Below are 122,747 nucleotides of genomic sequence, written 5' to 3' on the forward strand. Positions count from 1 at the left end.
TACTTTCTCCTCTACCTCTATCTGTAATCACAGAGTGCCATTAGGTTCATGCTACCTGCATAGGTTTAAGTTCCTCCTGAGCGCTGACAGTAGTGGTTTAGTAAGGTGAGCCACCCAGTTTACAGGGATGGATGGATGACTGCATCTCCTCCATGCTGGTTAGTGACAGACAATGTGGGCAAACCCGTCCTGCAGGTAGGTGTATGAGGACTCCTGCAGGAGTGAGAGTAGAGGACCGTGGCTGTAGTGGCCGACTGTGCTGATCTCTAGATTATTGGCACGAGAACTATTCTACGTGCATGAAAAGCAAATCAATCACCTGCACTGACTCACAGGGGCCCCTTTCCTTGCAGCAGGCTACTCCTCCTTCTGAATCCTCCTCCTGTGAGTGGAGGGCTGGGAGAAGAGGCCCCGCCCCCAGCAGATCACATGGGCTAGGGGAACAGGAACAGGAAGAAAGTGAAGACTGCTGCAGTTACTGTGGACTGGAGTGTCCTTCCTGCATGCTAACCTTCAACTTCCCAGGCTCTCACTCCCACACCAAACCTATAGCCTACTGCCTGCTCCTATTCCCATCATAGATGCACTGTTCCCTCATCAGATAATGCCCATAATGCAGCAGATAGAGTATATGGAGACATTTTTTACAACTGAAATATACAGTATGTGAAATGTATTGTGAGGAATACTGCTCCATGTATTTCATAGATTACTGTCCTGTCAGTCCTATTCTAAGTAACATTGGGAGAGAGATACCCATGAAGCCCCACACAGCCATGAAGGTAACACAGTCTTGTTACAGCAATTTTAATTGAGAGGAGCCTTCAGTGTGTGTCCTACTCCGACATGCTCCTCCACACACACACACACACACACACACACACACACACACACGAGGGAAAGAGCCCTTTGCCCAGCCCGGGAAGCTGTGTTATTAATAGCAACAATGCATTTGGAGCTCAGAGAAAGAGAGTGAGAGAGATAGTAGAGAGAGGAAGAGAGAGAGTCAGATTGCAGGGAGTCGTCCTATAAGTGCAGTGTTTCTAAATCGAGGTTGTGTCCTCCACAGACGTCACTCGGAGTGACGGAAAAGTACCACAGTTGACTGACAGACCGAGCGCTGCTTCTCTCCGTCTGCACCCCTCAGGAGCACATTGGGATTAAGAGATCATCAATCTCCCCTTTCAGAGTCCAGCAGACAGGGAGCTGTGTCTTTCTGTGAAAGAAGCAGTCCTTTACTTGTCACTACTATCACCTTCATCTTCCATATGCTGTAAATTGGGTTGTCCAACATGAGTAAGTTAGTCAACACCATTGTAAAGTGTCAACATGCATCTCAGTGCATCTCAGTGTGAATAGCATGTTCTGGCTTCAGTTTAGATCAACATCTGAGCATGTTTTATTAGCATGAAGCAGAATATGAACACTTATAGGAATGTGTGGTTTTAAAGCATAAAGAGAAACTCTAAAAGGTCATTCCATTTTACTTGAAATGATTAGGTTCAGTTCCTTTGACTGATTAAACACTAGAGGTATGCACCGATATTAGCCTTTTCTCACAATGTAGACTACCACGTAGTCACTTTAATAATGTGGACATATTTCTCATTACTCATCTCATATTTATATACTGTATTCTATTCTACTGTATTTTAGTCTATGCCGCTCAGACATTGCTCATCCAAATCTTTATATATTCTTAATTCCATTCCTTTAGATGTATGTGAATTGTGTGTATTGTTGTGAAATTGTTAGCTATTACTGCATTCTTGGAGCTAGAAACACAAGCATTTCTCTACACCCGCAATAACATCTGCTAAACATGTGTATGTGACCAACACAATTTGATTTGAGTTCTAGTTTGATGTCACAGATATTGGAGGTGGCCCCCTACTGACAGACAGCCTCCATTGCAGGCTGAACAAAGTCAAACAAGGTCCATGGGACACAATTATAGAAGAGTTTTACATGGCTCGTCATCTCTAGTGGACATTGAGCATCTGACCAAGTTACGCACGATTTGGGTTAACTAAGATTACATGGCTAATCGTCCTATTAAACGGTGCCAATCATTTCCCTTAATTTAGGAGGCTGGCAGATGTTCCTGTAAAGCTGTCGGGTCAGAAACATCAGATAGCATGGCATATGAATCCACTGAACCTCTTTTGAAGTATGGAAACTTTGATTTTAGGGTGAAGAATCTCTTTAAGCTCATTACTTTTTCAGAGCCATTATAACTCACTATAACAGTGCCAGTGGTTATTAGAGTTAACTTCTAGCTACTTACTGCCACTCCAGGTATGTTGTCAGCCCATCTGCGCCCACTACCCACACACTAGGCCTAATCAAAGGCCCGAATATGCTGGAGGCAGGGAACCTGTCCTTGACTGTCCTTTATCTCCGGACTCTGTGCTCCCTAGCTACCCAGACTCTATAGGGACTAGGCTAAGAAGAGAGAGAAATAAATGAACCCAGAGCTCAAAAAACTCATCTAACTTTGCGGCTTATGTTTGGATTACCCCACACTAAGCACGTCAGTGGCATCGGGCAGAACGAAACCCATGCCAATCAGTCGGTAACAAAAGATGCCAGCATGAGAGAAAAATGTGCGTGTGTGTGTGTGTACAGTGTCGTTTTCCCCATGGTGAAAGCAGAGACACACCAACACCGTATTAGATAAACATGGTCTTTGCGGAGCTCGTAACCATAGCCAGATCACTTGAAACCCATCTCAATGGTGTCATTGTCCTGCTGAATGGTTTGATTACCAGGGCAAGTCAGGGTTGTCATTATGGCTGACATAAGCTTTTCTTCCAAATCAAAACAACAATTTGCCTCTTTCTGGTTCCCTCGGGATGTTCACTGTATCTAATTGAGCAAAGGCTTTGGTGTAGTGTAAAACTTCTGTCCGCTTTGCCCCAGTTAGAAATAGTAATTCCCTTGTTCTGCAAGCTATATTTACCTTAATACAGTACAGATGTTGGATCTTAATTTGACCTATATTGGCACACAAAATAATCCAGCAGCAACAGGATTTGAACGTTTAATTGCTTGATCTTTGGTAAGGCTAAAACTGGTCAAAAGTAAGCAACATGAAAAGTGCCATACTGTTAATAGAACTGTGTGTTAGTGTGGGTTTTCAGTGAATTTATGCAAATCATGAAGCTGCAGAAAAATTCTCAGCAACAAAAGAGTGATCAAATTAACATCCTACACCTGTAGCACCACAGAGACTCCTCTAAGCTCTGACAATGACAAAAGACCACCAAGTGAAACAAAGTCAGGTGAAAATTACAGTATTAAAACTGAATTAGCTTTAGGTCCAGAGTAACAATAAAATGTTTACTGTTAGGGGTACTTGATGACTGGAGTTGGGAAACACTGGTCTAGTGCACTAGATCCTGAACACTGTTCCTGAACACTAGATCCTGAACACTGCTGACTGTCAACAGAGGATGTGAGAATAGTGCACCGCCCTGCAGACAGTGCTTACAGTACACACTAAACACACACAAGAACACAACTGGGAAATAAGCACCTAGCAACCACCACACCCATAACTCCTCATAATGTATTACTGTACCCATTGTGTCTAGGAGTATATTTCTATTTTATCCATATTTGATCTATTATGCAAACTGTAAGAGTTTCGTTTCTCTGCAAACTATGGACGGTTTTAGAATCCTATGACTTATCATCCTTTATCTCCCTCCCTCCCTCCTTCCCTCTTCATCTCGCCTCACCTGCTCTGCGTCATGGCAGGATGATAAATAGAGACAAAGCCTGCACCGTGCCTCTCCATATTACTGCCATGCAGTAGGTGAACTCTGCGACACTCCATCCAATGAGAAAGTGACTCGCATCAAGGTTACTAGACACCGCCTTCAGTCACAAGGGAGATCACTCACTTGACGTGTCACTACACCTGAGAAATGAACCACTTTCAACAGCTACAGAACTACTAATCAGAAACAACATGAGTTTCCATATCTGCCACTTTCACTGCAGCACAAGTTTGGCTGAAATCTTAGCTTTCTCTCTTACAGGGAAAACAATCCACAGTATAGGAAGAGGGGTGTGCATTGGTCCTTACTGCTGACTAGACTTATACTCAGGACTCTGCGGCCCTATAGAATGTGCCACTATATGCAGAAAGTACACATCACAGGCTGAAACAGTAGACCTCAGCTGCAGAATGCTCAGGCTCTGGAGCTCAGTAACAAAAGGTAGAACCCTTTTGGGTTCCATGTAAAACCACTTTTCACAGAGGGTTCTATATGGAACCCCAAATGGTTCTTCTATGGGGACAACCGAAGAACCCTTTTGGAAGCCTTTTTTCTAAGAGTGTACTAGTTTTTGTTATTGCTGATAACTCTCATAGAGATCCTATTAAATTACTAAACCTTTTATTCACAGGTTCATGAGAATGGTGTGCTTGAAAGGATGCACATAACTCTGCAATGTTGGGTTGTATTGGAGATCTGTGCCTGTATGTTTTTTTTAATGCTAGTGTGGGACGAGAATCCGCTCTCACATAGGTACGTGGTTGCAAAGGGCATCAGAGTCTTAACAGTGCAATTTGCCAAGGCAGGATACTCTGAGCGCAGCCCAATCCAGAAATCTGGCGGTGGCTTCTGATTCAATTCCATTTTCACAGAACAGCTTGTTGCAATTTCGATGAGGCTCTCTTGTTCAGATATCGTTAAGTGGACTGGAGGCAGGGCATGAAAGGAATAACCAATCCAGTTGTTTGTGTCATCCATTTCGCTATATCACATTTGACATTGTCCGTAAACTTGAGTTCATTTGCACACAAATAAATCATACAATGATGGAAAGACCTGTGTGTTGTCCTTGTTAATGCAGACAGAGAAGAGGTCCAACTTCTTAATCATAGCCTCAATTTTGTCTCGCACATTGAATATAGGCTGCAGAGAGTCCCTGTAATCCTAGATTCAGATCATTCAGGTGAGAAAAAACATCACCCAGATAGGCCAGTTGTGTGAGAAACGCATCATCATGCAAGTGGTCAGACAAGTGAAAATTATGGTCAGTAAAGAAAACTTTAAGCTCGTCAAAATTTTAAAAAATAATACTTTGCCCTTTGATAACCAGCACACTTCTGTATGTTGTAAAAGAGTTACATGGTCGCTGCCCATATCATTGCATAGTGCAGAAAACACTACAATAATTCCCGTGAGAGAGTAACAGTTAATGTGATTGGATGTTAATTATTTGACTAGGCTACCTGTATTTGACATTGTGTTGCTATTTTGCTGAACACTAGATGGTTTAATTCGATTTTTGGCAGTGAAGCAAGGCTACTCAGGCGAGAAAAGAACCTCACCTAAAGGTATAGCCCGGTTGGAATTTGTTTATCACATTTTTATTTGGTGTACCCCCGATGGCATTGTGCGTACCCCTGGTGGTGCCCCAGTTAGGGAATACCTATTGTAGACCAACATTTAGTTTTCAACCGTGGAGATTTGTATACATCTTCCTGTCTGTCTCTTTGACATTTGCAACATTGTTTCAATATTCAAATTAGATCTCCAGCTGTCCCATATTAATGAACGTGTCGGGAGTCGGGATGAAGCAGACAGGCAGCGTTTCTCTGCCAGTCGAAATCATGAATCAGCTGGCATCATTTTTATGGATATATACAAAGAACTGTCAATTGAAAAAAGGTAAAACGTGCAGCTAGTTAGCAGTCTTTACAGCTTGAAGTGATTGTGTTAGCTGTGTTGTTGGCTAGCTCCTCTGAACAACAGTTGGCCGTAGTTGACTAGCTAGCAAGCAAGGGGTAAGAACGTTTCCAGCCAGTATGGCAATGGAACATTTAGAATGAACGACAGTGTCATGACGTTGGCCTGGGGGTAGGTTTATGACGGTCATAAATACCTCTTCCCCCCTTTTTTCTCTCTCTACCCTACTGATGTTACATTTGCAAAACCCTTGGTTAACATAGAGATTCTAGGAACATCAGAAGGTGGGGGGAAATGAAATATATTCTGGTAATCCGACCAATTGAACATATGCAGTGGTACTTAATTAATATGATGTCAGTTCAGTTGTCATCTGAGACATTCTCATCAATGATAAGATGACATAAACTCTACAGTGGAAAGTCTACACATCAGAGTTAACGGATTCACATGGAATTGTTGTTCAATTTAAATGTTTGAAAGTGAAATTATTCGTGATGGGATGAAATGTGATTTTAGCTTCTAAAATGTGAGATTTGGATTTTCATAAGGTATGGCTCTGCTCAATCAGTGGCACGCCCCTGTGAAGGGACATGGGCTATACAACTTTTCAAACACGCCCTCCTCTCCCTTCCTATATAAAGCCTTGACGACAATATAACCTCCTGTTTCGAGGATGTGGGGACGATGGTCCGATGTCAGAATAGTTCAGATAATAACTACAGAACGAAGCCAACATCAGCGTGAGCTTTGGTTGCAAATGGTATGAACTTTGAACTCTTATTCACTACAGAACTGATACCTCCTAGCCGTTGAATTAGCAACAGCCGCTGCAAACGAGGGTTAGGAAGGAACTGACAGAGTATCCCGTCTACCACACAACGACGTTACTACACCGTATTCAATTTACCAGCAGAGACATTCTTCAAAGGACAAAGGACTCGGTTGGGCAACACGGCCTTCCATCTACCACCAACCTACCGAAGCGCAGCTCAGAGTAAATATTTATTGCATTTTCCAAATGGGCGGTAATTTATAATGCATAAGATACTATATTTACGATAGCACAGCGTCGCCCTTTGTTCCTCAGTCTTCCCGCTCTTTCACTCAAACCCAGCCCCTCTTCTTTTGTGTAACCAGCTGTCATATCTGTTCCGCCCGCTTGGGATGTTTTCCTTTATGACGTAATTTGTAATCAAGTTATGATTAGAATATGTATATGTGTAATTCGTTAGGTATTTAGTAAATAAATAATTATACCCAATTTTGTATTGCTGATTCAACTTGTTAGCCAGGGTTCGTGCAGATAACCAAGAATTTACAACTTTCAGATGAGACTGAATTAAGATGACGATTAATATTGACTGCTATTGATGTAAAATATTACTAGTTCTTTAGGAGTTTATTCGGAAGATAAATATTATTTTGTGATGCCCGACTCTCTAGTTAATTACATTTACATGATTAGCTCAATCAGGTAATATTAATTACAGAGAAATGATTTTATAGAATAGCATGTCATATCACTTAATCCGGCATTGCCAAAGACGACAACAACAGGATTGCGTCCATAGATACAGAAGAAAAAGACTGAACGACTGGGTCGCGTCAATAGCAACCGAACCAATAGAACAAGCAACCAGCCGGCTTGGGTAGCAACCCTAGATTTGTGTCAGGACTACATCTTGTGGAAGGATGAAATAGTATGAATAAATTCATTAAAATAAAGTTTTTAATGCAAATGTCAATCACTATTTGAATATGTTGGTAACCAGTTGTATAAAAGTGATAATACCCTCCAAGATGGTGTTTGGAGAATATATTGACTATCTACACCCATGCCAATATATCCTCCAAACACCGGCTTCTCTGGCATTATCACTGAATTAATTTGAAAAATGTATGGAATCATTCCTCTAAAATTGGCTGGCTAGCTAGCTAAAAAACATACAGTGCAGATAAATTCTTCACATTGATGGTTTTACTAAATATCTTATCACAGCACTGGCAAACCATGGTCAACCAACATGGCTGACCTTTGAACCATCATAAGAAGGTTCATCTCCATTCTAGAATTCTAATTTGTAATTCTATGAAATTTCTTACTGGCTGCCACTTTTTCAGGTGGCTTTGTTAAACCAATATCCACAGAATATGCAATGCAAAGCAGCATTGTCACCTGTGAGAGCAAATGTATTTAATACCTGTTGTCATATATTCTAAGACATTTATCTAACTTTTTTTTGCTTATTGGCTTCCTGGGATTTTTAAATTCAAATTTACCTAATTAAAAGAGGTAGGGGAAGTAGAATAGCAAAACTAAATGAGTCAGCTAAAGCTGACGTTACAGGGCAATTAACTAAGGTCAACACTAATGTGAGTAGTATGCAGTATTATAGTGCATCTGTCAGAGGGACACCAGCAGAAAACCTTGATTCATGTCAATTCACAAAAATAAGTATTTAATCTACTTTTCTATCGATTTAACTCATTAGTAATTACAAGTTATGTGACAGGAAGGTCAGACTGAGGTCAACATAAGGTTCCTCTGCCCTCATCGGCTGGACAGGGCCTATTGTAAATTATGCATGTGTGCAGTTACTGTATGTCTCATCATCACACAAACTAATCTGACAGCCGACCTCATGAGTCTAGTTTATAACGCAGTTTCGTGAGGAGAGCTTTAAGCTTCAGACAACACAGCTAATCCACAGCAGGAACTTCCATATATGGGCATTGTCTCGGGTATTGAAATTCAGCCTTAGAGCAGGAACTCCATATATGGGTACAGACTTTCATATTGGAAGTTGCCCGGAGGAGGAACTCCATGTATGGGCCCAGACACCCAAATTGGAATGCGGCCTATTAGCAAAGAACAAATATGGACATAGAGCCGTGACCATGCCAATTGCTCACCTGCATTCAGCCCCTTACGAACACCCTGCCGGGAGGCCACCTACCAGCCTCAGTCCACGACCAGGGTCTGGCCTCCCCATCAACTCACCCCCTAGGCTTCCTACACAATGGTGGGACAGCTCAACCCCGGTCCATGACCAGTGGCTGGCCCCATCAGCAGAGGGGCTAGCACAACCTTGGCTTACGGCCGTGGATTGGCCCTGCCAGCAGGGGGCAGCTCAACAGCTCGACAGTAACAGGGCTTGGGGATTTGCTGTACTGTGGTTTGCTCCATTCACATCACCGACTGATATGCTGTCACACAATAGTGATGGGGCACTCGTAAAGATTTCTACTTTCTATGCCGAGGCCAAGGACAAAGCTTCAACGCTTCAACACTAAAGAAGGGCACAGATAGTATAACTAAGGCACAGAAGTTTTTTTTTTAGCAGGCAAAATGTCATTATGAAGAGCACTCAGACTCTATTAAGCACCACTTAAAGGGTAATTCCACCACTTTTCAACCTAATATTTATTATCTCCAGCACAATACCAGTGTATGCATTTTTGAAAACCGACCATTTCTTTTTGTTTTGTAAAAATATATAAAGTTAATAAATTCTACCCGATGACATCATCAAAAGTAAAAGCATTTTAAACAGTGATTTTAAAACACAATTAAATTTGTAGTTGTGTGGGGAGCAAGAAAATACTTTCCCTCTGGCTAGAAACTTTTGAAAATCACAGTTTTTCCTTCATTTTAATCCAACCCTGTGATGTCACAGAGAAGCATTGTTTTTAGGATCTTTTTAACCACAGATCATAGAAACATGACATTTTCACATTCAGTATGTAGACACTGGTATGGTGCTGGAGATAATGATTATGAGGTTGAAAAGTGGCGGAATTGCCCTTTAAAAAAGAGAAGGTAATTTTGGAAGGTTATTCAAACTGAGTGGATTAGGATTTCACACGAGAGTCAACTAGTGTCAGCCACGACATGAAACGCCCATCAGGCGAGCTCTAGCACAATGACACTCATGCCAGCACAGCAAAATGTAGAGGAAGATCAAATAGGGGTTTTATTTACAGTATACAGACTGTATGGCTCCCTGTAAACACAAAGCTATATTAAGAGTTTATAGGCTCCTTATATGTTGCTATGCCAAACAGGTTTTACAGTACAGAGTACAGAGTACAGTTTGTACTCATTTTTGGCTCTGGGTAGCAGTGTTCAATGTGATACTTTACCCTGTCTTTCCATCAGAGGTACCCGGAAAAAAATATGCTCTCTGAGGTATTGTGGGGACAAAAAGAGAGCTTTCTCATACAGCTCCCCTGAACACAGAATGAGACAGCAATTCGAAAGAGTCCTAGTAAGGAGAGTCATTTGCAGTCAGTGTACGTACATTGGTGGCATTTCCGTTGCGTCTGTACAAAGACACTGAGTGGGATGAAGAGCTTTTGGTGTGCCGAAATTGAAAATCTTCTGAAACCTTGTCACAATTGTGCCCAGCAGCGACCTCAAATAGACGCCTGGATATTACTGATGTGACTCCTGAGTTTGACATCATCAAAATAGGGGCAGCAGGTTGCTAGGCAACAGAGGGGACAGCTGCGAAATCTACAGTAAGCAGATGTTCTTGGATGTAATGACAGCACTGTTGTTTTATGAGGGCAAAGAGATTTAAAATGTATGATTTTGACAGGTCTTTCAGAGAACTGAAGTTACCGCAGTGTCACCTACAGTGTCCTTGTTCTAGCTGTGCTATGTCGGCATCTCTGGATGTTGCAAGGCTCCCATTGGGAAGCCTCTCTCCCTCCGACACACACACACACACACACACGGCTTCATGGCCTATACCAAAGTCACTTTAGAGGGCATGCCGGCAATCCATACCCCGGCTGGGATCCAATATGTTGCTGTGATACCTCAGCAACCTGAGAAGAGGAGCTGCAGAATGATAGAGAATGGAGAGAGTGGAGGGGGTTAGAGATGGTGGAGGGGTTAGAGGGATTGGAGGGGGTTAGAGACAGTGGAGGGGGTTAGAGGGAGTGGATGGGGTTAGAGACACTGGAGGGGAGTGGAGGGGGTTAGGGGGTTATAGACTGTGGAGGGGTTATAGACAGTGGAGGGGTTAGAGACAGTGGAGGGGTTAGAGACAGTGGAGGGGGAGTGGGGTTAGAGACAGTGGAGGGGGTTAGAGACAGTGGAGGGGTTAGAGACAGTGGAGGGGTTAGAGACAGTGGAGGGGGTTAGAGACAGTGGAGGGGGTTAGAGACAGTGAGGGGGTTAGAGACAGTGGAGGGGTTAGAGACAGTGGAGGGGTTAGAGACAGTGGAGGGGGTTTAGAGACAGTGGAGGGGGTTAGAGACAGTGGAGACAGTGGGGTTAGAGACAGTGGAGGGGGTTAGAGACAGTGGAGGGGGTTAGAGACAGTGGAGGGGTTTAGAGACAGTGGAGGGGTTAGAGGGAGTGGAGGGGGAGGGACTGGGCCACGTGCTGAGCTGAGGAAGGTAGAATCACAGTGATATCATAACATTGTGAACAGGTTTGCAGGACACACAGGAACGCACACACACAGACACACAAGGCTAGCGGCACTCTGCAGGTTCTATTTTAAGAGCCCATTCTCACTCCTCCATTAATCACACAATGTAGCGTGAAACACTCCCTCCAACAGGGCCAGACACATCATAGATCACGGAGGTGCTGTGTGTGTGTGTGTGTATGAGAGCGAGAGATTGCGAGAGCAGAGATTTCATTGTGCATAGCTTCTAATAAGCACAGGGAGGCGACAAAGTTATAGCTAGAGTATTGTAGTACGTGGGGGGACTTTTATTTTGAAGGCTGAAGGAATACATTGACCCGGAAGTGATTCGTGTAGCTACAGTTCAACAACGTGAATACATTTTAAACAGAAATTTAACCACAACAGGTAGCTATAGACGGATACATTGGAATTATGCCATTAGGTTAGTACAGTGGTTCCCAACCAACCAGGGGTAGGTACTAGGGAGCCCTGGCTTATCTACAGGGGATACTTGAGAAGACTCATGAGACCATAGGCTTTTACTGGTAAAATGCGCATGAGGGGGCACAGTACTCTGGGCAGAGCAACATAACATTTTGTTCGTGGTACAATAACCGAAAAGAATTGGGGACCACTGGCTTTGTAAACTAGCTAGCTAACGTTAGTTACACGTTGATGTATCATTATCAGCTACAATCTAGCGGTCCTTGACAGTTAATGAATGAATGCATGCTACCTAGCTAGCGTCAGTTAAAACGATACAAAAAAGTTACATTATATTGATCCCAATTTAATCATCACACTCGTTGTGATACTGAATTAAATTCTTAGCTAATCTACTAGTAACGTTAACTAGCTAGATACATTGCCAATAGCCATAGCACAGTAGTTATGATGTTGTCAGATTCAGAGCTTTTGCCGCTTAGCGGATTTGCTTAAATATCTGTTTTATTATTTAAACTTTTTCGTAGGTTCACATCCCTGGCCGTAATGGCGCACATAACAATCAACCAGTATCTCCAACAGGTAGCCATTTTTCTATTTTATCTTACCGGTTATCAAGTGAACCCATATAGCTAGCAGTCTTCTTCCTTAGCACAAACTTTCATTTAGCTATTCGTTGTGTTCACAATGTTCACCACTAGTCACGCATGCTCAGTTCACACCATGTTGCTTACCTGTTCCCAGGTGTATGAGGCCATTGATAATCATGAGGGGAGTTTTTGTGCAGAACTGCTGTCATTCAAACACCCACATGTGGCTAACCCACGTCTCCAGGTGAGGCTATTCAGGCTGCCTGAACCTTCCATGCCTTCAAGTCCTGCTGACCTGTTGTTACACTTGTATCTCTTCAGATAACACCCTCTATGTTTTGCTCTAGAAACATGACTGTATGTATGCCTGCAGCTCGCCAGTCCAGAGGAGAAGTGCCAACAGGTGCTGGAAGTCCCGTACGATGAGATGGTTGCAGCACACTTGAGGTGCACCTATGCAGTGTCCAACCACGACTTTGTTGAGGCGTACAAATGTCAGACGTTGGTGGTCCAATATCCTTTTGGCATTTCTGGAGATTACTTTGGATACATATTCTCATCACTCCCCATCCCTGCCTGACAAATATATACATACACACAAGATATATGCGAAAGCACATATTGTGCTATCGACTGGTCCATTTCCAAACTGTTCTGTCATGGTTTCTCTGCGGTTTGTCCTTGACTTTCTACGTCATTCTTGAGGGCCTTCCAATCTCACAAAGAGGAGAACTGGTAAGGATAAGCATGTAAAATTACATTTTTGATCCATTTGGCCTTAGTGTTTTTCTATTCTACATATACACGCCTGTAGGATGACTGCTCTATGTGCTGTTTAGGGCCTTGCCAGTGATGTTCGCTGTTACGCTGGACCTGCGGATATTTGCCAACAATGTAAGTGAACATAAACTATTGTGCTCTAAAATGCTTCTGATCCAGTGATGGAAAAGTCATGTCCTATAGGAGGGGTTTGATGATTGTAGTAGTATTGTCCTATAGGAGAGGTTTGATGATTGTAGTAGTATTGTCCTATAGGAGGGGTTTGATGATTGTAGTAGTATTGTCCTATAGGAGGGGTTTGATGATTGTAGTATTATTGTCCTATAGGAGAGGTTTGATGATTGTATAGTAGGGTTTGATGATTGTAGTATATTGGAGGGGTTTGATGATTGTAGTAGTATTGTCCTATAGGAGGGGTTTGATGATTGTAGTAGTATTGTCCTATAGGAGGGGTTTGATGATTGTAGTAGTATTGTCCTATAGGAGGGGTTTGATGATTGTAGTATTATTGTCCAATAGGAGGGGTTTGATGATTGTAGTATTATTGTCCTATAGGAGGGGTTTGATGATTGTAGTATTATTGTCCAATAGGAGGGGTTTGATGATTGTTGTAGTATTGTCCAATAGGAGGGGTTTGATGATTGTAGTAGTATTGTCCTATAGGAGAGGTTTGATGATTGTAGTATTATTGTCCTATAGGAGGGGTTTGATTGAGAGGTTTGATGATTGTATTATTGTCCTATAGGAGGGGTTTGATGATTGTAGTATTGTATTGTAGTATTATAGGAGGGGTTTGATGATTGTAGTATTATTGTCCTATAGGAGGGGTTTGATGATTGTAGTAGTATTGTCCTATAGGAGGGGTTTGATGATTGTAGTATTATTGTCCTATAGGAGAGGTTTGATGATTGTAGTATTATTGTCCTATAGGAGGGGTTTGATGATTGTAGTAGTATTGTCCTATAGGAGGGGTTTGATGATTGTAGTATTATTGTCCTATAGGAGGGGTTTGATGATTGTAGTATTATTGTCCTATAGGAGGGGTTTGATGATTGTAGTATTATTGTCCTATAGGAGGGGTTTGATGATTGTAGTATTATTGTCCTATAGGTTTGGAGGGGGTTTGATGATTGTAGTATTATTGTCCTATAGGAGGGTTTGATGATTGTAGTATTATTGTCCTATAGGAGGGGTTTGATGATTGTAGTAGTATTGTCCTATAGGAGGATTGTAGTTTGATGATTGTGAGGTTTGATAGGAGAGGTTTGATGATTGTAGTATTATTGTCCTATAGGAGGGGTTTGATGATTGTAGTATTATTGTCCTATAGGAGGGTTTGATGGGTTTGATGAGGGGTTTGTGATTGTATTATTTGTCCTATAGGAGGGGTTTGATGATTGTAGTATTATTGTCCTATAGGAGGGGTTTGATGATTGTAGTATTGTTGTCCTATAGGAGGGGTTTGATGATTGTAGTATTGTTGTCCTATAGGAGGGGTTTGATGATTGTAGTATTGTTGTCCTATAGGAGGGGTTTGATGATTGTAGTATTGTTGTCCTATAGGAGGGGTTTGATGATTGTAGTATTATTGTCCTATAGGAGGGGTTTGATGATTGTAGTATTATTGTCCTATAGGAGGGGTTTGATGATTGTAGAATGATTTTCCAGGCAGAGCAGCAGCTGAGCCTGATGGGCTGTTTCAGAGTGTGAAAAGGCAAGGACTGGACACTATTGAGACTATACATCTAACAGGAAAGCATATTAAACTATAAAGCATATTAAACTATATATCTTACAGCATATTAAACTATATATCTGCATATTAAACTATATATCTAACAGCATATTAAACTGATCTAACAGGGCATATTAAACTATATATCTGTTTCATTAAACTATATATCTAACAGCATATTGTAAACTATATCTTGCAGCATATTAAACTATATCTAACAGCATATTAAACTATATATCTTACAGCCAGACATATTAAAGTACAGCATATTAAACTATAGTAAACTCACAGCATATTAAACATCTGGACACTATATATTACAGCATATTAAACTATATATCTAACACAGCATATTAAACTATATCTTACAGCATATTAAACTATATATCTAACAGCAGAAAGCATATTAAACTATATCTTACAGCATATTAAACTATATATCTTACAGCATATTAAACTATATCTTACAGCATATTAAACTATATATCTTACAGCATATTAAACTATATCTTACAGCATATTAAACTATATCTTACAGCATATTAAACTATATATCTTACAGCATATTAAACTATATATCTAACAGCAGAAAGCATATTAAACTATATCTTACAGCATATTAAACTATATATCTTACAGCATATTAAACTATATATCTAACAGCATATTAAACTATATCTAACAGCATATTAAACTATATCTTGCAGCATATTAAACTATATATCTAACAGCATATTAAACTATATATCTAACAGCATATTGAACTATATATCTAACAGCATATTGAACTATATATCTTACAGCATATTAAACTATATATCTACAGCATATTAAACTATATATCTTACAGCATATTAAACTATATCTAACAGCATATTAAACTATATATCTTACAGCATATTAAACTATATCTTGCAGCATATTAAACTATATATCTAACAGCATATTAAACTATATCTTGCAGCATATTAAACTATATATCTAACAGCATATTGAACTATATATCTAACAGCATATTGAACTATATATCTAACAGCATATTGAACTATATATCTTACAGCATATTAAACTATATATCTTGCAGCATTGGACACTATTGACAGCATATTGAACTATATATTGAATTGAATTTATTTTGGGTAACAGACAAATACAACAAAATGTACGATGTGGACCCAGAGGACATCACTTGAAAGTATGAATTAAAACGCTTGTTTCCAAAGTGGTCCTCAATGGTAAAAACAATAACGCATGTTATGATTAAAAGGAAACACAAAATGACAAACAACCATAAATACATTCATTTATAATGACATCCTTAAAAGTGGCACTATTCATTGCACTTTTCCTTAACCTTAAAAATCAACCATATTATTAAAACAATCTATTAATTGCACATCACACCGATCCTTCAAATAATACACTTGCCCAGCAGTAGGGGGCACAAGGGGCAGTGGGGTGGTTTCTCTTCCTTAGACAACATTGTTCAAATGATACCTTTGTCTGCTTTTTAAAGCTATTTTTACTTTTTCTTTGCTTGGTCTCCAAGGGGAAGCTATTCCGTAGACAAAATGCCTGTATAGAAAAACATGCTCCTAGCAGTACTGTTTACTCATGGGATTTTACAAGACATAACACTAGCTCTGGTATTGTAACTGTGTTGGGTATAGACCATATCAATGTGGTTTTTCTTATAACCTTTCTTCTTCTCCATCCAACCTCACTGAGCTCGAGCTGTTTTGCAAGGAGGAAAATGAAATGTGGCAAAAGGTCGCAAAGTTCAAGGGGGCCGAATACTTTCGCAAGGCACTGTATCTAACAGCATATTAAACTATATATCTTACAGCATATTGAACTATATATCTTACAGCATATTGAACTATATATCTAACAGCATATTGAACTATATATCTTACAGCATATTGAACTATATATCTTACAGCATATTGAACTATATATCTTACAGCATATTGAACTATATATCTTACAGCATATTGAACTATATATCTTACAGCATATTGAACTATATATCTTACAGCATATTGAACTATATATCTTACAGCATATTGAACTATATATCTAACAGCAGACAGCATATTGAACTATATATCTTACAGCATATTGAACTATATATCTTACAGCATATTGAACTATATATCTTACAGCATATTGAACTATATATCTTACAGCATATTGAACTATATATCTTACAGCATATTGAACTATATATCTTACAGCATATTGAACTATATATCTTACAGCATATTGAACTATATATCTTACAGCATATTAAACTATATATCTAACAGCAGACAGCATATTGAACTATATATCTAACAGCATATTGAACTATATATCTTACAGCATATTGAACTATATATCTAACAGCATATTGAACTATATATCTTACAGCATATTGAACTATATATCTTACAGCATATTGAACTATATATCTTACAGCATATTGAACTATATATCTTACAGCATATTGAACTATATATCTAACAGCATATTGAACTATATATCTAACAGCATATTGAACTATATATCTAACAGCATATTGAACTATATATCTAACAGCATATTGAACTATATATCTAACAGCATATTGAACTATATATCTAACAGCATATTAAACTATATATCTTGCAGCATATTAAACTATATATCTAACAGCATATTAAACTATATATCTAACAGCATATTAAACTATATATCTAACAGCAGACAGCATATTGAACTATATATCTAACAGCATATTGAACTATATATCTAACAGCAGACAGCATATTGAACTATATATCTAACAGCATATTGAACTATATATCTTACAGCATATTGAACTATATATCTAACAGCATATTGAACTATATATCTAACAGCATATTGAACTATATATCTAACAGCAGACAGCGTATTGAACTATATATCTAACAGCATATTGAACTATATATCTAACAGCATATTGAACTATATATCTAACAGCATATTAAACTATATATCTAACAGCATATTAAACTATATATCTAACAGCATATTGAACTATATATCTAACAGCATATTGAACTATATATCTAACAGCATATTGAACTATATATCTAACAGCATATTGAACTATATATCTAACAGCATATTGAACTATATATCTAACAGCATATTGAACTATATATCTTGCAGCATATTAAACTATATATCTTGCAGCATATTAAACTATATATCTTGCAGCATATTGAACTATATATCTTACAACCTTTACTGTAGCAACCATATCCCCTTGCTCATTATGTCTTGACTGTTATCGTATACAGTCGGGCTGGGATTGACGACTCCAAGAAGTGGGGAATGTTGTTTCTCATCAATCAGCTCTTCAAGATCTACTTCAAGGTAAGGCAGTAGTGTGATTGGGTGAAGTTTTGTTTACATGAATAGGCCCTACTTTGTGTGTGTGTGTGTCTAAACGGTTGTGTGTGTGTGTCCAGATCAACAAGCTACACCTGTGTAAGCCACTGATCCGGGCCATCGACAGCTCCAACCTGAAGGATGATTACAGTATGGCCCAGAGAGTCACCTACAAATACTACGTAGGCCGCAAGGCCATGTTCGACAGCGACTACAAACCAGCCGAGGAGTACCTGTCCTTCTCCTTCCAGCACTGCCACCGCTCCAGCCAGAGGAACAAACGCATGATCCTCATCTACCTACTGCCTGTCAAGATGTTGCTGGTGAGACAGAGTGCCTCACTGAGAGAGCTCAAACATACACTCATCTAGCCACACACGTCTCAATTCAAATCAAATTTAAAAAGCTTGACTGTCAATCAGAGACTAAGACTGGTGTTGCTCATGTTGATTCAGGGTCACATGCCTAATCACCAGCTGCTCAGGAAGTACGACCTCATGCAGTTTGCCGATGTCACGAAAGCTGTGAGGTAAGTGTCACCACCCGTCCGCTCCTTGCAATCTCTCTTTCTCCTCTCTCTCCCCCTACTCCCTCCTTCCCCCTCTTTTTCTGATTTCGGTCTCTCTGTCTCTGTAACAGTGAGGGTAACCTGCTGCTGTTGAACGAGGCCTTGGCCAAGCACGAGACCTTCTTCATCCGCTGTGGCATCTTCCTCATCCTCGAGAAGCTCAAGATCATCACCTACCGGAACCTCTTCAAGAAAGTGTGAGTCTACTCACCAAATCCAATGGTACTGTGCTGGCCTGGTTACACTTTTAACCCTACTGAGCCAAGTCCAGCTGGAATGGGCTGGTCTGGTTACACTTTTAACACTACTGAGCCAAATCCAGCTGGAATGGGCTGGTCTGGTTACACATCCATCATAGTTGCTGGAACCGCACTGAAAGGACAATGTGAAAATAAATTATCTGAGGCAGCACAGTACGATTCAGGTCAGCCCTATAGTGTGAATTGGCATAGTGTGTGTGTGTGAACCTATGACCGATATTGACTTTCTGTTAACATGTTTGTGGTATGTGGGTTAGGTACCAGCTGCTGAAGACTCACCAGTTGCCCCTAGATGCCTTCCTGGTAGCTCTGAAAATGATGCAGGTGGAAGAGGTGGACATTGACGAGGTGCAGTGTATCCTGGCCAACCTAATCTGTGAGGTGAGATCCCACCACACACACCTTTTCCTCTGACCATGTGCTTCCACCTGATATTTCAGACAGTCGTAAAACATGAAGCAGCAGATGAACTCTCTTCCTCTCTTCTAGGGGCACATCAAGGGCTACATCTCTCACCAGCACCAGAAACTGGTCGTCAGCAAGGCCAATCCATTCCCCCTGCTGTCATCATCTTCCTAATCTACGTATCCCAGAATCCCCTTCACCCAGGAACTGTTCCCAGAAATATATTTCCTTATTATTTAGGTTGCATTTTATTTTGTCATATTTTTACATTTTGAATAAAAGTTTTGTTGTTTTACTCCTTGTACCACATTTTTGTTTATTAAGGAAGTGTGGAAGATGAATGATTTATATAATTATAGTACATGTTAAAATATAACCACTCGCTTTCATTTACATTGTTAACCTTGGAGAAAAACAACTTAAATCTTGAACGCAACCTTGTTGGCTGTAAGTCCAGTGTAGGTAGGGATCAGGCTAACCCTTAGTTGTTGGCTGTAAGTCCAGTGTAGGTAGGGATCAGGCTAACCCTTAGTTGTTGGCTGTAAGTCCAGTGTAGGTAGGGATCAGGCTAACCCTTAGTTGTTGGCTGTAAGTCCAGTGTAGGTAGGGATCAGGCTAACCCTTAGTTGTTGGCTGTAAGTCCAGTGTAGGTAGGGATCAGGCTAACCCTTAGTTGTTGGCTGTAAGTCCAGTGTAGGTAGGGATCAGGCTAACCCTTAGTTGTTGGCTGTAAGTCCAGTGTAGGTAGGGATCAGGCTAACCCTTAGTTGTTGGCTGTAAGTCCAGTGTAGGTAGGGATCAGGCTAACCCTTAGTTGTTGGCTGTAAGTCCAGTGTAGGTAGGGATCAGGCTAACCCTTAGTTGTTGGCTGTAAGTCCAGTGTAGGTAGGGATCAGGCTAACCCTTAGTTGTTGGCTGTAAGTCCAATGTAGGTAGGGATCAGGCTAACCCTTAGTTGTTGGCTGTAAGTCCAGTGTAGGTAGGGATCAGGCTAACCCTTAGTTGTTGGCTGTAAGTCCAATGTAGGTAGGGATCAGGCTAACCCTTAGTTGTTGGCTGTAAGTCCAGTGTAGGTAGGGATCAGGCTAACCCTTAGTTGTTGGCTGTAAGTCCAGTGTAGGTAGGGATCAGGCTAACCCTTAGTTGTTGGCTGTAAGTCCAGTGTAGGTAGGGATCAGGCTAACCCTTAGTTGTTGGCTGTAAGTCCAGTGTAGGTAGGGATCAGGCTAACCCTTAGTTGGGGTTACACATAAGGTCCAGGTGGGTCATGGGTCATTTGTGGTGTCATCCTCATCTCTGTCATCTCCAGGCGCTGCTGGATCCATTGCAAGTAGCGAGACAACTTGGTGAACAACAGGGTTTGTCCACAGCCATGTGACGTGGGTGGCGAAAGGTGCAAGCCTGTTAGGAACGCTGTACCCCTCTCCACAGTCACAACGGGGGTCCCGGACAAAAGGCTGCAGTTCCTCATTAGTCCTGGTTTGAGGTCTGTCTCATTAAACCTAGTCAACTTAGTCCCACAGAAGCCCTTCTGGCTCCCCATACAGAACATCTTGTTGGTGAGGGGCTGGGAGACGTTCACCTGGTTCCGACAGCCCTCCGCATGCAGGTAGGAGAGAACAGGGGGGCCGTGGGATTGCCCCCGGAACTTATCTGGACCCCTGGCCACCCCCTCCCTTCCTGGACTCATCAACACGTTCTCACTGAAATCCTTAGTGGGCAGGCACAGGTGGGAGACAGAGGTGCCGAAGGGAAGGGGCTCATTCAGTCTCACCAAGGCCAGGTCGTCCTCCAGACTGCCTCTCTCGTGGCGGTTGTGAATGTACAGTTGGGTCGATAGAGGGATCCTCACACTATTATTTGAGGCACCTTAGAGGATGAAGGGAAACTGTTAGATTTCATTCAGAAAGATTTGAATCTGCCTGAGCTGGAGGTTTATACACTAACAGATCAAACGTCAGTGTTTTTATCGCTGTGGGACTCACCTGTCTGCATGCTGTGGACTTTCTTTCCCATGTACAGGCAGCTAGCTGAGGTCAGGACTGCCTGAGGCCCCAGGATCACCCCGCTACACAGCTCTGCACCAGCCTCATCCACAAACACCACCTGCCAATCACAAAGCCACAGGTTAAAGGGGAAGTTCAGTATTTCACAACTTATTGTTCCTCACATTGAAAGTAGTCTATAGGCCAGGAGAAACAGACTCCCCCTAACCTTGCTCTACGTTGTGCTGGTAGGGGAGGAACTTACTTGCCATGGACAGCGGTTGTGTGGACAGACGTGATGGGCTATGTTGATTTGGTTTGTTGGCTGGAGTCTTCCACAGGGGTGCTTAACTAAGGAAACAGAGACGTCTCTATTTAAAGTGTGTGAGAGAGAGCGTGTTACAGATGTCTAATTCAAAAGAATAGGTAGATGTTAACCTGCAGGTATGCAGCTCCTCTTATCACTGTGAATCTTGTACCCCGTGGTGCAGGAGCACTGGTATGCTCCAAAGTTGGGACTGCAGAAGTGGTCACAGGAGAAGGGCCCCTTGGTGGGGCACTGAGCGCTATCTGTCACGACACACAAACATATCTCTTAGACTACTCGCATAACTATGAACTCACACACACATTCACACACACTCATAAAGAGTTCTAATGTAGGTGTTCTTTTGACCTATTTCACAGTTCTTCCCGTGGTACAGCTCTGTGCAGCTACAGGTGAAACCTCCAATGCCGTCCTTGCAGCTGCCGCCATGGAGACAGGGATTGGGTTTGCACTGGTCCCCATCTGAGGAGGAAGAAGAAGGGAGGGGATTCAATATCTGGAGTCGGGAGAAAACCCAACACCCCTCTGCCGCGATTCAAAAGAATGAGACATACCTACGTAGACATTCCAGAAAGTGTCCTATTGAGGTATGAGAGAGAGAGAGACAATGGACACAGGGTTTAAATCAGAAAACTACTGCATTAGTTATGGATAAGGGGATTGCCTATGTTGTCAGATCAGTGCAGTTGAAGGAAAGGAGTCAAGGAAAGGAATGCATTTTAGACTATTGAGATGCACCCTGTAGGCCTAAACTGCTCACAGTTTTGGGTGTGTCTTCAAAGTACTCCCTGGCCTCCTCGTAGTTGCAGGTCTCCTCATAACACTCTCTCTCCAGGTTCCCCTGAAGCATCTCCTCCAAGAAGAACGCATTTGCTCTTTTCGACCGTAGGAAGACCGTGCTGGCTTGCGCAGGGGGTCTGAACACTGAGGGTCAGGGAGGAGGTGGAGGAAGAGCAGGAGAGGAGGAGGTAGATGAGGAGGGAAAGGAGAAGGGATAGGAGGGGAAGTGGATGAAGAGGGGGAGGAGGGGCAGGTTGATGAAGAGGAGGGGAAGGAGGAGGAGGTGGACGAAGAGGAGGAGAGGAAGGGAAGGAGGAGGGGAGGAAGGGGAGGAGGAGGGAGAAGACATAGGGAACAACAACAACTGAAAAGTGAGACAAACCAGAAGTGACTCAGTATTCATTTTTCTCCCAGGTTGAGGATAATATGTTAAATGGTGGAAAGTTAAACATGAAGAGTTTTCACTTTAAGTGGTCCCATCATTGAGTTTCATGCCATTTAATTACATACAGAACAGTTTGTTTAATGTATACCTGTGGAGGCTGCTAAGGGGACAAAACATGGTTTTCATACCGTTCCATTTACTCCATTCCATCTATTAAACTCCATTCCAGACATTATTATGAGCCGTTCTCTCCTCAGCAGCCTCCACTACTGCATACACAACACTATGCTGGTCATATGTAGACTGGAAAACTATGCTAGCAAAGTCATTGTCAGCCTGAAGGTATGATTAACAAAATGTCTACTTGGTCCTGTAGCTTTCACAGTGCAGTGGCTTACCTCTCCCATAGCTGCAGACCAGGAGGACACTGCTCAGAAGAGAGAGAGACAGAAACCACCATTGCCTCCACGAGCCCATTGCAATCCACATCCACACCGTACCCACAAGCCTCTCTGCCTGTGCCAAGGTCCTGTCTGTAGCCCTGTCTATCTCTCTCTCTCTCTTGCGCTCTCTCTCTCTCTCTATCTTTCTGTCCTACACACACAACCATGCTGGCGGGTTAACATTGCCAAGTAAACCCCACCCGCTTGCCAGCCCAAATGTCCGTTTTTAGTCATTGCTGTATACGCCAACAAAGTTATGTGGTGTGAATGTCTCCAGGATAGCGTAATTTATGTGGATCTCCCTGTCACCTGATGTAATAAATGTATCTGGTGCCAGCTCTAGATAGTTTAAAGATGGTGCCTCATTAGCAATTGTATGTAATATAATATCTACCAAATATGCTACTAATATGCTAATGTTATGAAGATGAATTGAGATGAAACGTTCAGTAAAACTCATTGTGTTTGTGAAGACCTCATGTGATACAATGTCCCACAGGTGGACTCTAGACTGTACACACAGTAGAGCAAACAGCAAATCCACCTATCCTTGTGTGCTCGGTACTTACACCAGCAATGATTCAAGTCAATGGTGACCTTTGAACCCTGCTGTTTTTCTGATACGATCGATTCAGTTTGTACTTTAAAAAAACAGGAACAGTAGGAACATTTCTGTCTAATGGCACTCCTGACTCAACTTCATATTGTGTAATGTAGTTTAATGTTGTTATGTGATGACTGGACATTCAAACAAAACATGTTTTTTTTCTTGACCTTAAGTTACTTGGTCTTGGATACATTTTGTAAAAAACAATGATAAACCACACAACAATGTTTATTGCCCATAATTCCCCAAGCCTCTTTAATGTTTGGTTCTCCTCTCTCCTTTGTCTCCCTCAAACCCACATCATTGAGTGCATTCTACCTGCCCCCCTCGTCTTCCTCTTCCCTCCCTCCTTGGGGAGAAACTTCCCCATGACCGCCCGGATCCAGTCGATGTACTTGGACACCTGCGTGTAGATGCCGTACTTGCCCTCACGGGCGCACCCCTCGCCCCAGCTCACCACGCCCGTCACGAACCAAGTGTCTCTGTAATGGGTGACGTGGGGTCCTCCGCTGTCCCCCTGGCACGCGTCTTTCTTCTCCTTATCGTAGCCGGCGCAGAACATGCGGTTGGAGATCTTGTGCTGGCTGGACTGAAGGCAGGTGGCCCGAGGTACGTAGGGCACGGTCAGACGCAGCAGGATGGTGGACGGCTGCTTGGCCTCCCCCACACGGCCGAACCCACTCACCAGCCCGTCGGGCTGTTTCATCAACACCTTGTATTGATAAGTAGACAGGACACCATTATGTTAGGTTCAGGAACATCTTTACTAAGATATAAACCATAGACAGATTCATTATATACTGTATGTTTATATGCATCACTGGATAAAACCAGATGTGTCACACAGAGAATTATGTGTAGTACATCATGCTACAGACCTTCTCTGCAAAATCTCGTTCGGGCAGGCAGGCAGGGAGGATGAACTGGGTGAACTTGATAGGGTCCTTCAGCATGACGAGGGAGATGTCGTTGTGATAGGTGGTGGAGATGTAGGACCTGTGGATGAACACCTGTTCCACCTGGTGGATGGCCTCCCGCCCATCCTTCACCTCCGTGTCAAACTCTCCTGAAGGCAGATTGACCAATGGGGAGGTTTGATTTCAATCAATTCAATTTGTTTGATAGGCTGCTACAACCTAGGCTATGTATGGGTGGTATGGTTATTGACTGTTGTTATTTCACCCAGTTAGCAACTATGCTGTACACAGCAATATACTTTTCTGATAATGAAGTTTTGTGATTATGGCACAATTATATTATATAGGATATGATTAACTTAAAAACAATTCCCAGATGTAGAGACCACTGTTAAAGGTGATTGGCTAACGGTACCTACCGAGGACAACGTAAAAGGAGCGTGTCTGGTTCATGCAATGTGCTGCCGTTAAGATGAAGTACTTATTCAGGATGGTTCCTCCACAGAAGCCCCTGTCCTCGTGGTTTACCAGGAAAGCCTGTGGAGAGAGGGAGAGAAGGAGAGAGAGAAAGAATGAGAGGGAGAGAGAGAAAGATAGACAGAGAAAAAGAGAGAAAGAATGAAAGCGGGAGAGAGAGAAAGAAAGAGAGACAAAGAGATATATATATGAGAGTGAGAGAGAGAAAGACATATATATATATATGAGAGAGAGAGAGAAATAGAGAGAAAGAGAAAGACAGAGTTGCAGAAACAAACAACCCTGAACGCTATTTAGAGGGAACCCCACTAGAGGTTTCTCTACTCTACTCTACCTGCCAGGGACATTCTCCAGGAGGACACTCCTCCCCATTGACAATACGGGTGTTGCCTCTCGCCTCGGCAAAGACTGGCTTCTCCTTCACCATTTCGATAACGTCATCCTCAAATGCAAATTGGATTTCTCTCTGTTGGGTTACGTTCCAGGCCGTTTCCCTGATAGGGTCCTCCATCATGTTGGTCTTTTCAGTGGTGTTGGTGGCAGTGGTGTTAGGCTGGTAGATGAAGATGCTGCGGGTGTTCTTGGATACCACAAAGCCACACTTAAAGGCCTCTTCAATGACAAAAGGGCAACAATGTTATTAGGTACTAACTAAGCCCAACCTACTACCAGTCCATGTTGGAGAATGGATCATAGATAATTTCTCTCTCTCTCTGTTGCTCTGTCGTTCTGTCTGTCTGTCTCTCTCTCTCTCTCCTCTCCTCTCTCCTCTCACCGTTGGAAAGGCAGGACTTGTCGTCTGTGTCCAGATAGTAGCCATCAGCACAGGAGCATTGCACACTGTCCTTCTTCACTTGGCAGAAGTGATCACAGTCTCCATTCTTATTCTCACACAGCTCAGGAATGGCTGCAGAACAGCATCACATCAAGGATCCAGATTAGACACAGATCACAGTCATGATTAGAGCCAGGTGTTGTTTCTGACTATGGAGTAACTTGGAGTCAAGATATTTCTAGAGTCTATGTGGGAGTCGGGAATGAGATTGCTTGTCAAATTTCAAGAGCAAAGGGAGAAGAAGACATACCAATCTCACAGTTGTACCCCTGGAATCCAGCGAGACAGAAGCAGGTGTACATCCCAATCCCGTCCTTGCAGACGCCATTGTGGACACATGGCTTAGAAACACAGGCATCTCCATCTGTGAAACACAGTTTATTTCTTGCCATGGACCTACCAGCACAGCAACACCAAACACACTGCAAACAATCAATTCATGAATTGAAAATAGCCATTGTTTTGGTGTGTGGTCGTGAGTCCTTTACTTCCTGATCTGACTAGGTTGACCCCAACCTGACTCCAACCCAGCTCTAATCAGAAAACTCCATGCGATCCAATCCCTAGCCTCTTGCGCCAACCCTTAGCCTCAACAGACTCCTGGGCCTTACCGTAATATGTGTTCCAGAATTCAGTCTGAGGGAAAGAGGTAAAAAGAGACACAAATATCACAAATTCAAACCAGAAAGGTCAAGATTCCAAAAACAAAGGAATTTCTGGTTGAAATCATGAGCGTGTAAAGGTGGTGTGAATGGGTGCAAAGTGAGGAGTGACTAAACAGGAATGTGATTTATGTGACTGGAATGCAAACAGACATGTGTTTCCGGTTTAAAGAAAGAAAGATAGAAAGAAAGATGAAGAATGGCAATTTACAGTCAGTTTGTCGTCCTCAAAGATCTCCCTAGCCTCCTCTCTGTCACAGCGTTCCTCGATACACTCTCTCTCCATGTCTCCCTGCCGCCACTCCTCAAATGGGCTGTTGGCCCGCCGCCGCCGGTTCAGAACCTGGTTAGCATCGTCACTGTTCAGGAAGACTGGGGACACAGGGAAAAATCGGTATCAGTGGCAGCAGGGCACCATCATCATCGTCATCACCCTCATCACCATCGTCATCTTCATTACCATCTTCATCACTATCATCATCATCTTCATCATCATCACTATCATTACCATAATCATCACCATATGACTATCATCGTCATCATTATCATCTTTTCCATCTTTTCCATCAATTAGGCTGTTATCATCATCACAGCATGCTTGTCTAGCACACAGTCATCACAATCATCAAAGCAATCAGAGATACAGACACACCATAAAATATATCAACACACACATCCCAGTCACCCGCCCTCACACACTGACCGCAATCACTGACACTGACTAAACCCCAGAGTCTCCCTCACTTTCTCTCTACATAACTATTTGTCAACCGTTTGAGACGGTGGGGTGTTTGAACGTACCCTCGGAGGCCACGACGTGCAGCAGCAGGAGAAGGAAACAGGTTTGGGACTGCCGAAACATGGCCTGATCTCTGGGTGAGGCACCTCTCTACTCCTGGCTGCTCTGTGGAGCACAACTCTGGAGAGAGCAGGCGGAGAGGGAGGGCAATGACCTGAGAGACAGGAAGAGAGAGGGAGAAGAAGGAATGTGTGTGTGTTTGTGTGTGTGTGTGGGGGGGGTAGAAAATAAAAAGGGGAAGAGAGAAAGAAAGGGGGAGGACAATAGAGGGTAAAAAAAAGGGATTAGGGATGTTTGAGAAAGAGTGAAAAGAGAGAAGGGAAGAGAGAGAGAGAGGGAGGACTCACTTCAAATCCAGTCTTCACCATTCAGAGAGGCAAGGCCTTGTCCAGACCACCATTTAGCTCTGCACTCTTCAGCATGACAGACAGCCCTTATTTGAGCCAATCAGAACAGCTCTCAGGAAGGGGCACAAAATCCTCAGTGATCATGTGATCAGTGTTCTGAGGTCCAAATCACTGACCTAATATTGACACTAAAGGATCTATTCCAATGGTTTAGCCTGCTGTGTGCCTTAAACGGCTAATCGAAAGAAATGCGTATGACTCAGATAATATGCATTTCAGAGAAAATACCATGTAGATAAGCTACTGCGGAAGTGTGGCTATGGATACATTTGGACTTTTCATTCACTCACAGACACAAATAACACAAAGGAGGCAAAGATTTAGTTTGTCAGCGAGTAATATTTATTCTTCAGCTATAAGAGGAAACTTTGGAAGTAAATGCACATATTGGGAGGCAAACATTCTGTATGGCATCAGGTCAAACATTCTGTATGGCATCAGGTCAAACATTCTGTATGGCATCAGGTCAAACATTCTGTATGGCATCAGGTCAAACATTCTGTATGGCATCAGGTCAAACATTCTGTATGGCATCAGGTCAAACATTCTGTATGGCATCAGGTCAAACATTCTGTATGGCATCAGGTCAAACAAATCACCACTTGAAATATACAGTTCACATGAAGAGTCAAATGAAAAGAATAGCAGAGTGAAAAGATGTCTGATTACAAAGTGATGAAACAGGACGATATGCTACACCATTAGCATGATATACTGTAGCTTCCGTACTATAAAAATATATATTAATGTTATGTGACAATAGATTCACTGTAATGACAATTGGTGTTGTGTGGTGACTGGTGACAAATTTAATGGGAGTTAGCCAATGCTCTGCACATTGGGAGGTGGTGGCAATAACTTCTCCGTAGCCTGCTGAATCTGAACCTCATCTAATGCCATCTCTAGCAGGAATGGCATCACCGGGGCACTGACTGAAGGAGTATTCATCACCTCCTCAGCCCAGTCCAGGTAGTTGGCTACGGTAGTGTAGACGCCATAGTAACCCTGTTTGGGGCAGCCCTTCCCCCAGCCCACCACGCCCATCAGGAAGTGGGTGGTCCCGTAGTAAGTGACCAGGGGGCTCCCGTCGTCCCCCCTACAGGCCTCCTGGTTCCCCTCCATGTAGCCGGCACACAGCATGTTCTGGGTGAAGTTGAAGCCGCTCTTGAGGGTGCACTCAGAGTTGGGCAGGATGGGCACGGCTAGCCTGCGGAGGAAGGGCGAGGAGGGGGCTGGCGGGGTGCCAGGTTTGGGATCGTTGCCCCCGTTGGTGCGCTTCCCCCAGCCGCTAAGGGTGTGAAAGCGGATGGCCGCCAGCTCGCTCTTGGCGAAGTGTTGCTGAGGCAGGCAGATGGGTACAGTGTCAGGGCCCAGAGTTACAGGCCCTCTCAGACGCAGCAGGGCGATGTCACTGTCACCTGTTGCTGGGTCGTACAGGTTGTAGGGTATGGCTCTGGCCACGGGGATCCTCTGCTCGCTGCCCTCTTCTACGTCAATGTTGTGTTCCCCTGGAAACAGTGTTGTTCATTAGGACAGTGTTTTGTTATGTGACATAGGGACACAAATAATGTTCTCACTATATGTTTGTAGATGCTCTATGAAAGGCACACAACCCACACCGTAACCTACCTGCGACCACCATCAGGTCCTTGGTGTCTCTATCCACGACACAGTGGGCAGCAGTGATGACCCAGTCAGGATGAACTATGACCCCACCACACAGACTAGTGCCTTTATGCTCCAATAGGACCTGCAACCACCAGTCCCATCACAAAGACAAATTGGCCACTCATCCATCACATCTCATTGTACATAAACCAAAATAATACTGTGGAATTATATAATGCCTAATGGAAGAGGTGGTAATAGATACTAACCTAGTTAATATTACACCCTTTGACTTCAAGGATAGTGGTTGTATGGGAATGACTGTGGCTTAGTTATTCTACCAACTATGCCACATAATGCCCTGTGTGGCTTAGTTGGTAGATCATGGTGCTTGCAATTCCAGCATGGTGGGTTTAATTCCCATGGGGGACAAGCACAAAAAAATGCACTCACTACTCTAAATCACTCTGGATAAGAGTGTCTGCTAAATTACAAAAATGTAGAAGGGTGGTATCAGCCAATCAAATGTGAAAGAGGTGGATGGATCCATTGTGCTCTCCAGCCAGGCATTGATGTGTTACCTGCCATGGACAGGCTCCTTTGGGACATTGGTTCCCACCGACTAGTTTGACTCGTGCCTGGCTCATCGGAGCTTCCAAGCCTGGGATTTTACCACACGGATACTGAACTGATAATAGACAGACAGACGAGTTGTTGTTTCTAACTCTAATCATACATCAACAAATGCATGTTGGCTCCTTTTGGTTCTGTTAATATTACAGTCTGTTCGTAACAAACAGGGATTTCCCGTCTTTAACAAAACATCTGGGCTCATCTACTGTCCGTTACAGTTGGTACCTTGGGCAACACACTCTCTTCCGTCCTCTCCCAGGGCATAACCAGGAGCGCAGGAACACTTGCGTCTTGACCCAGAACTGTTACAGAAGTGCTCGCACTCCCCGTTAAGGGAGAGGCATTTCACGGTGTCCTCAAACACTACAGTATGTTGGGAGAAAGGGGAAAGGCAAGTAGGATGAGTAGAATGGGGTCAACATATAATATCAGCCCACTAGCAAATGTGGGCAACACTTCACATTAGGGTGCTCTTACTACTGCGGAATTACAATAAACTATTGGTATGAAACTATTGTGAAAACCGGTGTTGCTTAATCCTGGTCCTGGAAACCCAAAGGGGGTGCACATTTTGGTTTTTGCCCTAGCACTACACATCTGAGCACACATACTTTCTGAACACTTATTTTTCTTAAAACTGCATTGTTGGTTAAGGGCTTGTCTGTAAGCATTTTACTGTAAGATCTGTTGTATTCTGAGCATGTGACAAACAACATTAGATTTGATTCAACTAATCAACTCATTATCTAACATTTGATTAGTGGAATCAGGTGTGCAGTGCTAGGGCAAAACCAGACATGTGCTCCCCTTTAGGACCCCAGGACCAGGATTAAGAAACACTGGCGTAAACTATTGGTATAAAAATGGCAGCTAGGAATTCTCTTCCTACCTGTCTCACAGTATTTTCCTTCATAGCCTCCCAGACACTGACATGTGTAAGAGTCATCCATGTAAACACAAGTTCCGTTGTTTTTGCATGGGTTGACCAGGCAGGGATCCTGACCTTAGAGGGATCAATAGGGTAAAGGATATGACATTTGCTATTTGACATGCTGGACATTTCTTGTGCAAATAAATTAGGAATGTGATAACATACATGGTAGTACCATATTGGATTTTATACAACAATATAATTAGCATTTTATGAAAATGAATGAAAGCACATTTGAAAGCAATACTCTATCATATATTTTAGGCTGGTTGGAATTTTTTGTGTACAGTCCACATAGAAAAATCTGATTTACCCGTGTATGTCAACCAAAACTTTTTCTGTGGAAACAAACCATACATAGTCAGTTTTAAGAGTTCTCTGGAATTCTCACATGTTCCTATGCATTGCTAAATATTTCATTCAATTAAATTAAAATAGTGCTTCAATTAAAGTAATAGCAAATATTTCACCAAGTGAAATTACTACAAAATTGCACCGTTTGGGCGTCGTCCTCGAAAACTTCCCGAGCCTCTTCATAGTTACAAATTTCCTCGACACACTCGCGCTCGAGATTGCCCTGTTTCACCTCCTCGAAGTAGCCGCTGTTGGCGCGCCTTGCTCTGTCAAGCACCAGGTGCGCATCATCCTTCTTCAAGAAGACTTAAACATCGAATGACAAACCATAAAAGAAAGACAACAACTGACATTTGGCACCTCTCCATCTTTAAAAAAAATATGACTTCATCATTTAACTAACTCTAACGCTAGATGTTTTCGAAACAAACTTACCAGCGGCAGAAATGACAGTTGAAATGGCCCAAAGTGCACAAAATGTTTTCAGCAGCATCGTGGCGGACCTGAATCACCCAGAACTGGAGCGATTTGAGGTAAACAATTCCAGCTCATATGACTCCCACTCACTCCAACAGCTCACTCCCACTGCTCTGCAAACAGTTGCCACATCTGGGTGATGGTGACCAGATCTGATTAGGCCTATGTTTTACACTACATGGACAAAAGAATGTGGACACACCTTCAAATGAGTGGATTCGGCTATTTCAGTCACACCAGTTGCTGACGTGTATACAATCGGTCACACAGCCATGCAATCTCCATAGACAAACAATGTCAGTAGAATGGCCCGTACTGAGCTCAGTGAGCTCAGTCAGTTCCTCAAATTTCTGCTCTGTTAGAGCTGGGCAACTGTAAGTGCTGTTATTATGAAGTGGAAACTTCTAGGAATAAGAATGTCTCAGCCGGTAAGTGGTAGGCCACACTAGCTCACAGAACTGGACCGCCAAGTCCTTAGCGCTTAAACAAATTTTGTCCTCGGCTGCAACACTCACCACCGAGTTCCAAACTGCCCCTGGGAGCAAAATCAGCGCAAGAACTGTTAGAGTCGGGAGCTTCATGAAATGGGTTTCCATGGCCGAGCAGATGCACAAAAGCCTAAGATCACCATGCACAATGCCAAGCGTCGGCTGGAGGGGTGTAAAGCTCGTCGCCATTGCACTCTGGAGCAGTGGAAATGCATTCTCTTGAGTGATGAATCACGCTTCACCATCTGGACAAATCTGGGTTTGGCAGATGCCAGGAAAACACTACCTGCCCCAATACATAGTGCCAAATGTAAAGTTTGGTGGAGGAGGAATAATGTTCTGGGGTTCTTTTTCATGGTTCAGGCTAGGGCCCTTAGTTCCAGCGAAGGGAAATCTTAACGCTACAACATACAATGACATTCTAGAAAATTCTGTGCTTCCAACTTTGTGGCAACAGTTTTGGAATGAGATCTTCGACAAGCAGCTGTCCAAATACTTTTGGCCATGTAGTGTATCTTAAATATGACCTTTGATCCCTATATTTACCTGTTATAATACATTTTTCACTATCCTTTGTAATATCATAATCGTTCACAATCATTCAAATATTTGATTTCATGATATGCATCATTGAATGTATGTAGCTCAAATCAAATCAAATGTATTGATAAAACCCTTCTTACATCAGCTGATATCTCAAAGTGCTGTACAGAAACCCAGCGTAAAACCCCAAACAGCAAGCAATGCAGGTGTAGAAGCACAGGGTGGCTCGGAAAAACTCCCTAGAAAGGCCAGAACCTAGGAAGAAACCTAGAGAGGAACCAGGCTATGAGGGGTGGTCAGTCCTCTTCTGGCTGTACCGGGTGGAGATTATAACAGAACATGGCCAAGATGTTTAAATGTTCATAGATGACCAGCAGGGTCAAATAATAATAATCACAGTGGTTGTCGAGGGTGCAACAGGTCAGCACCTCAGGAGTAAATGTCAGTTGGCTTTTCATAGCCGATCATTCATTGTATCTCTACCGCTCCTGCTGTCTCTAGAGAGTTGAAAACAGCAGGTCTGGGACAGGTAGCATGTCCGGTGAACAGGTCAGGATTCCATAGCCGCAGGCAGAACAGTTGAAACTGGAGCAGCAGCACGGCCAGGTGGACTGGGGACAGCAAGGAGTCATCAGGACAGGTAGTCCTGAGGCATAGTCCTAGGGCTCAGGTCCTCCGAGAAAAAGAAAGAAAGAAAGAGAGAAAGAAAGAGAAAGAGAAAGAGAGAGAGAGAATTAGAGAGAACATACTTAAATTCACACAAGACACCTGATAAGACAGGAGGAATACTCCAGATATAACAGACTGGCCCTAGCCCCCCGACACATAAACTACTGCAGCATAAATACTGGAGGCTGAGACAGGAGGGGTCGGGAGACACTGTGGCCCCATCAAACGACACTCCCGGACAGGGCCAAACAGGCAGGATATAAGCCCACCCACTTTGCAAAAACACAGCCCCCACACCACTAGAGGGATATCTTCAACCACCAATTTACCATCCTGAGACAAGGCCGAGTATAGCCCACAAAGGTCTCTGCCATGGCACAACCCAAGGGGGGGTGCCAACCCAGACAGGAAGATCACATCAGTGACTCAACCCACTCAAGTGACGCACCCCTCCTAGGGACGGCATGGAAGAGCACCAGTAAGTAAGCCAGTGACTCAGCCCCTGTAATAGGGTTAGAGGCAGAGAATCCCAGTGGAGAGAGGGGAACCGGCCAGGCAGAGACAGCTAGGGCCTATCTCTTGTTTGGAGGGTCCAAAGGTACCCCCAGTGTAAATAGACCCACTGATGCACAACAGGAGAAAGTAGCTAGGCTACAAAGTATTTAAACAACTTTATAGAATTGCTTGCTTGTTTCAATGCCTGTTCTAGTCCATGGGCCAGCGGGAAAAAAATCCACTTTTGGGTGGCAAAGGTTTGATGGTATTAAATTTTTCCCCACAAGCCCCTGATCAAATTGAAATATGACAGCCTATCTCCTAAACAGTAGATTACTATGTTTTTCACACCTTTATATATGTTGTTGTATGGGAGTCTAAGCTATACAATGTTCACAGGCTGAAAGGAATGTTGAGACAAGTTGGAATGTTCACATGCAACAATGGAACATTCTATTGTGTGGATCTCATCTTAAAAACCATAGGATTTGGTTCATGTTTGCCATCTGATCTAATGATTTACCTAGACTGAGTCATGATTGAAAGTACAATGTTACAAATAGCCGAACTACATATTTGTTTTAGGGAAATCGGTCATACTGGGAAGTAATACCAGTCCAAGAGATCCATATCTGGTAGTATATTGGTTTTATCATTGCCATCTGTAATAGTCTGTTGTATAGCAATACTCAGCATGCTAAGATGAAAGGTGTGATCTGCTATTTGTTGAGTTGTCCCAGCAAGTTAACATGAATATTTAGGTAAACACAAATTATCTAAAAAAATTAACATCTCTTCTGTCCCTGACCATCATGATCTTAAAATAATGCTCTCTAACCTTAAAAGTTATTTAATGAAATATGTTGCCTTATCATTTTGTAGCCATTAGTTAGGTTGCTAGTTGACAAATGTAATAGAAACAATTAATTTAGTGATTAGAAAAAAATCCGGCCTTTTAGCACTAACCAATACATATTTCAGTAGGCTGTATACTATAATATACTATTTTTCCATTCATTGTGTAACTAGACACTATCTATAAAGGCTGTGAACCTAAGACTTTAGTACTTCGCCAGCTATGTAAGTTGACTCCCCTCATCAGCAGGCGGTTTGTTACAATGTTATGTTGGAATGTCAGGATTCAATACTTAGATTTTACATTTAACAATATGGCATAATATTGTATATCATTATAATCACCACAAACCAGTGAAAGAACCCTTTAGGAATATTATAATTTATTGTTTGAAAATAAAATACAGAAATTAAGGCTCCAAATGCTAACCAAAGTCAGTTATATGAATAGAGTTTTTTTGTAAATTTTTAGAAACATTTTGCTAATATTTTACAAAGATGATTCATTTTGCAAACCTGCCTAATTTGGTTGTGTTATCTACATATCTATCATATTTTTTTTTATTAGGATTAGGCATATTACACCTATTATTGTTGTGGCAATGACAGACCAATTGTCACGGCTTCCACCGAAGTTGTTCCCTCTCCTTGTTCCGGCAGCTTCCGACGTCACCGCCACCGATCCATGTTTCCTTTTTCCTTTTGTTTTGTCTGTTTACACACCTGGTTCACATCTCATAATTATGTTCATTATTTAACCCTCTGGTTTCCCTTTCTGTTTTGTCCTTGTTTGGAACAGGATTTTGTTAAGTTTTGGATTGAGTAAATCAGTGATTGTTACTCTTATCTGTGAATCTAACAATCACTGATTTACTCAATCCAAAACGTAACAAAATCCTGTTCCAAAACAGGACTCAAAATACAACACACCGGAATACACGAAAGACAATCACGCACAAAACAGAAAGCCGGTGACGTCGGAAGCTGCCGGAACAAGGAGAGGGAACAACTTCGGTGGAAGTCGTGACACCAATCCAATTAAAGCTAACTGGAGCTGGTTGGCGGCCATTTGGGAAAATGTGTACCCTATGGTAAATTACTAATAGCTAGGCATCATTGTTTAGAATTTGACTTGCTGTATGTAAAGTTTGCTGGTACACCTGTAAAGGATGTCATGCTGCTTGCCTAGTGAGTACCACTTTCTCCCGATTCTGCCCACACCTGGCACAAACTTGGGACCACCCTCATTAAGCGTCTTACCAGTCAGCGCCACGTGAAAAGCCAGCTATTCGTTGGTGCTTGTGGGGACACTTCAGGCTGAGGAGTAAGTTTCACACATACCCATGTGCAACACACTCATTATGAAGACATCTTGCCAAAATGGGTAACCTGTACCTCTTTGCTGGACGTAATACATTCCAATGGGATTTCAAGTAGGGTGCAATATATACGGGGAAGGTTTCACATCACGTCTTCATTTTAACACAATTTACAGAATCATATTGCATATCATGTTAATTAATAGACATCAGTGAATGCTTCTAGAACAGTGTTTTATTGTAATATATTTGAAACGGCTACAACACTCTGACAGCCTTTGTGTTCATATGTTTACCACTATTCTGGTCGTATTTTGCTAAATACATATACAATTGCCTTAGTTTGAGAAGATTGTTCCCTGATAATACAAAATTACATTTTATACCCTCAATCCTGTTGGCCCAACTAACTGCACAGGGGTCATAACATATAATGCAGTGACTGTCCTCTTTCTTATAACATACACAAAGAGCCTGCGGGGTCTGAGTCCTGTTTTGTCCTTGTCACAACTTCCACCGAAGTTGTTTTAAGATGGCAAATGCATTGTAATTGAACACCAACTTATGTAAGAGTCAGTTTGCTTTAATGGTTATCATGACACAGCAGAAGGGTCAGTTTAATTTGGCATCAATCAAGCGTTTATTTAAAAAAATAATCAGAGGGAAATCAAACCATAAAATCAACAAACATACAGAAAAACTTTAGAAAGTGTAGTTGAAGCACAAGAAACAAAACATGATAAATATAAATACTATAATCTGAAAGCCAAATATGGTTTCAGAGATGTACTACAAGTTGAACCCAATAAGGTACTGGGCTCAGCACTGCTCCTGTTCTGTGACACTTATAAGACTGCATTTGGATTGGCCGTGGTGTTTTGCAGTGTGGTCGTGGTGTTCTGTGGCTGCGCTGTCGGCTGCGTTGTCGGCTGCACTGTCGGCTGCTCTGCCGTGTAGTTGTGGATCCAGTCCAGGTAGTTGGACACGCGGGTGTAAATCCCGTAGTTCCCCGGCCGGGCGCACCCCTTTCCCCAGCTGACGATACCCAAAAGGAACGTGGTGTCTCTGTAGTGGGTGACCAGTGGTCCGCCGCTGTCCCCCTTACAGGAGTCCTGCTTGCCCTCAATGTAGCCGGCGCAGAACATGTTAGCCGTTAGCGTGACACCGCTCTTCTCAACGCAGTCCTGGGTACGTATACGTGGCACCTCCAGCCGCCGGAGGACACGTGACGTAGGGCCGTTCTCGCTGCGCCGGCCCCAGCCACTTACCGTGTGGAGGTTGATGGCCCAGAGCTCACGCTCCGCCATCGAGCGGGTGGGCAGGCAGACGGGCACGGCGAAAGGCGTCATAGTGATGGCAGTCTTCAGACGTAGCAGGGCGATGTCGCTGTCCGCCGTGTCTGACACGTAGCTGTTGTGCATGATGATCTCTGCCACATCTATGGTCTGTTCCGTACCCTCGTCTTTCTCTGTGTCATGTTCACCTGGGCACATGCAGAAAAGGTTGAAAAAACTCAGACTTCAACACACAACAGCTGTATTGACTCTTTTCTAAAGAAAAACAGTCCATACCTGCCACCACCTTCAGGTGCTGGGCCTTGATATTCTCCAAGCAGTGAGAGGCAGTGAGGATCCAGGTGGGTTTGTAGATGACTCCTCCACAAAAGCCCTTCTCATTTCTCACTAACAACACCTGTAGAAACACACCGTGGGGAAAGAGACTTCACCTCTACGTCAGATACATCAACTTGTCCGCCGCCACTGGTTCATACTGTACCTGCCAGGGGCAGTGACCCTTAGGGCACTCTGTTCCCCCCACGATGCGTGAACGGGGGTCCAACGGTACGTCTCCCTTCTCGGAGGCGCTGCCGTGCAGGACAGGAACCTTCCCACAGGCCATTGTTTCTGGAGCCACGAGAGACCAGAGGTCATACAGTGCCTTCAGATAGTATTCAAACCCATTGACTTTTCCCACATTTTGTGACGTTACAGCCTTATTCTAAAATTGATTCAATTAATACAAATCCATAGCAATCTACACACAATACCCCATAATCACAAAGCGAAAACAGGTTTTAAAATTTTTGCACATTTATTACAAATAAAAAACAGATACCTATTTACATAAGTATTTAGTCACTTTACTATGAGACTCAAAATTGAACTCAGGTGCATCCTGTTTCCATTGATCATCCTTCAGATGTTTCTACAGCTTGATTAGAGTCCACCTAGGGTGACTTCAATTGATTGGACATGATTTGGGAAAGGCACACACCTGTCTATTTAAAGTCCCAGAGTTGCCAGTGCACGTCAGAGCAAAAACCAAGCCATGAGGTCGAAGGAATTGTCCGTAGAGTGCGGACATATATCTGAGGAAGGGTACCAAAAAATGTCTGCAGCATTGAAGGTCCCCAAGAACAAAGTGGCCCACATTATTCTTAAATGGAAGAAGTTTGGAACCACCAAGACTCTTCCTAGAGCTGGCCACCCAGGCAAACGGAGCAATTGGGGGAGAATGGCCTTGGTCAGGGAGGTGAACAAGAACCTGATGGTAACTCTGACAGAGCTCTAGAGTTCCTCTGCGGAGATGGGAGAACCTTCCAGATGGGAAACCACCTCTGCAGCACTCCACCAATCAGGCCTTTATGATAGCGTGGCCAGATGGAAGCCACACCTCAGTAAAAGGCACATGACAGCCCACTTGGAGTTTGCCAAAAGGCACCTAAAGACTCTCAGACCATGAGAAACAAGATTCTCTGGTATGATGAAACCAAGAATGAACTCTTTGTCCTGAATGCCAAGAGTCACGTCTGGAGGAAACCTGGCACCATCCCTAAGGTGAAGCATGGTGGTGGCAGCATCATGCTGTGGGGATGTTTTTCAGTAACAGGGACTGGGAGAATAGTCAGGATCGAGGCAAATATGAACAGAGCAAAGTACAGAGAGATCTTTGATGTGCCTAGCTTGTAGCGTCATACTCAAGAAGACTCAAGGCTGTAATCGCTACCAAAGGTGCTTCAACAAAATACTGAGTAAAGGGTCTGAATACTTGTAAATGTGATATCATTTTTTAAAATTGATTAGCAAACATTTCTAAAAACCTGTTTCTGCTTTGTCATTATGGGGTATTGTGTGTAGATTGATGAGGAAAAAGGCTGTAAAGTAACACATTTTTTTACAAAAAGTAAAGGGGTCTGACGACTTTCTGAATGCACAGAGGGTGTATATACTACAACCAGAGCGTACGTCCCAAATGGCGCCCTATTTCCCTATATAGTGCACTACTTTTGTTAACGTACTACACTGAGTGTACAAAACATTAGGAACACTTGCTCTTTCCACAACATACTGTAGACTGACCAGGTGAAAGTTATGATCCCTTATTTATTCCGTGTAGATGAAGGGGAGGAGACAGGTTAAAGAAGGATTTTTAAGCCTTGAGACAATTGAGACATGGATTGTGTTTGTATGCCATTCAGAGGGTGAATGGGCAAGACAAAAGATTTAGATGTCTTTGAACGAGGTATGGTAGTAGATGCCAGGCGCACCGGTTTGAGTGTCTCAAGAACTGCAGCGCTGCTGGGTTTTCCACGCTCAACAATTTCCTGTGTGTATCAAGAATGGTCCACCACCCAAAGGACATCCAGCCAACTTGACACAACCGTGGGAAGCATTGGAATCAACAAGGGCCAGCAACCCTGTGGAACGTTTTAGATACCTTGTAGAATCCATGGCCTGACGAATTGAGCCTGTTATGAGGGTAAAAGGGGATGCAACTCAATAATAAGAAAGTGTTCCTAATGTTTTGTACACTCAGTGTATAGGACATAGGATGCCATTTGGGATGCATCCACAGATAACATCATACATTTATTTTATTTTTTATTTATTTCACCTTTATTTAACCAGGTAGGCTAGTTGAGAACAAGTTCTCATTTACAACTGCGACCTGGCCAAGATAAAGCATAGCAGTGTGAGCAGACAATACAGAGTTACACATGGAATAAACAATTAACAAGTCAATAACACAGTAGAAAACAAAGGGGGAGTCTATATACAATGTGTGCAAAAGGCATGAGGAGGTAGACGAATAGTTACAATTTTGCAGATTAACACTGGAGTGATAAATGATCAGATGGTCATGTACAGGTAGAGATATTGGTGTGCAAAAGAGCAGAAAAGTAAGTAAATAAAAACAGTTTGGGGATGAGGTAGGTGAAAATGGGTGGGCTATTTACCAATAGACTATGTACAGCTGCAGCGATCGGTTAGCTGCTCAGATAGCTGATGTTTGAAGTTGGTGAGGGAGATAAAAGTCTCCAACTTCAGCGATTTTTGCAATTCGTTCCAGTCACAGGCAGCAGAGTACTGGAACGAAAGGCGGCCAAATGAGGTGTTGGCTTTAGGGATGATCAGTGAGATACACCTGCTGGAGCGCGTGCCACGGATGGGTGTTGCCATCGTGACCAGTGAACTGAGATAAGGCGGAGCTTTACCTAGCATGGACTTGTAGATGACCTGGAGCCAGTGGGTCTGGCGACGAATATGTAGCGAGGGCCAGCCGACTAGAGCATACAAGTCGCAGTGGTGGGTGGTATAAGGTGCTTTAGTGACAAAACGGATGGCACTGTGATATACTGCATCCAGTTTGCTGAGTAGAGTGTTGGAAGCCATTTTGTAGATGACATCGCCGAAGTCGAGGATTGGTAGGATAGTCAGTTTTACTAGGGTAAGCTTGGCGGCGTGAGTGAAGGAGGCTTTGTTGCGGAATAGACATGATGACAATACAACTGATCATACAACGTTGACATGGCACATGGCCTGTGGCTGTGACTGCTAACCTTGTGTCAGGCAACGCTGTCCATCAGTCCCCAGGAAATAGCCGTCTGCACATGAACAGTTGCGTCGCCCCCCCTCCTCCTCGCAGAAGTGCTCACAGCCCCCGTTCTCATGCAAGCAGGAGTCAGGAATGGCCTTGAATGCTGACATAAAGAATGTGTTTATGTAAGTAAATGGGAAAAAGAAACCTTGGAAACTAAAGTTTCCACAGAAACGTCTCCCATCAAGAACTCTTACCTAGCTCGCAGTTCCGTCCACTGAAGCCTGGCAGGCACAGGCAGGTGTAAGAAGATCCTGATATGCTGGAGCAGCTTCCTTTGTTCTGGCAGGGGTCAGATTGGCAGCTGTCTTGAACTGTAAGGATGAATACATTTGTGTACATTTGGGATCTCATGGTCAACAAAGATGTTAAAAGATTCAAATATAGTGGTGGTGGTGTCTGGGTATTTGTGACTGTAGAAATGACACACTGCACAGAAGCTCACCATTGTAGTTTCTCCAGAACTCCTCCTAAGGGAAGAGAATGGGGACAATTCACTGAGGATATCAGGTAGGAATCATGTTCAGAGTCATTATTGTTTTTTTGCCTATCATGCAGACTATGGTCTGTTCATGATCAGATTGTGGTTCAACCAGGCACTGACCGTAGCCTGTTCGTGCTCAAACACTTCCCGCGCCTCCTCTTTGGAACACTTCTCCTCAAGGCATTCTCGCTCCAGGTCCCCCCTTTTGAGCTCCTCGAACCAGCCGCTGTTGGCACGCTTAGGCCGGATGAGGAGGCCATGGGCCTGGTCCCGCGCCAAGAACACTGCAAGACCGGAGGAGAGGGGAGTTGTACACACAGACACATAGACACATATGCACAAACACACACAGACACACACATAAAAACACACACAAACACACACACACACATACATGCACAAACTGCACACAAGCAAACAGGTAGATATGTATTGTACATAAATGAATGCATATTTACAAACTAAAGTTAGAAACACACACACACACAAAAACACATACGTAGGGGTAAGTTAACTTACCTGAGGCGGGATGACAGCAGCGAATACTTAATGTAAGACAGAGAACATGAAGCCACATGATGACTGCCCTCAGAATATCTAAGCACACTGTCACTCTCTGTTCCTCTCAGTCCACAGGTCCAAAGTCTGGACAAAATCCTGATTTGGGCCCTGACCCTCCCCTAACTCGTGCTTACCTTCCTCTGTCATTGACCCTATGCAGGCTCTTCCCTCCCTTTCACAGCCCCTTTCACAGCCCCTTTCACAGCCCCTCCCACTCTTTCAGTTACATCACTGATCTCAGGGCTACATGCACGCTAAGTTGTGTTATGTTTCTTATCAGTTAGGAAAACAATCCAACTTCATTTTCAAATAACTATTTATTTATTCTGTTAATAATTGGATCAAAGAAAATATATATCTTAGGGTTGTCTAAGAAACTATAAAGATTAATGTCATCATTATATTTAGAGTTTATATCTTAATCCAGATTCTAGTTTGGAGCAGGATTGTGTCTTGGCTATTATCCAGCATCATCATTGAGGAGATCTGTCAGTGTTTTTTGGAGGGGTGTTTTTAAATGGACACGCCCACTCAGCCGGTCGCCATGGTCTGATTGATCCAGTCCAGGAAGTTAGAGACGCGGGTATAGATTCCATAGACGTCCTCTTGGGCGCACCCTTTACCCCAGCTCACCACTCCCGTCAGAAACCAGGTGTTCTTGTAGCGGGTGACCAGGGGCCCTCCGCTGTCCCCCTGGCACGCATCCTTTTTCCCATCCCTGAACCCAGCACACAGCATGTTCATGGTCACATTGAGGCCTGTGGTGCGACACTCCTGTAGGGGGACCCGAGGAACCTCCAGCCTCTGGAGCAGAGTGGACGGGGGTCCCGACTGAGCCAGGCGGCCCCAGCCACTCACCACGGAGGTGCGCATGGCCCCCAACGTGCGCCCGAAGGAGCCGTCCAAGGCGGGCAAGCACACAGGCACAACGAAGGGTCCAAGCACTACTTCCCTCTTGAGGTAGAGCAGAGACAGGTCCCGGTCTGTGGAGGTGTGGTTGTATTGGGGGTGGATCAGCATCCTCGTCACCCGGCGAACCTGCTCTGTGCCCTCCTTCTTCGCACGGTTGTGTTCACCTTGAAGGGGGAGGAACTCAGGATCAGTGGACAGTGAACACTCAGAGGTGATAGTTAGAATTGGGTTTTGTGGCAGCTGAGATACTGGGAGCGTTGAGAGAACACTGTAATACCATTTGCCCACTCACCCACTGTGACTTGCCAATGGGAGGCAGTCGTGTGCCACATACAGTGGGCAGCAGTAAGGATCCAATGTGGAGCCAAGAGGATCCCCCCACATTTATATTCATTCATGTACTCCAGCATAACCTGCAGTGACAGAGGGAGAGGAGAGTGTGAGACAGAAATAGATCTGGATCTAACCACGTGTTGGTCAGTCAATAACTACAGCGCAATGCTATACCTGCCATGGGCACTCTCCCTTAGGACAAATTGTGCCTTTCACAATTCGGGGCCCGGGCCTGAACGTGTTCACAATTCTTCCACAGGGAAACGGAACTAAGAGGAGAGAGAGCGAGAGAGAGAGAGAGCGAGAGAGGTTAGGAGTTGAGGATAAAGAGAGAATACAGGCAAGAGAAGGACTAAAAAAGGAGAAGATTAAGTGCTTGTGTGGAGATGGCCTCAAGAAGCACAGGGCTGTTGGGAGTTGTAGTTGTTAGGGTTTGGCCCAGTGTGATACAGACCTTGGGGTATGCAGCTACTGCTGTCATTGTCCAGGCTATACCCAGGGGCACAGTGACAATGGTGAGACAGGTCTGGAAACTCTGTACAGAAGTGCTCACATCCCCCATTTCTGTACAGACAACCATCATAAGAGTTCATCAAGGCTGTGAAGGTGGTGATAGAGACAGACAGGAACCAAGAGACAAGAGAAATGGAGACCATTATTGAAGAAAATCCAAGAGCCAATTTCAGTGATTCGACAGAGAGATACAGGTGTGTTGTACCTACTTTGGCCACAGTTTCGTCCATCAAACCCAGGGAGACATATGCAGATGTAGGTGTTCACCTGACCTACACAGGTAGCCCCATTCAAGCAGGGGCCAGACTCACACTGATCCACCACTACAGACAGAGACAATATTAGATTATTATTAGAACCATTATAATGAGAAACGAGAAATATATGTAGATTTGGCAAAATGTACAGTACCAGTCGAAGGTTTGGACACACCTACTCATTTATTTTTTACTATTTTCTACATGGTAGAATAATAGTGAAGACATCAAAACTATAAAATATCACATATGGAATCATGTAGTAACCAAAAAAATTGTTAAACAAATCTAAATATATTTTAGATTCTTCAAAGTAGCCACCCTTTGCCTTGATGACAGCTTTTAAAACTTTTTTTGGTTACTAAATGATTCCATATGTGTTTCATAGCTTTTGATGTCTTCACTATTATTCTACAATGTAGAAAATAGTAAAAATAAAGAAAACCCCTGGAATAAGTAGGTGAGTCCCCTGAAGATAGCCTACCTGAGTAGCTCTTCCAGAACTCCTCCTGCATAAAACAAGAGAGAGGGCTATTTAAAAAGACTCTAATGTTCTGGGACAAATATGGAGAACCTACCTCCTCAGATTCCATCTGATCATTCAGTTTAAACTCACCAATTGTTCGGGGAGGGTGAAGATCTCCCGTGCCTCCTCGTAGCCACATTGCTCCTCCAGACACTCTCTTTCCAGGTCTCCCAGTCTCAGCTCCTCCAGCAGGCTGTTAGCACGCCGCGACCGCTGATGATGGAGCACCTCATTGGCCTCCTGTGTGCTCAGGAACACTGGAGCTGCCAGGACGGGACATGACTGCTCACACTACATAGACTTTAAATTGATAGACATCCAACAAACTTCCACAGGAACAGAGTACAAATAGTAGGAAAAGGGAGAAGAATCCCAATGAAGACCATGGGTGGTTGAAAAGTTGCTATTACTGCACACACAAGGCTGTAAACAGTCTCTGTACAGTCAGACTGACAGAAAGACAGATAGACAGACAGGAAGTCAAGCAGGGCATTGAATAGCCAGCAGCGTGTGGTGCTGTATTTGAAAGTTACAGGGCTGAACCAAGAACCACCAAAGTAATTCACATCCTCAGATCTGAGACTCACCTCCAGGGAGTCCGGTACAGGCTGGGATATAGAGGGCCAGCAGGATAAGGTGTCTGAGCTTCACTTTCAGAGCGTCCGTGGTCGTAGATGACTCCATTACTGAGCTCTCAGGGCTCAATCCAAGTTCAGTCCTCCCACAAACACATACTCCACAAACACACGCACACGCGTCTCTCTCTCCCCTCCCTGACAGAACATGTATCAGGGTAAACCCACAGGGCAGTTGACTGGGAGACTAACATTGTGAAATACAATGACTGGACTGGAGCCATGGAGGCATTACTAGTATCACGCCAACAGGAGGTGCTGTTGTATAACAACACAGTGGAGGCAGGATATTTGTCCACATGATAAAGCATGTATTCAATGTATCAAAACTGTAAATAACTCTGTAAATAACTGTTGATCAAATGTGCAGTTACTGCTCTTTTGCTTTGAAAGGCAGTATCGTTTACAGTGCAGAAAGCTATAATGGCTCTGAGGCAACATATCCTCAATGCGGCTTCCTAAAATAACTGCCCACATCAATATTAATGTAGTCCATTGCCACTATAGAACTTCCCATTGAGGGAGGGAAGACAGAGCTGTCACTGAGGAAGATACAGGTCTATTGCCACTATAGAACTGTCACTGAGGAAGATACAGGTCTATTGCCACTATAGAACTGTCACTGAGGAAGATACAGGTCTATTGCCACTATAGAACTGTCACTGAGGAAGATACAGGTCTATTGCCACTATAGAACTGTCACTGAGGAAGATACAGGTCTATTGCCACTATAGAGCTGTCACTGAGGAAGATACAGGTCTATTGCCACTATAGAACTGTCACTGAGGAAGATACAGGTCTATTGCCACTATAGAGCTGTCACTGAGGAAGATACAGGTCTATTGCCACTATAGAGCTGTCACTGAGGAAGATACAGGTCTGCCACTTGCTGTCACTGAGGAAGATACAGAACTGTCACTGAGGAAGATACAGGTCTATTGCCACTATAGAGCTGTCACTGAGGAAGATACAGGTCTATTGCCACTATAGAACTGTCACTGAGGAAGATACAGGTCTATTGAGACTGTCACTGAGGAAGATACAGGTCTATTGCCACTATAGAGCTGTCACTGAGGAAGATACAGGTCTATTGCCACTATAGAACTGTCACTGAGGAAGAGGGAAGAGCTGTCACTGAGGAAGATACAGGTCTATTGCCACTATAGAGCTGTCACTGAGGAAGATACAGGTCTATGCCACTATAGAGCTGTCACTGAGGAAGATACAGGTCTATTGCCACTATAGAGCTGTCACTGAGGAAGATACAGGTCTATTGCCACACTGTCACTGAGGAAGCTGTCACTGTCACTGAGGAAGATACAGGTCTATTGCCACTATAGAGCTGTCACTGAGGAAGATACAGGTCTATTGCCACTATAGAGCTGTCACTGAGGAAGATACAGGTCTATTGCCACTATAGAGCTGTCACTGAGGAAGATACAGGAGCTGTCACTGAGGAAGATACAGGTCTATTGCCACTATAGAGCTGTCACTGAGGAAGATACAGGGTCACTATAGAGCTGTCACTGAGGAAGATACAGGTCTATTGCCACTATAGAGCTGTCACTGAGGAAGATACAGGTCTATTGCCACTATAGAGCTGTCACTGCCACTATAGAGCTGTCACTGAGGAAGATACGGGGAAGAGCTGTCACAGGTCTATTGCCACTATAGAGCTGTCACACGGGTCTATTGCCACTATAGAGCTGTCACTGAGGAAGATACAGGTCTATTGCCACTATAGAGCTGTCACTGAGGAAGAAGATGCCACTATAGAGCTGTCACTAGGTCTATTGCCACTATAGAGCTGTCACTGAGGAAGATACAGGTCTATTGCCACTATAGAACTAACACTGAGGAAGATACAGGTCTATTGCCACTATAGAACTAACACTGAGGAAGATACAGGTCTATTGCCACTATAGAGCTGTCACTGAGGAAGATACAGGTCTATTGCCACTATAGAACTAACACTGAGGAAGATACAGGTCTATTGCCACTATAGAACTGTCACTGAGGAAGATACAGGGCCTTCAGAAACTATTTGTACCCTTTGACTTATTCCACAGTTCGTTGTATTACAGCCTGATTTCAAAATGGATCAAATTCACCCGTCTACACACAATACCCCATAATGACAAAGGGAAAACATGTTATTAGAAATGTTTGCAAATGTATTGAAAATGAAATACATAAATATATAATTTACATAAGTAGTCACACCAGAGTCAATACTTTGTAGAACACCTTTGGGTAAGTCTCTAAGAGCTTCACACACCGGGATTGTGCAACATTTGCCCATAATTATTTTAAAAAAAAATCAAGTTCTGTCAAATTGGTGGTTGATCATTGCTAGACAACCATTTTCCATAGATTTTCAAGTAGATTTAATTCAAAACTGTTACTTGCCCACTCAGGATCATTCACTGTCTTCTTGGTAAGCAACTCGTGTAGATTTGTCCTTGTGTTTTAGGTTATTGTCTTGTTGAAAGGTGAATTCATCTCCCAGTGTCTGGTGGAAAGCAGATTGAATCAGGTTTTCCTCTATGATGTTGCCTGTGCCTAGCTCCATTCCGTTAATTTATATGCTAAAAAAACTCCCCAGTCATTAACGATTACAAGCATACCCATAACATGATACAGCCACCAATATGCTTGAAAATAATGGAGAGTGGTACTCAGTAATGTGTTGTATTAGATTTGGCCCAAACATACTTTGTATTCAGGACAAAAAGTGAATTCCTTTCCCACATGTTTTGCAGTATTACTTTAGTGCCTTGCTGCAAACAGGATGCATGTTTTGCAGTATTACTTTAGTGCCTTGCTGCAAACAGGATGTGTGTTTTGCAGTATTACTTTAGTGCCTTGCTGCAAACAGGATGCGTGTTTTGCAGTATTACTTTAGTGCCTTGCTGCAAACAGGATGCGTGTTTTGCAGTATTACTTTAGTGCCTTGCTGCAAACAGGATGCGTGTTTTGCAGTATTACTTTAGTGCCTTGCTGCAAACAGGATGCGTGTTTTGCAGTATTACTTTAGTGCCTTGCTGCAAACAGGATGCGTGTTTTGCAGTATTACTTTAGTGCCTTGCTGCAAACAGGATGCGTGTTTTGCAGTATTACTTTAGTGCCTTGCTGCAAACAGGATGCGTGTTTTGCAGTATTACTTTAGTGCCTTGCTGCAAACAGGATGCGTGTTTTGAAATATTTGTATTCTGTAGATGCTCCCTTCTTTTCATTGTCATTTAGGTTCGTATTGTGGAGTAACCACAATGTTGTTGATCCATCCTCAGTTTTCTCTTATCACAGCCATTAAACATTGTAACTGTTTTAAAGTCAACATTTTTTATCTTTATTTAACTAGGGAAGTCAGTTATGAACAAATTCTTATTTACAATTACAGCCTAGGAACAGTGGGTTAACTGCCTTGTTCAGAACAACAGATTTTTATCTTGTTAGCTCAGGGATTCGATCTGAACACCTTTCAGTTATTGATCCAACGCTCAAACCACTAGGCTACCTACACTGACCTCATGGTGAAATACCTAAGCGGCTTCGTTCCTCTCCGGCAACTGAGTTAGGAACAACGCCTTCTTTGGACACTGTGTTAACTAACCTCCAGACGAGCTTCAATGCCATACAACTTTCCTTCCGTGGCCTCCAACTGCTCTTAAATGCAAGTAAAACTAAATGCATGCTCTTCAACCAATGGCTGCCCACACCTGCCCGCCCGTCCAGCATCACTAGTCTGGACGGTTCTGACTTAGAATATGTGGACAACTAGAAATACCTAGTTGTCTGGCTGGACTGTAAACTCTCCTTCCAGACTCACATTAAGCATCTCCAATCCAAAATTAAATCTAGAATTGGCTTCCTATTTTGCAACAAAGCATCCTTCACTCATGCTGCCAAACATACCCTCTGACCATCCTACCGATCCTCGACTTCGGCGATGTCATTTACAAAATAGCCTCCAACACTCTACTCAACAAAATGCAAATAGTGGATGTCATCAAAGCCCCATATTACCCACCAACCTGTATCATCGCCAAACCCTCTGGTTAGGTCATCTACAAGGCAAAGCCCCATATACTACCCACCACTGCGACCTGTACGCTCTTGTTGGCTGGCCCTCGCTTCATACTCGTCGCCAAACCAACTGGCTCCAGGTCATCTACAAGTCTTTGCTAGGTAAAGCCCCGCCTTATCTCAGCTCACTGGTCACCATAGCAGCACTCACCCGTAGCACGCGCTCCAGCAGGTATATCTCACTGTTCAACCCCAAAGCCAATTCCTCCTTCCAGTTCCCTGCTGCCAATGGCTGGAATGAACTGCAAAAATCACTGAAACTGGAGACTCATATCTCCCTCACTAGCTTTAAGCACCAGCTGTCAGCAGCTGACAGATCACTGCACCTGTACTTAGCCCATATGTAAATAGTCCATCCAACTACCTCATCCCCATACTGTATATATTTATCTTGCTCCTTTGCACCCCAGTATCTCTATTTTCACATTCTTCTTCTGCAGATCTATCACTCCAGTGTTTAATTGGTATATTGTAATTACTTCGCCACCATGACCTATTTATTGCCTTACCTCCCTTATCTTACCTCATCTGCACACACTGTATATAGACCTTTTCTACTGTATTATTGACTGTATGTTTGTTTATTCCATGTGTAACTCTGTGTTGTTGTATGTGTCGAACTGCTTTGCTTTATCTTGGCCAGGTCACAGATGTAAATGAGAACTTGTTCTCAACTAGCCTACTTGGTTAATTAAATAAAGGTGAAAATATATATATATATTAAATAGGCCAGTGACAAAAAAAACTCTCAATTTAATCCATGTAACACAAAAAAAGTTTGTGGGGGGGGGGGTCAAGGGGTGTGAATACTTTCTGAAGGCACTGTAATGATGAAGAAGACAGGACAATAACAGTTGTTGACAGTGGTTAGATTTGGTAATGAGACACCATTTATTGGGCCTGAAGGACAGTTGTTGACAGTGGTTAGATTTGGTAATGAGACACCATTTATTGGGCCTGAAGGACAGTTGTTGACAGTGGTTAGATTTGGTAATGAGACACCATTTATTGGGCCTGAAGGATACAAAAATATACAGATAATAAACATGATCCATGTGAAAAGCAGCATGTACTGTAGATGTTAGATAATGAATGTTTTCACACCTTAATTACAGTACATAAGATTGTAACAGTGTATACTATTGTTTGTGCGCATAATCGACCAGCATAAATGCTTTTATTCAACTTTAAAGCACAATTCTGCAGGGCATATTACCTTTCAAATAACTTCACTAGGTTATATCCAAATGAAAATAAGACTGATAAAACAAGTTACCATTGAACTGCCATAATTAATTCACAATGTTTCCCTTCGCATAACTTGGAAACAAGGAATGTAGGAATGTTGCAGGCTACTGTCTACCTGCTTCTGCAATCAATGTATATGATCAAATGTACTTTAAACTAGGGTTAACTTTTTCTTCTTCCACTCAAACTCGATATGAGTTTAAAGGTTACGGTATGATTCAAATTCGAAAAAGATCCCGCATATATTAGGATGAAATTCTGTGACGTTTTAGGTGTTCGGCAGCGTTCGGCAGGGTTTTCCCCCTGGGCTGTTCATCACACATGTTTTTCTTGAGGCTTGTCAAAGTTCTGTAGCCAAAGTCTACGCCCCTTCGTCTGTGATTGGTCAACAATAGGGGATCTGCAATGAAGTGCTTGTTGTCATTCAACGAGAGATGACTAGTTTTCATGCAGATGTTTAGAAATACTGCACCAAAAATCTTAGATGTAAATTTGCGCAACTAAGACCTCCTCAGAAAAAACGCAAAGTTATTTACAGATTAATTGAGAGTATTTTGAGGAAGTGAGTGTACGGACTATGGCGTCTCAAGAGGTACAAACAGTAATATTTCCACTTCTTTCTAATTTTTCAAATTAGGTCATTTTAAGGGAGTATGCGAGCACAGACGTTCACTTCGTCTGGCCGAGTTCTGCTAGGAGCAAACCGAACCTTTGTATGCGGACGCCTTTAGTGCGTAAACTCCAACTGATCTCTAAAATATATTTAAAGGAGACACAGCTGAAAATAGTTACTTGATGTATGGTCGAGAGAGATAGCTGAGCTTTCGTCTGGGGAGTAAACCTGGAAGGCCTTAAGAGTAAAATTGGGAAAATAAGCACTTTTACACAAGGTAATTATCTGTGCATAGTAATCTTTTTCATTGTAAGGTATCTTTTTGTGCATACAACGGCCAGCATGTGAATACCAAGGCCAATAAAAGGCTCAAAATCAACAAACATATACACACAGATGTTGTTATGAGTTACACCAACCAAACGGAGGTAAGGTATGTGTCAGTGCTCTGATGCTCGCTTTAAGTCCTATAGGGGGCAGTCTCGGAGCATCTTTAGTATTTCATGGATGGGTTCCTGTGTGTTCCTCAATCCATCCTTCCACTCCTGGGGTACAGATCCACCCGTGTACCCTGCCCTCGCCCCCAGCAGAGCCCCCAAAGCAGAACCCCTGTTGCAGTTCTCTCCTGAAAAAGACACAGACACTTTAGACTGACAATTCTCAAAACACACCTTAAAACAGATGAATTGGCACCACAAGAAAACAAACAAACTTACCGCCACAATTGGTGTTTGCCAGGATCCCTCCATGAGGGTCGTTGTGAAACTCATGTGCTAGGTAGAACATACTACTGAGGGCACCTATAAAGGACACACAAACTTCTATTAGACTCAGTTGACACTTACATCACACACGTAAATAGAACTAAATCACACTGCTGTGGATAGGTAGACAGAGAGTGATAGACACCTCGGGTGTAGCAGGCCATGCCAAGCATTTCCACTGCACTCTGGTGAACCTTGAGCCCCTCTGCAGAAGAGGTTGGAAACCTGGCTGCTTTCTGTATGTAGGGCTTGCAAGTGTCCCATGCGTCCAGGTCGGGTGACTTGAGGGCGGCCTCTGCTTGCTGCTTCAGACACGCCCCATTCAGAGTGGCATGGAGAGCTCGGGCGTACAGCGTCACATATTTCTCCACCTTGGGGTGGGGGTGGGTGAGCCGGACAAACTCTACCGCTGCAGACACCTGGGAGAGGAAGAGAGAAAGCACAGTAAAAGAGGGGGAGAGAGAGTGAGTTTAATTGGGAAAATATTAATTTCTTGTGTTCTTGTCTCCTTCTTAAAACCCATTGGAGGAGAAGTTCAACGGTCCCTCCCCTCTGACCTTCTCATCCAATGGGTTTTGAGATAAGGCAAGGAGAGAAGGATCAAGGAAATGCAATTGAGATTCTCCTATTCAAATATTCCAAAAAGGGGTGGGTGCAACACTTGCAGCTTGGTCCTCATTGGCTGTGGCAGAGAGAAGCACAAAGGGGATGGCCATGGGGAGGCAGCCAATAGCGTCTAGCTGGCTGTCAGGGACTGACGCGTTCATCTTCTGCTGGTAGCGCTGCTCTGCAAACTTCAACACCTGGAACACATAGACAAGACACACAAACTTAACACCTGGAACACATGGACAAGACACAAACATAACACCTGGAACACATAGACAAGACATGACTAACACCTGGAACACATAGACAAGACAAACTGAGACACTGTCTGGTTAGGTGTGTAATCTCGCATGTGCGTGTACATTACCTTGCTGGAGGAAGTGGGTCTGGGGTCTTGCCAGTCGGAGAAGAATGCTCTGTGGAAGGACTCTGCGTAGGTGTCTCCATGTGTTCCTGGCGTGGTCATGAAGTGTACGTAATCAGCCAGCACCGCCCCCCTCGCCACTGGTTCTGCCACACTGGCAAACTTCCCCCCTGTCAGGGCCTGTGCCACCCTCAGGGAGCAGATGGCATTCAGGGTATTCTCACCTGCTTGGAGACCTGCACAGAGATAGAGGTATACTTAACTCAATAATTGATAATATGTATTGTCAATAATTATTTTCCTTACAGAACTGCTTTTAAAGATATAAACAGACCAAGGTCAGAGACAGTTACTTTTTTCATTTAGTTTCATTCATGCCTGAGATGAACTGAAATTAAGTGAGTAGTGAGCACCTTGGTGATAGTGGACCGATCCACCTGATGCCTTCCAGAACTTGAGCTTGTTATGGAGGATTACGCTACCCACAACATGGGGCCTGTTCCCACCAGAGGACCATGCAGTGCGACCGCTCCCCGCTATGGACAGGAGGGAAAGAGAGAACAGATTAAGGATACACTCAGTTTGATGAACATCAGGTGAAGAATGAATGCTCTTGCATATATCAATCACTCATGTCATGTCATAATTCATGACCAATAAACAACTCATTTTCAAATTCAGTAAAGGGTGATGTTAACATACCTGAGTTGGAGAGGGTGAGGATGCTGGAAGGGTGTCTGTTGTTGGGTGCGTTGAAGCCGGTGATCCATCCTCCAAAATCTCTCTTGATGTCATCGATGTTGTAGTACCAGTGCGCAGGCATGGACATGGCGTCGGCGGCACACATTCCCCACAGCGCCTCTCCCACCGACCTTCGCACCTGGGTCATCTCGGCTAGAGACTGGTGTCGTTACTTCAGAAATCAAACACAAAAACATGTATATTTAAATAATAATAGTAGTCTATGTTCAGATGGGTTACCCTGTGGCTACTGGTGCTCGAGGAGGCTATATATGTAACGTTATGCGAGCTGTAATAAAGAGTTCAAACGTGGACATAGACAGGACAGAATTCCTTGACATTGTTTAGTCGTTTAAGAAACATATGCGGTCCTACCGTATAAATGTCAAATTGTAGAATGATCCTCACCCTATTGAAGGTGTAGTTTCTGCTGCACGTATGAACACCAGAATGCGCATAATAATGTCGATATAGAACTTGCGTAAATGCATTATTGCTGTGTTACAAAACTACACAGGGTCGTATTCACTTGACACCAAACGGATCAAAACGTGGAGGGACTACCTAAACTTGTCCAATAAGAAATTTGTCGTCGTTGCAAAACGTTTCCGTTGCAAAACGTTTTGCTCGTATGAATAGACCTAGAAAATAGCCCGCTACATAACCAGAGTTTGACATAACTACCAATTTACATATTGTAACCGTCAGACAATCAACTCTCGCCAACTGTACATAAGTCCCTCAACTTGCAAGATGGCGAACATGAAAGTTGAAGAATGTTTGATATTCGTAGTAAAATTGAACTGTTTCACTTTTCAACTGGGTCCATTCATGAAAAACTAATGGAGAATAGATATATATTCAGTTTTAAAAAGGAGACATTAAATATTGAAACGTTTGTCTCAAGCGAATGTAAAATTGGTAAATTCATCTGATTCCCATTCCTTTGTTACGAAACTGTGGATTTGCAGATCGGTAATATGTTGGATTTGTCTTCTATATGAACAAAATAGTGAAGTGCATTATGGGTATTCGAATTTCATCAATGGAAGTAGACAAAGTAAAATGTATCGATACTATCAGGTTTAAATAGATAAGGCAGTAGGTACATTAGCTTATGTTTTGAACGAACTGTAAATTGGTGTCGACACTTGTATAATAATGTTTTTTGCAAGCAACTTCCTCAAATCAATGCATGCAGCATAGCAAAGATAGCTAGAGATCTAGCTAACGTTGTTACTTACAACATCCTTACTGGTGTACGTTAGCTGGTAGTACTAGCTAGGCCATCGACGTTGGATACCAACAATATATATGTCACTAGGTTGGTCTTTGGTAGGCTATATATCCGGCATAATATTGACTATGTGCTTAGCGAATTGCACATTTTCTTAGCAGGTATCAGAGGAATTCATAACCAGCTGACCATCCATCAATATTGAAAATGGATGGGTCAGAGAAAACAGAAGTTGGTGAGGAATTTTCACTTATACCGTTATATTGTTTCTAGTTTCACATACATTTAATCCAGTTTGAAAGATGGACCCAGTTGTTGTTGGAGATCATCATACAAATGATTTGTTCCTGACATTTTTTGCTCTGATTTTAGCGAGGGCAAAGTCATTCTGGGTACAGGTGGACGTGGAAGAAACATTTGATGAGCTGTATGAATATCTGACACACCTGAAGCATGCCATCAATACCTGCACTGCTACAGACAGAGGTACCATATATACAGTACACACACATACACATACTGGCCATTGATGCAATAATTGTTCTGTTTTTGTTTTAGAATATGTCCAGGGGATGAATATGATTACCTTATTGGATTCCGGGCTGATTGTGACACCGGCAACTACAGGCCCAGCTACAACTACAGCCCCAGCTACAACTACAGCCCCTGCCACTGGGAATGAGTCTTTTGTAGAGGTGGTTATTGGTGCAGGTACATAGCCTACTTCACGCCCAGTATATCATTATAGTATCTCTGTCTGTGAGGTTTGGATTGATTGAATCCAAACGTGGTCTGTGAGCTATCCCAATATCTCAGTTTGCTGCTAGCCTAACATCTTCCCAATATCTGTCCACCACACAGAAATCCTCACAGTTTCAGTCCCTGACATTGACGACCCTCAGACTCCACTGCCCCCCCAACAGACAGAGCCCGTATCCCCTCCCTCACCCCTCCGTTACAATGGCTCCATCATCCCCCTGTCGCCCCCCTACCCCAACAGAGAGGACCTCATGACTCCCCTGCTGCCCCTCCAGCTCCCCTACCAGTTCCATACCTGCAGCCAGGCCTGTGTGCCCCACCTGCCCCCGTCCGCACACCACTTCCGGGGCCACAACCCTCTCAGGATCCCATTACTCTGCTCCTTCCAGCGGCAGTGTGCTCCCACCCCACCTCTCACTACTGGGATTGAGACCGATTGTGATGGGACTGAACCAGACTCTAAGGGGAGGGCTCTGAGAATTCTGAGGGTGCAGAGTTGGACTCTGAGGTCACGGCACGGGGTGTTGTTTACAAGGCTCCCTGTGGGCTGAGTCTCTGCACCCCAGGGGAGGTGCTATGTTTTCTGGTTGCCACAGAGAGTCACGGCATTCTGCAGGTGGACGACTTCACCTTTGACCCCCTGGTGCAGTTGGAGTGTCTGCGGCCACCGCAGTGGCGCCCTCCCGGTCTGGCTGAGAGGGACCTGAGCCGGGGGTCAGAGCCAACGCCGGTGGAGTTGTGCCTGCAGGAGGAAGGAGTGCGGCCGGAGGACTTCCGCTACAGGAAGGAGCGTTGGCCTCACGGCTGTTTCCTCAGTTCGGGCCCGCTGTTCACCACCTGCTGTGACTGCACTGACGGCTGTGGTGATGCGGAGAGCTGCGCCTGCGCTTGTCTGACCCCAGGCGGCAAACACTACTCCCACCAGAGGCTGTCTGAGCATGTGCCCAAAGGGTGAGTTGGGCTGGGCGTCTGGTCCTTGTCAGCAATCCTGTTGTGTTCATGTCCTTTGTGTATCTATTGTGCCTGGTGAGTGCATGCCATTACCAACTACTCATGAGATATGTATCTGTGTGTGTCTGCTAGGCTGTACGAATGCGGTCCTTGGTGTGGGTGTGACCGTGGTATGTGCCAGAACCGTGTGGTTCAGCGGGGTCTGCGTGTCCGGCTGCAGGTCTTCCCCACCGGAAACAAAGGATGGGGGGTGCGTTGCCGTGACGACCTGGACAGGGGCACGTTCGTGTGCACATACGCAGGTAGGGGAAACTGACAGTTTGGTCCTGTAAGCTTAAAATTATTATTCAGCGAAAATGTACATATAGTGGCTTCCGAAAATATTTCACCCCCTTGGCATTTTTCCTATTTTGTTGCCTTACAACCTGGAATTAAAATGTATTTTGGGGGGGGATTGTATCATTTGATTTACACAACACTTTGAAGATGCTAAATATATTTTTTCGTGAAACACACAAGAACTGGAGCGTGCATAACTATTCACCCCCCCAAAGTCAATACTTTGTAGAGCCACCTTTTGCAGCAATTATAGCTGCAAGTCTCTTGGGGTATGTCACTATAAGCTTGGCACATCTAGCCACTGACATTTTTGCCCATTCCTCAAGGCTAAACTGCTCCAGCTCCTTCAAGTCGGATGGATTCCACTGGAGTACAGCAGTCTTAGTCGTACCACAAATTCTCAATTGGATTGAGGTCTGGGCTTTGACTAGGCCATTCCAAGACATTTCAATGTTTCCCCTTAAACCACTCAAGTGTTGCTTTAGCAGTAGGTGGTGAACCTCCGCCCCAGTCTCAAATCTCTGGAAGACTGAAACAGGTCTCCCTCAAGAATTTCCCCATATTTAGCACCATCCATCATTCCTTCAATTCTGACCAATTTCCCAGTACTTGCCGATTAAAAATATCCCCACAGCATAATGCTACCACCACCATGCTTCAATGTGGGGATGGGTTTGTGCCAGACACAGCGTTTTCCTTGATGGCCATAAAGCTCAATTTTAGGGTGGGTATCATTTGTGGAACGTTCCAACAGGAATCTGTTCCAAAAACTTTGTGATCACAAGGTTGCCAACAAACAACGCATACAAAGTAGCAAGATCAACATTTTTCAGAATAAACATTGTGGGTGAAAAACTTGATTAAATAGTCCACTATTTACACCGGTATCTTATTCTGCCACTGTACAACATTGTATGTGTTGTTTGTTGGCAACAGATTCCTGTTGGAACATTCCACAAATTATACCCACCCCAATTTTAGTCTCATCTGACCAGAGTACCTGATTCCATATGTTTGGGGAGTCTCCCACATGCCTTTTGGCAAACACCAAACGTGTTTGCTTATTTTTTCTATTTAAGCAATGGCTTTTTTTCTGGCAACTCCTCCATAAAGCCCAGCTCTGTGGAGTGTACGGCTTAACGTGGTCCTATAGACAGATACTCCAATCTCCACTGTGGAAGCTCCTTAGTGTTCATGGTGGTACTTGCTTGGTGGTGCCCCATGCTTAGTGGTGTTGCAGACTCTGGGGCCTGTCAGAACAGGTGTATATATACTGAGATCATGTGACAGATCATGTGACACTTAGATTGCACACAGGTGGACTTTATTGAACTAATTATGTGACTTCTGAAGGTAATTGGTCGCACCTGATCTTATTTAGGGGCTTCATAGCAAAGAGGGTGAATACATATTCACGCACCACTTTTCTGTTTTGAATTTTTTTATTTTCGTAAACCATTTTTTTTCATTTCACTTCACCAATTTGGACTATTTTGTGTATGTCCATTACATGAAATCCAAATAAAAATCCATTTAAAGTACAGGTTGTAATGCAACAAAATAAGAAAAACACCAAGGGGGATGAATACTTTGGCAAGGCACTGTATTTGCATCAGAACCATCCCTTTAATAAAGGCTCAACTGTGGATTCAAATCGAGGATCTGAAACTTTACTAACTTCCCTTCCTTTCAGGTGTAGTTCTCAGGGCAGGACTGGATTCCGACGAGCCCCTCCCACCCAAGCGCCAGAAGGCGGACCTTCCCTCCGACGACGAGGTGGAGGTGGTAGATGAGTGGCTGGCGCCGGCAGGGGAGGGACGAGCGCCTGCAGAGACCCTGGAGCCCTCGCCCCCCTCCTCACCTCCTGACGGGCTTCATGTGCCCGTTATCCAGAGGCCCGGGGTGGAGCTTTCTCCACAGATACAAGCCGTGTTGGTGGGAAACTCCCTGCCAGTCCAACCTCTCACAGGTACTGGAAACTGGGCCAACGGATGCTTCAAGGGGCTTCATGGTTCCATTAGCCTGGTTACACCAGACTGACAGCTGCACTCACCATTGTTCCACTGGTTTAACTAGGCTATGGTTCCCAATGATGAACATTGAGAAACGAGGCATTATGGGTGCCTAGATAGTATGCAGTATAACTTATTTTCTTTCCTGTTACACTTTTCCTTCTTCAGGCATGGAGGTTGAGGAGGGTGTGGAGCAAGATAATGGGGTACAGAAGCCACAGCTGAATTCCCAACCACACATGAAAGAAGTGGATGTGAAGCTGTCTGTGTCCACAAGCCCCAAAAAACTTGGCCCAAAGCAGAACCCTATGGAGCACCTGTATTACCTAGATGCCACGAAGGAGGGGAACGTGGGAAGGTTCATAAATGTAGGTGTATGACGGTGTGACTATCTACTCCCATTCTTTAACCCACCCACACATAACCTCTGACAACTTGTCTCTACAGCACAGCTGCGACCCCAACCTATTTGTGCAGAACGTCTTCACGGACTCTCATGATCCAAACTTCCCCGTCATCGCCTTCTTCACCAGCAAGTAAGTGTCCTGAATAGTCCCTTTTTAATGGGTAATGATTTTGTGATAAAACTACGCGATGGGTTGATATATCAGTACCAATAGCAGATTTAGCTTTTTCTATATTTTCTTGCAGAGTGGTGAAGGCGGGGACTGAGTTGACCTGGAACTACTCCCACAGCCCTGACAGTGACCTGGAACAGAAAGTGACATGTCAGTGTGGCTGTGAAGGCTGTCAGGGACTGCTGGCCTGAACCTTGAGATGAACACAGAAACAAAATACTCCTTTATAGCCTGCTTCTAGACCAATTACATAGTCAGTTTGTGCTGTAAAGAAATCTGCCTTCAGACCAGGCCACAATGACCCCAAGATGTGTATGATGGTGGACAACCAGTTATGCTTTGCCCTCATCACCTTTGTCTATTAACCTGTAAATGGGCCTTTGTATACTTCATAAAAATAAACTCAGCAAAAAAAGAAATGTCCTCTCACTGTCAACTGCATTTATTTTCAGCAAACTTAACATGTATAAATATTTGTACGAACATAAGATTCAACAATTGAGACATAAACTGAACAAGTTCCACAGATGTGACTAACAGAAATGAAATAATGTGTCCCTGAACAAAGGGGATCAAAAGCAACAGTCAGTATCTGGTGTGGCCACCAGCTGTATTAGGTACTGCAGTGCATCTTCTCCTAATGGACTGCACCAGATTTGCCAGTTCTTGCTGTGAGATGTTACCCCACTCTTCCACCAAGGCACCTGCAAGTTCCCGGACATTTCTGGGGGGAATGGCCCTAGCCCAGAGTACAGGTCTCGGTGTAACGCTCATTCCTTCGAGGATAAACGCAAATCCCACCATCACCTCGGTGAGACAAAACCGCGACTCGTCATTGAAGTGCACTTTTTTCCAGTCTTGTCTGGTCCAGTGATGGTGGGTTTGTGCCCATAGACGACGTTGTTGCCAGTGATGTCTGGTGAGGACCTGCCTTACAACAGGCCTACAAGCCCTCAGTCCCCCCTCTCTCAGCCTATTGCGGACAGTCTGAGCACTGATGGAGGGATTGTGCGTTCCTGGTGTAACTCTGGCAGTTGTTGCTATCCTGTAGCTGTCCCGTAGTGTGATGTTTGGATGTTCCGATCCTGTGCTGTCCTGTCACCCTGTAGCGCTGTCTTAGGCGTCTCAGTTTATTGCCCTGGCCACATCTGCAGTCCTCATGCCTCCTTGCAGCATGCCTAAGGCACATTCACACATGAGCAGGGACCCTGTGCATCTTTCTTTTGGTGTTTTTCAGAGTCAGCAGAAAGGCCTCTTTTAGTGTCCTAGGTTTTCATAACTGTGACCTTTAATTGCCTACCGTCTTTAAGCTGTTCGTGTCTTAACAACCGTTCCACAGGTGCATGTTCGTTAATTGTTTATGGTTCATTGAACAAGCATGGGAAACAGTATGTAAACACTTTACAATGAAGATCTGTTAAGTTATTTGGATTTTTATGAATTCTCTTTGAAATACAGGGTCCTGAAAAAGGGATGTTTCTTTTTATAAATGTAACATTTTCATTGATTTGACTGAGTTACAGTTCATATGAGGAAATAAGTCAATTGAAATAAATGTATTAGGCCCTAATCTATGGATTTTACATGACTGGGAGTACAGTAAATGATGTTGGAGGCAGCTTATGGTAGAGCAATGAACATTTATCTGGCAACAGTTCTGTTGGCAGGTAGCCTAGCAGTTAAGCGTCTTAGGCTAGCAACCAAAAGGTTACTGGTTCAAATCCCAAGCCAACTAGGTAACAAAAAAAATCTGTCAATATTCCTTTGTGCAAAGCAGATAACCCTAATTGCTCCTGTAAGTTTCTCTGGATAAGAGTATCTACAAATTGACAAAAAAATGATCCATGCAGTTTGCATGCTCCCTCAAAATTTGAGATGTGGCATTGTGTTGTGACAAAACTGCACATTTGAGAGGCCCTTTGTCCCCAGCACAAGGTGCACCGGTATAATGATTGTGCTGTTTAATCAACTTCTTAATATGCCACACCTGTCAAGTGGTTGGATTATTTTGGCAAAGGAGAAATGCTCATTAACAAATCTGTGCAGAAAATGACAAACGCTTGGTGTGTATGGAACATTCATGGAATCTTTCATTTCAGCTCATGAAACATGGGACCAACACTTTACATGTTGCATTTTTGTTCAGTGTAGCAGTTTGTAGAGCATGGGGCTTGTAACGCCAGGGTAGAAGGTTTGATTCCCAGGACCAGCCATATGTAAAATGTGCTCATTCATGACTAAGTCTCTTAGGCTAGAAGCATCTGCAAGATGGCATAGTTTAAAATGAAACCTTCATTGTATGAGGTCCACCATTGAGCCAAATCAAGTTGATTGATTAAGTAGTCACTGAATGATTTTAGTGGACCAGTTCAGTTGACTGCGTTGTCAACTAAGACCAGTAGAAATGTAAAGCAATTGAAGGGGTTCAACGGTCTAGGAGTTTACCCAATTGGAAATTCTAAAGGAAATGTTTTCCAAATCAAAGTGTATTACATGGTCAGGTTTACCACCAACAGGAGGGAAACAAATCACCCCAAATATTGAATTTGTCAAATGTTGAAATGGCCTATGGCTAGCCCTATTCTTAGCGTTTTCGAAGAAAGAAACGTGTTTTTTATAATGGGAACAATTACTGGTAACTGATACGCCTGGATTTGAGGAAAAAAAAGTTACGCTCGCGCCCAATCAGTGTTGCCAACAAATTTTCAGGCGAAGTTGCTAGAGGCGGGTCGATTTGTTGCTAAAAGTTGCTAAATGACGTTGTGACGTCATTGCGCGAAGACGTCATTACGTATTAACGTACAACTGCATCGTTACGTAGAATACACAATAAAGTTACTCAAATTGACTGTCCATCTCGGCGAAAAATATGATTGGACATTTGTTCGTTTAGATTTGTTTGTTTATCATATATTTTTATTTGTAAAAGTAATATAAACAACACATTTTATATCATCAGATATTTTTATTTTTAAACAACACACAATTACACATGATTGAACAATTACATTTAATTTATTTTCTAGTAAACTTACACATTCTGAACAATTATAGTTTTAAGCAGTGTATTGGTAGTTAACATGCTACCTAACTGATCAACAATTATAGGTACAAGCTAATAACAAGGTATATATGCTATCTTATTGAACAAGCAACTTAACTCAAATAATGATGCATGTGCTAGGCAGCTCTCTCCAGGTTGTTGTGCTGCTTGGCTGGCTAGCTGCTCAATGGTTTCCTCCAGATATTGCCACTGTTCTCGCACACACTGCAGTACACACTGCCACCATCAGCTGTGTGTCTCCGCCAGTTCCAGAAAGTCCACTCCTTGCATACGTACTGAAAATATGATGAATCATAGATCATCTTCACTGTCCAACTGCATTGTTGCAGCGTAGCCTAGTGGTTAGTAACTGAAAGGTTGCAAGATCGGATCCCCAAGCTGACAAGGTACAAATCTGTCGTTCTTTCCCTGAACAAGGCAGTTAACCCACTGTTCCTAGGCCTTCATTGAAAATAAGAATTTGTTCTTAACTGACTTGCCTAGTTAAATAAAGGTAAAATAAAAAATTGTCACGGAGCTGGAACCAGCAGTAGAGGATGGAGTGGCCTTAAAGCTGTATGCTGCTGTGGTGCCAAACTGCTGCAGAACTTCACTTGGTAGTTTATGCTGGTAACAGGTATCACCAGCCAGCTTCAGTCCATACCGCACCAGGAGTATATAGTTGAGAGTGTGCAGTGACATTCTATTTCTTAACTTTGAATTGACCACACTCATTTGGCTGAACAGCCGTTCAACCTCCGCATTTGAGTGTAGCAAGGAGAGGGCAGCGAGTGCAGCTTTGCACAGTTCTTCAAATGGATTTGACCCGGAAGAGTCTGTGTAGTTATTGACTTCACTCCAAAACTCAACTGTATTTTCAGTTGAGTCCCACCTAAACAGATGGATGTTTCTCCAATGGGAAACAATTTTATCAATTGTTTGGGGCTGGTATCCCAGTAGCTCAGCTACTTTAATAATTTCACTGGTGCCTTTATTGTGCTTTAGTGTTTCCTTAACACTGAATAAGGCCATGTGTCACAAGGCTTCAAGGTTGTTTGGGAGCCTTGCTTGCAGCTCCTTGCTTAATGCAACAATGTAGTTGATGCACTGTCTCCGAATGACCTTTTTGTCCTCTGGCGCAAGACTGAGTTGGTACACCGTGCTCTCTAAAAGGTACCCAAGGTATGGTAATGGACTGAGATGTCCATCAATGGCATCCTTCAGGACATCCATTTTTGCCATAGGGTTGACTACTCTGCTGCAAATTGATGTTAAGAGGTATACCAGATTGTCCTAAAGCTTGACAGGATCTGTTTGCTCTCCCTCAAATGACTTCACTGCAAACTTGTACGTCAGACAGGATTAATTTCAAGAACGTCAGGTAGACATAGTTGGTCTTGTCCATGTATGTAGCGTGGAGCACATCCGCCATGTAGTAATGCTCACTGGCCTTGGTCACCTCAAAGTGGAGTTTCAGTTCTTCCCACTGGCTCAATATGAGTTGCCGCAGGCTCAATCGATAGCCAACGTGTGGCACACACTTTGGTGATCTGCAGGGGTTTCTGGCCACAATTAATGATACACTGCTTTGTACGCCTCGTGCCGTTTTGGGGAAATGGAAAACCAGTTGTAGGTTTCCCTGATTAAGTACTCAACACTCCTAGGGATGGTTTCTTTGGATGCTGCACTGACAGCCAATTGTAAAGAATGTCACACACAGCGGATGAGTACCGAATTGGGCAATGCACATTCTTCCTTTAAAATCTTGTGCACCCTGTTGTGCACCTCAGTCATCACAGACACATTATCAGTGCCAATAGCCGGAAGATTCTCTTTTTTAAGGTTACACTTCTCAAGAAACTCAACTACCACCTTTACTGTTGATTCTGCATCACCCCCCTCCAATTCAACCAGCCCGAGAAATGTGGACACAATGGTTATTTTTTTAGCACTGAAATACTGAATCACCACATGCAGGTATTTTGAGACTCTGACATCAGTGGACTCATCTAAAAGGAGACTGAACTTCTCATCCCTAACTTCTGATGTTACCCTTTTGAGAAAACAAGGAGCCAGTACTCCCCTAATAATTTCTGTGCACTTGGTGCGGTGCATTTGGAAGTTTGTTGCTGCCACAGAATCTGGGCAGCTTTGCAAGCCATACCTAAATGGTTGCATGCTAGCATCTAACAATGCTCCGCAATGGCCATTGCCATAGTAGCTTCTGCCCTTTTGTAGTTATCCACTTTCTTAACCAACTGTGGTAATGTAGACTGCGTTGTGGGGTTGTACGGTTTTGCTTTATTTATATGCTTTGCTGTAGCACAATGTTTTTGATGTCATACATTTTTGCAAGCATGTCTGATTTGCACTACGCACAGTATGCCTGACAATCATCCCCAATTACTGGCTTCAGCCACCTTTTAATTAAATTCAGGTACAGACTCCCACTCTTTTCTGTACTTCTGGCTATACAATTTTGATTGAGCCATGTTGATTGATGTTGTAAGTTCTGTTCAAGATCAAACATTTGTGACCAACTATATTCATTGGGTTTTGTTGGATCCTGTGTTTTACATTATAGCAATTACCATATATATGATTGAATATTATCTGCTGTTGGCTTGTGTGGATGTATGTATGTGTTATGCAACATAGCTGACTTGAAACATTGTTAAAAGCTTCTGGGCCATGGGCCTTTCTCATGATGGAAAAAAGACAGGAACTGTGCAATGAGTTAGGGGTGGCACATTCAGAGCGTGGTGTTGCGAGAACAAGCGGTCTTTTGTTAGATAACAGGAGCCAGGTGCGAGATAACGGTATGGAGCATGAGAGCCTGGATGTTCTTCACATCTATCAACAGAAGCGCCAAGAGGCGGGGACCCGCCTGAGTGCCTGCAATAGGCTGAGCAAGTTTAAACCACGCCCAGTCTCTACTGTGATAGGCCAACAGACGTGTTGGAACTGTCTATCACAGTATAAAGAATACTGTTTACATACATCTTGTCTGTTCTGCCCTGCGTGGTATTACAGTGAGCCCAGCCCGTATATACGAAAGTTGCATTTGCCATTTATTACTTAGCTAATAAAAAATACATAGTATACAATCGGTGACTCATTGTTATATTTATCCTGATACCAGATTTGAATTTACGCAACTCTAACAGTTTGTCTCGTCAAAAGCATACTACTGCTGCTGCAGTCAGCCAACAATGACTTGCAATTTGCTGAAATTACTGCTGGCCTGTTGCTGCCTGTGCACGAGCTGAGCGCGTGCTGGTGACGACACTTACAATGCACTTTTGCAGCCAGGCACGTGTGTTGTGACTGAGTGTGTGACAGGAAATCGGATTTGTGTCATTTAGAGGGAAAATGCATTTTAGCGTTTGAGTCACTTTTCAAAAGCTGCTAAAAGTTCCAAATACATTTTTAAAAGTAGCTACATTTGTGGCTAGGTGCTGGTTGAAAAAAAGTTGCCAGGGTACTCTGAAAAGTTGCTAAATCTAGCAACAAAATTGCTAAATTGGCATAACTGCGCCCAGTTATAAAGTCACATGACACACGTCCCTGATCACGTGACCGCAGCGTACAAAACACTCCTCGTTCCTTTCTTTCGACGTTCTTATACCTCAGTGGTTTATGGAGGAGATGGAAGTCAACATGAACGCAATGCTGGCAGCAGGGCTTCTACTGCTTTTCGCTATGCCCGGAGAACTTTACAGAATCCCTCCGCACGAGGAAGTCGCCAGGATGGCTAGATTCGTCGCCAACCAGTGCAACTGGGCTTCCATGGCCACAATATCGACCCATGAGCCAGTGCAAGGACAACCCTTCTCCAATGCGTTCTCTACCAGTGACGGACCTGTTGGGTCTGGGACTGGGGTGCCCTACATGTACCTCACCACTATGGAGATCTCTGTCCAGGATTTAAAGGTGGGTAGGACAATATTTCTGTCAATTGCAACGTAGGAAAGGTATGGATCACTGGTGCCAACAATGTCAAGACAATACAATAATGTAAAGTTGATGACAGATAAGGTTATTATTTGCATGATGTCGCCTACTGCAAGAAAAAGTCCTTGTTCCATTTGTAGTTGACACTTTATTTCCATTTAGAGCCATGACTGAAAGTTGTTAAATTATGCAACTCATTGGCCCATCATGAGTCAGCTGCTTTTGGGGCGTGACACAGCAATTTTTTTTGTAATGACGTCATATTTCAGTCTTATGTTGACTGTGGCAATGAATTGACAGCTCCTAGTCTGACCCAGCCAGCACCATGTATGCCAGTGTAACGGATGTGAAACGCTAGCTTAAGTTAGCGGTGGTGCCCGCTAAAGTGTTTCAATCGGTGACGTCACTTGCTCTGACAGTATACACACACACACCTTGAAGTAGTACTTCCCCTTGCTCTGCAAGTGCCGTGGCTTTTGTGGAGCGATGGGTAACTATGGTGCAGAGGGTTCGTGCCCGGGTATGGGCGAGGGGACGGTCTAAAGTTATACTGTTACACCAGTTTGACACACTCTTTGGGCTCAATTCAGTCAGATCACCATTAGCCAACATCCGCATGAACTTTGTTAGAGCTGTCAAATTCACAAGTGGCTCCTGGCATATACCTAAAGCCATAGGCTAAACTTTTGACCTTTTCTCTAATAAATGACCTACATGTGTGCCGCCATTCAAAAGGGATGTGCTGAAGAGTAAGGAGATACTGACTGACTGTGTGTTTCAGGTGAACCCCCAGGCTTCCTTGTCCATGTCCCTGGCCCAGACAGACTTCTGTAAGAACCAAGGATACGACCCTCAGGATCCCCTTTGTGCCCACATCATCTTCTCTGGCTCTGTGCTGGAGGTGAGGGTTAATGACATACAATCACACACACAATCAGTCTCACTCACTTGCACAGTGTTTATCTTCATGAATCCTCACTGTTCTGTTTACCTGTGTGTTTCTGACAGATTAACGGTACAGAGGCCACCTTTGCCAAGAAAGCCCTGTTCAGTCGCCACCCTGAGATGGTCGACTGGCCCACCGACCACAACTGGTTCTTTGCCAAGATGAACATCACCAAGGTGTGGGTTCTGGACTACTTTGGAGGGGTAAAGACAGTCACCCCAGAAGACTACTTCAAGGCTACACCCTACAAGAGACACCACTGAGTGAGTAGCTATTGATGCTTTTCTCTTGCCTTTGAGGCCCTGTCCAGAAACAACCCCTAGCCTCTGACACTGGATCAGTGACTAGGGGTTTCACTGCCTCGTGCAAATAATCTTAGGATGCACTTTTGTGGAGTGCACCTCTGAAACAGAGCCTGATTGGTCAGATGTCATGGAGTTTGATCAATGTGTCATCGATTATGGTTTATTGTCAGGAATGAAAGTAATGAATGGCACTAGGTGCACGTGACAAATGTACTGAGTCACTGTTTTAGTTCAGTGGCTTCAGAACAGCTGACCGTTGTATTTCTGTCTTGTGATTCTTTTAGGAGGACACCACAGCCAGTTTGATGAGGAATCCTAAGTGTTTCATAGTGATCTAGAGGGCAGGGGAGGATGGACCCAATATTTGGAACAATGAAGACTTTTTAAAATTTTCTTCCCCCAACTAAATTTGCTCAATAATGGCCATTTGCTGACTTCCAAATAATGTAATATCTACTGGGGTGTCTGTGGGGGAAGGGGATGGTTTTTGAATTCAGCGTTTCTCTCATATGCTTCCAACTTAAATGAATGGCTATAGGGATGGATCTCTGTGTGTAATTGTGGGTTATACCCTTTAGGAAGCTCTATTGTTGTGCAATATAATTATTTTAAGAAGGACTGCCTTCGTCGTTAGGGAGTTCATTTGGCTTTTGTAGTTATAAGAAAGAATTGATGGCATCTCTCCCATGTGAGCAGTCATATGCAGTGTTGTATTTTTACCACAAGAGGGGGAGGTGTGATGCTTGGTACAGACAGAAGCAATTGGCTTGAAGGGTAGTTTGACCAAATGACATATGTTGTAGTAGTATGGAGGTGATTTTTGGGGTATGCCAACAAGGGTACCACCACTCTATTGTTTTTGGACAATGCCACCAATAAGCTGTAGCAAGGTAAACACACCCACATTCTGGGTGGCAGACGCTAGCTCCATAGAATACCTTTTAATGTAGGTATCCATCAAATTAAAATAAGTTGTAATTTGGGTGAACCATTTCTTTAAAGCAGAGGAAAAACATGACGCTCTTGTTGATTTTAAATTGTGTGTTATAGTTAGTGGTATGTGTTGATTATGAAGCATTGCACTTGTCATCTACAAATCCATTTCTCATTTTACAAGTAAACCTTTTTTAGTCTAGTCTTCATTTAATCAGTTTGGGTCTAATTAATTTCAATTCAATATCATGCCAAAATATAACTGAATATGACATGCATTTAAAACAAAATATATTCAGTTTTACAACATCACTTCTGATTTTTGCTGGAATTTAAATACATTCTTTGTATATTTTCTATGTGAAATAAGTATTTTTTATATATATATAGATTTTTGTAAACAAAATGATGGATGGTTTGTATAAATAAAGCTATATTTTGTATGTACTTTCCTTTGTTCTTGTTAAATGTAATATTTCTCATTAAATAATCAGGTTGGTTTTCCCATGTAGGATGCAAGTAAGCATGACTGGTCACACTGGGCTACTAAGTAGATGAGTCCAATACAATTGTATAACACAGCCCTTCAGTCAAAAACATATTCCTCTCAACATTGACAGGAAGTACCACCTCTGAGTAATGAGAAGGAGCCATGTCTTTATAGTTGAGGATAAGGGAAGTGTAGGCCAGGCTGAGAGAGGCGTGTGTGTCTGTCTTGTGTAACCAGGTGGAGCAACACTAAGCCACTTCCTGTACGCTAAGGCGAGGAGCCGCCAGCGAGTCGAGGCATCACTCAGCCTCAAGCAGCTGCTGTAGGAGGACAACACCACCCCAACACAGAGAGAGACAGGAGAACGAGAGGTTGCCCACAAAACCCAGCTTTGGAGGGCCATCATCCCCCAAGGCCCAGGAAGACAGCAGAGAGGAGTGTGGGACGGTTTCCAAGAGAAGGGGCTCGACCGCACCCATCCAGAGGAGCGATGGACCCTCGGAAGTGGACGGGAGGCCTGCTGGTCCTGTCTACTACACTACCCTATGTCGGTAAGACCCCTCCAAACCCTGTTTCTCTTTGCACCTGGGCTCATCCCTGACCCCTGTCAATCGGTGCTCAACCATCCGAAGCCTCCAACAACCTGGTATCATCAAAGAGCTGGTGTAACTCTGTAGTATTTAGCTGAAAGTCTAGTTTACTCATTATAGACCATTATACAGCTGTACAGGCACCCACTCAAATGGAGTCGTACTACCTATGATGCCTGCACGGTGCTTTGAATCCCGCTGGGTTAAACACCGCTCACTCACGGTGTCCTCCGTTTCTCAACAAGAGTCGGCCATCTTTGATGAAGCAGGAAAAGACAAATGAGGGAGAGCAAAACACAGCGCTGTAGTCATATAGAGGGTTTAATAAACACAAGAGTTCCAGATTCTCACACAGGTGTTTAGAACCAGGGCATATTGTTAGAAGAAATGCTAACTTGACCCATATTTAACTTCTTGGCCCTGAATGAAGGGACTTTTTACTACCACATTTACTACTCCATCGTGTCAATGCCCTCACGTTGGTTTGGATTGGCTTTCAAATGTTACGTTACTGTGAAGTGTGTGTGATCTGTATTGTACACAAGTGAACAGACGGACAGAGACCCGGCTCTGACTTTGAGTTGGGTTTTGATCATGTGGAGAATACAGAGGTGTCTGCTGTCTCCTTCCACTCTGATTGTTGTGTTCCCTCATCAAAGGTTGAATATTTTTTTTAAACAAGCCAATTTAAAACATCTACCTAGATTTGTTAATTCCAGTAAAATGATCATATTCTTGTTTCCTGTTCCAACAGTCATTCGCAAACCCTCACTGTCAGTGTAAGTTATGATATTGTTGTTGTATTGTTAAGAAATAAGGCCCGAAGAGGGTGTAGTGTATGGCCAATATACCATGGTTAAGGGTTGTTCGTATGCACGATGCAACGCAGAGTGCCTGGATAAAGCCCTTATCCGTGGTATATTGGCCATATACCACAAACCCATGAGGTATCTTATTGCTGGTATAAACTGGTTAGACATGTAATTAGTTTGAAAATAAAAGAGAGCCGCACACTCTAGGAGCTCAGATGTAAACATTATACCCTGATGAAGACAGCTTGGCTGTCGAAACGTTGGTAATGAAATGTTTGCATCTGAGCTCCTAGAGTTTGTACTCCGCTAGCCAGCACCTCGTCTTAATAGGTGTGCGTTTTCTTTTTCTTCTAAACATGTAATTAGAACAGTCAAAATAACTTTTGTTATACGGTCTCATACCACGGCTTTCAGCCAATCCGTATTCAGGGCTCGAACCACCCACTTTATAATATAGTGCAAAGTATATGGTGCATTACACTCAATCAATAATAATAACAATAATATTATTATATTGAAATTAGGGATAGTCTATCTGGACAAATACTGTTTTCATTGTGAGTAGCTATATACCTTACCATTACCTTGTCATTATCACTTAGCACTGTGCCGTAATGTTCTACCAGAAAGGGTAATGTAATCATAGAACACAACCAATGAAATAAAGGTTATGGTAAGGTTTAGAAAAGGAGGAGAGAGAGCATCATGATTAGACTTTTTCAACTTTTTTTTTCTCTCTCAAAGACAGAATGAGGGGCACTTGAAGAATATCTAATGCAGAAATATATTTTGGCTTGGTTCACGCTAACAACGAAATTGCTAATGATTACTTCATTTAAAAATATTTATTTCATAATTGTAACTTTCTGGTTTTGCAGAGGCAGTGTCGGCGACGTAGGGTAGTCTACAGTATGTGTGAGCGCTCGGGCCCCGTTGTCAACCAGTTTGTATTTATTAGAGATCCCCCATTATCTGCTGCCATTAGCTACTCTTCCTGGGGTCCAAACACATTAAGACACTTACATCACATAAAACAAAATATAAAACAGTACATCATATAACATTATTACACCACTACATATCTACAATACAACATGTATAATACCACCGTACAACAATATTACTGTGTGTGTGTAGAATGCGTGTGAATGATGGTCAACTCTTTATTTAGATAAGCAATTTAAAAAGCTGGAAAGTTTTCTGGTTACTGTACAATGTGTTTAAATAATGGTGGGTTCTTTTGGACAATGTACAAGTTTCCTATTCGGACAGTAAAGATGTATAGATTACGATATACTGCCTAACTGGACAAGTCCTCTCACACACTTATTAGAGAACGTGTCAGTGTTGTCAATAGCTTCTCCACTTTGCGCTTTATGATTTGCTCATTGTGTTTGCATTAGAGAAACAATCAATGTATTTCAACCTCTCCATTTAATTTTCAGTCAGCGGTTCTCTCCTTTCTGCCAGTTGGCTGTGCCATTTTGGGGAAGCTTTGTTTTTGAACCCGTCATAGAACAGTGTTTGGTGTGAGAGAAATTACTGTAACCATGACAGGGTTGGGGTTCTCTCTCACTCATGTCCCACTGAGACAGAGAACCATGTAGGAGGGCCTTCTGTTTCCGCTCTCAACAACACAAGAGTTTTAAAGTTGATACTACCAGTTACACTATTAACTAATTAAATCCCAATGACAAAGGCGGGTCCATAAAATCTGAAATGACATGTAATGATATTTATTTCATCACAGTGAGCAACTTTTGGGGTTTAAGATGCAGTTTATGTAAAATTACAAATGTGTTGATTTGCAGAATTTTTATTTAAAAAATGCAATGGTCTATTCAAAATGTTTTAATGCAATTCATCCAACTAAATTGCACGCTTAATATTTGCCTGCGTGTTAAACTAAACTATGCTGTCATTGCTCAACAGGTTCTAAAGACTGATCAACAATCTCTGAAAATAAAGAAACATGTTTTTTTACTACTCAAATCATCTGATTATGTAATTGAAACATAAACAGTCTCTTCAGAGGCAAAAGCTGAATGGAAATGTATTCACGTCTTCAAAAAGAGTTTTCCGTGGGTGAAATCACATCACTCAATGACGGTACATCAAAGTTGCTGAGTGTCACTTTTTAAACAAGGATTTTAACACACCTACTTGTTTCTCTCTTTCCAACAAACTTCTACCGAGAAATGACAGATGTTGATGTCACCACACTGCAAAATAATCTATCAAAACAACGATTTCAGTCAGTTTCCTTTTAGGAGACCAGTAGATAGATGGTATGTTCCATCAACACGGTCACTGCAGTACATGGTGCTAAAGTTGGCAATAAAAGACCTCAGCAGCAAACTCTTTAACAACAATTAAAAAGCTTGTTACCTTTGACCTTTACATTCAAATTGTCACCGTTTACTTGTGGCCACTGCACTGGTCAGGCCTGAGATGGACTAGCCTGAGGCTACTATTCAAACAAACACACAATCCTTGTTTTATGGGTGGGCTATTTCAAAATGATCTCTCCCCTTAATGTAATAATCAATGTTGGATTCACATACTCAGTGAAAAACAGGCTAGGGTCCCACACAACGTAGACAAATTCAAATATTTCTGTTTAAAATATTTTTTTCTTGCAAATTCACATGCATACATTCACACACTCAAAATTGTGCAATATATTATACAACTGGACTCTGTAGCGTTTCAGGGTTTGAGATACGAACTCTGACCGCAATGCAGAGAGACCGAGATATGGTCTTGTAGCGATGCAGCTGTTTCTTAAAAATGGTTATTAGGAAACAACCTGCGGAGCTCATGTCAGGTCTGATACACCCACCCCCACCACCTCTATCCATGCCCCCCCCAGCCTCTCACTGACAGCTTCACACTCAAAGCTTCCTGTGTCAGATATCACTTCACGATGATCTGCGATCTACTTGACCGTAATCATACCTCACGTTTCATGGTGCTGGGGTTAATCACATTACATTTAATGTCCTGTCAGTAGGCCTCTTACAGGACATGCGGTTTCTCCATAGCCCTGTAGTTCAGAGTGTGGGTGTAGTTGACCCTAACTTAAGGTGCACAACATGTAATCAGGGTTAACCTTCACTAGAACTTGTTCACATGTAAATGTGTCGCACAGTGGAAGTATTGCACAATATGGTGCTATAAAGCATCACATTTGAGTATGAAGTGATGAAGAACACAGAATTTTTTTTAGTTCATCACGTTAACGTTGACATTATCTGGAGCAAGTACTTTGAAGTGGAGACAAAGTATTGCTGTTCCTGCCATGTGTTTGGCCCTTTCTGCAGAGGCCCCTGAGGAGGCTTTAACCACACTAAGGTGTACCTGTGGTGGGAAGGGAGAGACTGTCTGTGAGGCGACCACAGCCATGATAATGGCAGTGCTAGTGATAGTGGAAACGTCTCCCTCCTAGGTCAAAAGACAAGTTATTGAAAACAAATCAATTGTTTACTGAATGACCTCATTGTAAATGTTGTTTTGTGGTATGTACACATTAAAAGGTGCTACAAACACAGAACAATTTAACATTTTTTTATTTAACTAGGCAAGTCAGTTAAGAACAAATTCTTATTTTCAATGACGGCCTAGGAACAGTGGGTTAACTGCCTGTTCAGGGGCAGAACGACAGATTTGTACCTTGTCAGCTCGGGGGTTTGAACTTGCAACCTTTCGGTTACGAGTCCAATGCTCTAACCACTAGGCGACCCTACCGACTGTTCATTTAGTCAATCACTCACTCAATGTCCAATTCCGCTCAGTAAACTGTAGGCCATCTGTCATTGAACATCAGAATCATCTTTTATTCCTACACATGCCCAGAATATGACTTGGTGCTGCTAGCAATTAATAATATAGTGAGAGAAACAGAATGTACACAAACTGCTCTAGTCATTCAGATCCACTTTGTCCAACATCCGCACAGCGGTCGTTTCGGAGGTGCCGGAGGTAGGACTGCGTTAGAAGCTGTCAAATCCACAAGCAGCTCCTGGCATTATACCTAAAGCGGACATTGCCATTGGCTGCACGGAGTGGCATGAACAGAAATCCCATGCAGCCTTGTTTCTAAGTCAGAACAGTGGAATGTGAGATGTGATCTACACCTCCATTATGATGATAGAAACTATTTGGTTGAATGTTTTTCAATGTGAGCGTCATTATTTCTATACAGCCTCCACTTTCTCCTTCTGAACTTCTAACGCCAGTGGGACAGTGTGGCTTCGTGACAATGATCGCAAGAGCAGCTGCTCGCCGATTTGTTGGCGCCAGCGCAGTTCCACCTCCTTCGACAACGGCGAAACATCCGCTATGAGGGTGTCTGCTATCGCCGGTTAACCCTTGATCTGATTGAAGCCAGAGTTTACATACATTATACAAAAAAGTCAAGTGAATACAGTTGATGCGGTGTGCAACACTGTGCACCGTGCCTCAGTCTCTACCGTTTACACTGAGTGTACAAAACATTAGGAACACCTGCTCTTTCCATGACAGACTGACCAGGTGAAGCTGGGATCCCTTATTGATGTCACTTGTTATATCCACTTCAATCAGTGTAGATGAAGGGGGGAGACAGGGTAAACAAGGATTTTTAAGCCTTGAGACAACTGAGACATGGATTGTGTCTGTGTGCCATTCAGAAGGTGAATGGACAAGACAAAACATTGAAGTGCCTTTGAACAGAGTATGGTAGTAGGTGCCAGGCACACCGGTTTGTGTCAAGAACTTCAACGCTTCTGGGTTTTTCATGCTCAACAGTTTACCGTGTGTATCAATAATGGAGTCAACATGGGCCAGCACCCCTGTGGAACGCTTTCGACATGCCCCAACGATTTGAGGCTGTTCTGAAAGCAAAAGGTGGTGCAACTCAATATTGGGAAGGTTTTTCTAATATTTCTACACTCAGTGTATATTATGTTGACCTAAGACTGCAGGAAAAATCCCACACAGGATCTGTAGGACTTTGTTTTAAGGGTCAGGGTGCAACTTTATGCTTCTGATTCCAGACTTTCAACAGCTCTGCCTCCGTCCCACTTTCAACAGCTCTGCCTCCGTCCCACTTTCAACAGCTCTGCCTCCGTCCCACTTTCAACAGCTCGGCCTCCGTCCCACTTTCAACAGCTCGGCCTCCAGCCCACTTTCAACAGCTCTGCCTCCGTCCCACTTTCAACAGCTCTGCCTCCGTCCCACTTTCAACAGCTCTGCCTCCGTCCCACTTTCAACAGCTCGGCCTCCGTCCCACTTTCACACTCGGCCTCCGTCCCACTTTCAACAGCTCGGCCTCCGTCCCACTTTCAACAGCTCGGCCTCCAGCCCACTTTCAACAGCTCTGCCTCCGTCCCACTTTCAACAGCTCTGCCTCCGTCCCACTTTCAACAGCTCTGCCTCCGTCCCACTTTCAACAGCTCGGCCTCCGTCCCACTTTCAACAGCTCGGCCTCCGTCCCACTTTCAACAGCTCGGCCTCCGTCCCACTTTCAACAGCTCGGCCTCCGTCCCACTTTCAACAGCTCGGCCTCCGTCCCACTTTCAACAGCTCGGCCTCCGTCCCACTTTCTGAGGGTAAACGACAGAACAGACAAAGGGTCAGGAAGGATGAAGGAAATACTTTGACATTGTGATGCTGTAGTCTTTACACAGAGCAGACCTCAATGAAACAATTCACAAATGACCATACAATCTAGCTGTGTTCTATAGCTGTTGCTGTAGGTTTTATTATTTGCACAATTAATTAAATACATTTTTGGGATTCTGAAAGGCAAGGAAAACCAGCCGAATGTTCAATTCTGAACTCAATCATCAAGCTGCAAACATTTTGAATTGAGTGTATCTTTTAGTCTCCTTGGATAAATGCATTCACTAAATGACTACATTATTACTTGATTAGACTAAGAAAGCATTTCCTGTGTTAGTGTTTCGATGAGGCCCCTCTTACAAGGTCCTAACAGGGTCGTCTTCATTAGCGCACACCTTAGCAAAACATTTTGCAGCAGGAAACGAAAACAAATGTTTATTATTGGACAATTTCAGGTGGCCCCTCCGTGTTTGTCTGTTATCTTCCGTCCAGGTACCTAATGAATACAACCCAGCACCAGTCTGCTACTGGAGCCCTGACCCTGTCTTCTATGAGTCACATCCTGTGTTCTGCCATGGCTTTTAGTGCAGGTGACATGAGGCGAAGGACCATTTTCTTTTAGGCTGGTTCAACAACCAGTACAGTGCTGCTAATGTAGCCGGACAAGTGCATCAGACCACATATCCTCCCTTTCTCATTCACTGACTGACACATGTAGACTACTGCATATCCTCCCTCTCTCATTCACTGACTGACACATGTAGACTACTGCATATCCTCCCTCTCTCATTCACTGACTGACACATGTAGACTACTGCATATCCTCCCTCTCTCATTCACTGACTGACACATGTAGACCACTGCATATCCTCCCTCTCTCATTCACTGACTGACACATGTAGACTACTGCTCAGCCTCCTCATTCACTGACTGACACATGTAGACCACTGCATATCCTCCCTCTCTCATTCACTGACTGACACATGTAGACCACTGCATATCCTAGACCCTCTCTCATTCACTGACTGACACATGTAGACCACTGCATATCCTCCCTCTCTCATTCACTGACTGACACATGTAGACCACTGCATATCCTCCCTCTCTCATTCACTGACTGACACATGTAGACCACTGCATATCCTCCCTCTCTCATTCACTGACTGACATGTAGACTACTGCATATCCTCATTCCCTCTCTCATTCACTGACTGACACATGTAGACTACTGCATATCCTCCCTCTCTCATTCACTGACTGACACATGTAGACCACTGCATATCCTCCCTCTCTCATTCACTGACTGACACATGTAGACCACTGCATATCCTCCCTCTCTCATTCACTGACTGACACATGTAGACTACTGCATATCCTCCCTCTCTCATTCACTGACTGACACATGTAGACCACTGCATATCCTCCCTCTCTCATTCACTGACTGACACATGTAGACCACTGCATATCCTCCCTCTCTCATTCACTGACTGACATGTAGACCACTGCATATCCTCCCTCTCTCATTCACTGACTGACACATGTAGACCACTGCATATCCTCCCTCTCTCATTCACTGACTGACACATGTAGACTACTGCATATCCTCCCTCTCTCATTCACTGACTGACACATGTAGACTACTGCTCAGCCTCCTCTCATTCACTGCAGGTGCAAGCAGACAGCAGATTGCAGTAGAAAACATCTCCACATCTACAAATACATGTATTATTACTAAACAGCAAGGGCTCTGTGCATGCAGACAGTTACCTGGAGGTCACATGATCATCCAGACACGCAGATCAGGAAAAAAGGACAATTGTGAACTTTTCTGAATGTGGAACACACACACACACACTTGCCTCTGTATTCACCATCCTGAAGGTCTCCTATTGTCCCTCTGAAGGTAAACTCAGTTCAAGGCCAGGTGTTCCTAATGTTTGGTATACTCAGTGTATACTGTATACACTTCTTAAGAGCTTACTGACCACAGTGTTTGTGTCTCAGCCATCCCGAGGCCTGACCACAGTGTTTCAGTGTCTCAGCCATCCCGAGGCCTGACCAGTGTTTCAGTGTCTCAGCCATCCCGAGGCCTGACCGCAGTGTCTCAGCCATCCCGAGGCCTGACCGCAGTGTCTCAGCCATCCCGAGGCCTGACCGCAGTGTCTCAGCCATCCCGAGGCCTGACCGCAGTGTCTCAGCCATCCCGAGGCCAAACTGTTTGTAGATCAGATACGTCCTAGTGGAAATGACAGATAAGGAGGGGGGAGGGTGTATTTTGCAGTCCATGGACTGATACCTATCGTTTGGATGTGGCTGATTTGGTCTCTAAGCTTTAGTCAGTCCTAGTACAAAGTAAGTTGGAAATAGGTCTTTGCCATATAAGTAACAGAAACACACACCTGGGGCTCACATAGGCAGTTATACCACCTCAGACTCAGAACGTGTTGCAGCTGAGGAAACCACTGAGCTAGATACAGCTCCACTCACCCCCACCACAAAAAGGCTTAGAGTCACAGCAACCACACTGAGCCTGACTGTCATATGACTGTCTTCCTGAGACGCACAGAGAGAGAGAAGTGAAAAAGTTAACAAACTGTTTCTGTTCAATGTGTGTGTGTGTGTGAGAAAGTGAGTGCACATAGACACATACCCACTCTCGCACACACACCTACTTCCATTCACCTTCCTGACATAATCTTTCTACCAGTGAGGGGTGGGTTTTACCGGGGGTGTTTGTGTGTTCTCATTAATGTCAACCTCTCCCCTGCAGAGGCGGCGACCCCACTGTACGACCCTAAACTCTGCTACATTCTGGACGGCTTCCTCCTGCTCTACGGTCTCGTCATCACTGGACTGTTGCTCAGAGAGAAAGTGAGTCCAAGTTTACACACCACAGATGCAGATTAACCTCTAACTGGATATATGGGTACCAGTTTTATTAGGACCAGTTATTGTCTCAACATCTTTTGCTGATCTCTCTGTCTTGTAGTTCTTCAAGTCCAAGGGCAAGATATTGGAGGATGATGATATCTACACTGTGAGTAGTCGTGTGTGTGTGTGTGTGTGTGTGTGTGTGTGTGGTGGTGGTGGTGTTGATGATCCTGGAACACTGTCCCTGTGTTTTGTAGGATCTGAAACCCACGGACGGGGGCGGTTATGGACGAATAAACAGAAAAGATCCAGAGAGTGCAACGGCACGCGATGTAAGTGTGTGTGGATCTATATGTCATGTAGAAGAATGAGATTCGTATTACCCCAATCATGCATCAAAAGCCTGATTCTGTGTACCTTTTTATATTATTCACAGAATCGCAGGAATAATGACGACACTTACACGGTAAGTGCATTACCCAACATACAGTATCATTTCATGTTAGTTTAGATATTATAATAGATATGGATGTTTCTCATAACTCACTGTTTCCCTCCGCAGTCCCTTAAAAAACCAACAGACGACACGTACAGGGAGATCGCTGTGAAGGACAAGCAGCGCCGCAGGAACAAGAACGACCAGGTGTACCAGGTGTGTAGTGGAAGTTTATTTGTGGGATGCACAGGATACACATGGTTCACACAGTCCAACGAAACGCTTACTTGCACGTTCCCTATTGACCAGCTCCACCGCTGAAACCAACCAATTAACAAGGCCCGAATACACAAACAGCCCTTTCACTATTAGTTTCTCTCTGAGGGGACAGTGGTAGGGAAGTAGATGAGAGGGAAGGAAGTGTGCAGTGAGAGGTTTGGAACAAAGTGGACGAGGCAAGGGTTTAGTGAGAGATTTGGGATGAATCCTAGTTGACTGTGTCCCCCTCCATCTCTCTATCAGGGTTTGAGTGCCGCCACCAAGGATACCTATGACTCTCTCCAGATGCAGCCTCTTCCTCCTCGCTAACCGAAACATCATGGAGGATCACGCCTCGTCCAGCGGTCTCTCCGTTTTGCCTTTCTATCTGCAACCAGTATACTGCTACAGCGTTGTTGTATGCAACAGTTACATATCCCTCTTCTCAAATCATTTTAAATTGGTGAATAGTTAGTTATTTACCCACCAACATCTAATAATCACTGATATCTACAACAGTCCTTGTTGTGTAAAAAGTATGTTTGCAGTTGTGTTACTCCCTTTTTATCTTTCAGGCTCTTGTTGGAAAATCTGTAGACTTTTGCGCCAGTAACAATTTCATAACTGTCTTAATATATGAACTTGATAATATTTTATCACTTTAGCTCGTCTCTTCTCCCCATACACCCCCAGTCTGTAACCTTTGACCCTGACACTCATTCTACCAACCCTTCCTCATTGGCTACTGCTTTTCTAGTTTATACCTGGAGTAATGTAATTAAAGAATAAATATGTAGGTTGTTATTTTGCATACAGTGTACAGTGTAAACTTTCCCCTCATGTTTATAAGAAATAATGTGCCTCAGCACTATAATAAAGCCATTACAAAGATCTGATTATCAGGTTTGTCCTTTTCTTCTGCAAAGGAGAGACACAATGGCAACAATGTTACTACTTTTAATGATGTTTATAACAAAGTTACAGTAAGAGTTTTCATATACATTTGTAAGTAAAAAAACAACGTAATCCCCCAAATACAGCAGACAAACAGGTTGACAAGATGGGACATAGTTAAACGACTACAGTCTCCCTACGTTGTTCCCCTGACAACAGTGTGGCGTGATAGTAGTTGATGTAGCAGTAGTAAGCTAGTATACTGTTGAGTGGGTGTGTTCATCATCTATGTAGTCTGCCAAGTAGTGACATCACACCTTGCATTGCCACAACCATGGGTGTCACCACCTAGTGTTAGTGTGACAACTGCTACCTCACTAAACGAGACAGGAGGAAGTAGGGACCAGATTTGGAGTGGTGTACTGTAATCTGTTAAATTATCAGAAAAAATCTTGTAATCAGATTATACTTTTGAAAAACTAGATTACTTCTTGGTTTACAAAAATGTTACATTGACACCTTTTCTGTTTTATCAATTACATTAAATTAGGCATTGAAAAGCATTTACGTTTATTTCCCCTGAGCGAGTCTGACCACAAGTCAGAGACCACTATGACACAACAAATGTGTTTGATGGATCATTTTTGTCAACTTCTAATGCATCTTAAGGGGAAAGTAATCTAAAAGTAATCAGATTGTTACTGAGTAATCTAAGTTAACTGTTTACAATTTCAGATAACTAGTAACGGATTACATTTAGAAAGTAACCTACCCAACTCTGTGTGGGTGTTAGAAAAAGATATGCAGGCTGACACATTTTTTTTTTTGTTAAAGTATTAAATCACAATACACAGGCAGTGGATCGAGGCACTGAATCCTAAAACATTTGGCCAACAGTAAGATCATTCTGCATTGACATCCATACTGAATGAGAAAAAAAACAATTAAGCTCTTTTCAAAACACATTTTCTGCTTGACGATATCTTCCCTGAAAAGTACCATAATATACATTGCGCTTTGGATGCCAGTGCTTGGTTCTGTATCGGTCTACTACAGTATAAATACGCTGTAGGGAGGGGAGTAGAAAGGGAAGCGTGAAGAGAGTGGGAAGGACCGTCAGAGGCCGGGATTCAATCCGGTCATAAAGGTATTACGTATTTTAAAGGCAATGTTCCCTGCTTTTGCAGAGGTCCCATTCACGATAAATGCTGCATATGTTCAGCTCAATCAGAAATGGCCTTTAAAAGCCACAACACCTATAACCCTGTGATCTGATTGAATCCCGGCCAGAGAATTCTTTGGTATTTGTGTAGATGAAACATTTAGCAGGACTTTTGCTTTGGAATACAGCTGGAGGAAAATATCTGCCCTCTACTTGACGTAGAAACAAAACAAGCAGACGTTAAGGGCAATCATTTAGACTCCAGGGCCACATCGGGATTTCAAAATTCAGTGGAGGGCCGTACTTTTTTGGGGGCCGATTTGTTCAGGCAAAAGCAATTTGTGGGCCAGAAAAAGGGCAGTTATTTTCAAACGTAAAAGGTCCATTATAATTTAGTTTTGAACGTTCAAACGTTTCCTGGAGTGTTTTTTTCCTCTGACCGTATGTTGCCGACCCCTGCATTACTTGGCGTACAAATAAAACTAAGACAATGTGTAAGAGATGTGATGACTAACTGCACAACATTCAGGTAAAGCGACTACAAAGGACAGCAGCACCACTGATCTAAGTGTGTGTGTGTGTGTGTGTGGTAGAGCGTTATGTCTTTGGTTTCTTTTGAGATGCTGCCTCCTGGTGTTGAATAGGCCCAACAGTCCCAGATGAACCCAGCACTAGACAGCCTATCCCCCCCCCCAAGACTGGAACCATCAGTTAGGATGTCAGTAAAGTTTTACAAACAGGTTGTTTTCTAACCTGCATTAACAAGTAGTCGTCTGCAGATACCATATATCCCATCCATTAAGGCCACAAAATAAAACATTTTCTCCCTTGTGATGTAAACATAAAGGCATGAAAAGTACACATTGTGAAAACTTCTGGCTTTACACATTTTTGATAAAACAGCACACAACACAAAAGTAAAAAACAGAACGCAGTACATTTCCTTAGTTACAAGAGGACCATAATGGAAACAAGCATTTGGACTTTGTATCTGTTGCCAGGTCAAACAAAAAAAAGAATGGATTTTAAATTGTCAAATCAAATCATTAAACTGCAAGTCAACAGGCCAGAAACGGATCAGTCCACACCCTGTGGTTTACTTTGGTCCAGAGTCACACTTAAACATTTCTATCCTACAGAGGATGTTAAAGATAATGCACTACATTCAATTACAAGAACCTACTAGTTCAGATAGAAAACAGGAATATTTCATGTATATATATTACTTGCATGTGAATATCGAGCGCTAGACGTAAAGTAAAAATGGCCCTCGGATACATATTTCAACTTGTCAATATAGCAGAGCAAACCCACAACAAAAAGACTCAAGCAGAGATACTACATTTCCCCATAAGGCTTTGCAGGAAACCCCCAGAACAAACACACACCACCAAGAAAATCTACCCATCAAACCAGCTACAAAATGAAAATGCTAATGCTTTGGTATGTAGGATCAGACAAGAATAAAGTACCATTTGGATGAATATATGACATAATAATAGCAGTAGTACTGGACACTGCAGTTACAGTGCATGTGGAGTCAGCTCATGTTGTGTATCAAAATATGATTCTCTGCTGTCGTCACCGTTTCAAACGTACAGCAAAGCTACAAAAAAAACAGGTAAACATTTCTACATTCTTAGAATTTATGGTTTCAGTTTTGCTTGACTATATATATATATATATATATTGTTTTCTTGCTGCTGAGGTATTTCAATATATTATGTTGAGTCAGTACTGATTGCAGTACCCGGGGCTCTAGTGGCAGCATATTGGTCTTACGAGAAAGAATAAGCTCAAGAGAAGGCCAGACCTGGACAATCTCCTTTAACTTGTACATGCAGTGACTCACTGGGAAATGGCTGTCCTGAGAATTACTTCAAGATCATTACTCTTGTAAATACCTTCTTGAACTCATGTAATCCAAGGCAGATTCAGTATGGGCCATGCAACTCCACTATACTACTGACACCTTACCCTACCTTTTCCAGACGCTCTTTTTGGTATCCTACCTCTGTCTTCTATAGACCTCGGCATAAGGGAGGAGAATATCAGAGAGAAACATCTTTGTTAGTCTTTGGAAAGTCCTCTTCAAAATATTGCATTAATCCCTCCCACTCTGGAGAGGTCCATTAGATAAATCCCTATGCTACATTACACTAGGGTGATGATAATATAGAGCCAAGTCTAGTACACTAATATTTTTTGGTTGGATAAAGGACATTCCAAGTTCTCTTGAAGTCCCCTGTTTGTAAGTCTTCCCAGAGACTGCAGTAAAGCTCTTCCATAGCATGTCTGCACCCAGGCTCTCTCACGGCCTAGTGATTCTTTTTAAAGAGTTGGAACTATGTTGAAAAACATGTTAAAGCAACAAAACTTTTAATAAAAGTTTTGAAAAATGTACAAACGGCAAATATCAGAGCACACAACTAACCGCACAAAGAACATTTTAGGTAATATGGAAAAACAAGCAGAGAAATCTAATCTTTAGTTGTAAATCTGATGTCAACGGTCCAGGCCTGTACAACACGCCCTCAAGTAAAACTTAAAATTAGAGAACCTAACACACAGATCATCATGAAATCTCTCTAGAAAGTTAAACCATGTCAGTTTCATTCAATACTCAGCAAAATAAAATCAAACGCACATTTTTGGTTTTAGAAGCGGTTCTGAGGAAAAAGAGATTCTATTGCCAAATCTCAATCAATCTTTGAAAGGACCGTTAGGACCCCTTGTGGCAGAGATAGGGAGGAAAACATCTTAAGAATATTTTTCCAACAACAACTTTTTGGTGGTAGCAAAAAGAACAAAGATTAAATAACGACCAATGAAGAGGAAGAAATGGGGAGCGACCCGCCCCGTGAGTTCATTCATTGGGCCTTAGAGGCTCTGACGATGGTGTTGACTGGTGTGGTTGCCGTGGTGATGGTGTTGGTGCCAGCAGTGAGTTGCAGGCTGAGGGCACTGGCAGGGATGAAGCTGACAGGGTTACTACCCAATAAGGACAGGCTCTGGGGGTTCAGGAAGAGTGGCGTGTTCACCATGCTGGGGGCGGAGCCAGACATACTGGTGTTGGCAAATAGCAGGTTCCCGTTCCCGTCCAGGGTGGTGATGGGGAAGGACCCGCTGGAGGCCAGAGCTGTGAGGAAGGAGGAAGAGGGAAGGTTAGACTAGCATAGTGACTGGGGATCATTTCTCCCTGATAAGAGAAAGCAAGGGTTCCACATCCCTTCTTGTAACCAAAACAACCCTATTTCAGAGCTCTAGTGACTTTTAAACAAGCCAGAAAAGAACACATTAAATGCATATTTAAGTATGTATATAAAGGTGCATAGTAGCAGGGTGTACTTGCCACTCAACACACCTTGGATGGTGGCTAGCGCTCCTCCAAAACCTGCAGTAGTTAGGTTCAGTAAGGCCCCCCTGGAGGAGCAATGAGTCATTTATGTGATAATGGACAACACATCTTTTTCACTTAGATACCGAGTGGAAACAGCACTTTGTGTCTGTGTGAGCCTCACCCTGTGTTGAACTGCGATGAAGGCATGAGACCCGGGCTGATTCCCGCCGCTGCAGCTGCCATTGCAGCCAGACCCCCGCCGTTGCTGTAGAGCATTTGCCCCGCCTGCGTCATGGTAACGGCTGGCTGTGACATGGTTGTCACGGAGGAGGAGGGTGTGAGGGACATAGAGGGGACTGTAGGGGTGCTGGAGATGACGGGTGCTGTGTTGCTGGTGGCTGGCACCAGGGTCCTGTCTAGAACACAGGATGGTCAACATTACGCCATATAAATAACATACTATCAACATCAAATAAATAGCTACAGGACAAAAGACAAGTCTGCATCACCTTCAGCGACGAGGGAAAAAAAACTATCAATAGTTAGTCTGGATATTATTTTTGACGGCATATCGTATCGTTTTGATAATATATTTTTTGCGCTAGTTTGCTGTACCAGCACTATTTTTCCTTCATAGCTTCAAATCAAATTTTGTTTGTCACATACACGTGTTTAATAGATGTTGTGAAATGCTTGTTCTCCATCTATTTAAATAGGAAGCCAATTTGTTTTCAGCACTTTTATTTCCCTGACTGATCAAAAGCAGTTCTCATGTCTCTCCCCGTCCCTCTGCAGCAGACATATGGTGAGCAACATGTTTGGAACATCGAAATAAAAATCATAGTATCAAATCGCAATACATTGAGAAACGCAATACATATGCTATCGGCACCTAAGTATGGTGATAATATGGTATCGTGAGGTCCCTGGCAATTCCCACGATCTTAGTCTGGATAAACTAATGCGGAACTGCTACTACCCATCAGTGTTGGGATTAGTTACTTGAAAAAGTAATATTACTCATTACATTTAACAAAAGTAACAGTTTATATTACTTTGCATTACTTTCATGAAAAATATCTCAAAAGCTCAGTTTGACTGTGGGAGAGAGGAAGGCGAGCAGCTCGCTCTACTTACTACCTCGGCTTTGATCACTAGTTTCTCCTTTCATCCGTGGCGCTGCCTTCCTGTGTCAGTCTAAGTGCTGCACTATACATTATATGGGCTGCTTAATTAGCCATATATAATGTAAGCCAAACATCAGCTATCAGTTGTGGTTATAGCCTGCACGTATATGGACCCATAGAGATGCAGAGGACACACTTCCACTAGACGGTGAAGCCCTCTTTGGGCTTTGCCATCACAGAAACTATCAATGGAAAGATCAGACGAGTACACCCAAGACTAGAAAAACACACACGTACCTGTGAGGCTGAAGCTGGTGACAGGCAGAGAGGGGGTGACAGTCACAGTGGTCTGGGGTACAGTGTTCACCAGGCTGGCAGTAGTAGGGGACGAGAAGATGGACTTCTGGAAAGCTGAGCTGCTGGGAGGGTTGATCCTCTTCTCCTTCTGCCGGCGGTTACAGAACCACACCCGGATCACCTCCTTCTCCATGTTCAGCTGGTCTGCTATCAGGGAGATCTCGTCTGACGACGGCTTCTGGTTTTGCTGCAAGGGGACAAAGAGCACCAGACTCAGTGAGGGAAAGTAGACACCTAGTGCTGGCAGTGGTCTGTAGACACCCCGACTACAGTCAAACATCCCTGTAGACACTTTGGGTCGAACTCTTCTAAAAGGCATCTAAATCTCGTCTGAACAGGTACAATCTTCTTTGTTAGAACCAGGTCTTACCTGGAGGAAGCTCTTCTCCAGGGCCACACGGATGTTGGTGTCGATGCTGGTCCTCTTCTTGCGACGCCGGCTATTGAGGTCAGATGCCAGACTGGGTGACCCGTGACCAGAGCCCAGGGGACTGAGGCTGGGGCTGGACTCTGAGCTCACATTCTCTGCAGCCAGGGGGACAAGGAGAGTGGGTCAGAAAACCCAGAGGGAGAAAAACTCTCAGATACACTACCCAAATATAAAAATGTACACAATGACAGCATTTAAAAAAAAAAAAAAAAAAAAATCACACACACACCTCCATTATGAGGACCTACCTGCGTCGTTGAGCCACTTCTCCAGCAGCGGTTTCAGCTTACACATGTTCTTGAAGCTCAGGTTGAGTGCTTCAAAGCGGGAGATGGTGGTCTGGCTGAAGTCATTACCATACAGCTTCCCCATGGCCAGCCCCACGTCACCCTGGAGGGAGAAGAGAGGGGGCAGGGAAAGTAAGACTGACATCAACCAGGTTGGTAGTATATAGGGTGAGTTCCCTTCCTTAAAAATGTAGTTTGAAGCACTGAGTATTTGGTGAAAAATGCTCAAGTACAATATAAATGCAATCCCTGGAACTCTTTCATATCTTGTTTCCATGGCAAAATAATGGAGGGAAGAAAATCAGTTTTGGATTAAATCATTTATCACAAACACAAAAAATAAAATTGAATCTATTATGAGCGTATTACAGCGGAAACCAGTCCAGAGTCCCTGGGCCATACCTGTGTGAAGCCCAGTCTGATCCTCCTCTGTTTGAAGGCCTTGGAGAAAATCTCCAGCTCCTCCAGATCATTGGCATCCTCCAGAGTGGGCGTGCCCAGACCCTTAGGGGGCGGGGTCTGGCTGTGGATGAGGAGCTGGCCAGGGGTGGCAGTTACGGTCCGCGTGGGAGTGGCCGGCTGTGTGCGATAGGAGAGAAAGATAGAGGGAGGAAGAGATGTGCATGGTCTGTGTTCCTGTCCTGAAACAACCCACAGCCACTAACAATTAGGCTATTGTGAAAAAGTGTGTTTCCCCTGACCTGTGGGGCAATTGTGATAGTTGGAGTCTGTAGGTGGTTGGCTTGGCTCTGAGGTAGTTGAGTGAGAAGATTTTGGGCTTGCAAAAGATCTGTCAAATGAGAGATGGTTTAGTGAAAGGTCCTGAAACATGAAACTACTTCAGTGCTGGTGTATAGCTTACTATGATACTGAAACATACTGGGCTGTCCCTGTGGAGTCTGGGAGATGAAGAACTGAGGCTGTAGCTGGGTGGCCATGGAATGACCTGGCTGGACCAACACAAACTGCTGCAGGCCCTGCTGCTGGAGCTGAGAGAGAGAGGAGCCAGTGTTAGACAAGTATGAGTCACTGTGTGTGAGTGAGTATATAACACTACAGTAGATCTCTTACAGGAGTGATGTGTATAGGCTGGGACAGTGGTAGTTGGGTGGTGATGGGGGTGGCTGCGGAGGCAGAGATGGCAGCCCCCGTGGTGCTGCTGTTCTGGGCCTGGCTGGCAGAGTGCTGCTGAACGGCTGCTGCAAGGAGCTGGGCCTGAGCCTGCTGGAGAAACAGCTGCTGCTGCGCTGGAGACAAGGTCAACTACACAAAACAAACAGGGAGAGAGACAAGAGAAGAGATTGAAGGAGAGAGTGTGTGTGTGACTAAGAGAGATAAAAGGGGGCGTAGGTGTGTAGGTGTGTATCAGAGATTTAATCTGTGGCTTAAACCCTACTACTTTTAAATTATAAAAAGCCAGTGCAACCTATGGGGATATGACTGCAGAGAGAAGGTGGGAGTATTATAATCAAAGACTGGTTATGAGGCACATGTAAATTGGCCTACATTTGCATATCCACCCCCACCTGTTTCTAAGCGACAGTTGGAGTGGGCTAATTAGCATGCAGCAGACAGCGCGCTGGTTTTGTTTCAGCGAGAGGAGGCATGCCAGGCAGCAGGCTGCTGTACTTCCATTTTAACGGCTAGTTCCAAGCTGGCGCCAGGGTAGCGGGCTAAAGGCGTCACCATGGCAACGCTGGACGCAATGAATGGACACCTTGAGTAGCCAAGGGGACGGGATCTTATCCGTCTTGCCTTGGTGTTAGCATCATGTTGGCTATGGAGCTAACTGACTGATGGCTTGTAGAGTATTAGAGACTAAAATATGCAAATTAGCATTTCTGGCTTTTGTTAAAAAATAAGAAGAAGAATATGAGTAATGTGTGGGAGTGTGTGTGTTACCTGTTGCAGCAGAGCCTGTGACTGTGCGTTGGTGAGGGACATGACAGTCTGCTTCTGAGAGTCCCGGCCATTGGTCAGCACGCCTAGAGACGGGAGGTCAGTCAGAACAACACAGTCAAAATCCTCCAACATACATCTTTACATTGGACCAAATATACAGACTCAAAGTTGTTACTACTCTGTTACCACAGTACAGCACCGAGGACAACACCATCGAACCTCAAGTCAGTTCAGGACTACATTTTCTGTGATGGAAATGAAACAGGCCATAATATATAAAGACGGCCAAGCTCATTCCAAGAAACACATATTCCATGACATACTAAAGGCTCTAGTTGTAGTCAAAGAAAGGCTGTAGAAACTCACCTTTGACTATGTCCCCGTTCTCCATTGTGCTTTTACTGGACACAGACAGGTTGATTATCGAGTCTGAAACAGAGAGGAAAATAGAAGCTTAGCTTACCAGACGGCTCAGAAACAGCACATGACAATTCAATTTATTCCTTCAGAAAACAAAAGAAAATGGCAAATTCAAAGGATCAACAAGTGTAGAATTCCACAAACCATCACAGGTGTTCTGGAATACTCTATTGTCATGACACGCGGTCCAATACCCATACTACTAGCATACCAATTGAATAGCACTGTATCCAAACCCAAAACATTGCTTCATTCAAGTGGTATGTGGTATGTTAGTGTGGATATTGGAACAGATCTCTCACACTGCTCTGCTCACCGGCTATTGCAGAGTCCACAGTCTGTGGCATCACCGGCGTGCCATCCAGGCCAGGTGCCACTGACCCCGCTCAGTTGGGCCCACTGACCAGGAGCAATCAGAACCCAGAAGACTGGCACAGCCAGGTGTGTTAAACAGAACACAACAGGAGGAGATCCGTCTAGTGTTCTCTCTCGCTCACTGTAACAACTAGCTGCTCAGCACACCGCCTCTCTCACTGTAACAACTAGCTGCTCAGCACACCGCCTCTCTCACTGAAACAAATCAACAAGAGTGTGGCAAAACAGTCCTCCTGTCTTTTTCTCCTCATTTTCTCTCTCGCTCTCTCCCTCCCTCCCTGTGGAATGGAACAGAAACAAAGAGTGCAGCTGGCAGCGTAGCGCCCATAACGAAGCAGCGTAATCAGTATTCAGCTGATTAGAGCCGTATGCAAATCCAGCCCCCCGATTCTCATTAAGCCAAGGCGCCTGCTTTGAAGTTGCGGAGAGCAATTCATTTCACACAGAGCTCCGAAAGCTTTCTGCATAATTCAAAAAATCTCTATAAATATTTATTAGCTAATTTGCATATTAATTGGATAGCTTTTAAGGAGTACGTGGCATGTGCCAAATAAGTTCACTCTTGTGCGCACTCTCTCCCTCGCAACTCTTATAATTTGAGGGCGAGGGGGATAAATTACTTCCAAGCTGTAGGCCCCACTTTGCCATTTGATAGCAAACTGATAGTAAACTTTGTTTCCAAATCCAAGACATGAAGGCGTGAGTGAGTGTAGGACTACAAACCCTTATCATGGCCTTCTCTTCAATGGCAAATCTCCAAAACAAAACATATGACACTGAATTTGTATACGAGACTGATGGCTGTAGGCCTACACTGAAAATGTTTGAGCTTCAGCAGACAGTCGTGGATAAGAGCCTTGAGTTCCATAAACCTAATTGGCACACAATGCATTATGCAAATCATTCAATTAATAGAATTTCAGATTAGCAATGAATTATGCTTTCATGTTATTGAAAGCCCAAATGCATAATGCAAAGTAGATAAGGGAGAGAGAGCGCACAGGAGAGAGAGTGGGCAGAGAGGAGATGGCAGAGAGGAGATGGCAGAGAAAATGAAAATGCAGCGTATTCAAATAACAGACATCCAAAATATGCAAAACATCGATCATATTCTGTCAAATTGGAGCTGAAAAACACTGCATAAGATTCCTCCTGACCATTGGAGGCCTTGACGCAGGGCTTTACGACACTCCGTAACATTCTATAAGAGGTCATTCACCTTCAGGTAGACAACTACAGGACTAGACGGTAGTAAAAGGAAAAATGTGAAAGGAATAGGCTAAGTCAAAAATGTGATTGTTTTCAAAGAGACTGATGGATAGCCTATGTGATGAGTAGTCTACATGAGATCCACAGAAGACCTTGTTCTTCCATCAACCTCTAGTACTACTAGTAAGTACACCGTGGGGTGGCTAGGGAGGGGTCTCTTTACCCAACTGTGTCACATTTACTCTTCAGAAAACATAGGCTGAGCTGGCATGCCTGTAGGCCTAGCGGGGAAGACACAAACAATGACAAACTTGGCCATTTCAATTTCAGTCTGCTTTCACTAGCAAACAGAACAAACCAGTTGGAACAGTAGCCCTCTTTGCACAAAAAGTATTCAACCTGATAGCTTGTCTGTGACCTTGGCCTGGAACAGGTACTTGCCTGTAACCAGTTACAAACGTGGTGGCAAACTCCACTCCACACTAACATTCTATCAAAAAGTTTCGTTCAAATGTCGAAGAGAAGTTAGGAGAACTACGCTATAAAGAGGTCAACGTTTCCATGGAGTTTTTCGTTGGTGCGATCTCATTGATACAGTACCCATTACGTTGACTGTGTTCATTGCTACAGTCAAGTTACTGTAGCCAGCTAATAATGAAAATAAGTGATCTCCTCCTAGCGGTAACCCCCCCCAACTGCATTGCAAATAATAGATATACTATTATTAGATTTACTGCAATTGTTGTATCAAATCCTCGCTAGATTATTTCAAATTAATTCTAAACATACTTCTGAGATAAATGAATATGCAAAATGTAGCTAGCTGCTAGTTAGCACGAAGTAACACTAGCTATTTGCTAGCTAGTGTCCATGCAAGCGAAGCTAGCTCGTTAACTATTGCCTTTTTTTCTGTAGCTATGTTCCATTACAATTTTTTTTAAAGGAGTTAAATAGCTAGAGCAAACAACTCAACAGCGTTGCCGATTACAGATAAAATATGTTAAATCGCTGTGACTTTTGGCTATGAATATGGAACGCGCACCACACAAAGGAGGGAATGTCTTCTCCTCGAACGACAACAACAATCCTGGTCAGCTTTTTTCCTCCTACACGCGCCGGGTAAGATTGTAAACTAGAGCAACCATATGGTGCTGGTCTTTTCGTTTATTTGTCACGGAGTCAGACCTAATCAAATATAATCTGCAAATGAATATGTAAAATGTAGTAATGATTACCTGGTCCTGAACTTTCATATTGGCTCATTACTCCTCCGTCAGCCATATTGAATATTTAAAACAAATGCATTCAGTCAACTATAGAAGCCCTCCCACCCAGGTCGTCACTATTTGACCACGCTAGAACCGACGGAAGTAGGCCTACAGCGCTTCTAAAACCTCAAACACGATTTTAAACACTTAGACCCGACTAACCACCAACCCTAACATAATCCTACAATTCGTTTTAGAACAGATATCGTCTGTTCTAGCTCAGTTCTGCATATACTTTAAAAAAAAACTTTTGCCCGTCTAGCATGTTCATCTAGTCACTAGCCTAACACTCACCTGGCATCAATTGAGACAATAACACCACTACAAATAAACCATGGCAGAGAGTAGTAATGACATGTTTTTCTTTCGCAAAGTGGAATAGTAGCATTGACTATGTTATTTGCGAGCGTGTATGTCTTCTGGCTTGAACTGTGCGAGTGCATACAGTACATGCCCATACTTGTAGGGCTAGACAGACGCTCAATAGGATATTGACTGCCTTGTCAAAGTGTGTCTTGCTGTAGTCTTCTACCCATAATATAACAAGCAGATAGTATGTATGGGGTAAAATATTTAATATAACAAGCAGATAGTATGTATGGGGTAAAATATTGTGATAAAAAGCACCCAGTTCAGTAGAGATTAATATGTTGAGTTCCCCTTACAATGTTAAGTGCTATGCGATTTGATTATCATAATTCCTTTTATTCTGTTTTCTATTCTTCTACTCTGTCTCATGTTTTCGTTAAAGATGTGATCAACTAGAATCCAGGTCAGTGTCCTTTAGGCATGAGGAATGAGATAAAAAATAAAATAAAACAACCAGATAATTGCTTTAACATTTATTGCAATTATAAATGCTTTGAAATGGATTGCGTTTGTGCTCCAAAAATTGTACAGCATAAATATTTTTTGTCTTGAACAGTAATCTAGTTTAGATTGTTTTGTAGGTTAGTTGTTGCATTTTACAATCAATGCAACAAACAGCAGACGTGTGTTACTCTACTTGCACTGCACAAGCAATGCAGTTAGGCTGAGGCAATATTTAAATATTCATATTTTGCGTCCATTTGATTATAGAATTGACTATGAGAAATAAACTCGTTTGAGTTTAGAAAGCAAAGTGCACATTTTCCCTTTTCCATTATAATAAAGCTTAGATATTTGATTTAGATGAGTATTTACATGTCAGAATGATCTATAACAACTACCTATAGAATTATAAAGGTCACCCCACTTCTGAAAATAAAAAGACCACAAGCGATGTTCTAAGAAAGGTGGCTTGTGTAGCAAGTGTGCAATTGTAATTTATTAGCTGAAGAAACATATTAACATTGGATTGAGTTTCTTTCATACTATAAGAGTGACACTGTCTTTGATTGGTTAAGAGTCACTGCTTCTGTAACCATTTGACTTTGATTCTTGTTGTGCCCTCCAAGCTGCAACGATGTCATCGTCCTGCATTTCTGCCTCAGCCCGAGCCCGAGACCTCTGCCTAAGCTCGCTGAGGAATCTGTCGACATCTTCTTCCTCTTCCTTTTCTTCCTTCCTTTCTATCCTCCCCTCCGTCTCCCCTCCACTCTCATATTGTGAGTGATGAGTAAACTTCCTCTTCGATGTATAACTCTCCTCTTCTTCCTCCTCTTCCTCAGTGGCTGTGTAGGATCTTCTAGTCCTGTAGCTGCTGGAATCCGCGCTGTTGGAAGAGAATTTGCCAAGTACACGTGACTCTGTGTCTGCCTGGAATCTGGAGCGATATCTGGATGCGACTTCATACTCCTCCTCTTCTTCTTCCTCCTCAGACGAGTCCCCCTGACCTCCGAAGTTATACACGGAGGCAGATGGCCCTGGATCAGTCTCGTCTTCTGCACTATAGGACGCTGGTTTCCTTGAAGGAGGCATGACGTTGGTTAGCCAATCATCAACACTGGTGTTCTTTTCTTTCTCCAGAGCGGTGGAGAGATTTAGGCAGCCCGAAAGGCCATAGCTTCGCGTAGGTGCTTTCTTTTTCTCTGGTGCAGGTGGGAGAGACGTCTTTATCTTTCCCGTTAAATAGTCATCCTCCTTCTCTTCCTCCTCTTCGCCCTCGTCCTTGGGCTTCTTCTTCTTGTAAAGTGTGCTGCGCTTGTTATCTTCGACGATCTTCTTCACCCCGTAGCAGGCCATCTTGTTCCTCATCTCCGACTGCATCTGCTTGTCCATGGAGTCCAGCTTCTGTAGGTTGACCTGGTCGGCAAAAAGGCTGTAGAGGGGCACGCTGGTGGTGGTGATCTTGCTCCTGCGGTAGCCCAGACCGGAGATGCTGGAGAGATTACTGGTAGAAGAAGCAGCACTTCTACCAGAGAGCACAGACTCGGCCCTGCCAGCACTGACACCGTGATGAGCCAGCGAGCTCGAATAGGATGCTCCACTCAGCATAGAAGCCTTGTCATCGTCCAAGCCACTTCTTGCTGGCCCTACCACACTAGATGACCCACCGAAACTTAGCACCGATCCAGCCTGGGACGGGGGGAGGCTCATCTCACGCTCCTTCTGGATGAGGGTCTCGGACACCACATTGGCGATCCAGTTCTGAATGCTGGACAGGTCGACCATGGGCTCCCCACCAGGTCCCTGCATTGTGGGCACAGGGATCATGGGAACTTGGGGAATGCCCTGTGGAATTCCTGAGCCCATAGAGGCCTGAGATCTGGTGCTGCGGGCTTGGGATACAGAAGACCTGCCACTCAGCATGGACATGTTGTCATCATTGGCAACACGTCCGGCTTGTGAGCCGTCAGGCTGGGCGAAGAAGGCAGAGAGCGGCAGGGTGCTTCCGCTCATGGAGCTCTCCGTCTCCCAGCCACACATGGACTGACTCTCCTCCAGTGTCTTCCGCGAGCGCTCCAGGAGCTCCTCCCGCCTCTGTCTCCTCTTGGCTGTGGCCGAGTCCTCGCCACGGCTCATCTCCACAATGTCATCTTTTGTTGCCTTGTTGTCCTCCCCAAGCCGCTTCGCCTGTTTCATCTTCCAGGTCTGGTAGGCTGTCAGGTTGACGTCCTCCAGTGGCGGAGTGCGGGCCTCAGCATCGTCATCTCCCTGCTCCCCACTGCCCCATACACCCCCGGCTCTTTTCTCCCCATCCCTCCCTTCGTCATTCTTATTCCAGCCAAACTGAATCCTCTTCACCCTCCAGCGCTCCAGGGGAGTTAGGTTCTCCTTGTTCCTCTTGCAGAAGTTGTACATGGAGCTGGTGTCCGAGAGCACACTCTCCACGTCGTCCTTGATTGTCTGCTTCTTATTTTGTATCCCCTCCATTGCCGTGCTCTCACTGTTGTTGTCGTCGTCCTTCTTGCGGTAGCGCGCTGCCGCCTGCTCCTCGATCTCCTTCAGACGCTGCTTCCACAGGTCAGAGTAGCTGCTGCAACTGGCCGTGGAAACTGACTCTGAGGGGGAGTGCCGGGGGCGCTGCTTCAGGCGCTCTTTCATGGCCTGGACGTCCTCACTGGTCACGCTCTCCAGGTCTTCTGTTGCCCCAGGACCCCGCATGCCCCCCAGGAGAGACTCCTCGTCCCCAGCCTCGCTCATCAGCTGTTGCTCCCACCACTCCTCGCTCTGGTACTTCTCGTTCCTCCTCTGCCACTCGCGGATCATGCTCATGCCATCTTCATCCCCATCCTCTGCATCCTCCCCACCGTCGCCAGCGTCTTTTCCAGGCAGGGCCAGGCCCTCTGTCGTCTCTGCCCGTTCCAGGCCCATCCGCAGCCCTCCAAAAACACCGTCCCTGAGGGCGGCGGCTGCGGCAGACGAGGCCACGCTACTCATCACGCTTTGGCTGTCCTCCTCCTCCTCCATCATGATGGAGTGGGCCTTCACGCCCATCATGCTCTCTTCGTCGTCAAACAGGTGGGCGCGAGTGTGGGCGTCGATGACGGAGCATTGGCTGAGGGTGTCGTCATCATCGTCATCACGCTCCTCTAGTAGCGTCTCGTTGAGCTGACGCAGCTGTTTTAGGAAGCCCTCGTTGGGGTTGATGGGTCGCTTCTTTCTCAGAGTGGTCAGTGCCTCCATGATGGTCATGTGTTGGAAAATCATGAGGTAGGCAGCCACCAGCACAGCGGAGCGGCTCTCGCCCATCATAGAGGACACCAGGACCTTACCTGCAGGAGAAGAAGACAAAAACACACTTCCCATTGGTTACACTTGACATAAGAAATAACTATTTTCCAGGGTTTATATGTAGTTAATTAAAGATACATTTGCAACGTAAGGGATAAGCAAATGACAATACTGATTTCATGAATCTGAAAGTATTAGGTACCAGTTTGATGATAACAGCTGTAGCTGTAGGAGGCTAATACATTTTATGTGCAGGTAGAGCCAGCATGACGTCTGCTCTGCAAGGACACTCTATAACCAGCAGAGGGCTGTATTCCCTTCCAGTTGTGACTGTATCACTCCTAAACACTGTACCCCCCAGTTATAAACTCTGACATCATAACCCATGATATGATAACCCCCAAGGTGCCAGATTTGAAATGTGATACGTTGCCTACTCCCTCCCTGTAGCGGAAAGGACAGCGAGGCCCCGCAGACCCAAACCTATGACATGAATACTAGTTACTACTGCCTGACATTTAACCTGATTCTTAACAAATATGTGTTTATTTAACTCAAGTGGTCAGTGGATCTAATCTATTTGGGGTTTAATTAGAGTTGGGGTGGTGGGGGGGGTTGAAAAGCTTTAGAAGATGATTCACCCGCCTAAACAGAGTCCAGATATAGCTAGGCTATCCCTGTCCATTGGCTCTGAGTGACCCCCCTAAAATAAGACTGACGGCCACCCCTGGTTATGATGAGTAATTAGGAGTAGTCTATAGATTAGTCTAGAATCTAGATGGAACTCCAAGTAGTCTCTGGATTGGTCTAGAGATGGAATTCCAAGCCTCATCATCACTGGGTCCAGTTAAGCCAAAGCAAACAATCCAGAGATTGGTTCTACTATGTCCAGGTCAGCCCAGACTCAAGGTCAATGGAAATGGGAGAAAAACATGAGATCACACAAGAAGACGTTCATATCGTATCCATTAAATATCCTGGTAATAGCTCTCCCTCGCTGTCTGGTAGAATAGGTGGAAGTTTCACCATATTACTTTCATCAATCAAATCCAGGTAGATCTACAAATGCATAGGGTGTAGGGTCTGAGGTGGGTCCATTGAGAATTGGGCCTTGATCCACCAATAAGAACACACAAAAGAACACTGACTCACCCTTGTGTGTCAACAGGGCCTCATCCAGGAACTCAGCGCAGGTTCTGAAGTGAGGGGAGATGTCAGACTCTGCAAAGTCATCTACCTCGATACCCATGTAGCCGATGTTCATGCCAGCGTAGAAGGCCTCCCCTGTGTAGACCCCGGTACCGTGGGCAGCGTTCAGGATGTGGGTGATACCCATGCGCTTCAGACGAGCTTTATTGACAGCCACGGATCTGCAAAACAGAGGAAGGAACAAGCAACGCTGTTGTTGTTGTGGTCAGGCCACTTTTACAAAGTATTATAAACTGGGTGGTTCGAGGGATGAATGCTGACTGGCTGACAGCCGTGGTATATCAGACCGTATAACACGGGTATGTCAAAACATGTCTTTTTACTGCTCTAATTACGTTGATAACCAGTTTATAATAGCAATAAGGCACCTCTGGGATTTGTGGTATATAGCCAATATACCACGGCTAAGGGCTGTATCCAGGCACTCTGCGTTGTGTCATGCATAAGAGCAGCCCCTAACCATGGTATATTGACCATATACCACACCCACTCGGGCCTTATTGCTTAATTATACCATAGGAGGTGAACAGCTATCTATCTGTCATTCTATTGACACTCAGTGAAGTTGTCTATGGTGAAAGTGAGGTGGGGATAAATCTAGCTGGAATGATGTTCCATGAGCTATGCATATAACACTGTATTTTGAAGGGCGGAGTGTGTGTGTGTGTGCTTGTGTGTGATGGGTGTATGGGGATATGTAATGCATACAGTAACTTCCACGGCACAGTGAGTGACTCACTTCTCAGCGATGAATATGTTGTTCCACACCTCGTCCACGGGGTTGTTGGGGGCCTCCAGGCGGTCCTGTACCATGGCCCGCTGGATGTCCATCACACAGGGGGTGTTATAGGGGCTGCGGTCATCGATCATGTCCTTCACCCGGTTGTACAGGTCCTCCACCATCAGCTGTTCCGCTGTCTCCAACATGCTGTCTGGGGTACTCTCTGCCCTGATACCCCGTTGTGGGAGCTCTGAGGAAAGGAAAGAGCAGACTATTCAGATACACACACACACACACACACACACATAATTCATTGCATCTAAACGTGTAAGTAGGCTACAGACAGTGGCTAGATTGAAGGAAATAACTGTGCTGCAAAACTCCAAACCCTCTGTGTCAGTCTTTACAAACCATACCAGGAGTATGTCACATTTGCAGACAGCATCCGTTAAGGATAGACAGCTGCTGCAGGGACACACTGTTAGAAAGCAAAGTAACCTATTCAAAGTTAGTTAGGAGCATAATTGTGGTGTGTTGGCGAACGCATTACCCCAATCAGACAGTCTAGCTATGGATAATGGCTTGGACGTCTCTAGCTGGATATTGCCATAATGAACACATTGTATTCTCAGGTAAGAGATAGAGGTGATTACTCTAACGCTACAGTATAATCAAATCAAACTTTATTTGTCACATGCACCAAATACAACAAGTGTAGACTTTACCATGAAATGCTTACTTACAAGCCCTTAAAACCTCATAAGGATCCGCCCCTTTTTAAAAAACATTTTTGTCTAAAATGACATAACCAAATCTAAATGCCTGTAGCTGAGGCCCTGAAGCAAGGATAGGGCTATTCTTGATATCATTTGAAAGGAAACACTTTGAAGTTTGTGTAAATGTGAAAGGAATGTAGGAGAATATAACACATTAGATCTGGTAATGCAAGAGAAAGGCCATAATGTATTATTCCAGCACAGGTTCCATTTAGATTTTGGCCACTAGATGACAGCAGTTTATGTGCAAAGTTTTAGACTGATCCAATAAACCATTGAATTTCTGTTCAAAATGTTGAATGAAAATTGCCCAAATGTGCCTAATTTGTTTATTAATAACTTTTCAAGTTCAAAACTGTGCACTCTCCTCAAACAATAGCATGGTATTCTTTCACTGTAATTGCTACTGTAAATTGGACAGTGCAGTTAGATTAACAAGAATTTAAGCTTTCTGCCAATATCAGATATGTCTATGTCCTGAGAAACCTTCTTGTTACTTACAACCTCATGCTAATCGCATTAGCCTACGTTAGCTCAAACGTCCCATGTGGGACCCACTGATCCAAAAGTGCAGTTCAAGAAGAGTTAAGAAAATATTTACCAAATAAACTAAAGTAAAAATGTTTTTTTAAAGTAACACAATAAAATAACAATAACGAGGCTATATACAGGGGGTACCGAGTCAGTGTGCAGGGGTACAGGTTAGTTGACGTAATTTGTACATGTAGGTGGGGGTGAAGTGACTATGCATAGATAATAAACAGCGAGTAGCAGCAGTGTACAAAACAAATGGAGGGTGGGGGGTGTCAATGTAAATAGTCCGGTGGCCATTTGATTAATTGTTCAGCAGTCTTATGGCTTGGGGGTAGAAGCTATTAAGACTTGGTGCTCCGGTACCGCTTGCCGTGCTGTAAGTCTATGACTTGGGTGACTGGAGTCTGATGGGCTTTGTATGGGCTTTCCTCTGACACCGCCTATTATATAGGTCCTGGATAATAGAGCATTGCAGTGCACGCTGTATGTATTCAAGGTCTCTCTGGACTGTCTTGGATTGATTATTGAACTGCTTTTTAAGCAAAATACAATTAACCCTTGTTTGTAATATAAGTATCTTTGTCAGGCCGAAGAGAAGTAGCTTTGTCCAAGACATTGTGTAACCAACCGAATGGCCAAAATTAAACCACAGCTTTATCTCTATGGGACAAATACAATATGTATGTGGAGCCAGGCACACGCAATGTGCTTGGCACCAGTACAGTATTTTTTAACTAGGCAAGTCAGTTAAGAGCAAATTCTTATTTACAATGACAGCCTACCAGGGAACAGGGGGTTATTTTTACCTTGTCAGCTCTGGGATTTGATCCAGCAACCTTTCGGTTACTGGCCCAACACTCTAACCACTAGGCTACCTGCTGCCCCAAGCTGATCTGTATAAGGTGAACCTGCAAACAGGACTCGTGGTGGCTGTTTTTCCCCGGCTTTCTTTGTGGTTCCACCCTTCAACTTTCTTTAACCTTTCGAGAGCTTGGGACTATAAGGTTCTATCTGTATTTTAGTCAACATGTAGTTATTGAAACAGCCTTGTTCTGTTCAATGTTCTCTACCTATACAGTAGTCTAAATACCTCAGTTCATGTTAAGTTCAAAAGAATACAAGATAAAAGTAGTTCAAACTACTCATTCAAACCAATGAGGGTTCAGAACTTCAAAGCCAATTATCTCAGAATCATCTTTTTCTAGATAGAACCTTATAGTCACAAGCACTCACTTTGTCGACAGCCATGCTTCTCTAGGTGAACAGCATTTATAAAATTGTATTTTGCCAATATGAAAGCTTTCATTTAGATGTTTTAAATCATAATGTTCAGATCCACTCACCAAGTCAAAAAAACAGCATGTGAGTTATGTGTGGTTGGTGGAATGAATCTGTGTCTCACCCTCGTTGATGATTTGTTTGGCAGCTATAGCTGAGGACAGGTGAATGGGCTCCATATAGATGCTCTCGGCATCCGACCCTGATATCATGGAGAATCTGGACTCCGAGATCACGGAGAAACTGCAAAAGTATAGAGACATAGTCATATCCATATAAATATAATTACTAAGCAGACCGAGGGGGGGGGGCAAATATATGTAATGTCAAATACTGGAGGTGTGATTGATTTAGCCTGACATGCAGGGTGGGCGGAGTTGGCACTTTTGGGACATTTAAACAGCTTTGAAAATTCCAGAAAATTATGTCATGGCTTAAGAAGCTTCTGATAGGCTAACTGACATCATTTGAGTCTTTGGGAGGTGTACTTGTGGATATATTTCAAGGCCTACCTTCAAACTCAGTGCCTCTTCGCTTGACATCATGGGAAAATCAAAAGGAATCAGCCAAGACCTCAGAAAAAATTTGTAGACCTACACATGTCTCGTTCACCCTTGAGAGCAATTTCCAAACGCCTGAAGGTACAACATTCATCTCTACAAACAATAGTATGCAAGTATAAACACCATTGGACCACACAGCCGCCATACCGCTCAGGAAGGAGACGCGTTCTGTCTCCTAGAGATGAACGTACTTTGGTGCGAAAAGTGCAAATCAATCCCAGAACAACAGCAAAGGACCTTGTGAAGATGCTGGAGGAAACAGGTACATAAATCTATATCCACAGTAAAACGAGTCCTATATCGACATAACCTGAAAGGCCGCTCAGCAAGGAAGAAACCACCTGCCAAAACCATCATAAAAAAGCCAGACTACGGTTTGCAACAGCACATGGGGACAAAGATCGTACTTTTTGGAGAAATGTCCTCTGGTCTGATGAAACAAAAATAGAACTGTTTGGCCATAATGACCATCGTTATGTTTGGAAGAAAAAGGGGGAGGCTTGCAAGCCAAAGAACACCATCCCAACCGTGAAGCATGGGGGCGGCAGCATCATGTTGTGGAGGTGCTTTGCTGCAGGAGGGCCTGGCGCACTTCACAAAATAGATGGCATCATGAGGGAGGACATTTCTGTGGATATATTGAAGCAACATCTCAAGACATCAGTCAGGAAGTTAAAGCTTGGTCGCAAATGGGTCTTCCTGTAAGGGGCGCGTGACTGGCTGCAGGGAAGTCAGGCGCAGGAGAGCAGAACTGGGTAATAACCGGAGCAGTTTAACAAGCAAAACCAACGGTACCCAGAACAACAAAATATGGGTACAAAATATCCTGTCGCGAACCAGTCAGAGTGCACAAGCACTAAACATCAAACAATTTCACACACAGACATGGGGGAACCAGGTGTGTGGGAAAACAAGACAAAACAAATGGAAAATGAAAGGTGGATTGGCGATGGCTAGAAGACCGGTGACGTCGACCGCCGAATGCCGCCCGAACAAGGAGAGGAACCGACTTTGGTGGAAGTCGTGACACTTCCAAATGGACAATGACCCCAAGCATACTTCCAAAGTTGTGGCAAAATGGCTTAAGGACAACAAAATCAAGGTATTGGAGTAGCCATCACAAAGCCCTGACCTCAATCCTATAGAAAATTTGTGGGCAGAACTGAAAAAGAGTGTGCGAGCAAGGAGGCCTACAAACCTGACTCCGTTACACCAGCTCTGTCAGGAGGAATGGGCCAAAATTCACCCAACTTATTGTGGGACGCTTGTGGAAGGCTACCCAAAATGTTTGACCCAAGTTAAACAATTTAAAGGCAATGCTACCAAATACTAATTGAGTGTATGTAAACTTCTGACCCACTGGGAATGTGATGAAAGAAATAAAAGCTGATATAAGTCATTCTCTCTACTATTTTTCTGACATTTCACATTCTTCAAATAAAGTGGTGATCCTAACTGACCTAAGACAGGGAATTTTACTAGGATTAAATGTCAGGAATTGTGGAAAACTGAGTTGAAATGTTTTTGGTTAAGGTGTATGTAAACTTCCGACTTCAACTGTATGTATTTGATCCAGGTCTAGTGTGCATCATAGTGTGTGACAGTAGTAATCAGTTCTTGTGAGCACTTCTGATGAAAGACGTTCTATATGCTATAAAATTGACATGGCTATACTCTCTACAAATTGACCAAATTGTGCTTGGAAGCTGAATTGAAGTTGGACAATACATTTATTTAACACACTATTAGAGCCCTTGTCACGCCCTGACCTTAGAGATCCTTTTATGTCTCTATTTTGGTTTGGTCAGGGCGTGAGTTGGAGTGGGCATTCTATGTTTTGTGTTTCTATGATTTTCTATTTCTATGTTTTGGCCAGGTATGGTTCTCAATCAGGGACAACTGTCTATCTTTGTCTCTGATTGGGAACCATACTTAGGTACCCTTTTTCCCACCTGTGTTTGTGGGAAGTTAACTTTGTTAATGGCACATAGCCTGAAGCTTCACGGTTTGTTTTGTATTGTTTATTGTTTTGTTGGCGTCATTTCGAATAAAAGAGAAAATGTACGATCACCACGCTGCACCTTGGTCTAGTTCCTTCAACAGCCGTGACAGAACTTCTCACCACCAAAGGACCAAGCAGCGTGGTAAAGAGGACTCCTGGACATGGGAGGAGCTCCTGGATGGTAAGGGACCCTGGGGGCAGGCTGGGGAGTATCGCCGTCCAAGGGAGGAACTGGATACAGCTAAGGCGGAGCGGCAACATTATGAGGGAACACGGCTGGCAAGGAAGCCCGAGAGGCAGCCCCCAAAAAATATTTGAGGGGGCACACGGGGAGTGTGGCTGAGTCAGGTTGAAGACCTGAGCCAACTCCCCTTGCTTACCGTGGAAGGCATGTGACTGGTCAGGCCCCGTGCTATGGGGTGATGTGCACTGTCGAGGCATTCTATGTTTTGCGTTTCTATGATTTTATATTTCTATGTTTTGGCCGGGTATGGTTTTCAATCAGGGACAGCTGTCTATCGTTGTCTCTGATTGGGAACCATACTTAGGTACCCTTTTACCCACCTGTGTTTGTGGGAAGTTAACTTTGTTAATGGCACATAGCCTGAAGCTTCACGGTTTGTTTTGTATTGTTTATTTTTTTTCCGGTGTCATTTCGAATAAAAGAGAAAATGTACGCCCACCACACGGCACCTTGGTCCAGTTCCTTCAACAGCCGTGACAGCCCTGGGTGGGTCATTTCCCATTACAGAACTACAAGAACAATGGGTCTCCACGTATGCTTACCTGCTGGGGGAGGGACAGCGGAGATAGTGGGACTGAATAGATTTGACCTTAGTCGCCTCCTTTTCTCTCTCTCCATCAGGCACCGTCTGATCGCCCTCGCTCGGTGACGCCATGGCAACGCAATCCTTCCTTTCTTGTCTTCAAGGATGTGGGAAACAGAAATTCCTCTGATTCACAGAGGAAATTCATTGGTGAAACAAGCTCAGATTAGAATTCAAGGAATGTACTAATGGACAAAACACAAACTATTGCAGACACAAATACACACAGAATATGGTTGATAGTTACTCTGTTTTCACTGTATTCCCAAACACAATTATGTGTGTTATGAAAGCAGACATTACTCTTTCAAAAAAATCTAGTTCTTGATCCTGGAAAGATGTTCCAGGAAACCTGAATGTCTCTGTCATTACTATAACATTAAGGAAACCTGAATGTCTCTGTCATTACCATAACATTAAAACCTGAATGTCTCTATCATTACCATAACATTAAAGCCTGAATGTCTCTGTCATTACCATAACATTAAGGAAACCTGAATGTCTCTGTCATTACCATAACATTAAGTGCTAACCTTGCCTCATCATTCTAACATATTGCTATTTCTTCACAGCCACATAAACATCTAAGACACACAGCCTCCATTTGTGGATCATGACAGACTAGAGAGATGAAAAGGGCTGTAATCAACTGTTCATCACATAAACCCAATAAATATGATGAGGTACGTATGCTTCATCACTCTTAACCCTACTGATAGTCAACAGGCTGTCACTTACTGTCACATCTGAAACTGCAATCATCTGATATTATACTGAAAGCATGAATGTGTGTATGTGTTGTGTGTGTGTGTGTGTGTGTGTATGTCAGCCTGAGTATTTATTTTTAGCAACAAGGACAGCTGCACAGAGCCTTCAGGCCCAGTGGTGTGACAGAGCAGTGAAAAGAGGGTGAAGATACCACAGTTCTGTCCCATAACCACCCCTCCCCCCACAAAGGTGAACTTAACCTCGACCCCTAACCCCAGATGTTGTCTCTTACCTGAGCTGGTTTTAGCTGTGGTCCGCCTTTCACTGTCGGGACGTTGGGACTGTGGGATTGTAGGGGGCCGAGAGAGAGACCTAAACCAAACTTATAAGAGAGTCCCCAACCCTATCTGCCGCCCCCTCCCCCACCCTTACCCCTTTGTGGACACTCCCCCTGACACCTTACACCCCTGTGACATCACCACAGCTTCTCTCAGAGGAATATTATTAACCCTGTGAGCCTGGGGTCCAGCCAAGTCCAGATACAAAGGTGCAGCAATTGGTTAAACACACACAAATACAGTGCCTTGCAAAAGTATTCGGCCCCCTTGAACTTTGGGACCTTTTGCCACATTTCAGGCTTCAAACATAAAGATATAAAACTGTATTTTTTTGTGAAGAATCAACAACAAGTGGGACACAATCATGAAGTGGAACGACATTTATTGGATATTTCAAACTTTTTTAACAAATCAAAAACTGAAAAATTGGGCGTGCAAAATTATTCAGCCCCTTTACTTTCAGTGCAGCAAACTCTCTCCAGAAGTTCAGTGAGGATCTCTGAATGATCCAATGTTGACCTAAATGACTAATGATGATAAATACAATCCACCTGTGTGTAATCAAGTCTCCGTATAAATGCACCTGCACTGTGATAGTCTCAGAGGTCCGTTAAAAGCGCAGAGAGCATCATGAAGAACAAGGAACACACCAGGCAGGTCCGAGATACTGTTGTGAAGAAGTTTAAAGCCGGATTTGGATACAAAAAGATTTCCCAAGCTTTAAACATCCCAAGGAGCACTGTGCAAGCGATAATATTGAAATGGAAGGAGTATCAGACCACTGCAAATCTACCAAGACCTGGCCGTCCCTCTAAACTTTCAGCTCATACAAGGAGAAGACTGATCAGAGATGCAGCCAAGAGGCCCATGATCACTCTGGATGAACTGCAGAGATCTACAGCTGAGGTGGGAGACTCTGTCCATAGGACAACAATCAGTCGTATATTGCACAAATCTGGCCTTTATGGAAGAGTGGCAAGAAGAAAGCCATTTCTTAAAGATATCCATAAAAAGTGTTGTTTAAAGTTTGCCACAAGCCACCTGGGAGACACACCAAACATGTGGAAGAAGGTGCTCTGGTCAGATGAAACCAAAATTGAACCTTTTATCAACAATGCAAAACGTTATGTTTGGCGTAAAAGCAACACAGCTCATCACCCTGACCACACCATCCCCACTGTCAAACATGGTGGTGGCAGCATCATGGTTTGGGCCTGCTTTTCTTCAGCAGGGACAGGGAAGATGGTTAAAATTGATGGGAAGATGGATGGAGCCAAATACAGGACCATTCTGGAAGAAAACCTGCTGGAGTCTGCAAAAGACCTGAGACTGGGACGGAGATTTGTCTTCCAACAAGACAATGATCCAAAACATAAAGCAAAATCTACAATGGAATGGTTCAAAAATAAACATATCCAGGTGTTAGAATGGCCAAGTCAAAGTCCAGACCTGAATCCAATCGAGAATCTGTGGAAAGAACTGAAAACTGCTGTTCACAAATGCTCTCCATCCAACCTCACTGAGCTCGAGCTGTTTTGCAAGGGGGAATGGGAAAAATTTCAGTCTCTCGATGTGCAAAACTGATAGAGACATACCCCAAGCGACTTACAGCTGTAATCACAGCAAAAGGTGGTTCTACAAAGTATTAACTTAGGGGGCTGAATAATTTTGCTCGCCCAATTTTTCAGTTTTTGATTTGTTAAAAAAGTTTGAAATATCCCATAAATGTCGTTCCACTTCATGATTGTGTCCCACTTGTTGTTGATTCTTCACAAAAAAATATAGTTTTATATCTTTATGTTTGAAGCCTGAAATGTGGCAAAAGGTCGCAAAGTTCAAGGGGGCCGAATACTTTCGCAAGGCACTGTATCTGTTTATTTAGATGGACAATGGATGCACGTCTGATTCGTCTTATAAATCTGTTATTATTTGTGTGTGTGTGTGTGTGTGTGCGTGTGTTTGATTGTCATTCTATTTAGGGGGTCTGCAGTCTGTGTTATCTCCAGCTGACAATGTGTCTGGCTCTAAATATATATATAGAGAGAGAGAAGGCAGGCTAGTCACTGGGTCGGGCTCTTACACCTACCTAAGGACACACAGAGACACACACTGAGACACACACACACTGAGACACACAAGGACACGCACACACACACACACACACACAGAGATACACACAGAAACACACACACAGAGACACTAACACACACCAAGACACACACACATACAGTACCAGTCAAAGGTTTGGACACACCTACTCATTCAAGGGTTTTTCTTTCTTATTTTTGCTAATTTCTACATTGTAGAATGATAGTGAAGACATCAAAACTATGAAATAACACATGTCGTATCCAAAAAAAGTGTTAAACGAATCAAAATATATTCTATATTTGAGATTCTTCAAAGTAGCCACCCTTTGCCTTGACAGCTTTGCACATTCTTGGCATTCTCTCAACCAGCTTCACCTGGAATGATTTTCCAACAGTCTTAAAGAAAAGTTATATACTTTGTTTTTATTGTAGGAACACAACGGAAGTACAAATAAAGTAAAACAAAAGAACAACAAAAAAGATCTGGCAGCTACAGTGCACGTCATACCTTCATCATATTAGTTACATTGACATCTTTGAATGTTTTGACCTTTTTCAAGTACGAAACGCATTTTCCCAGTATTCCTGACCTCTCTCCTCTTGTGTTCAAAGGTCATATGCTCCATGCGGTGTCTTTCTTTTACAATGTCTATCCATTGTGTCACTGTGGGAGGGTCTTTTTGTAGCCATTTCCTAGTGATAGGCTTTTTACTGGCTGCCAGTAGGACCTTCAAGAGGTACTTTTCTCTATTGTGTAAGTTATCAGGTATTTCACCCAAGTACAAAGAAATTAATGTTTGTTCTATGTCAAATCCCATAGATTTTTCCAATGATAGATCTTATTTCTCCCCAGTAGGTTTCGATTGTGGGGCAAGTCCTAAAGATATGAGAGTGATCCACCCTCGATAGGCCGCATTCTTTCCAACAAGGATGTAGGGAACCAGTCAGTTTTGATTTCAGTTTAGGTGTTATGAAGAAACGTATAACATTCTCCCAACAGAATTCTCTCCATGACCTTGAGTTGGTGGAGCTTTGTTGAGTCTCTAATATGTTCAACCATGTTTCATCAGTTATTTCAATGTTAAGTTCCTCCTCACATTTCTTTTTATTATAGTTTGTAGAATGTTTCTTTGAGGATTGAATACCAAAGTAGAGATTTGAGAGTTTTTTTGTTACTCCCCAAGTTGTATGCGTTAGTGAATACTTGGATTAATTTTGGAAGTGCTCGAGGGTCAGTCTTTTATCTCCCTTGAGAAATAGTGTCGAACTTGTAGGTATCTGTAAAAATCTTGTTTATCCGAGCCATGTTTTTTTACTTAGGTCCCCATTCCTTATAATTGTACTGAATGATGTGATGCCTTTCTGCGCCCATTGTTTAAATCTGCTGTCCTGAGTTGCAGGGATGAAGCTGGGGTCGTATGTGGGCCAACTCAGCAGTTTGATCTCTCTGTCTAAATCATTTTGCTTAACTACCCTAAACCATGTCTTCAGAGAGAAATGAATCTACTGATTTTGTCTACTGTATATTTTTATTACCATGTCCTTATTTCCCTAAACTGACTGTATGGGGATCTCTGTCAAAGTAGTCTCCATGTCTTTCCATTTAGATTCGTATTCTGAATTGCACCAACACACCAGAGGTCTCAATGGGCTGACACATAATCATCTTTTAGGTTTGGTAAGGCCATACCCCCACAGTTGTTTGGTAATTGTAAGGTTGTATATCTAGTTCTTGGTCTCTTCCTATTCCAGATAAAGCTTGATATCCGTTTATACCTAAACTGTTTAGGCAGGATTTCTATGGGCAGTGATTGGAACAAATACAGTAACCTCGGCAGGATGTTCATTTTGATTGTTTCAATTCTACTACTAAGATCTAGGGGAAGTGAATCCACCTGTCTAGGTCATCATATATTTTCTTGTTGATGTGATCGTAATTCATGTCAAAGTTTGGGTGTATCTTTTGGTAGATATACTCCAAGATATTTAATGGATGAAGACGTCCAGTGGAAGTTATACCTGCTCTTCCTGTGGGGTATAATTATTATATACAGTGCCTTGCGAAAGTATTCGGCCCCCTTGAACTTTGCGACCTTTTGCCACATTTCAGGCTTCAAACATAAAGATATAAAACTGTATTTTTTGTGAAGAATCAACAACAAGTGGGACACAATCATGAAGTGGAACAACATTTATTGGATATTTCAAACTTTTTTAACAAATCAAAAACTGAAAAATTGGGCGTGCAAAATTATTCAGCCCCTTTACTTTCAGTGCAGCAAACTCTCTCCAGAAGTTCAGTGAGGATCTCTGAATGATCCAATGTTGACCTAAATGACTAATGATGATAAATACAATCCACCTGTGTGTAATCAAGTCTCCGTATAAATGCACCTGCACTGTGATAGTCTCAGAGGTCCGTTAAAAGCGCAGAGAGCATCATGAAGAACAAGGAACACACCAGGCAGGTCCGAGATACTGTTGTGAAGAAGTTTAAAGCCGGATTTGAATACAAAAAGATTTCCCAAGCTTTAAACATCCCAAGGAGCACTGTGCAAGCGATAATATTGAAATGGAAGGAGTATCAGACCACTGCAAATCTACCAAGACCTGGCCGTCCCTCTAAACTTTCAGCTCATACAAGGAGAAGACTGATCAGAGATGCAGCCAAGAGGCCCATGATCACTCTGGATGAACTGCAGAGATCTACAGCTGAGGTGGGAGACTCTGTCCATAGGACAACAATCAGTCGTATATTGCACAAATCTGGCCTTTATGGAAGAGTGGCAAGAAGAAAGCCATTTCTTACAGATATCCATAAAAAGTGTTGTTCAAAGTTTGCTACAAGCCACCTGAGAGACACACCAAACAAGTGGAAGAAGGTGCTCTGGTCAGATGAAACCAAAATTGAACTTTTTGGCAACAATGCAAAACGTTATGTTTGGCGTAAAGCAACACAGCCCATCACCCTGAACACACCATCCCCACTGTCAAACATGGTGGTGGCAGCATCATGGTTTGGGCCTGCTTTTCTTCAGCAGGGACAGGGAAGATGGTTAAAATTGATGGGAAGATGGATGGAGCCAAATACAGGACCATTCTGGAAGAAAACCTGATGGAGTCTGCAAAAGACCTGAGACTGGGACGGAGATTTGTCTTCCAACAAGACAATGATCCAAAACATAAAGCAAAATCTACAATGGAATGGTTCAAAAATAAACATATCCAGGTGTTAGAATGGCCAAGTCAAAGTCCAGACCTGAATCCAATCGAGAATCTGTGGAAAGAACTGAAAACTGCTGTTCACAAATGCTCTCCATCCAACCTCACTGAGCTCGAGCTGTTTTGCAAGGAGGAATGGGAAAAATTTCAGTCTCTCGATGTGCAAAACTGATAGAGACATACCCCAAGCGACTTACAGCTGTAATCGCAGCAAAATGTGGCGCTACAAAGTATTAACTTAAGGGGGCTGAATAATTTTGCACGCCCAATTTTTCAGTCTTTGATTTGTTAAAAAAGTTTGTAATATCCAATAAATGTCGTTCCACTTCATGATTGTGTCCCACTTGTTGTTGATTCTTCACAAAAAAATACAGTTTTATATCTTTATGTTTGAAGCCTGAAATGTAGCAAAAGGTCGCAAAGTTCAAGGGGGCCAAATACTTTCGCAAGGCACTGTACTAGGGCTTGGGTCTTGTGTACGTTAAGCACATACCCTGAATATGTTCCAAATGTTTATAAAACATCCATCAATCCAGGTACACTTGAGCCTGGGTCTTTAAGGAATAACAGAACGTCATCAGCATACATGCATATTTTATGTTCACTGCCTCTTATTGTTACTCCCTCTAAGGTTGGGTCCTGTCTTATTGCCTGTGCTAATGGTTCGAGGTACAAGGAGAAGAGCGTGGGTGAAAGATTACAGTCTTGTCTTGCCCCTCGCTCTAATTTTATCGTTTGTGACAAATGTCAATTTTTTCTAGCGGTCGGACGCGAATACAGTGTTTTGATGCACTGTGTCACTTCTTTGTTGAAACCAAATCTTTCCATAGCTTGGAATAGGTAATCCCATCCCACTGAATCAAATGCTTTTTCTGCATCTAGACTGATTAATATTGCACTTGTCTTATTCTGAGTAATGTGGTCCATGACATGTAGTGTTCTCCTTATATTGTCCTGTGTCTGCCTATTTTGTATGAAACCAGTTTGATCTCCATCAATCAATTCTGGGATTATGTTCTCCATTCTTTTGGCTACTATTGATGCATATAGTTTATAATCCGTGTTAAGAATTGCGATAGGTCTATATGAACTGCATTCCTTCTTATCTTTACCCTCTTTTGGGATTACAGATGTGATGGCCTCTCTCCATGACGGTGGGAGACCCCCCTCCCGCAGAGTCCAGTTAAAACAGGTCTTAAGTAGAGGTGTTAGTTGTTCTCTGAAGGTCTTGAACCATTCTGAAGGGAAGCCATCAGGGCCTGGAGACTTGTTTACTTTTAGTTGAGATATTGTTTATTAATTTCTTCTGTGGATATTTCTCAAGGTAGTCCATCATGTTGCTCTGTCCCAATTGAGAGGAGATCAAGTGAGTTAAAAAAAATGCTCTATTGTCTGTGCATCTGCCTTCTCTGGTTGCTTGTACAGATTTGTGTTATATGACTCAAATGCATTCTGTATTTCATCTAATTTGCATGTGATTTTCTTTGTTTTGGGGTCTTTTATTTTGAAAATGGTATTCTGTGCTTGTTGTTTCCTGAGTCCCCATGCTAGTAATTTGGTTGCTTTTGAGCCTGCTTCATAATATCGTTGTTTCAGGAACCTGAGCTTTTTCTCTACTTCTTCTCTATAAATCTGGTCAATTTCCTGTTTTACCTTTTGAATCTCTCGTAATATAAGAGGGTCTTTGTATTGACTATGAGATCGTTCTAAGTTTCTTAGAACAGGGTTTCCTGTAATTTCAGCAGTTTCTGTGCTTTAATCATTTTCTTGAGAGATGATGTGGCTATGATCTTTCCTCTAATTACCGCCTCAGCTGCATCCCACAATGTAGCAGGAGATACTTCCCCATTATTATTATTCTCCAGATAGATGTTCAATTCTGTCTTTATTGATTCCTTGAATGCTGGATCATTCAGTCTGCTTGTATTAAGTCTCCATAGAGTATTTATTGGTTTGCTATCAAGGTGTAGAGTAAGGTAAACTCTATTATGATCTGATAAGTGGCTCTGCCAGATCCTACAATCCTTAAGCCTGTGTCTATCTGCACTGTACATGAAAAAGTAGTCTAACCTGGAGTATCCAGTGTGGCGGGCTGAGTAAAAAGTAGTCTAACCTGGAGTATTCAGTGTGGCGGGCTGAGTAAAAAGTAGTCTAACCTGGAGTATCCAGTGTGGCGGGCTGAGTAAAAAGTAGTCTAACCTGGAGTATCCAGTGTGGCGGGCTGAGTAAAAAGTAGTCTAACCTTGAGTATTCAGTGTGGCGGGCTGAGTAAAAAGTAGTCTAACCTGGAGTATCCAGTGTGACGGGCTGAGTAAAAAGTAGTCTAACCTGGAGTATCCAGTGTGGCGGGCTGAGTAAAAAGTAGTCTAACCTGGAGTATTCAGTGTGGCGGGCTGAGTAAAAGTAGTCTAACCTGGAGTATCCAGTGTGGCGGGCTGAGTAAAAAGTAGTCTAACCTGAAGTATTCAGTGTGGCGGGCTGAGTAAAAAGTAGTCTAACCTGGAGTATCCAGTGTGGCGGGCTGAGTAAAAAGTAGTCTAACCTGGAGTATTCAGTGTGGCGGGCTGAGTAAAAAGTAGTCTAACCTGGAGTATCCAGTGTGGCGGGCTGAGTAAAAAGTAGTCTAACCTGGAGTATCCAGTGTGGCGGGCTGAGTAAAAAGTAGTCTAACCTGGAGTATCCAGTGTGGCGGGCTGAGTAAAAAGTAGTCTAACCTGGAGTATTCAGTGTGGCGGGCTGAGTAAAAAGTAGTCTAACCTGGAGTATCCAGTGTGGCGGGCTGAGTAAAAAGTAGTCTAACCTGGAGTATTCAGTGTGGCGGGCTGAGTAAAAAGTAGTCTAACCTGGAGTATCCAGTGTGGCGGGCTGAGTAAAAAGTAGTCTAACCTGAAGTATTCAGTGTGGCGGGCTGAGTAAAAAGTAGTCTAACCTGGAGTATCCAGTGTGGCGGGCTGAGTAAAAAGTAGTCTAACCTGGAGTATCCAGTGTGGCGGGCTGAGTAAAAAGTAGTCTAACCTGGAGTATCCAGTGTGGCGGGCTGAGTAAAAAGTAGTCTAACCTGGAGTATTCAGTGTGGCGGGCTGAGTAAAAAGTAGTCTAACCTGGAGTATCCAGTGTGGCGGGCTGAGTAAAAAGTAGTCTAACCTGGAGTATTCAGTGTGGCGGGCTGAGTAAAAAGTAGTCTAACCTGGAGTATCCAGTGTGGCGGGCTGAGTAAAAAGTAGTCTAACCTGGAGTATTCAGTGTGGCGGGCTGAGTAAAAGTAGTCTAACCTGGAGTATCCAGTGTGGCGGGCTGAGTAAAAAGTAGTCTAACCTGGAGTATCCAGTGTGGCGGGCTGAGTAAAAAGTAGTCTAACCTGGAGTATTCAGTGTGGCGGGCTGAGTAAAAAGTAGTCTAACCTGGAGTATTCAGTGTGGCGGGCTGAGTAAAAAGTAGTCTAACCTGGAGTATTCAGTGTGGCGGGCTGAGTAAAAAGTAGTCTAACCTGGAGTATCCAGTGTGGCGGGCTGAGTAAAAAGTAGTCTAACCTGGAGTATTCAGTGTGGCGGGCTGAGTAAAAACGTAGTCTAACCTGGAGTATCCAGTGTGGCGGGCTGAGTAAAAAGTAGTCTAACCTGGAGTATTCAGTGTGGCGGGCTGAGTAAAAAGTAGTCTAACCTGGAGTATCCAGTGTGGCGGGCTGAGTAAAACGTAGTCTAACCTGGAGTATTCAGTGTGGCGGGCTGAGTAAAAAGTAGTCTAACCTGGAGTATTCAGTGTGGCGGGCTGAGTAAAAAGTAGTCTAACCTGGAGTATTCAGTGTGGCGGGCTGAGTAAAAAGTATATTCCTTATCGGTCCTGTGGGTGTCACACCATACATCGACCAGTCCTAGATCCGGCAGTATCCTATTGATCTTTTTAGCAACTAGACTCATTTTCCTATTTTGATTTGTGCTGTCCAATTTTGAGTTTAGAATTGTGTTAAAGTCCCCTCCACAGATAAGAGTGCCAGAAGTTTCTGTGGCTATTAAATCAAACACCTTCCTGTAGAAGACCATGTCACTCCCTGGGGGTGCGTATACATTAAATAATGTAACTTCCTTGTTATCCAGTTTACATTTAACAAGTATAAATCTACCCTCCTTGTCTTTTATTTCTGACATAAACTCTAAATGAACTGAATTTGGTGTCAAGATTGCAACTCCCCTTCTACCCATTTTGTAAGAAGAAAAAAACGTATTCCTATATCCCATTTTCTTGAGTTTCTCGTGTTCAGGTGTGGATAAGTGAGTTTCTCGTGTTCAGGTGTGGATAAGTGAGTTTCTCGTGTTCAGGTGTGGATAAGTGAGTTTCTCGTGTTCAGGTGTGGATAAGTGAGTTTCTCGTGTTCAGGTGTGGATAAGTGAGTTTCTCGTGTTCAGGTGTGGATAAGTGAGTTTCTCGTGTTCAGGTGTGGATAAGTGAGTTTCTCGTGTTCAGGTGTGGATAAGTGAGTTTCTCGTGTTCAGGTGTGGATAAGTGAGTTTCTCGTGCTCAAGAATAATAGTATGTCACTTCTCTCCCGTTTCATCTTTGCTGTTACCTTACTTCTCTTGATGTCACTCCCCAGTCCGTTTACATTGAGACTGATGACCTTACTTCTCTTGATGTCACTCCCCAGTCCGTTTACATTGAGACTGATGACCTTACTTCTCTTGATGTCACTCCCCAGTCCGTTTACATTGAGACTGATGACCTTACTTCTCTTGATGTCACTCCCCAGTCCGTTTACATTGAGACTGATGACCTTACTTCTCTTGATGTCACTCCCCAGTCCATTTACATTGAGACTGATGACCTTACTTCTCTTGATGTCACTCCCCAGTCCGTTTACATTGAGACTGATGACCTTACTTCTCTTGATGTCACTCCCCAGTCCGTTTACATTGAGACTGATGACCTTACTTCTCTTGATGTCACTCCCCAGTCCGTTTACATTGAGACTGATGACCTTACTTCTCTTGATGTCACTCCCCAGTCCGTTTACATTGAGACTGATGACCTTACTTCTCTTGATGTCACTCCCCAGTCCGTTTACATTGAGACTGATGACCTTACTTCTCTTGATGACACTCCCCAGTCCGTTTACATTGAGACTTATGACCTTACTTCTCTTGATGTCACTCCCCAGTCCGTTTACATTGAGACTGATGACCTTACTTCTCTTGATGTCACTCCCCAGTCCGTTTACATTGAGACTGATGACCTTACTTCTCTTGATGTCACTCCCCAGTCCGTTTACATTGAGACTGATGACCTTACTTCTCTTGATGTCACTCCCCAGTCCGTTTACATTGAGACTTATTATGACCTTAAATTCCCCATGATGCATCGATATAAATTTTAAAAACCTGTGCACCATATCTGCCTGCTTATCTTGAGCCTAAAAATGAACTAAAATTCAAGAGCGATAATAAAGTAAACCAAAGTGGGAAAATATTTTGGTATTTGGACTCCCATGTCAGAGGACTGTCTCTTGCCTCTGGGGTTTGAGGAGATGAGCCTGTCCACAGGATGGGCCCCTCGTTCAGATATGAAAATGCGTGACGTAGTCACAAACAAGACCTGGTGGAACCGAAAATAATAAGGGCATCTATTTCGTTGCTTATACACATCGGTTAATTACAAGTGAAAACTATAAATCGGTCATGCTTGCATATCATGAATCCTCCCCTCGATATGCCCTTCTGTCACCCTGTTGTCAATGTGTCATTAATCCTTAGTTAAAATATATGTTATTAACGTGACGCTACTTAGTGTGTTCATAAAGAACACACTTTTGGCTACTCACCCTTGTTCAGCATTGGGGGGAAAATAGGGGAGATATTATACCTATTGCCATGTCAACCGTAACAACCCAACGTCTTAACAGCTCGCGGTAACTATTCATTTGGTTAAATCCGATTCAGTGTCTTCCACCTTCCCGTTGGAAATGCCTGAGTCTCTCTCAGATGTGAACGTTCTCTCTCCGAGGTGGTTTCCCTCTTTCGCCACGACTCTGCTTGTCGACAACGATCCATGGGAGAGCCTGCTCGAGTCTTTCCGCCGGTGATGTCGCCTTTCTCCTGGCGGTATACTCCACTGGGATGCCCCTCGACTTCAGATCCTCAGTCGCCTCGTCTGCATGCTCGTATGTCACCGGGCCATTTTCCAGAAATACCTGCATTTTTGCCGGGAATGGTGTTTGGAAGCGTATACCCTACTCTTTAAGTGCTTTCTTAATGGGGGTGTAATCTTTCCTTCTTTTCAGTATCTCTCCCGCTTAGTCATGATCAAAGAACACTCGTTGGCCTTGGAATCTAACAGGATTTTTCCAGGTTGCATGTAAGACTTTCTCTTTGATTGAGAATTTTAGGAACCGTACTATTATGGGTCTTGGTGGGGCGCTACTGAGAGGGTTTAGGGCCAGAGCTCGGTGTGCTCTCTCAATTCCCAGTGTCGTCAGTGTCGTCTTCAAGTCTGTCTTTGAATCGACCATCCAGAATTTGGGCATAGAGTCTTTTCTGCGCACTCTACCACGTTATAAAGTCTAATGTTGTTTCGACGTGAGAAACCCTCGAGTTCTGTCACTTTTACCTGTAGCGCGTGTTGGCTTTTCAGTGATTGTTCAAGTATTTCCTTGACTGTGGAGTTCCATGTGTCTGTTTGCCCAATGCGCTGTTCTGCGTCCCCCATTGTTAGTATAATTTCATTATTCCAATATGTTGTCATTAATTGAATTCACTTAGTCTATTTTATGAGAATTTGTAAGATTTTTATTTGTATAAAATAGACAGAGACCAGTCTTATCAAAAATAGATAATAGTATTTATTCTCGGAGCGCACTGCCATGTAACCACAAACAACAGTTTATATACAAAATATGTATTCTCATAGGTATTCTTTCTCCCAACAGTTCAAAAGTTCATTCGAGATAAACCTTCCGAAGTTTTCATCCATCACCATTAAGCAGACAGTTCCAGCTAATGGAAAACCTAAGAAGACACATACTGCCTTATCTGAACATTCCAGAGCTAAGTGGAGTCGGTTCAACCATAGGTCAATTACCCTTTCTGCTTACTTAAAAAAACACTTCCAATCTTCTCCAACCTGGCTGGAATGGTATTTATTTAATGTAATTACCCCCTGTTTCAGGCTCCACAATCCCTCACTTATGAATTCATATTGTTAATCAGATATAATAAAACAGAGTATAAGTTTACTTAGTTACAGTTCTATTTAAAATGGGGATATTGTTTAGTCATTATTCATAAAATTCCTAAAACCCATTCTTGTAGATATGCTGTGAAGTTCTTCTTTGTTTTCTCCAAGTTTCTGGTTAATGTCCTTCTTGAACTCATTTAGTTATTTCTTACATCTTCTCGAAGTTCCTCTCGTAAGCCTGTGAGCGCCTCGTGCAATTCCTCCTTTATCACCTCACGAAATGAGGGTTCTTTTGCTGCTGCTATCTTATTTGCGCTGGCATTAGCCATCTCGGGTTCATCGCCGATTATATCTTCTGCTGTCTTGTTACGGGCTGTTGCTGTAGCTCCGCGACCTTTTCCTATTTTCCCCTTTCCATTTTGCGTAAGTTATTACAATGCTCAGAGTAAATACTTGAATTTAGGGGGATACCCAACCGATGTGCAGTGTGAAAACTAGGCAGCCATTCCTAAGTTGTGTCACCGGAACCCCTTTTCCAACAGTTTTGAAGGAGTTCCCACATATGCTGAGCACTTGTTGGCTGCTTTTCCCTCACTCTGCAGTCCAACTCATCTCACACCATCTCAATTGGGTTGTGGTTGGGTGATTGTGGAGGCCAGGTCATCTGATGCAGCACTCCACTACTCTCCGTCTTGGTCAAATAGCTTTTACACAGCCTGGAGGTGTGTTTGGGTTATTGTCCTGTTGAAAAACAAATTATAGTCTCAGTAAGCGCAAACCAGATGGGATGGCATATCGCTGCAGAATGCTGTGGTAGCCATGCTGGTTAAGTGTGCCTTGAATTCTAAATAAATCACAGACAGTGTCACTTGCAAAGCACCCCCACACCATCACACCTCCTTCACCATGCTTTACGGTGAGAACCACACATGTACTCTGCATCTCACAAAGACAGCGGTTGGAACTAAAAATCTCAAATTTGGATTCATCAGACCAAAGGTCAAATTTCCACCGGTCTAATGTCCATTGCTCGTGTTTCTTAGCCCAAGCTAGTCTCTTCACCTTTTGGTGTCCTTTAGTAGTGGTTTCTTTGCAGCAATTCGACCATGAAGGCCTGATTCACAGTCTTCTCTGAACAGTTGATGTTGAGATGTGTCTGTTCCTTGAACTCTGTGAAGCATTTATTTGGGCTGCATTTTCTGAGGCTGGTAACTCTAAGGAATTTATCCTCTGCAGCAGGTCTTCCATTCCTGTGGCAGTCCTCATCATAGCACTTGATGTATTTTGCCACTGCACTTGAAGAAACTTTAAAAGTTCTTGATATTTTCCGTATTGACTGACCTTCATGTCTTAAAGTAATGATAGACTAGAATTTTTCTTTGCTTATTTGAGCTTGCCATAATTTGGACTTGGTCTTTTACCAAATAGGGCTGTCTTCTGTATACCACCCCTACCTTGTCCCAACACAACTGATTGGCTCAAATGCTTTAAGAAGGAAAGACATTTAACAAGGCACACCTGTTAATTGAAATGCATTCCAGGTGACTAACTCATGAAGCTGATTGAGAGAATGCCAAGAGTGTGCAAAGCTGTCATCAAGGCAAAGGGTGGCTACTTTGAAGAATCTAAAATATATTTTTATTTGTTTAGTATGCACAGCTGTCATCAAGGCAAAGGGTAGCTACTTTGAAGAATCTAAAATCTAAAATAAATATTTTGATTTGTTTATCACTTTTTTGGTTACTACATGATTCCATATGTGTTATTTCATAGTTTTGATGTGTTCACTATTATTCTATAATGTAGAAAATATTACAAATAGAGAAAAACCCTGGAATGAGGTGTGTAGGTGAGTCCAAACTTTGGTTCTGTACTTTACACCCTTTCTGCCTCACCCTATGAAGAACCATCAACATATCTATTATCAGGTCTGGGTGTGCCTTTAACTTCCCTTTTTTCAGTGCAACCAGGCTGGCAGCAGAGTCTGAACACAAAATTACTATTTTAGGCCCCAATTCTTCCACCCATCCCAATGTCCACACTAGTGCTAGCATTTCAGCAGAGAAGACTGAAACTCCATCAGACAGCCACCTCCCCTAGTATATCCGAAACAAACCCTGCTCTCCCACTGCCTGGATCCTTTGATCCATCTGTGAAGATACCCAAGTAAGGATCCTAGGCCCACCGCAGATGGGACACAACCTCACGGAGACCAAATGCATTCCAGGTGACTACCTCATGAAGCTGGTTGAGAGAATGCCTAGAGTGTGCAAAGCTGTCATCAAGGCAAAGGGTGGTTACTTTGTAGAATCTCAAATATATTTGGATTTGTTTAACACTTTTTTTGGTTACTACATGATTCCATATGTATTATTTCATAGTTTTGATGTCTATTATTCTACAATGTAGAAATTAGTAAAATAAAGAAAAACCCTTGAATGAGTAGGTGTGTCCAAACTTTTGACTGGTACAGTACACACACACACGCACACACACACAAATACAGAGAGAGACACACAGACACACATACAGTTTTCTGTCGACAGGTTGGCATTTCACTGACATTTTCATTGGATAATGACGTGGAATCGCATCTGCCCTTTAAATATTTGAATCCCAGCTGCGATAGATTATGGTTATTTTAGCTTTCAGTGAAGTGCAACACTCGCTACTAGGGAATTCCTGCCAGAGTCGATCAGAGGTAGTGGTGTGTCCGTGTGTGAGAGTGTTCAGGAGAATGGACGAGGCTGAAGTGGAGACAGGTCAGCAGTAGGCTTTATTCACTGCATGGGAAAGATCTTGCAGCAGGGGACATAGCTTCCAAAACAAACAACATAACTCACCCACACCACCGTATCCAATGTACAGAACAGAAACAATTTGACCTGACTGCTTCTACGTGTCCTATATGGCCTTCACAAATACCGCTGTTGTCTGTGTTATCGTGTGTGTGTGTGTGTGTGTGTGTGTGTGTGTGTGTGTGTGTGTGTGTGTGTGTGTGTGTGTGTGTGTGTGTGTGTGTGTGTGTGTGTGTGTGTGTGTGTGTGTGTGTGTTTGTGTGTGTGTGTGTGTCTATCTCGTTAGAAAAATATATAATTTCAGTCTACCAGTGTGAGCACTTATAAGGACAGGAGAGTCCACACAGTCAAGTCAAGGCACAAACTTGAAGCGGCATAGCAGAGTACAACAGTGAACAGAACAGTATGACAACACAGAGAAAAGCACTGTACAGGACTACTGATGGTAGAGAAACCACCTGACTTCATAGAGGGGGAGCGAGAAAAACCAAGAGAGAGACATTAAAAACATAATTTAAACCTTAAAAATGTACCAACATGTAAAACAGACTGACCAAGGTCCATCCACAGGGCCAGTGTTTCAGACTAACCAAGGTCCATCCATAGGGCCAGTGTTTCAGACTAAACAAGGTCCATCCACAGGGCCAGTGTTTCAGACTAACCAAGGTCCATCCATAGGGCCAGTGTTTCAGACTAACCAAGGTCCATCCACAGGGTCAGTGTTTCAGACTAAACAAGGTCCATCCACAGGGCCAGTGTAACAGACTAACCAAGGTCCATCCACAGGGCCAGTGTTTCAGACTAACCAAGGTCCATCCACAGGGCCAGTGTAACAGACAAACCAAGGTCCATCCACAGGGTCAGTGTTTCAGACTAACCAAGGTCCATCCACAGGGCCAGTGTAAGACTAACCAAGGTCCATCCACAGGGCCAGTGTTTCAGACTAACCAAGGTCCATCCACAGGGCCAGTGTAACAGACTAACCAAGGTCCATCCACAGGGCCAGTGTTTCAGACTAACCAAGGTCCATCCACAGGGCCAGTGTAACAGACTAACCAAGGTCCATCCACAGGGCCAGTGTAACAGACTAACCAAGGTCCATCCATAGGGCCAGTGTAACAGACTAACCAAGGTCCATCCACAGGGCCAGTGTAACAGACTAACCAAGGTCCGTCCATAGGGCCAGTGTAACAGACTAACCAAGGTCCATCCATAGGGCCAGTGTAACAGACTAACCAAGGTCCATCCATAGGGCCAGTGTAATAGACTAACCAAGGTCCATCCACAGGGCCAGTGTAACAGACTAACCAAGGTCCATCCATAGGGCCAGTGTAATAGGAACACAGTGTTTTAGTACAAAGTATTTAAGCTACTCGTTGCATCATATCGTACTGTGTGTGTTATCATCGTTATCCAGTGTGTTAAATGGCTAATGAACTGCTTCCGATGTTATTAAACTGTACCCCGACATTTCAAATGCTCTGAGACTGGTTTATTTCACATGTGATGCATATTATTTGTTTCTCCATGTTTCTTTCAGAAAACAATGCATATATTTAGTGTAAAAATCCTCTGAAAATATTAGACTGCCATCCACACACCTTCAAGGTTATCTTCCTAGCAACTGGGAGCGTCTTACTTTTGTCATCATAAAAGCCTCCATTTTCTAAATAGCATACATGCCCTCCTATTCA

General features: G+C 43.4%; 12 protein-coding genes across 20 annotated transcripts; 4 read left to right on the forward strand and 8 right to left on the reverse strand.

Annotated features, from left to right (window-relative positions):
- Positions 1-11,442: 11,442 nt before the first annotated feature.
- On the forward strand, positions 11,443-19,610 carry pcid2 (PCI domain containing 2). Its single transcript, XM_042319393.1, has 13 exons — positions 11,443-11,539; positions 12,106-12,160; positions 12,323-12,412; positions 12,542-12,681; positions 12,862-12,903; positions 13,008-13,106; positions 14,604-14,657; positions 17,980-18,067; positions 18,163-18,405; positions 18,538-18,611; positions 18,722-18,847; positions 19,168-19,291; positions 19,400-19,610. Exons 2-13 carry the CDS (start codon positions 12,125-12,127, stop codon positions 19,487-19,489), a joined length of 1,206 nt encoding a protein of 401 aa, XP_042175327.1. The 5' UTR covers positions 11,443-11,539; positions 12,106-12,124; the 3' UTR covers positions 19,490-19,610.
- An 843-nt stretch (positions 19,611-20,453) lies between these two features.
- prozb (protein Z, vitamin K-dependent plasma glycoprotein b) lies at positions 20,454-23,812 on the reverse strand. The gene is made up of 8 exons (XM_024408825.2): positions 23,192-23,812; positions 22,389-22,552; positions 22,183-22,207; positions 21,977-22,090; positions 21,739-21,870; positions 21,566-21,651; positions 21,301-21,421; positions 20,454-21,184 (listed from the first exon to the last, which is right to left on the reverse strand). The coding sequence occupies exons 1-8, from the start codon at positions 23,280-23,282 to the stop codon at positions 20,559-20,561; spliced, it is 1,359 nt and encodes a 452-aa protein (XP_024264593.2). The 5' UTR covers positions 23,283-23,812; the 3' UTR covers positions 20,454-20,558.
- Positions 23,813-23,938: 126 nt separating this feature from the next.
- On the reverse strand, positions 23,939-27,943 carry f10 (coagulation factor X). The gene is made up of 10 exons (XM_042319391.1): positions 27,881-27,943; positions 27,536-27,687; positions 26,946-27,106; positions 26,684-26,708; positions 26,323-26,436; positions 26,013-26,144; positions 25,572-25,849; positions 25,180-25,297; positions 24,722-24,909; positions 23,939-24,555 (listed from the first exon to the last, which is right to left on the reverse strand). The coding sequence occupies exons 2-10, from the start codon at positions 27,594-27,596 to the stop codon at positions 24,133-24,135; spliced, it is 1,500 nt and encodes a 499-aa protein (XP_042175325.1). The 5' UTR covers positions 27,597-27,687; positions 27,881-27,943; the 3' UTR covers positions 23,939-24,132.
- Positions 27,944-28,259: 316 nt separating this feature from the next.
- f7i (coagulation factor VIIi) lies at positions 28,260-32,063 on the reverse strand. Its single transcript, XM_042319392.1, has 8 exons — positions 31,902-32,063; positions 31,609-31,772; positions 31,426-31,450; positions 31,071-31,184; positions 30,407-30,544; positions 30,130-30,236; positions 29,570-29,690; positions 28,260-29,448 (listed from the first exon to the last, which is right to left on the reverse strand). The coding sequence occupies exons 1-8, from the start codon at positions 31,957-31,959 to the stop codon at positions 28,760-28,762; spliced, it is 1,416 nt and encodes a 471-aa protein (XP_042175326.1). The 5' UTR covers positions 31,960-32,063; the 3' UTR covers positions 28,260-28,759.
- Positions 32,064-36,525: 4,462 nt separating this feature from the next.
- f7 (coagulation factor VII) lies at positions 36,526-42,373 on the reverse strand. Its single transcript, XM_042319417.1, has 8 exons — positions 42,194-42,373; positions 41,795-41,958; positions 41,636-41,660; positions 41,388-41,504; positions 41,153-41,293; positions 38,089-38,216; positions 37,884-38,004; positions 36,526-37,795 (listed from the first exon to the last, which is right to left on the reverse strand). Exons 1-8 carry the CDS (start codon positions 42,249-42,251, stop codon positions 37,158-37,160), a joined length of 1,392 nt encoding a protein of 463 aa, XP_042175351.1. The 5' UTR covers positions 42,252-42,373; the 3' UTR covers positions 36,526-37,157.
- A 160-nt stretch (positions 42,374-42,533) lies between these two features.
- Positions 42,534-45,531, reverse strand: f7l (coagulation factor VII, like). Of its 2 annotated transcripts, none has more exons than XM_042319418.1 (8): positions 45,364-45,531; positions 44,867-45,033; positions 44,735-44,759; positions 44,203-44,316; positions 43,935-44,078; positions 43,655-43,749; positions 43,440-43,560; positions 42,534-43,311 (listed from the first exon to the last, which is right to left on the reverse strand). In XM_042319418.1, exons 1-8 carry the CDS (start codon positions 45,458-45,460, stop codon positions 42,767-42,769), a joined length of 1,308 nt encoding a protein of 435 aa, XP_042175352.1. In that variant the 5' UTR covers positions 45,461-45,531; the 3' UTR covers positions 42,534-42,766. The 2 variants fall into 2 exon arrangements, with proteins under 2 accessions (XP_042175352.1, XP_024265929.2); XM_024410161.2 differs by having other exon boundaries at positions 44,867-45,039; positions 45,364-45,530.
- A 4,877-nt stretch (positions 45,532-50,408) lies between these two features.
- On the reverse strand, positions 50,409-54,798 carry LOC112242201. 2 transcript variants are annotated; one of them, XM_042319420.1, is made up of 8 exons: positions 54,245-54,798; positions 53,798-54,008; positions 53,509-53,631; positions 53,099-53,331; positions 52,788-52,925; positions 52,268-52,541; positions 52,075-52,158; positions 50,409-51,983 (listed from the first exon to the last, which is right to left on the reverse strand). In XM_042319420.1, the coding sequence occupies exons 2-8, from the start codon at positions 53,982-53,984 to the stop codon at positions 51,826-51,828; spliced, it is 1,197 nt and encodes a 398-aa protein (XP_042175354.1). In that variant the 5' UTR covers positions 53,985-54,008; positions 54,245-54,798; the 3' UTR covers positions 50,409-51,825. The 2 variants fall into 2 exon arrangements, with proteins under 2 accessions (XP_042175354.1, XP_042175353.1); XM_042319419.1 differs by having other exon boundaries at positions 54,212-54,798.
- An 853-nt stretch (positions 54,799-55,651) lies between these two features.
- setdb2 (SET domain bifurcated histone lysine methyltransferase 2) lies at positions 55,652-60,135 on the forward strand. Its single transcript, XM_042319399.1, has 8 exons — positions 55,652-55,784; positions 55,935-56,228; positions 56,297-56,783; positions 56,916-57,085; positions 58,816-59,091; positions 59,303-59,502; positions 59,582-59,670; positions 59,786-60,135. The coding sequence occupies exons 1-8, from the start codon at positions 55,652-55,654 to the stop codon at positions 59,901-59,903; spliced, it is 1,767 nt and encodes a 588-aa protein (XP_042175333.1). The 3' UTR covers positions 59,904-60,135.
- Positions 60,136-66,329: 6,194 nt separating this feature from the next.
- On the forward strand, positions 66,330-69,340 carry creg1 (cellular repressor of E1A-stimulated genes 1). Its single transcript, XM_024408539.2, has 4 exons — positions 66,330-66,688; positions 67,491-67,610; positions 67,718-67,918; positions 68,245-69,340. Exons 1-3 carry the CDS (start codon positions 66,395-66,397, stop codon positions 67,916-67,918), a joined length of 615 nt encoding a protein of 204 aa, XP_024264307.1. The 5' UTR covers positions 66,330-66,394; the 3' UTR covers positions 68,245-69,340.
- A 296-nt stretch (positions 69,341-69,636) lies between these two features.
- On the forward strand, positions 69,637-80,850 carry cd247 (CD247 molecule). The gene is made up of 7 exons (XM_042319445.1): positions 69,637-69,934; positions 79,160-79,260; positions 79,379-79,426; positions 79,518-79,592; positions 79,697-79,726; positions 79,823-79,912; positions 80,219-80,850. The coding sequence occupies exons 1-7, from the start codon at positions 69,874-69,876 to the stop codon at positions 80,282-80,284; spliced, it is 471 nt and encodes a 156-aa protein (XP_042175379.1). The 5' UTR covers positions 69,637-69,873; the 3' UTR covers positions 80,285-80,850.
- A 45-nt stretch (positions 80,851-80,895) lies between these two features.
- Positions 80,896-93,040, reverse strand: LOC112243600 (POU domain, class 2, transcription factor 1). 6 transcript variants are annotated; one of them, XM_042319442.1, is made up of 14 exons: positions 93,020-93,040; positions 90,190-90,443; positions 89,820-89,882; positions 89,454-89,536; positions 88,623-88,814; positions 88,414-88,540; positions 88,253-88,341; positions 87,954-88,130; positions 87,513-87,654; positions 87,205-87,359; positions 86,775-87,021; positions 85,532-85,766; positions 85,363-85,433; positions 80,896-85,149 (listed from the first exon to the last, which is right to left on the reverse strand). In XM_042319442.1, the coding sequence occupies exons 2-14, from the start codon at positions 90,218-90,220 to the stop codon at positions 84,881-84,883; spliced, it is 1,881 nt and encodes a 626-aa protein (XP_042175376.1). In that variant the 5' UTR covers positions 90,221-90,443; positions 93,020-93,040; the 3' UTR covers positions 80,896-84,880. The 6 variants fall into 6 exon arrangements, with proteins under 6 accessions (XP_042175376.1, XP_042175375.1, XP_042175373.1 ...); XM_042319441.1 differs by lacking the exon at positions 93,020-93,040 and adding an exon at positions 92,693-92,833; XM_042319439.1 differs by lacking the exons at positions 90,190-90,443; positions 93,020-93,040 and adding an exon at positions 92,693-92,816.
- Positions 93,041-93,552: 512 nt separating this feature from the next.
- dusp27 (dual specificity phosphatase 27) lies at positions 93,553-105,878 on the reverse strand. Of its 2 annotated transcripts, none has more exons than XM_042319438.1 (6): positions 105,734-105,878; positions 104,693-104,830; positions 101,466-101,584; positions 98,772-99,003; positions 97,976-98,193; positions 93,553-96,864 (listed from the first exon to the last, which is right to left on the reverse strand). In XM_042319438.1, the coding sequence occupies exons 2-6, from the start codon at positions 104,803-104,805 to the stop codon at positions 94,109-94,111; spliced, it is 3,438 nt and encodes a 1,145-aa protein (XP_042175372.1). In that variant the 5' UTR covers positions 104,806-104,830; positions 105,734-105,878; the 3' UTR covers positions 93,553-94,108. The 2 variants fall into 2 exon arrangements, with proteins under 2 accessions (XP_042175372.1, XP_042175371.1); XM_042319437.1 differs by having other exon boundaries at positions 104,693-104,859; positions 105,734-105,874.
- Between the last annotated feature and the right edge of the window lie 16,869 nt (positions 105,879-122,747).

The sequence above is a fragment of the Oncorhynchus tshawytscha genome, unplaced genomic scaffold (assembly GCF_018296145.1).
Source record: "Oncorhynchus tshawytscha isolate Ot180627B unplaced genomic scaffold, Otsh_v2.0 Un_scaffold_4246_pilon_pilon, whole genome shotgun sequence".
NCBI classification, from domain to species: Eukaryota; Metazoa; Chordata; class Actinopteri; order Salmoniformes; family Salmonidae; genus Oncorhynchus; species Oncorhynchus tshawytscha.

Bases quoted from the DNA above. Each gene is read 5' to 3' on its own strand.
- dusp27 (XM_042319438.1), bottom strand. From the start codon at position 104,805: ATGGCGTCACCGAGCGAGGGCGATCAGACGGTGCCTGATGGAGAGAGA. The intron at 99,004-101,465 runs GTGAGACACAGA...TCCTTTCCTCAG, and splicing joins CAAACAAATCATCAACGAGG to AGCTCCCACAACGGGGTATC. The intron at 96,865-97,975 runs GTGAGTCAGTGT...CTTCTCCTGCAG, and splicing joins GGCCCTGTTGACACACAAGG to GTAAGGTCCTGGTGTCCTCT.
- f10 (XM_042319391.1), bottom strand. From the start codon at position 27,596: ATGTTTCGGCAGTCCCAAACCTGTTTCCTTCTCCTGCTGCTGCACGTC. The intron at 26,437-26,683 runs GTAAGGCCCAGG...TGTGTTTCACAG, and splicing joins ATTCTGGAACACATATTACG to ATGGAGATGCCTGTGTTTCT. The intron at 24,556-24,721 runs GTCTGTAGCATG...TATCAATACAAG, and splicing joins AACGAGATTTTGCAGAGAAG to GTGTTGATGAAACAGCCCGA.
- cd247 (XM_042319445.1), top strand. From the start codon at position 69,874: ATGGACCCTCGGAAGTGGACGGGAGGCCTGCTGGTCCTGTCTACTACA. The intron at 79,593-79,696 runs GTAAGTGTGTGT...TATTATTCACAG, and splicing joins AGAGTGCAACGGCACGCGAT to AATCGCAGGAATAATGACGA. The intron at 79,913-80,218 runs GTGTGTAGTGGA...TCTCTCTATCAG, and splicing joins AGAACGACCAGGTGTACCAG to GGTTTGAGTGCCGCCACCAA.
- f7i (XM_042319392.1), bottom strand. From the start codon at position 31,959: ATGCTGCTGAAAACATTTTGTGCACTTTGGGCCATTTCAACTGTCATT. The intron at 31,773-31,901 runs GTAAGTTTGTTT...TCGATGTTTAAG, and splicing joins AACTGTCATTTCTGCCGCTG to TCTTCTTGAAGAAGGATGAT. The intron at 30,545-31,070 runs GTAGGAAGAGAA...AACATACTGTAG, and splicing joins AGGAAAATACTGTGAGACAG to TGTTTGAGGACACCGTGAAA.
- f7 (XM_042319417.1), bottom strand. From the start codon at position 42,251: ATGTGGCTTCATGTTCTCTGTCTTACATTAAGTATTCGCTGCTGTCAT. The intron at 41,505-41,635 runs GTGAGCTTCTGT...TCATCCTTACAG, and splicing joins GTTCTGGAGAAACTACAATG to TTCAAGACAGCTGCCAATCT. The intron at 37,796-37,883 runs GTATGGACTGTT...GCATGTGCCCAG, and splicing joins GCACCTGAAGGTGGTGGCAG to GTGAACATGACACAGAGAAA.
- LOC112243600 (XM_042319439.1), bottom strand. From the start codon at position 92,738: ATGGCTGACGGAGGAGTAATGAGCCAATATGAAAGTTCAGGACCAG. The intron at 87,655-87,953 runs GTATGGCCCAGG...TTCTCCCTCCAG, and splicing joins TCAGACTGGGCTTCACACAG to GGTGACGTGGGGCTGGCCAT. The intron at 85,150-85,362 runs GCAAGTACACCC...CCTTCCTCACAG, and splicing joins CATCCAAGGTGTGTTGAGTG to CTCTGGCCTCCAGCGGGTCC.
- creg1 (XM_024408539.2), top strand. From the start codon at position 66,395: ATGGAGGAGATGGAAGTCAACATGAACGCAATGCTGGCAGCAGGGCTT. The intron at 66,689-67,490 runs GTGGGTAGGACA...TGTGTGTTTCAG, and splicing joins TCTCTGTCCAGGATTTAAAG to GTGAACCCCCAGGCTTCCTT. The intron at 67,611-67,717 runs GTGAGGGTTAAT...TGTTTCTGACAG, and splicing joins TCTCTGGCTCTGTGCTGGAG to ATTAACGGTACAGAGGCCAC.
- prozb (XM_024408825.2), bottom strand. From the start codon at position 23,282: ATGTGGATTGCAATGGGCTCGTGGAGGCAATGGTGGTTTCTGTCTCTC. The intron at 22,208-22,388 runs GTGAGCAGTTTA...ATACCTCAATAG, and splicing joins TTGAAGACACACCCAAAACT to GACACTTTCTGGAATGTCTA. The intron at 21,652-21,738 runs GTTAACATCTAC...CTGTTTCCTTAG, and splicing joins GAGGAGCTGCATACCTGCAG to TTAAGCACCCCTGTGGAAGA.
- setdb2 (XM_042319399.1), top strand. From the start codon at position 55,652: ATGATTACCTTATTGGATTCCGGGCTGATTGTGACACCGGCAACTACA. The intron at 57,086-58,815 runs GTAGGGGAAACT...CCTTCCTTTCAG, and splicing joins GTTCGTGTGCACATACGCAG to GTGTAGTTCTCAGGGCAGGA. The intron at 59,503-59,581 runs GTAGGTGTATGA...TTGTCTCTACAG, and splicing joins ACGTGGGAAGGTTCATAAAT to CACAGCTGCGACCCCAACCT.
- LOC112242201 (XM_042319420.1), bottom strand. From the start codon at position 53,984: ATGACCCAGGTGCGAAGGTCGGTGGGAGAGGCGCTGTGGGGAATGTGT. The intron at 52,926-53,098 runs GTAATGTACACG...TATGTGTTCCAG, and splicing joins GACCCACTTCCTCCAGCAAG to GTGTTGAAGTTTGCAGAGCA. The intron at 52,542-52,787 runs GCAAGTGTTGCA...TTCCTCTCCCAG, and splicing joins CAGCCAATGAGGACCAAGCT to GTGTCTGCAGCGGTAGAGTT.
- pcid2 (XM_042319393.1), top strand. From the start codon at position 12,125: ATGGCGCACATAACAATCAACCAGTATCTCCAACAG. The intron at 12,161-12,322 runs GTAGCCATTTTT...ACCTGTTCCCAG, and splicing joins TCAACCAGTATCTCCAACAG to GTGTATGAGGCCATTGATAA. The intron at 14,658-17,979 runs AAAAGGCAAGGA...TGTCTTGACTGT, and splicing joins ATGGGCTGTTTCAGAGTGTG to TATCGTATACAGTCGGGCTG.
- f7l (XM_024410161.2), bottom strand. From the start codon at position 45,460: ATGGAGTCATCTACGACCACGGACGCTCTGAAAGTGAAGCTCAGACAC. The intron at 44,760-44,866 runs GTGAGTTTAAAC...TGTTTTATGCAG, and splicing joins TCACCCTCCCCGAACAATTG to GAGGAGTTCTGGAAGAGCTA. The intron at 43,750-43,934 runs GTCTGTATCACA...CTCTCCTCTTAG, and splicing joins CAGTAGCTGCATACCCCAAG to TTCCGTTTCCCTGTGGAAGA.